At 42.3% G+C, this 109,335-nt stretch overlaps 1 protein-coding gene and 1 pseudogene across 1 annotated transcript; both read left to right on the top strand.

Moving 5' to 3' along the window:
- Nucleotides 1-5,952: 5,952 nt before the first annotated feature.
- Nucleotides 5,953-103,707, top strand: DPYS (dihydropyrimidinase). Its single transcript, XM_070382824.1, has 10 exons — nucleotides 5,953-6,256; nucleotides 35,257-35,415; nucleotides 40,887-41,066; nucleotides 42,604-42,793; nucleotides 55,859-56,015; nucleotides 56,835-56,976; nucleotides 58,439-58,581; nucleotides 90,683-90,890; nucleotides 101,582-101,703; nucleotides 103,366-103,707. The coding sequence occupies exons 1-9, from the start codon at nucleotides 5,993-5,995 to the stop codon at nucleotides 101,687-101,689; spliced, it is 1,551 nt and encodes a 516-aa protein (XP_070238925.1). The 5' UTR covers nucleotides 5,953-5,992; the 3' UTR covers nucleotides 101,690-101,703; nucleotides 103,366-103,707.
- Nucleotides 44,112-45,004, top strand: LOC138990745 (ATP synthase F(0) complex subunit C2, mitochondrial-like; annotated as a pseudogene).
- Nucleotides 103,708-109,335: the final 5,628 nt, after the last annotated feature.

Here is a 109,335-nt window from a genome sequence, read left to right as displayed (position 1 = left end):
AGAGCTGGACTAGACTCCTGATTCCCTTCCATGCCACCTACCTGCCTTTCTATCACTGATTCAGGTTTAACCTCATTCCCCTGCCAGGGACTTTGATACCAGTGAGGGCCAGGCGACCAGGGCTGCCCACAACTCCCAGCGGGGGCATACTGGAGACGCCCAGCTCTGCCCCACTCTCTCCTTGTTCACTCTGGCTCACACACCCTCATCATCTCCTTTCTGCCCCATGGACAACTTTTCCTCGAGCTGGAAACAACGCCCTGAAACCCCTCATAGCCACAGGGGCCTGGAGCAGGAGTGAGGATGGCTTAGGAGAACAGGGAAAGCAAACTCAGGTCCTCCAGGGTTGTGGAGGACCTAAATTTGCCTGAATCTGGAAGGTTTGTTTCCCCCAAAACCTGAGCTGCTCAGAAAAGGAAGTCACTCTTTGCTGCTCAGCCTTTCTGTCCCTTGAGACCATCAGTCAGAACTGGGAGAGCCTTCCGACTGCTCTCACCTACACACTGGAGAAGATCCTGATGTTGGAAAGACTGAGGGCAAGAGAAGAAGGAGACAACAGAGGATGAGATGGCTAGATGGCATCACCAACTCAATGGACTTGAACTTGCGCAAACTCCAGACGATGCTGAGGGACAGGGAGGCCTGGCGTGCTGCCATCCATGGGGTCGCAAAGAGTCGGACATGACTGAGCGACTGAATAACAACGTGTTTCTCTGGGTTAAGCATCCACAATCCTTGTAACCAACCCTCCTTTAAAGTGAGTCTTCTGAGGAGTAATGGTTCCTCAAACACACTTTAGTATATTAGCCAGTAAAACTGATTCTCCAGCAAGAAGAAGGCAAAACAGCAGGAATCTTGCTTCCTGCCGTCCTCCAGTGACAACGCCATCAAGTCTGGGGTTGCTGTTTCCTGTCCACTGGGGGCCCACAGGTCTGGGTGTGGAGGTGGCTGAGTAGGGCAGAGAAAAGGGAGGTAAGGGGTCTCTGGACAAGCTTCCCTTCTGAGAACACCGGCTCAGACTCAGCCTCCACCAGGCAAGATGGCGGATACGGTCCTGCATCTGGACAGCGGTGAGCAGAAGGGGGCTGCGAGCTGGCTTTTCTCCTTAAACTCACCCTCCCTTCTGTGCAGTCAGTGGCTCTCTATGAGCTATTTCCCCCTGCTTCAGTGACATTCTACAAACCCCCTTTTCTGATACAAGTTTAAGTTAATTAAATGTGGAGCGTTTGCGTTGGGTTGTGTTACAGGGCACTTTGTGGTATCAAGTGTCTGAGATAAAGAAACCTTTGAAGTCATTCATCTGAGTAGTTTCATAAAGGATGTCAACCACCCTGACACCAACCAATCTTATCTTCCCAGATTGTTGTTATGTGGGTAGCTTGGTGGAGTTTCATTATATTTATAATCATTCTTTTCACCTTTCCACAATGGCCTTTTGATAAAAATTGCATTACCTTCTTGGATTTCTTGTTCCTGGCTTGACTGCCAAAATCTATGGCACTCTATTGATGTTTCCTAATTTTTAATCATTTTGAGGTGTGTGTAATCTGAGACTTGAGGTAATCTTGCATTCCATTATTAAAAATGCCATCTCCGAGGTCACATGTGACTACTTAGTCCCCAAACTCGAAGGGTCTTCCCTTTCTCTGTCAGCTGATGGTTGAAAATGACAAAAGATCCAAAGGAAACCCGCTGAAGCAAACACTGGAGAGTCTGAAAGAGGGGTCATCAGACAAGGTTGGCTTCAGGAGTGCCAGCATGTCATGAGAACCAGCCCCTCTCCATCTCTCCTTCCTGTTGTCTGTGCTGGCTTAGTTCGTGGGACTACTCCCTGTTGTAGTTGACTCCCTCCAGGATTCAAGTCCAGCAGGAAAGAAAAAGCTTCCCCTCTGCTCAGCAAAAACAAGTTAGGATCTGCTCTCACTGAGCAGATTAGTTAAGTTAGTCTTCTTGGGACCCACATCGTCTCTGAGCACATCACTGTGGCTGCGATGACTTCCTGCCGTGATCGGGAGCACTGAGGTAAGTAGATCAGTCCCAGAGCCTGAGGCGCCATCAGGCGCCATCAGTTCCACCAAGACAAGTGTTCTGAGAATGCACGTGGAGGATTTCCCACCAAAGAAACTCCACTGACTACCGGCAGAAGGAGGATGAGAATAGACGGCAGAACAGCGCGCGTCCACCACTCTCCACCACTTCCTTTACGAGGGCGCTTGATCTTGGTGCCCTTGAAAAATCCCACATTGCTGTCTTTCCTCACACAGGGCTCCTTGAACTCCCTTCTCTCTGACTGTCCCTCTTTGGTCCCCTCTTCCTGCTCCTCCCCTGAGAAGAAAGGGCTGGTCCACGATTGTCCAACCCTAACCCCTCAGCTTAACCACATGGGGGTCAGACTCAGCTTGCCATCATCTCCTCTGTGCCTTTACCTAGCTTGTTCCTTCACCTAGAAAGCCACCCCTCTCCCCACTCCTCCTCTCTCCATTCATGTCCTCTATGCTAGAGTTCAGGCTTCCCTGGTAGCTCAGCTGGTAAAGAGTCTGCTTGCAATGTAGGGTCCCCAGTTCAATTTCTGGGTCAGGAAGATCCCCTAGAGAAGGAATAGGCTACCCACTGTAGTATTCTTGGGCTTCCCTGGTGGCTCAGATGGTAAAGAATCTGCCTGCAACACGGGACACCTGGTTTTGATCCCTGGGTTGGGAAGAGCCCCTGGAGGAGGGCATGGCAACCCACTCTAGTATTCTTAACTGGAGAATCCCCATGAACAGAGGAACCTGGTGGGCTACAGCCCATGGGGTCACAAAGAGTCAGACACCACTGAGCGACTAAGCACAGCACAACACATGCCCGAAGTCAAATACTCTTTGTGAATCTTCCATCTCTAATTTTCAAGGCAGAAATAAACTCTCCCTTTCCTCTAAACTCATATATTTACCCTCTCTCAAAAGTAGAAATTTCTGGTTTATGTAGTTATAAATTGAAATATGTATGTGTGTTACTGTTGTCTCTTAGTTCCCTGAGGGTGAGGATGTCATTTATCGTTGTTCCTCACATAATTAAGAATATTTAAAACGAAATCCAGATCAAGTGGCTCTTCCGGGCATGGGTATTTTCACTGTTGCAGAGATGTCTGTCTATCTGTTTCCCTTCCTCCCTCCTTCTGCCTCTGTCTGTGTTTTGGTACAGACACATTTTTCATAAAGAGAAGAGATGAGGTGAATTTCTTTCCCCAGAGTGCCTTTTCTTATAAAGGAAAACAAATATCCCTCACCTTTAAAACTACCTCTATGAAAAGGAAACCCTCCTACACTCCAGGAAAAGGAAACTCTCCTTACATTCCTACACTCGGGAGGAATGGAAACTGGTACTGTCACTATGGGGAACGGTATGGAGGGTCCTTGAAAAACTAAAAATACAGCTACCATATGAGCCGGCAATCCCACTCCTGGGCATACAGCCAGAGAAAACCATAATCCAAAAAGACAGATGTACCCCAATTCATTGCAACACTATTTACAACAGCCAGGGCATGGAAGCCACCTAAACGTCCACCACAGAAAAATGGATAAAGAAGATGTGGTATACACATATATAGAGTGGAATATTAGCCATAAAAAAGAATGCAGCAATATGGATGGATCTAGAGATTGTCATACTGAGTGAAGTCAGAGAAAGACAAACATATGGTATCACTAATATGTGGAATCTAAAAAAAATGATACAAATGAACTCATTCAGTTCAGTTCAGTCGCTCAGTTGTGTCCGACTCTTTGTGACCCCATGAATTGCAGCACGCCAGGCCTCCCTGTCCATCACCAACTCCCGGAGTTCACTCAAACTCATGTCCATCGAGTCAGTGATGCCATCCAGCCATCTCATCCTCTGTCGTCCCCTTTTCCTCCTGCCCCCAATTCCTCCCAGCATCAGAGTCTTTTCCAGTGAGTCAACTCTTCACATGAGGTGGCCAAAGTACTGGAGTTTCAGCTTTAGCATCAGTCCTTCCAATGAACACCCAGGACTGATCTCCTTTAGAATGGGACTGGTTGGATCTCCTTGCGGTCCAAGGGACTCTCAAGAGTCTTCTCCAACACCACAGTTCAAAAGCATCAATTCTTCGGCGCTCAGCCTTCTTCACAGTCCAACTCTCACATCCATATATGACCACTGGAAAAACCATAGCCTTGACTAGACAGACCTTTGTTGGCAAAGTAATGTCTCTGCTTCTTAATATGCCATCTAGGTTGGTTATAACTTTCCTTCAAAGAAGTAAGTGTCTTTTAATTTCATGGCTGCAATCACCATCTGCAGTGATTTTGGAGCTCAGAAAAATAAAGTCTGACACTGTTTCCACTGTTTTCCCATCTATTTCCTATGAAGTGATGGTGGGAATACTAGACCACCTGACCTGCCTCTTGAGAAACCTAAATGCAGGTCAGGAAGCAACAGTTAGAACTGGACATGGAACAACAGACTGCTTCCAAATAGGAAAAGGAGTTCGTCAAGGCTGTATATTGTTACCTTGCTTATTTAACTTATATGCAGAGTACATCATGAGAAATGCTGGGCTGGAAGAAGCACAGGCTGAAATCAAGATTGCTGGGAGAAATATCAATCACCTCAGATATGCAGATGACACCACCCTTATGGCAGAAAGTGAAGAGGAACTCAAAAGCCTCTTGATGAAAGTGAAAGTGGAGAGTGAAAAAGTTGGCTTAAAGCTCAACATTCAGAAAACTAAGATCATGGCATCTGGTCCCATCACTTCATGGGAAATAGATGGGGAAACAGTGGAAACAGTGTCAGACTTTATTTTTGGGGGCTCCAGAATCCCTGCAGATGGTGATTGCAGCCATGAACTTATTAACAAAACAGAAAGTGACTCACAGAAAATAACAGAGTTACCAAAGTGGGGAGGGAGGATCAGGAGACTGGGATTAACATATACACCTATTATATATAAAACAGACAACCAAGAAGAACCTATTGTACGGCACAGGGAACTCTACTCAGTACTGTGTAATAACCTATATGGGAACAGAATCTAAAAGTGTGGAAACATGTATAACACTCACTTCAATGTAGACCAGAAACTAACACAATATTGTAAATATCTTACACTCCAATAAAAGTTCATATAAATATCAGTTCAGTTCAGTTCAGTTCAGTCCCTCAGTCGTGTCCGACTCTTTGCAACCCCATGAATTGCAGCACGCCAGGCCTCCTTGTCCATCACCAACTCCCGGAGTTCACTCAGACTCACATCCATCGAGTCAGTGATGCCATCCAGCCATCTCATCCTCTGTCGTCCCCTTCTCCTCCTGCCCCCAATCCCTCCCAGCATCAGGGTCTTTTCCAATGAGTCAACTCTTTGCATGAGGTGGCCAAAGTACTGGAGTTTCAGCTTTAGCATCATTCCTTCCAAACAAATCCCAGGGCTGATCTCCTTCAGAATGGACTGGTTGGATCTCCTTGCAGTCCAAGGGACTCTCAAGAGTCTTCTCCAACACCACAGTTCAAAAGCCTCAATTCTTCGGCGCTCAGCCTTCTTCACAGTCCAACTCTCACATCCATGCATGACCACAGGAAAAACCATAGCCGAACTATGACTATGACTAGACGGACCTTTGTTGGCAAAGTAATGTTTATATGAGTTAATATAAATAACTTTTATATTAAAAGAAGTACCCAATAAAAGTTCATATAAATAAGCTTTTAAAAATAAATTAATAAAACTACCTTCAAGGTGTTTCCCTTCTAATGACCAAGACCAACACATACACCAGGATTCAGAGCCCAGAGTCTGAGTTGCACTGACTTTTGGTTGCAACACCATTCTTTGGGCGCAGGCCCGGCCCCGGGTTGGCTGGCGGGACTGTGGTTGGAGATGGATACGCCCCTTCTCCCCGCCCCACCCCGCCCCGCGGCCAAGTTGATAAACCTGGCCGCGGGGCCCTGGGGCTGTCCCCAGTCACCGAGGAGGAGCGCGCCCCTCGCCATGGCTGCGCGGTCGCTCCTCCTGATCCGCGGGGGGTGCGTCGTCAACGACGACTCCTCGCAGGAGGCCGACGTGCTGGTGGAGGACGGCGTGGTGCAGGCGGTGGGGCGCCACGTGCTGCCGCCCGGGGACGCGCCAGCCGGGCTGCGGGTCCTCGACGCCGCCGGCAAGCTGGTCCTGCCCGGCGGCATCGACACGCACACACACATGCAGTTCCCCTTCATGGGCTCGCGCTCCGTGGACGACTTCCATCTGGGCACCAAGGTACCCGCCCCCGCGCGCCCTTACACCCTGGACGTCCGCCCAGCTCTCGGCTGCCTCTCCGGCGGTCCCGGGCCCCGAGGAGCGCGCCGGGGCGACCCCGCAGGATGTCGGCCCCCAAGCTGAGCTCCCTTCTGGGTGGTCCTCCTCGGGGTGGGGTGGGGGGGAGGGCATCAGCTCAGCTTCGGCCGAGCCAGACACCCGTCTGATCCTCTCTTTGGATAATCTGACTCGTTTAAAGCAACCTATTCCCTCACCCTTGTTTCTCTACTCCTCTCCCCCGAACCCCTCCTTTTCGCTGGGTGTTCTGTGAAACTCCGAAATTCCTCCTTAATATCTTAGACTCTTTGTAGTCGACGCTCTCAGCCAAAACCAAATGAAAAATCCATTCACCCCGTAGTTACCGCCTTGACTCAAAAGTTAGCAGCGCACGGCAGGTGATGGTGATGAGCCCACGACATTCACAATTTTTACTGCCACCCGCCAGCCAGCAGAAAAAGTATTCATGCAAGGCCGACGAGGGTTTCCAAGAACGCTGTTGTAGAAACGGTCTCCCAGCGCTAGCTCTCCACCTGACCCCATCCCTTCTCCGACCTGCTTGCCTGGGGACATCAAATTCAGACCCTGATTCTTGGTGATTGAGCACCTGTGGCTTTCACAGCAGGGTCGAAGGATCAGATTATAGATCTCCCCAGGTGAGGGAGGCCTGGGTTTCTCTAGACACAAAGGCCTAAAGACTCAGCCTATGAAAATAACTAAAACGAAGAAAAAAAAAAAATCAGAAGATGAACAGGGCAGCTTACAGGAACCTGAAGTTAAAACTGCACGCAGCTACTTTGGCTGGAGCCTGACCTGCACCCTTCTCGGGGCTCCCGTTGGGGCTGTGGTGGGAGAGCTGGCTCCTTGGAAAATTCAAGTAGCGATATCCTGAAGGTCTGAGCTCTCTGTAGGGGTTCTTTCTCGTTGACCGTGCTGTGATGTGTATGAAGCAAATCCGGCCGTTAGTCCAAATACAGGCTGTGCAGTTTCAAAGCAGTTATGAGGATTTATCCATTACCCTACCGATTTCTAACAGCTTTACTCTCTCTACACCTCTCTTCCTCCACGTTCCCAATCCTCTATGATTGACCAAAATGTTTAAGAAAAAAAGAACTATCTGACCCAGGTCTGGGGCAGGCTGCTGACGCCAACATTTGCAAAGCTTCCTCCTAGTTACTAATTATCAGGACAATGGTCAAGGTCTTTTATAGGAAAGATCAGTATCTGTTAAAGAGTATTCACTTCTCTTTTGCTAAAATGTGAAATTTGCTAAACTTCAACAACTTTATGTTGACATGTAAAATACATTTTTTTCAGATATCCAAGCAATTCACGATTGTAGAAAGTTGGGGGAAAAAAATAGGAAAGTAGAAAGAGGAACAGTATTACCCAGAATCTCTCACTCAGTGACAATGTTTTGGTTTAATGTCTTTATGATTTTCATATGCTTTATTTTACATAACTGAGGTGGTGGTGTGCATGTGTGTATAAGTGCGTGTACCTGTATATAGAAATCATGCACCCTGTTGTATTCAGTTATCATACATGCACTTTCTGTTGTCACGGACTCACCATTCACTCGGTGCATTGCTGATGGCAGGGCATTTCATTGACACCTCCGTTTATCAAATAGGGAGCTGCTGTTGCTGTTCATCAGTCAGTCACCAGGCCCACTAGCATCATTCCCCTTCGTTATTTCCCTTTCTCTCATCCCAGATGAAGCAGCCAAGAAGGGTTAGGATGCTGTGGGAAAGGGACGTTCCTTCTCTCTCAAGATGATTGGTGCATGCCCAAAGATCCAGGGAGGTGGTTCGCAGTTTTCTACATGTTCTTGTCCATTCTGGGATTCCAGTTTGGAGAGGTTTACGATTCCATTACGGTAAAGAATCCGCCTGCAATGTGGGAGACCTGGGTTCGAAAGATCCCTTGAAGAAGGGAAAGGCTACCCACTCCAGTATTCTGGCCCAGAGAATGCCATGGACTGTATAGTCCATGGGGTCGCAAAGAGTCGGACATGACTGAGCGACTTGCACTTTCACTTCACTTCACACTTCCATACTTAGAAGACAGCTTTTTGTAGCATACTATTTAAAGAACTTACTGGTTGATTCTTTAGGTGTTTCTCACTTATAGAGTATAGTGAAGTCGCTCAATCATGTCCGACTCTTTGCGACCCCGTGGACTGTAGCCTACCAGGCTTCTCCGTCCATGGGATTCTCCAGGCAAGAATACTGGAGTGGGTTACCATTTCCTTCTCCAGGAGATCTTCCCGACCCAGGGATCAAACCCGGGTCTCCCACATTGGAGACAGACGCTTTAACCTCTGAGCCACCAGGGAAAAACATTAAAGGAAAACGTGTTTTTCATGAGCTTAGAATTGCAGCAGAAAATGATATGGTCAGAGATAAGGTCAAAGACTGAGCAAAGACTAAATGCATGTTGAACATTAAACAGTACTCACAAAAGGGCAAAGTTGCAAAAGTTTACTTTGAAATCGGTTGGTTGGATCCCAGGAGATACTCACCCTCCCACCCCCACTCCCTAAACAGATGAGACTTCATAACAGGGAACCAGACAGGTAAATAGAGATAAACATGAGCATTAAAGTATTGGCCTGAGTTCTGAAAGAAGGCCATTATGAAGTTATTTTGTCCTCTTTTCTAGAGTCTTCACGATAATTCCCAACGCAGGGTTGGTGGTTTTGGGTTTGGGGAAATAGGGACAAAGAAGTCTTTTGTAAATGCTGGTCATATTTTATACTAAACTTGAAAGACATGAGTACTGTTGAGCAGCCTTTGCTTCATCAATCTGTGCTATGTTTTAGGCACCTTGCTAAGCTGTGCTTTGTCTTCCAACAATCCCAGGTGCCACTGTCTACCCTTTGCAATTAACGAAGCTGAAATGTAAGTCACGTGGCCATGATTGCACACCTAGTAAGTGGCAGAGTGGTTCTTCAAATTCAGGACCGCCTGCTTTCAATACTAGGTTCTCATCCTTTCTGAAATGATGACTTTAAAAAAAAAATCTAAGGTTTAGATTCACCAAAGTGGCAGTAGGTAGATGAAAAACCTATATAAGTAAGGGGTATGTTACTGTGAGATGTCTTTTGTCAAAGACAGAGCAAAGTCAACCTTAAGATATACAGTAGCCTTTCACCTTCCCAGTGCTGCAGGCAGTTAAGGTTGTCAAAATAAATATACACTGCAGGGAGTGGGTTTGTAAGACATTTGTACCTGCATTTATAGCCACATCATCTCTAAGGGTACAGAAATGGGTACCTTAAGTACAGAAAGCCATAAAGTAAGAATGATATATCATGCTTTCAGGAGATGGGCCCCAAAAGGTTAGACCAAAGTGTGCTTCCTGCAAGCACCAGGCTGATCATTTATAATATCTGACAAACAGAAGGGATACTGTTTGTGGTGTTCTACGTATTGATCACTAGGTTGTGATGGAGCCAAATTTAAAAACTGAAATATAGGTCAACCAAAGGTTACATATGTTGGAAATCTAATTCATGTCAGAGGTAGGTTTAAAGCTTATAATTGATTTACTTAATTACAGGTAAAAGCCTTCCATCCGATATAACTAATGGTAATGGCATTCTGCTTTAAAGAAATCACATTTCATTTTGTTATTCTGTACTAGATATACAGTAGTCTTCCAATAATTTAATATTTGTTGTGAAAGACAATGGGATTCTTTATTCAAATGGGTATTGTAAATTAGATAAACTTGAAGGAATTATGACTGCTTTTACAACATCCTGTGATAAGAAAGTGAATTAAAAGAACTCAGTCAGTTTTCAAATATATATATATTTGTATTCAGACATAGACACAGCTTGGAGTGGGTGGACTCACATTAAAAACCTGGCAGCATCAGTGGCTGGCAAAAATATCATTTTTTTTTTAATTGAGAGAATGCAGAATACCTTTTATGTGAAGGACAAAAAGTCCTCAAAATGATCAAGAGAGAAAATTATACTTTGCTCTGGAACTTTTTGGTAAAATGCCATGATGGTGATTACTTATAATAAGGGAGTGGAAGGTATATGATTAAGCACACATTTATGGTTGTATTTATAGAGCTTCCTCACCTTGTAGAAGAGCTGTGATTCAGAGAGTTTGGTTGCAAACCAAACCTCTTTTCTGTTGCCTCTCTTTTGGAGCTCCAGGATGGGTTTCAGAAGCTGTGCGGGCAAGTCAGTTCCTCTCTTGGTGTTGTCAATCCTTCCTTATCTGTAAAACAAAGCAATAATAGTGAGAACATCTTTGATTAAAAAAAAATTTTAAGTAATGAAAAATATATATTCATCATTCAGGAAAAGGCTGGAAATTATAGTTGCTTAATATATATGAGTTGAATGAAGAAACTGCTCTTTTAAAAAAAAATAAAAGGAAAATACAGAAGAGTATAAAGAAAAATATAGCTAGATCGCCTACAGTTTCAACATTTTCCTTTCAGATTTTTCTTTTCTGGGAGGGACAGATGAACTTTTTGCCTTGTACTAAATTATGCCTTTGAAATCAGCCTTATTCATGAAACCTTTCCCCAGGATCTTCACTGTTGTCAGAGAATATGATTTCTGTGTCCTGTTGTCTTGTCCAAGACTGAGTCCCAGATCTTTCTCTCTGGTCTTATATCTCTTCTGCATCAGGCTTCCATTTCTGCCCGTCTGAATATGTCCCATAAGCGCCTCAGACTTCAAGTCCTCAAATTTATCCTTCTCTTCTAGTGCTTGCCCCATTTTTCTTCCTGTCTTTCCCCTACTGTTAACAACTCCACTCTCACCTTGTTCGTGTTGGACATTTTGGTGGTATCCAGCTTTTTTTGGCTTGTGTATAACAATGTAACGTAATTCATTGCTCAGATGCTTGATAATTGACGTGGAAATCACCCCACAGGGTGAAATGCCTGGGCAGCATTGGATCCATCTTAAAAGAGTCTAACACAGACATCCAGATTGCCTTTCAGTTTATGCCCCAGTCCCCACCCACCTCTGCAGCAGTACCTCCTAATTCCCGTTTCACTGCATCCTAGCTAATTGTGGATGTTGACTTTTAAAAAATTGATGCTAATTTAATAGGAAAAGCATAGAATTTCTTACTGTTTTTAAACAAGCATTTCTTTAATTGCTGGTAGCAATGGCACCCCACTCCAGTACTCTTGCCTGGAAAATTCATGGACAGAGGAGCCTGGTAGGCTGCAGTCCATGGGGTTGCTAAGAGTTGGGAACGACTGAGCGACTTCACTTTCACTTTTCACTTTCATGCATTGGAGAAGGAAATGGCAACCCACTCCAGTGTTCTTGCCTGGAGAATCCCAGGGACAGCGAAGCCTGGTGGGCTGCCGTCTCTGGGGTCGCACAGAGTCCGATATGACTGAAGCGACTTAGCAGCAGCAGCAGCAAGGATGAGCTTTGAACATTCTTGTATTAATAGCTTCCATGTTCCAGCTGTAAAAGTGTGTAATTCTATGATTTCCATCAATGGCTATTTACTGATTACACATTTAATCTTTGTACTAATCAGAAAACAAAAATAAAACCATCTCAAAGATTAATTTGAAGCCACTCAGTATGAAGTAGGGCTTTGGCTCTATTGAGGGTGTTGTGTGTTAGGAAGCCTTTCACTGAATTTTATAGACTCTGGGACTTGCCTTCTTTCAGTTTTCATATTTGTGTTTTGCATGCTTTTCACTTCCACTTGTTTTCTCCTTCATTTATCTGGACCTCATATCTTCAGGCTCTGACAGAGGTAGTCAGGAATCATGGTTTCCTTGATACTGCTATCAGGAAGGAAAAGTTTTCCTCTAACCACTTATGTTTAGTTTGGTGGGTAGCTCAGTCAGTAAAGAATCTGCCAGCAGTACAGGAGACCCAAGTTTGATCCCTGGGTTGGAACGATCCCCTGGAGAAGGAAACCAAGGCAAACCACCCCAGTATTCCTGCCTGGAAAATCCCACGGACAGTGGAGCCTGGTGGGCTGCAGTCCATGGAATCACAAGAGTCAGACATGACTTAGTGACTAAAACCACCCTCTCAAAATAAACTGACAAAAGATAGATTTGAAAGAGAAAAGATAGATTTTTAAAATTCATGTACATTCAGGCCAAGTTCACAGAAAAATGTGATTCAAGAAGGCAAGTTAGAATTAGGGGCTTCCATATCACTTTGGGGCTTCCCCATGGCTTAGTGGTAAAGAATCCATCTGCCAGTGCAGGAGACACAGGAGATGCAGTTTCGATCCCTGGGTCGGAAAGACCACCGGGAGGAGGAAGTGGCAACCCACTCGTATTCCAGCCTGAAAACCTCCATGGACAGAGGAGCATGGCCTGCTAGAGTCCAAAAGGTCACAAAGAGTCAGAAATGACTGAGCACAGGCACGCCTATCACCTTAACATGGGAAGGGCACCTATGAGAAAACAAATGGCTTTTAGGAGAGACCGACAGGCTCTTAGGAGAATAGATGGAGATACGATATTTCATGACAAGATCTATTTAGTGTGGTGCAAGCTTCTAGTCTCAGGTAGTAAGAGTCATCTTCCTGGAAGGGGATTTATGACAATTCAATTCTTTTTTGAAAGGCTCTGCTTTCAGGCAGATAAAGGAGTTCAGGGAGAAAAAAAAAGGCATCTATTCTCAGATGCCTTCAGCTCAAAATGATTTTTATGCCACAATGGCATATTCTGGACCTCATCACTGCCATTTAATATGGAATAACCTTAAGTGATGGATTTTTAAAGTTCATAATTAGGTTCCATGAATTCAGGCAACAAATAGTTCTTGGAAACCCCCTAAGTGCCAGGCATTATGGTTGGGGTTATAGAGATGAAACCGTGATCTTTGTTCTCAATGGCAGACAGACTGGAGGTATATGGAGCTCTAATTTTTCCTGGCTTTGGTAATAAATTATATGCAGTGAACTTTTGGATGTGTAGGCTTAACTTGAATTTTGTGTGACTGTTTTTGAGTGAACACTTGCAATCTGGCATTTCCCTTGTGCTTAGTAACCAGTCATAATTGCTGACATCACTGGGCTACATTTCTGATAAGTGAGCTTCAGCACCTGCCCAGAGCCTTCCCCTCAACACTGCTTTGTCCTCTTCTTTTCAGATGTCAAGTAGCAATCGAGGAAGGACACCTCACTTTTTCTGTTACATTTCATTGCCTCCAATAGAGAAATTGTGTTACAGTGATAGTAGTCATGAGTTCTGAGTCCTGAGGATCTGTTTACCCATAAATGCTTAAAATAAAATGAAGCAAATCATAATCTTAAAAAAAAAACAAACAGGAAATTATTGGAGGCATAGATATAAAAATAGACTGTAATTCTGTTTTGTTAAAAGTCCTATTTAACACTGATTAAGTAACTCAGCAGTGGCCACAGGACTGGAAAAGGTCAGTTTTCATTCCAATCCCAAAGAAAGACAATGCCAAAGAATGCTCAAACTACCACACAATTGCACTCATCTCACACGCTGGTAAAGTAATGCTCAAAATTCTCCGAGCCAGGCTTCAGCAATATGTGAACCATGAACTTCCTGATGTTCAAGCTGGATTTAGAAAAGGCAGAGGAACCAGAGATCAAATTGCCAACATCTGCTGCATCATGGAAAAAGCAAGAGAGTTCCAGAAAGGCATCTATTTCTGCTTTATTGACTATGCCAAAGCCTTTGACTGTGTGGATCACAATAAACTGTGGAAAATTCTGAAAGAGATGGGAATACCAGACCACCCAATCTGCCTCTTGATAAATTTGTATGCAGGTCAGGAAGCAACAGTTAGAACTGGACATGGAACAACAGACTGCTTCCAAATAGGAAAAGGAGTTCGTCAAGGCTGTATATTGTCACCCTGCTTATTTAACTTATATGCAGAGTACATCATGAGAAACGCTGGACTGGAAGAAACACAAGCTGGAATCAAGATTGCCGGGAGAAATATCAATCACCTCAGATATGCAGATGACACCACCCTTATGGCAGAAAGTGAAGAGGAACTCAAAAGCCTCTTGATGAAAGTGAAAGTGGAGAGTGAAAAAGTGGGCTTAAAGCTCAACATTCAGAAAACGAAGATCATGGCATCTGGTCTGGTCACTTCATGGGAAATAGATGGGGAAACAGTGGAAACAGTGTCAGACTTTATTTTTCTGGGCTTCAAAATCACTACAGATGGTGACTGCAGCCATGAAATTAAAAAACGCTTACTCCTTGGAAGAAAGGTTATGACCAACCTAGATAGCATATTCAAAAGCAGAGACATTACTTTGCCAACAAAGGTCCGTCTAGTCAAGGCTTTGGTTTTTCCTGTGGTCATGTATGGATGTGAGAGTTGGACTGTGAAGAAGGCTGAGCACCAAAGAATTGATGCTTTTGAACTGTGGTGTTGGAGAAGACTCTTGAGAGTCCCTTGGACTGCAAGGAGATCCAACCAGTCCATTCTGAAGGAGATCAGCCCTGGGATTTCTTTGGAAGGAATGATGCTAAAGCTGAAACTCCAGTACTTTGGCCACCTCATGTGAAGAGTTGACTCATTGGAAAAGACTCTGATGCTGGGAGGGATTGGGGGCAAGAGGAGAAGGGGACGACAGAGGATGAGATGGCTGGATGGCATCACTGACTCGATGGATGTGAGTCTGAGTGAACTCCGGGAGTTGGTGATGGACAGGGAGGCCTGGTGTGCTTCGATTCATGGGGTCGCAGAGTCGGACACGACTGAGCGACTGATCTGATCTGATCTGAAGTAATAGGCTTGGGACAAAACTGAGCATTCAGCTTTCAAATGTGCTTAGAGTCTACATTCCATGTTAACATTTCATAGAAGGATCTTGAAAACAACCCAGCCAGGGCTAGCAATTTTTTTGAGAAATGGAATTGTGCATGAATATGCAATCTGCACAGCTTTCCCACTTTGCTATTGGAGAAGTGAATCATCCTAATTATTCTACCTCATAATTTCTGGGAGAAATTCATTGGTCTCTCTTCCTTTCTCCCTTAAACATTTAAAGAATATTTATGTACTATAACAGGCATGAGGCATATTGTGATGAAACTACATCAACTAAATTAAAAAAATCTCTGGAGGATGGGATAAAAGTTCCCTAAAGCAGACCAGTAGGCAGCCAGGGCTAAGATCATGGAACTGGGGACTTCCCTGACAATCCAGTGGTTAAGACTTCATCTTTCAATGCAGGGGATGCAGGTTTGATCCCTAATCAGGGAGCTGAGATTCCACATGCCTCACAGTCAAAAACCCAAAACATAAAACAGAAGCAATATTGTAACAAATTCAGTAAAGACTTTAAAAATGGTCCACATTAAAAAAAAAAAAAAAAATTCTTAAGAAAAAAAGTCACTGGATTAGAGAAGGGACAAGGAGAAAAGAATGTGGGTGACTTGACTCTCTGATATGGAAAGGAACTCAGATCATGCAGAGCTTTATGAAGCTGTGTGATAACTGTTTTCCTTCATCCTAACAGTACAGGGAAGTCAATAAAAGATGGAAAGTGGCTAGCGTGACTGGGGACAAGGTGACAGTACACAAACTAACTGCTCTGGTCTGGTCAAGAGATGCAGGTAGCACTCTGAGCAGGGCTGGAAGTATGGTGACTCAGGGTGTATGTCGGGGAGGGGATATGTTTGCTGACGGATTGGACTTGGTGATACCAGGGAAGAAGAGAGGTAGACATCAAGGGTGCCTCTTGAGTCTGTGGTTTGCCCAGTTGGATGGGTGATGGTGTGATTAATATTTCACACTTGGGGAGGCAAGGAGTATGGCAAGGTACTGTGGGACATTTCTTTTAAAGTATTTTATTTATTTTAAATTTCATTTATTTATGTTTTATTTTTGGCCTTGCTAGATCTTCATTGCTTCGTTCGGGCTTTCTCTAGTTGTGGTGTGTGGGTTCTCACTATGGTGGCTTCTCTAATTGTGGAGCACCAGCTCTAGAGTGCATGGGCTCTGTTGCCCCTCAGCATGAGGGATCTTCCAGGACCAGGGATCAAACCCATGTAACCGGTACTGGCAGGTGGACTCCCACCCACTGGACCATCAGGGAAGTCCCTGTGGAGGACATCTTTTTACAAAGCTGGTTATGCTTCTGAAGTTAGAATATAAACTGGAATCATGAAATTTGCTTTCCTAAGTCTTAGTGACTATGAGAAAGTTGAAAATTCAGCCAAGTGTTTTTCTCCCTAAGGCTCAAATGTCCTGTTGGATTTCTTTTTGATTCATTTGGGTTGAGCAAGTCCTGTAATAAATTTTAACGAAACAAAGTCACTTATTCCAAGATGAGCTTAGAAATGAAAATTCAGCAGGCCCATAAAAGAAAACACTTGAGATGCTTTCAATAATTATTTATAGTCTAATACAGTCTTAAGTAAAATCTTGTGTTATGTAATATTATAACCCTACTGTTGGTTAGAGTTTATCCCAATTTATGTTCGGTCACAGAAAGGAGATCAAACCAGTCAATCCTAAAGGAAATCAACCCTGAATATTCATTGGAAGGACTGATGCTGAAGCTGAAGCTCCAATACTTTGGCTAGCTAATGTGAATAGCCAACTCTTTGGAAAAGACCCTGATGCTGGGAAAAACTGAATGCAAAAGGAGAATAGAGAGGCAGAGGATGAGATAGGTAGTATCGCTAACTCAATGAGATAGTATCACTAACTCAATGGACATGAATCTGAGCAAACTCCGGGAGGTGGTGAAGGACAGAGGAGTCTGGTGTGCTGCAGTCCATGGGGTCTCAAAGCGTCAGACACGACTTAGAGACTGAACAATAAGGTTTACACATAAGACAGCAAGTACGTGCTCTTCTCTCCCTAAGAGCAGGTTTTAGACAAATTAGAAGGTTTTCAAGGGAGAACAGCCAAAGTAATGAGGAGCTGAAAGAACTGATTTATGAGCCAAGATTAGAAGAGGTAAATGCATTTTGTTTGGCTAACTGACAAATAAAGGTGAAGTCAATCATCAGTAAGTACAAAGGAAACAATTAGGTTTTGTATGAAAATATGAAAGGAATTTTCTCTTTCCTGGTTTTCCCTCCCCTAAACTCTCTTTATTCTTCAAATGTTGATTCTGGCGAACATGTTGTGAAATGAATGTAAAGCAACTGATGTTAAAAGTAATTCAGTGAATACTGACAATCTACAAAGTGAGCTAGGAATGCAATGTTCTGATGAGTTGATTTGCTGGATAAAGTTAATTATCCTGTGAATAGTAGCTGTGTGGAAGCAAAAAGCATCAAGATAGAGCTTTTCCTTGTAACTCTTTCAGGAGCACATTATTTCAGTGACATTTCTCAAAATGATGAACATGACATGAGCTTAATAAAATTTCATTTCCTTTGTGAATTTACAATTCATAGTTCAATAAGATTTGTTTTGTTTTGGTATGGTCTTGGGTTTCCTAAATGGTTGATTTATTTTACCAACCTGTGCATTTCTCCAAGTAAAGACTCACTGATGCACTGGGACAATAGGCTGGAAACCGTCACACTGAATTGAAGACTGGGTAAGGGGACAAGGCCTGCATGGGGTTGAGGCACAGAGTAGGCAGAAGGTAAGACCTCCTGGACAAAGCTGCAGCCTCCTCCGTGTTCCCAATGAGAATTGCCAACTGTGTGACCCTGGAGAGCCATTTGACATCTCTGAGCCTCAGTATCCTCAACTGTAAAATAAGAAAAGCAATTTCTATCTCTCAGGACTGTAGCAAGGCATCATTCAATGAGTTAATGTACATAAGATGCTTAACACACAGAGAACAAGATGGCGGAGGAGTAGGTGGACGTGGAGTACATCTCTCTCCACGGATACATCAGGGATACGCCTTCAGACACAGAAGTGCATGCAGAACACCAGCTGAGAGGAGGCAGGAGTACCTGACCAGCGGAAAAGAAGATATAGGACCACACAAAACTCAGTAGGACGAAGGAACTGGGGGGGAAACAGGAGTATTAGCAGGACTGGACCTGCCCTCGGCGGGTGGGGGGGAACTGAAGCAGGGGTCCTATCCCCACAGCAGGGCAACTGTCTGAGTCAGAGGAGAAACATTTAAGGCTGAGAGTGAAATAGCTGATCTGTGGCAGCCTAAATGGAATGAGAATCAGACGGCTCCTGCCACAGCCATACATACCCCAGACAGGAACACTGGTCTCCCAGAAGGTGCAGCAGCTAGGAGCTGGAGGGATTGTGGAGCAATCCCAGGGTGAGGGCTGCTGTGAACTGCAGAGAGACAGGTTGAGGAGATGTGAGGGAGGAGACTGTGGTGGAAATTGCCAGTGGAGGAAAGCCAGGCAGCCATGGAAGCAAGGCGATACTGCTGAGTCATGCATCAGGGGTGGAGCCACCACCATAGCCTCTCTCTTCTCACAGGCCAGCATCAGCAGCTGAACAATAGGGAGGCTGGCCCATCACATGCCTGACACACTGAGCTACAGAGAAGGACCCCACCCAGGATGCCCCTTTAAGTGCCTTAAGAGCCGATCTACAGAGTAGGACCCCAGCCAGGGAGGGGCCCTGTATGTGCCTGATATGCCAAACAACAGAGAAGGACCCCAGACCAGTTCAATTCAGTTCAGTTGCTCAGTTGTGTCCAACTCTTTGCGACCCCATGAACTGCAGCACGCCAGGCTTCCCTGTCCATCACCAACTCCCAGAACTTGCTCAAACTCATGTCCATTGAGTGAGTGATGTCATCCAACCATCTCATCTTCTCTTGTCCCCTTCTACTCCCACCTTCAATCTTTCCCGGCATCAGGGTCTTTCCTAGTGAGTCAGTTCTTCGAATCAGGTGGCCAAAGTATTGGAGCTTCAGCTTCAGCATCAGTCCTTCCAATGAATATTCAGGGTTGATTTCCTTTAGGATAGACTGGTTGGATCTCCTTGCAGTCCAAGGGACTCTCAAGAGTCTTCTCCAACACCGCAGTTCACCAGCATCAATTCTTTGGCGCTCAGCCTTCTTTATAGTCCAACTCTCACATCCATACATGACTACTGGAAAAACCATAGCTTTGACTAGATGGACCTTTGTTGGCAAAGTCATGTCTCTGCTTTTTAATATGCTATCTAGGTTGATCATAGCTTTCCTTCCAAGGAGCAAGCATCTTTTAATTTCATGGCTGCAGTCACCACCTGCAGTGATTTTGGAGCCCCAAAAAATAAAGTCTTTCACGGTTTCCATTGATTTCCCCATCTATTTGCCATGAACTGATGGGACCAGATGCCATGATCTTAGTTTTCTAAATGTTGAGTTTTAAGCCAGCTTTATCACTTTCCTCTTTCACTTTCATCAAGAGGCTCTTTAGTTCTTCTTTGCTTTCTGCCATAAGGGTGGTGTCATCTGCATATCTGAGGTTATTGATATTTCTCCTGGCAATTTTAATTCCAGCTTGTGCTTCATCCAGCATGGCATTTCTCATGATGTACTCTGCATATAAGTTAAATAAGCAAGGTGACAATATACAGCCTTGATGTACTCCTTTCCTGATTTGGAACCAGTCTGTTGTTCCATGTCCAGTTCTAACTATTGCTTCTTGACCTGCACACAGATTTCTCAAGAGGCAGATCAGGTGGTCTGGTATTCCCATCTCTTGAAGAATTTTCCGAAGTTTGTTTTGATCCACACAGTCAAAGGCTTTGGCATAGTCAATAAGGCGGAAGTAGGTGGTTTTCTGGAACTCTCTTGCTTTTTTGATAATCCAACAGATGCTGGCAATTTGATCTCTGGTTCCTCTGCCTTTTCTAAATCCAGCTTGAACATCTGTAAGTTCACGGTTCATGTACTGTTGAAGCATGGCTTGGAGAATTTTGAGCATTACTTTACTAGCGTGTGAGATGAGTGCAATTGTGTGGTAGTTTGACCATTCTTTGGCATTGCCTTTCTTTGGGATTGGAATGAAAACTGACCTTTTCCAGTCCTGTGGCCAGTGCTGAGTTTTCCAAATTTGCTGGCATATTGAGTGCAGCACTTTCACAGCATCATCTTTTAGGATTTGAAATAGCTCAACTGGAATTCCATCACCTCCTCTAGCTTTGTTCGTGGTGAAGTTTCCTAAGGCCCACTTGACTTTGCGTTCCAGGATGTCTGGCTCTGGGTGGGTGATCACACCATCATGGTTATCTGGGTCATGAAGATCTTTTTTGTACAGTTCTTCTGTGTATTCTTGCCACCTCTTCTTAATATCTTCTGCTTTTGTTAGGTCCATACCATTTCTGTCCTTTATTGTGCCCATCTTTGCATGAAATGTTCCCTTGGAATCTCTAATTTTCTTGAAGAGATCTCTAGTCTTTCCCATTCTCTTGTTTTCCTCTATTTCTTTGCATTGATCACTGAGGAAGGCTTTCTTATCTCTCCTTGTTACTCTTTGAACTCTGCATTCAAATGGGTATATCTTTCCTTTTCTCCTTTGCCTTTAGCTTCTTTTCTTTTCTCAGTAAGACCTCTTCAGACCACCATTTTGCCTTTTTGCATTTCTTTTTATTGGAAATGGTCTTGATCACTGCCTCCTGTACAATGTCATGAACTTCCAGTCATAGTTCTTCAGACACTATCTGTCAAATCTAACCCTTTGAATCTATTTCTCACTTCCATTGTATAATCATAAGGGATTTGATTTAAGTCATACCTGAGTAGTCTGGTAGTTTTCCCTACTTTTTTCAATTTAAGTCTGAATTTTGCAATAAGGAGTTCTTCATCTGAGCCACAGTCAGCTCCCGGTCTTGTTTTTGCTGACTGTATAGAGCTTCTCCATCTTTGGCTGCAAAGAATATAATCAGTCTGATTTTGGTGTTGACCATCTGGTGATGTCCATGTGTATAGTGTTCTCGTTTTGTTGGAAGAAGGTGTTTGCTATGACCAGTGCATTCTCTGGCAAAACTGTGTTAGCCTTTGCCCTGCTTCATTTTGTACTCCAAGGCCAAATTTGCCTGTTACTCGAGGTATCTCTTGACTTTCTACTTTTGCATTCCAGTCCCCTATGATGAAAAAGACACCTTTATTGCGTGTTAATTCTAAAAAGTCTTGTAGGTCTTCATAGAACCATTTGATTTCAGCTTCTTCAGCACTCCCCAGGAAAGAGAGCCCTCTAAGTGCCCTCTAAGTGAACAGGTGGAGCTACAGAGAAAAACTGACCAAAGAGGCCTGATCGCCAACTACAAGAGGCTTGAAAAAAGACTCTGATAGGGCCATAACTCCTGCGGCAGAGGCAGTCTCTGTCCCTACACACTTGATGCCGCCAGGGTCCCTGCAAGCCAAGTAGCTGCACCATCTTAACGCTCAACTGTCACTGGGGCAGAGCTGCCACTGGCAAAAAATAAGTCTTGCGTCTATGCTCACAGGGTCACTTCAGTCGTGTCTGACTCTGTGACCCTGTAGACTGTGGCCTGCCAGGATTCTCTGTCAGAGAGGGGGGTCTCCAGGCAAGAATACTGGAGCATATTGGCCAGTACTGGTTGCCATTCCCTTCTAGAGCACTATATTTCCTGCTGTGCTAGCCACCAACCCCCTCAGTGCCTGTTGCTGCCAGAACCCCTGTGACACAAGCAGCTGCACCACCTCCACACCTTGCCCTCATAGGGGCAAACCCAAGCCCTCCAGGGCAGCCTCAGGAGCTAAACCCCAGGGGACGACCCACATGTAGAGGTGGAAATAGAACCTCAATTGAAACCCAGAGGTAGAAATAAAACCACAATTGAAACCCAGGGGCAGTGTGTCTAAGGAAAAAGATCTAAAATCTTCCCACCAGCTATACAAGCTGCAAATTAAGTCCACATGATCAACTAAGCAGACTCTGTGTCTGTGGAATATATAAAAGGCCATTGAGAGCTCCCACAAAAGAAAATGCACTAACGCTGATAGCTGTGGACATTGGAGGCAAGAACACACAGAAGTAGAACCAGATTAGAATCTGTCCCACAGCAGATCCAGAGATCAGCGCAATGTTGGAGGACATCCTAGGGAGAGATCAAGCCCTGAGCATTTGGAGTTGGAACACTGACTCCCAAGACCCTAGACTAGCAAAAGACTATCCGTCGTGAATATCAAATAGTGGGAGCTGACACAAAGGAAACCACTTGAATACAAGACCTGGCATCACCCAACCATGAGTAGCACCCTGTGCAGGATGCCTCATCTAAACAACAAACAAAACAAAGATACAATCCCAATCATCAGCAGACAGGATTACCACCTCACTCAGCCTTGCCCATCAGAGGAAAAACAAACAAAAAAACAAAAACTCAGCACAAATCTTATCCTATACAAAGCTCACACAAACCACAGACTGGCTGAATGGATACAAAAACAAGACCCATATATATGCTGTCTACAAGAAACCCACTTCAGACCTCAAGACATATATAGACTGAAAGTGAGAGGATGGAAAAATATATTCTATGCAAATGGGAAGCAAAAGAAAGCTGGACTAGCAATTCTCATATCAGACAAAATAGACCTTAAAACAAAGAAGATTACAAGAGATAAGGAAGGACACTACATAATGATCAAGGGATCAATCCAAGAGGAAGACGTAACAATTGTAAATATCTATGCACCCAACAGGAGAAGGCAATGGTACTCCAGTACTCTTGCCTGGAAAATCCCATGGACGGCGGAGCCTGGTTGGCTGCAGTCCATGGGGTCGCTAAGAGTCAGACTCGACTGAGCGACTTCACTTTCACTTTTCACTTTCATGCATTGGAGAAGGAAATGGCAACCCACTCCAGTGTTCTTGCCTGGAGAATCCCAGGGACGGGGGAGCCTGGTGGGCTGCCGTCTCTGGGGTTGCACAGAGTTGGACACGACTGAAGCGACTTAGCAGCAGCAGCATGCACCCAATGTAGGAACACCTCCGTACATAAGACAAACACTAACAGGCATAAAAGGAGAAACTGACAGTAACACAATAATAGTAGGAGACTTTTAACACCCCACTCACACCAATGGACCAATCATCAAAACAGAAAATTAATACGGAAACACAAGCCTTAAATGATACCTTAGATGAGATGGATCTCATTGATATCTTCAGGACATTGCATGCAAATGCAGAAGAATACACCTTCTTCTCAAGTGCACATGCAGAGTTCTCCAGAATAGACCACATCTTGGGTCACAAATCAAACCTCAGTAAATTTAAGAAAATTGAAATCATATCAAGCATCTTCTTGACCAGAACACTATGAGACTAGATATCAATTACAAGAAAAAAACTGTAAGAAGCACAAACACATAGAGATTAAACAACACATTTCTAAATAACAAACAGATTACTGAGGAAATCAAAAGGGATATCAAAAAATTTCTAGAAACAATGACAATGAAAACACAACTCAAAACCTATGGGATGCAGCAAAAGCAGTTCTAAGAAGAAAGTTTATAGCAATACAATCCTATCTCAGGAAGCAAGAAAAGCACCAAATAGACAACCTAACTTTACACCTAAAACAACTGGAAAAAGAAGAAGAACAACAACAAAAACCCCAAAATTAGTAGAAGGAAAGAAATCATAAAGATCCAAGCAGAAATAAATGAAAAAGAAGTGAAAGAAACAATGGTAAAGATTAATAAAACTAAAAGTTGGTTCTTTGAGATGACAAACAAAATTGACAAACCTTTAGCCAGACTCAACAAGAAAAAAAGAGAGAAGAATCAAATCAACAAAATTAGAAATGAAAAAGGAGAGGTTACAACAGACAATGCAGAAATACAAAGGATTATAAGAGACTATTATGATCAACTATATGGCAATAAAATAGATAACCCGGAAGATATGGACAGATTCTTAGAAAAGTTCAATCTTCCAAGAGTGAACCAGGAAGAAATAGAAATTATGAACAACCCAATTACAAGCACTGAAATTGAAGCTGTGATCAAAAATCTCCCAAAAAACAAAAGCCAGGACCAGATGGCCTCACAAGTGAATTCTATCAAACATTTAGAGAAGCACTAATGCCTATCCTTCTAAAACTCTCAAAAAATTGCAGAGGAAGGAACACTTTCAAATTCATTCTATGAGGCCACCATCTGGTTTTGATACCAAAACAAGACAAAGACAACACACAAAAAGAAAACTACAGGCCAGTATTACTGATGAACATAGATGCAAAAATCCTCAACAAAATTTTAGCAAACAGAATTCAGCAACACATCAAGAAGCTCATACACCATGATCAAGTTGGGCTTATTCCAGGGATGCAAGAATTCTTCAATATACACAAATCAATCAGTGTGATACACCATATTAACAAATTGGAAGATAAAAGCCAAATGATAATCTCAATAGATGCATAAAAAGCCTTTGACAAAACTCAGCATTCATTTATGATTAAAACTCTTCAAAAAATGGGCATAGAAGGAACCTACCTCAACATAGTAAAGTCCATATATGATAAGCCTACAGCAAACATTATTCTCAATGGTGAAAACTGAAAGAATCCCCCCTAACGTCAGGAACAAAACAAGGGTGTCCACTCTTGCCACTATTATTCAACATAGTTCTGGGAGTCCTAGCTGTAGCAATCAGAGAAGAAAAAGAAATAAAAGGAATCCAGATTGGAAAAGAAGAAATAAAGCTCTCACTGTTTGCAGATGACATGATCCTGTACATTGAAAACTCTAAAGATAGTATCAGAAAATTACTAGAGCTAACCAGTGAATTTAGCAAAGTTGCAGGATACAAAATCAATACAGAGAAATCACTTGCATTTCTATATACTAACAATGAAAAATCAGAAAGAGAAATTAAGAAATCAGTGCCATTCACCATTGCAACAAAAGAATTAAATATCTAGGAATAAACTTACCTAAGGAGACAAAAGAACTGTACTCAGAAAATTATAAGATAATGAAAGCAGTCAAAGACAACATAAACAGATGGAGAGATATTCCATGTTCCTGGGTAGGAAGAATCAACATTGTGAAAATGAATATACTACCAAACGCAATCTACAGATTTAATGTGATTCCTATCAAATTACCAATGGCATTTTTCACAGAACTAGAACAAAAAATTTCACGCTTCGTATGTAAACACAAAAGACCCTGAGTAGCCAAGGCGATCTTGAGAAAGAAGAATGGAGCTGGAGGAATCAACCTTCCTGACTTCAGATTATACTACAAAGCTACAGTCATCAAGACTGTATGGTACTGGCACAAAAACAGAAATATAGACCAATGGAACAAGTTGGAAAGCCCAGAAATAAGCCCATGCACCTATGGGTACCATATTTTTGACAAAAGAGGAAAGAATATACAATGGGGGAAAACAGCCTCTTCAATAAATGGTGCTGGGAAAACTGGACAGCTACATGTGAAAGAATGAAATTAGAACACTACCTAATACCATACACAAAGATAAACTCAAAATGGATTAAAGACCTAAATGTAAGATCAGAAACTATACAACTCTTAGAGGAAAACATAGGCAGAACACTCGATGACATAAATCAAAACAAGATAATCAAAGAAAATAATAGCAAATGAAACAACTGACAAAGGATTAATTTCAAAAATATACAAGTGGCTCATACAGCTCAATACCAGAAAAACAAACAACCCAATCAAAGAGTGGGAAAAGACCCAAACAGACATTTCTCTAAAGAAGACATACAGATGGCTAACAAACACATGAAAAGATGCTCAATATTGCTCATTATTAGAGAATGCAAATCAAAACTACAATGAGATATTACCTCACACCGGTCAGAATGGCCCTCATCAAAAAGTCTACAAACAATAAATGCTGCAGAGGGTGTGAAGAAAAGGGAACGGTCTTGCATTGTTGGTGGGAATGTAAATTGATACAGTCACTATGGAAGATGGTATGAAGATTCCTTAAAAAACTAGGAATAAAACCACCATATGGCCCAGCAATCCCACTCCTAGGTATCTACCCTGAGGAAACCAAAATTGAAAGAGACATATGTATCCCATTGTTCATTGCAGCACCATTTACAATAGCTAGAACATGGAAGCAACCTGGATATCCATTGACAAATGAATGGATAAAGAAGTTGTGGTACATATACACAAAAGAATACTATTCATCCATAAAAAGGAATGCATTTGAGTCAGTTCTAATGAGGTGGATGAACCTAGAGCCTATTGTACAGAGTGAAGTGAGTCAGAAAATACCATATTCTAATGCATATACACGGAATCTATAAAAATGGTACTGAAGAATTTATTTACAGGGCAGCAATGGACAAACGGACATAGAGAATAGACTTATGGATGTGGGGAGAGGGAAGGAGAGGATGAGATGTATAGAAAGACTAACATGGAAACTTACATTACCATGTGTAAAATAGCCAATGGGAATTTGCTGTATGGCTCAAGAAACTCAAACAGGGGCTCTGTATCAACCTAGAGGGGTGGGATGGGGAGGGAGATGGGAGAGAGGCTCAAAAGGGAGGGAATATATGTATACCTATGGCTGATTCATGTCGAGGTTTGACAGAAAACAGCAAAATTCTGTAAAGCAATTATCCTTCAATAAAAAATAAATTAAAAAATACATAAAAGGGATTTCAGTTCAGTTCAGTTCAGTCACTCAGTTGTGTCTGACTCTTTGCAACCCCATGAACCACAGCACGCCAGGCCTCCCTGTCCAACACCAACTCCCAGAGTCCACCCAAACCCATGTCCATCGAGTCGGTGATGCCATCCAACCATCTCATCCTCTGTCGTCCCCTTCTCCTCCTGCCCCCAATCCCTCCCAGCATCAGGGGCTTTTCCAATGAGTCAGCTCTTCGCATCAGCTGCCCAAAGTATTGGAGTTTCAGCTTCAGCATCAGTCCTTCCAGTGAACACCCAGGACTGATCTCCTTTAGAATGGACTGGTTGGATCTCCTTGCAGTCCAAGGGACTCTCAAGAGTCTTCTCCAACACCACACTTCACAAGCATCAATTCTTCGGCACTCAGCTTTCTTCACAGTCCAACTCTCACATCCATACATGACCACTGGAAAAAACATAGCCTTGACTAGATGGACCTTTGTGGGCAAAGTAATGTCTCTGCTTTTTAATATGCTGTCTAGGTTGGTAATAACTTTCCTTCCAAGGAGTAAGCGTCTTTTAATTTCATGGCTGCAGTCACCATCTGCAGTGATTTTGGAGCCCCCAAAAATAAAGTCAGCCACTGTTTCCACTGTTTCCCCATCTATTTGCCATGAAGTGATGGGACCGGATTTCTAAAAGGGATTTAGAAGACAGAAAAAAAAAAGTTGCTTAACACAGGACTGAGTGTTTGAACAAGCTCTTCCTTGAGAGGCAAATACTTAGTGGGAGGTACAGGTCTCCTTCCTACGTCTGAGTGTCCCCTTTAATTGAGATTACAGAATTGCCGCTGTGACACATGGCTCCCTGGACCCAGTGGAAAGAAGGGAGTATTTCAGCTCTTGAAATCGTGTTCATGGATTTGAGACAACTTTGGGCTGCCAAAGGACTCTGGGTGACTAGAGAGACCAAAAGAGGCTCGAGGGACACAAGGAGGGATGCTGATGGTGCCCGACCACTGTTGGCCAGGTGCCAGGGTAGCAGCTAGGATCCTTGTGGCAAATGGATGGATGATGCCCTAGTGGTTTGGGAAAAGACAGATTCTGTTTTCCATCCATTGCCCACTCTGACCCGGGCTGTCCTCTCCCAGGCACTTTGTTCCCATTTTGAGATTTGAGGAAATGGAGGAAAGTGGGAAAGAGAAACAGAACAAGAAGAAATGAAAAAAGACAAATGTCTGCTCCTTGTCAGTTTATTAGGGATGTGAAGCATTTGTGATAAATATGTATTCGTGATTAAATTATAGCTAGCCCCAGGAATTTTAATTTGCTGTAGTTTTAATAAAAGTGGCTGTTTGACCATCACATCTTCAGTTTCATAAGAGACTCATCATTAGTTTATATGGCATATATGCATATATGAGTTTGTATCATATTATGTAAAACCTATACTTAATATAATACACCAGGCTTACCTGGTGGCTCAGATGGTAAAGAATCCTCCTGCAATGCGGGAGACTTGGGTTCAGTCCCTGGGTTAGGAAGATCCCCTGCAGAAGGGAACGGCTACCCACTCCAGTATTCCGGCCTAGAGAATTCCATGGTCAGAGGAGCCTGGTGGGCTATAGTCCATGGAATCACAAAGAGTCGGACACAACTGAACACTTTGACTCACACTAAAACTATGTAAAATCTATTTTTTCATCTTTCAAAAGTTAGGCTTTTTTGTAGAAAATATAGCAACTATGGAAAATAAAAGTTAACTAGAGGGAAATGAAGACCCGTAAGCACGCCATCCAGAAACAGCCACTGAAAACGTTTCGTCCTGACTCCGTCTAATTTTGTTCTCTTGCTAAAGGCTGGTATGTTCTGGAGCGTGTTGCTGTGGCTTCTCTCTCTCTCTGGTTATTTCTGCCAACCTCAGGACCCCTCTAGCATCCTCTCCAAGGTCACTGCCACATCTTTCTCCTTTCTTCCTCATGAGTGTCGTTCAGTCTCAGGGCTGTGTCTTTCTCTGTCCACAAACAGAGTGGACATGTGCCCGAGCGCCTCACACACAGGCTGCTCTCCATGGAACCCAGGTGGGCTGCCCTCCTCTGTCCCTCATCCGCCGCCTCAGTCACCCCAGACCCCCATCACCCTTGCAGCCGCCACCGCCCTGCCTTCCTCTGGGAATCACTGCTTCACACGTCTTGGTCATCTTTTCAAGTGTATTTATTTTTATCTGGAGGATAATTGCTTTACAATACTGTGTTGGTTTCTGTCATACATCAACATGAATCAGTCGTTCGTGTACATATGTTCCTTCCCTTCTGAACCTCCCTCCCACCTCCCCCTGCTTTTGAAGTACACTTAGTTGATTTACAATGTTATGTCAGTTACAGGTGTACAGCATAGTGAGTCAATGCTTCTGCAGATTTCACTCCATTATAGGTTATCACAAGATAATGGCTGTAATTTTCCATACTGTACAGTAGATCCTTGTTGCTGCTCTAGTTTATACATAGTGTTTGATTCTCTCAGCCCTAACTGTCCCTCCCTGGTTCCTGCTCTCCTTAGATAACCACTAGTTTGTGATCTCTGTGAGTCAGTTTCTGTTTTGAGATACATTCGCCCTTTACCACTTCTCTGCTGATTCTTCCTCGCAGACCCTTTTCTCAGAACTTCTGCCTGCTCTTGGCTGTTCCCGAGAGCACAGGCTCTGGAACCCAATGCCCTGGGTCCAGTCTAGCCTTTGTCATTCTCTAGCTGTGAGAAGTAGGCAGTTATTTCATGGTGCTGGTCTCGGTTTCCTCAACTCTAAAACAGGGTTAATGATATGCCCTGCTGCAGAGCTGCTAAGTTGGTTTAAACACTTCAAACATCAGAATAGTTCCTGGAACATAATAAGTAGTCTCTACCAGTTAGATCTTATTACCATTAGTGGCAGCTTCGAGTGTATGTCCTGATACTAATTCAAATCCCAGCCTCCTCTGATTGTTTCCCTTGGGATTTTCCAGCAGTCTTTTCCCTCTACCTCTTCTACCATGCATACTAAGTCATTTCAGTTGTGTCCGACTCTTTGTGACCCTGTGGACTGTAGCCCACCAGGCTCCTCTGTCCATAGGATTCTCCAGGCAAGACTAGTGGGTTGCCATGCCCTCCTCCAGGGAAATCTTCCCAAGCCAGGGGTTGAACCTGCATCTCTTATGTCTCTTACATTGGCAGGTGGGTTCTTTACCACTTAACACCACCTGGGAAGCCCATCTTTTCTAGGAGCTTAGCAACGTTAGCTTCCTTTTCACAATCCCTATACTGTGCTGGATCATGGAAAAAGCAAGAGAGTTCCAGAAAAGCATCTATTTCTGCTTTATTGACTATGCCAAAGCCTTTGACTGTGTGGATCACAATAAACTGTGGGAAATTCTGAAAGAGATGGGAAATACCAGACCACCTGATCTGCCTCTTGAGAAATTTGTATGCAGGTCAGGAAGCAACAGTTAGAACTGGACATGGAACAACAGACTGGTTCCAAATAGGAAAAGGAGTTCGTCAAGGCTGTATATTGTCACCCTGTTTATTTAACTTAAATGCAGAGTACATCATGAGAAACGCTGGGCTGGAAGAAGCACAAGCTGGAATTAAGATTGCCGGGAGAAATATCAATCACCTCAGATACGCAGATGACACCACCCTTATGGCAGAAAGTGAAGAGGAACTCAAAAGCCTCTTGATGAAAGTGAAAGAGGAGAGTGAAAAAGTTGGCTTAAAGCTCAACATTCAGAAAACGAAGATCATGGCATCCGGTCCCATCACTTCATGGGAAATAGATGGGGAAACAGTGGAAACAGTGTCAGACTTTATTTTTCTGGGCTCCAAAATCACTGCAGATGGTGACTGCAGCCATGAAATTAAAAGACGCTTACTCCTTGGAAGGAAAGTTATGATCAACCTAGATAGCATATTCAAAAGCAGAGACATTACTTTGCCAACAAAGGTCCGTCTAGTCAAGGCTATGGTTTTTCCTGTGGTCATGTATGGATGTGAGAGTTGGACTGTGAAGAAGGCTGAGTGCCGAAGAATTGATGCTTTTGAACTGTGGTGTTGGAGAAGACTCTTGAGAGTCCCTTGGACTACAAGGAGATCCAACCAGTCCATTCTGAAGGAGATCAGCCCTGGGATTTCTTTGGAAGGAATGATGCTAAAGCTGAAACTCCAGTACTTTGGCCACCTCATGCGAAGAGTTGACTCATTGGAAAAGACTCTGATGCTGGGAGGGATTGGGGGCAGGAGGAGAAGGGGATGACAGAGGATGAGATGGCTGGATGGCATCACTGACTCGATGGATGTGAGTCTGAGTGAACTCTGGAAGTTGGTGATGGACAGGGAGGCCTGGTGTGCTGCGATTCATGGGATTGCAAAGAGTCGGACAGGACTGATCGACTGATCTGATCTGATACTGTGCTTACTATGAAAGTGTACTTGCTACCTGTTATTACCATCTGATTATTTTATAATTGTTTGTTCGTATTTCTGTCTCCCCCTCTACACTGTTTGACTATTCGTGTGTCTGATCATTTGTGTATCACATAGGGGAGTGACCAGGTGAGCCACTAGGAGTCTAGTTTCTTCCATTCAGTTGCTTAGTCCTTGCTCTGTGTAAGATCAAGGAGTGAGCAATGTCTAAACACAAGAAACTGGTGATGTGCGTTGCTTCCTGGAAGTCAGAATTGGAAGGAACATTTTTTCATTGCATTGTGCGTAACCACCCCTTTCACTCCATGAAATAGCTTACATAGGGTAGACTTCTGGGGGGTAACAATTTTATTAAAATGTAATTCACATACAGTGATATTTACTTATTTGGAATGTGCAGTTTAATGTTTTTAGTACATTGACAGAGCTGTGCAAACATCACCACAATTTTAGAACATTTTTATCTCCCTCAAAAGAAGCCCAGTACCCTTTAGCTCTCCTCCCAACTTTCCCCACCCCCCTTAACCCCAACAAACCACTGGTCTTCCTACTGTCACTGTGATTTATCCCTTTTGCACATTTCATGTAAATGGGATCATAGGCTATGTAACCTTTTGTGACTGGCTTCTTTCACTTGGCATCATGTTTTCAAGGTTCATCGAGCTGTAGCAGATGTATCAGAATCTTATTCCTTTTTATGGCCAGATAATATTTCATTGTATGAACACACCACCTTTTGTTTATTCATTCAATAGTAGATGGGCATTTGGGTGGTTTCCACTTTTTGATTATCATGAATAATGCTGCTCTGATTATCTGCGTACAAGTTTTTGTGTGGACGTGTTTTCATTTCTCTCGGGTATATACCTAGAAGTGGAATTGCTAAGTCGTATGATAACTCTACGAGGAACTGCCAAACTATTGTCCAGAGTGGCTGCGGCATTTTATTTATATTCCCACCAGCACTGTATTTAGTTTCCCACATCCTGCATGTGATGAGACTTTTAATAGGGAAAGAATTGTTCTTTAAGCTTGATTTTCTAGTTCAATAGACACGAAAAAGGTATTTTCTTTCAACATTTTAATTAACAGCACTTTCTATTAGAAAAATGCCCTTCATCCTCCAGGGATAACGGTGAGAAGACATTTTAGAAGGAAGAAGGTGAGAAGATTAATCTACATTCAAATAAAAATACAGAGCCTAAGGAATTTTTTCTGGTACTCTCATTATACCCATAGGGATTTCTTAAGAAATGCAAATATGTATTGTTTCACCATGCATAAAGCAATCGTTATCTAAAGATAGATATAAAAGTACAGAATCCTGTATAAATAGTGAGATTTTTGAGAGCAGAAAGAGTTGGAGTGGGACCGAATGACTTAAGGAAAAAATAAAAATCCACTGAAGTAAGCACAAAAAAAGAGATGGAATACAGCTGGTGTACCTGCTGGAACGTGGGAGCACTCCTGGGAGCACTCTGTGTCTGGGGAGGAAGGCTGTGGGGTGGGGGGTAGGGGAAGGTGACATGTGGGCATACCTGGGAGAGAAGCTGGTGGCACTCCCTTATGTGTTGTAACATGACAACATGTAACATTGTTTCCTGGTGATGAGATCAACTAACATATGAAAAGTGGGAAAATGCCTAATTCACAAAGGCTCATTGTGAGTTGAAGCTTATGAAGCACTTACCATGAAGCAAACACCATACTAAGCACTTTATATACATCACCTCAATTTAATCTTCCCAGCGACTCTTTGGTTTAGGTAAAATCCTCACTTCACAGGTTAGAAATCAGAGGCACCGGGAGGTTAAGAAGCTGCTGTCTACTTGCCCCTGTTCATTGCAGGATTATTCACAAGTCAAGATATAAATAAATTTACATGTCCATCTATGAATGGGTGGATAAAGGAAATCTGTGTATATACAATGGAATATCATTTAGAAGGAGGGAAATCCTGCCATTTGTGACAACAGAGACGGACCTTGAGGACATTGTGCTGAGTGAAATAATATGAACTCGCTTACATGTGGAATCTAAAAAAAACAAACTCAGAGAACCCAAGGGTAGAATGTGGTTGCCAGGGGCTGAGAAGAGGGTGCGGCGGGGAAAAGGGAGCTGGTGATCAAAAGACACAGACTTCAGTTACAAGATGTCTAAGTTCTGAGGACATGATACACAGGGCAATACTGTACAAGGAAGGAGGTACAAATAAACTAACAAAGGAAAGAGAATTTCCCTACTGGTCCAGTGGTAAAGACTCCACCTGCTGATACAGGGAATGCGGGTTTGATCCTTGGTCTGGGAAGAGGCCACATGCTGAGAGGCCACTAAGCCCACGAGCCACCAACTACTGAAGCCCACGCACACCTAGAGCCTGGGCTCTGCAGGGAGAGAAGCCATCACAATGAGAAGCCTGTGCAGTACAGCTAGAGAGCAGCTGCCTCTCTCCAAAACTAGAGGAAGCCCGCCTGCAGCAATGAAGCCCCAGAGCAGCCAAAAATAAATAATAAATAAATTTAATTTTAAAAAGGAAAGAAGGAAGGAGTGAGGGAGTGAAGGAATTACTCAGAGTGTAATGTTGAAGCTGAGCTGTACCCTGGAACCAGTAAACCTGTGTGGTCAGTGCCCTTAACCCACGCGCTAGTATGTCTCTGCCTGTGTGTTCTTCTTCACCTGCATCATTTGAACTGTGGTTGTTGTTCAGTTGCCCAGTCGTGTCTGACTCTTTGCAACCCCATGGACTGCAGCATGCCAGGTCTCCCTGTCCCTCACCATTTCCCGGAGTTTGCCCAAGTTCATGTTCATTGCATCAGTGATGCTGTCCAGCCGTCTCATCCTCTGATGCCTTCTTCTTCTTCTGCCCTTGATCTTTCCCAGCATCAGGGACTTTTCCAATGAGTCATCTGTTCGAATCAGATGACCAAAATACTGAAACTTCAGCATCAGTCCTTCCAGTGAATATTCAGGGTTGATCTCCCTTAAGATTGACTGGTTTGATCTCCTTGCTGTCCAAGGGACTTTCAGGAGTCTTTTCCAGCACCACAGTTCGAAGGCATCATTTCTTTGGCATTCTGCCTTCCTTACAGTCCAGCTTGCACAACGGTATGTGAGTATTCAACCATTGTTTAAATACAACAGTTAAAAACATACTTAACCATCTTGTAATAAAATCAGTGTCAATAATTAGTCAAAAACATTTGATTTAATAACTTATTAGTTTTTAATCCAGTCATATTGTAACCTAGTATACGCCAAAGAGACTATAAGTCTCAAGGCAGATCATTCAGGGCCTTGTAGACCACGTGAAGGTTAAAGGCTATCCCAGGGGCAGTGAGAAGCATTCAGTTTTAAGTCTTGGAGTCAAGAGGTCACACTTGTGCTTTGAAATTTCCTTCTAATTGCAATAAAGGGGTTTGTATTGGAGGACGTAATAGCAAAACTGGGGGCGTAAGGAGCAAGCCGAGGGCTGACACTAAGGCCAGAGCACTGGAGATGGATTAGAGGAGACAGCTGAGGATTAAGGAACGATTCAGGAGTTGCCTGAACAAAGACCAGCTGGGAATCACGTGAGTCTTCTGAGAGTCTGTGTGGAACCCAGTGTCGTTAGAGATACAGTTCTCGAGGCTGATTCTAATGAAGTGGATTTTACAGTGATGAATATAGTTCTCTTAAGAAGAAAAATGTTTGAATCGTCTCCGTTTTTCTATTTTGGCTTTTCTTTACAGCCTCCACTCTGTTTTCTTTGGATCAAAGCCATTTTCATTTCACCAGACATGTCATTCTTTTTGCAGAAGCCCTTCCAGCTCTTTTAATGCTTCAGACTTTAATTTATGGAACATCTATTCACGTCTCTCTAGATCTTTTACACAGGCAGCATCTTTGTGCAAATACCTGGACCCGTCAAATTTGCCCAAATGCTTATAAATGCATGCTGTTCAAGGAGATAAATGACTCAACTGGAAAACCGATGGCTAACCTGTTGAAACTCTCTTTGTGATTTCAGGCTGCCCTGGCAGGAGGCACCACCATGATCATGGATTTTGCTATTCCACACAAAGGCCACTCCCTCATTGAGGCCTTTGACACCTGGCGAAGCTGGGCTGACCCCAAAGTCTGCTGCGATTACAGCCTGCATGTGGCAGTGACGTGGTGGAGTGACCAGGTGAACCACGCAGGGGTCCAATTTCTTCTAGTTAGTCCTTTAATCATTGCTCCGTGCAAAGATCAAGGAACGGGCAACGTCAAAACATAAGAAACCAGTGATGTTGGTTGCTTCCGGGAACTCACAATTGGAGCAAAGACTTTTCATTGCATACTCTTTTGTACCATTTGAGTTTTGAATCCTGTGAAATATTATCAATTGAGAAAACTAAAAAAAAAAGCATATGAAGATAATAGGATAAATCCCTTATACTGATTCACAATAGTCTTTCATAGTATTTAAATCATGAATTGTAAATACTTTAAATGCAATTTTTAAAAGTACTTGACTTTTCAACTTCAACATCTCCGGGCACTTTTAAGCAGTCTTTTCCCACAGATTAAACTTCAGTTAGATAAATGTTTTTAATATCTGGAAAGAAACCAAGGAAGGGACAGACCAGGAATGTGTTCCAGGCCTTCTCCCAGCTGTGCACTAAGCTGGTACTCTGTTAATATCAACTCCTGGTCAGATCATTTCAAAATCGAATTTCCACAGTCTTCTGTATCTGCTCATTATTTAGACCATGGCAGAAATGATAACATGACTCAGATAGAAAAGAAAGTTTTGTGAGATGTTAAAATATGCTTATTTTCCCCATGAAAACATGTATGTGTACTTTGGAAGAAACCTTTATCTGTGATTTAAATCAATGGCATGTTTTCCACCTTGGACTTAATTCAGAAATCTTTTTGCTAGAAAGGGCTCATGGGGTGACTTTATTTGAAGTCACCATGTAACTTATGTCCCTGCTTCCTCCCAAAATTTGGGTTGTAGACACTAAGTTAATATAAAACAAGTAATCAGATAGTTCAGCAAACATAGTAGCAAGGTTTAGAGTCCAGAGAAAAAGTTAATCTTTTTCCAGAAACTGCAAAATTCTGAGTGAGGCATCTGACCTCCGTTGTGCGTTTAAGGTCTTCCTGCCTTCCTTCTTCTCTCCGGCCCCTCCTTCTTTCCCTTCTTCCTTCCTCCTTTCCTCTCACTCTTGTTTTATAAGATAGCGCAAAGGTGAAGATGCTTGCTCGTACCAGCGTTTCTCACATCTTAATATGTACATAATTCACCTGGTGAATACTGGTAAAGTACAGATTATGCTCAATGAGTGTGTTAGTTGGCTAGGACTGCTTTAACCAAGAAAACAAACTGGGTGGCTGGAACAGCTGTCTCACAGTTCAGGAGACGCACAGCCTGAGATCGAGGTGTCGGTGCGGCTGGTCCCTTCCGAGAGCTGTCAGGAATCATCTCTTTCAAGCCTCTCACCAACTTCTGGTGGTTTGCTGGCAATCTCTGGTATTATTTGATTTGTAGGAACATCACCTGAATCTCTGCCTTTGTCTTCCCATGATGTTCTCTGTGTGTGTGTGTGTGGCTAAATTACCCCTTTTTATAAAGACACCAATCATACTGAATTATGGTCCACCCTAGTGACCTCATCTTAATTGATTACTTTGGTAAATGCCCTATTTCCAAATGTTGACCTGAAACAAGGAGACTGCCTGATATTTCTCCAGCAAAGATGGGCATATTTGAGATCAATAGAAGAATTGCAGTTCAGGGTCTACAAACATGTTGAGCCATGTGCAAGTCCCCACAGGGTAAGGGAAGGCGCAGGCTTTCCTAGAGGGGAGAGGGAAGCTGGGAGGCTCCAGTAAACAGAGTCCATGACTTTCATTGTTCTGGTCCTCGCCGAGAAAGAGAACCCTTTCTTCTGCGTTGACATGCAGGTATCAGAGCTCCCCCTTCTGGTCTCTTGACTCTACTTAATTGAGTGAAAATCACTCAGCTATGCCTGACTTTTTGCAACCCCATGGACTGCCAGAGTCCTTTGTCCAGGGAATTCTCCAGGCCAGAATACTGGAGTGGGTAGCCGTTCCCTTCTCCAGAGGCTCTTCCTAACCCAGAGATCAAACCCAGGTCTCCTGCACTGCAGGCAGATTCTTCACCATCTGAGCCACCTTCTACTTATTAATTTTTTATACAAGTCCAAGGTGGTCCTGGGCTTCCCACGTAGTACTAGTGGTAAAGAACTTGCCTGCCAAGGTAGGCGACAAAAGAGATCCCTGAGTCGGGAAGACTTGTCTGGAGAATCCCATGGACAGAGAAGTCCATAGGGTCCCAAAGAGTTGGATGTGACTGAAGTGACTTAGCATGCATGCACAAGGTCACATTTGGTACTGGGGGCTAGGATTTCAACCTATAAATTTAGGGGGACACAGTCAGCCCATAGCAGTAGGTCTGGGGCAGAGCCTGGGGCTCTGCATTTCTAGTAAGCTCCCAGGTGATGTTGCTGTGGCTGTTCAGGTACCACACTTTTGCAATAGCAAGGCTTAAACTGCTATGCCGGACCGTCGTGTAGTGGGACTCACCCCAGAATGTGGATGTGGGTGACAGTGATGTTTAACAAGGTCATCTGCAGAAAGGCTCTTCTACTCTGGGAGTCATGGGTATTTCACTTGAGCTATGTGAGTTGTAATTGGGAAGCCCGTAGTGTGAGTTTTCTAACAGTCTAAAGCAGTTTTTCCCCCACTATAAAAATAATAGACTCACGGTAGAAAATTAGAACTTGTAAAAAAGGTTTTAAAATGAGGCACATTATACCAAGTTCTGCCCTTGCTGTTGTCACTTAATGCATCTTGAAACTCATTCCATCATTTCAGTGATGTTCACTCTCAACATTTGGGTGTTTTCTGCTCCTTTTCATTCATTATTCATCCAACAGGAAGTTTTTGAGTGGCCACTATGGACCAGGCACTGTTCCAGGATATAGCAACAGATAAACTATACAAGCTTAGCTTACATGTGTGCTCAGTTGTGTCTGACTCTTTGCAACCCCATGGACTGTAGCCTGCCAGGCTCCTCTGTCCATGGGATTTTCCAGGCAAGAGTACTGGAGTGGGTTGCCTTTGCCTTCTCCAGGGGATCTTCCCCACCCTGGGATTGAACCCGCGTCTCATGTGTCTCCTGCTGGGGTAAAGAATCTGCCTGGGAAGCCCAAACTGTACAAAGCCGCTCCTCATATGGGGTGGAAATCCTAGAGGAGGAGGCAGGTCATCAACAAGTAAATATATTATATGCCAGCTGATAAAGTGCCTTGGAGAAAAGTGAGGAAAATTAGTAAAAGACTAAACAGTGATGGAAGTGAGTAACTTAACGTGTGATATTGTCATTTTTAAAACTTTGCTCATATAGAAGGAAAAGATTGCTTTGTTTTATTTTGCACTTTTTAATGAGTAGGAAGGTTAACATTTTTTCCATGTTTCTTAGTCATTTGAATTTACTGTTTGAACTGTAAATTTTTCATCTAGAATGTTAGGGTTTTTCAAGTAGAAGCAGCAATAACTCTTAACATTTTTATTAACTAAGCAATAATTCTATCCTTGTTACATATTTTTTATGTTTTATTATATATTTTTGTTCTATGTTATATTTATACATGTATATTTTTTATGTGTATGTGTGTATTTTTCAACTTGTAGAAATTGAAGCAGTTTTATTTGGTCAAATCTTCTGACTTTTCCTTTGAAGTTATTCATCATTGTTGAGACTAGAAACGGACCTGCAAAGGCAATTACCAAACTAGTTTTGATCCTATCTTGTCTCTTATCATTGGTATGATATTATTGTTTATAAGAAGAAATTCACATCTGGTCTTTGTCCCCATTTCTGGCACAGAGCTCCTAAAACGCTTAGAATTTCCTACATGATGAGGGCAATGAAAAGGTCTAGTATGTTAAGTGAAGTGAAAGTCACTCAGTCGTGTCTGACTCTTTTCGACCCCATGGACTATACAGTCCATGGAATTCTCCAGGCCAGAACACTGGGGTGGGTAGCCTTTCCCTTCTCCAGGGGATCTTCCCAACTCAGGGATCGAACCCAGGTCTTCCGCATTGCAGGCGTATTCTTTACCATCTGAGCTACAAGGAATTAAAAAGGTGATTTTTAGACACCACGTAAGGACAGGGGTGGAGAAGGCAATGGCACCCCACTCCAGTACTCTTGCCTGGAAAATCCTATGGACAGAGGAGCCTGGTAGGCTGTAGTCCATGAGGTCACTAAGAGTCGGACATGACTAAGTGACTTCCCTTTCACTTTTCACTTTCATGCATTGGAGAAGGAAATGGCAACCCACTCCACTGTTCTTGTCTGGAGAATCCCAGGGACGGGGGAGTGTGGTAGGAGGCCGTCTATGGGGTCGCACGGAGTCGGACACGACTGAAGCGACTTAGCAGCAGCAGCAGCAAGGACAGGGGCTGATTGACCCAGAAGCCAACTGTGTGATTAGATGGTTGAAAATTTCAGTCCCCCCCAACTGACCTGTGAGGCGGGGAGAGGGGCTGGAGGATGGGTTAGTTGCCTGTGGCTAATGCTTTAATCAGTCATGCCCGTGTAATGAAGCCTCCACGAAACCTAAAAGGATAGGATTTGGAGAGCTTCAAGGATGTGACCGAGTGGAGGTTTGGGAAGAGCGGTGCTCTCAGAGGACACACAAGCCTCGTGCCCTTCCCCCATTCCTTCACCTATGAAGGACCTCTTCCATCTGATGTTCGTCTGTATCCTTTATCATGTCCTTTTATAGTAAACTGGTGATCCAGTAAATACAATGTTTCTCTGAGCTCTGTGAACCACTCCAGCAGATTAATTGAACCTGAGGAGGGTGCTGTGGGAAGCCCCGATTTATAGCTGGTTGGTCAGAAGTGCAGGTGACAACCTGGATACCCCGTAAGACTGAACTCTTAACCTGTGGACCATGAGGCAGTCTCCAGGTAGTGTTAAAATTGAGTTAAGTTGTAAGATACCTCCTGGCTGATGTCTGGAGAACTGCTTGGTGCTGTGAAGGAACCCCCAATCTCCCCACTCACACATTGGAATTGGTGATCAGAACGTTTGAGTTGGCAACCCAGAAGGCTCCTGGGGCTTCCCACTGGTTCAGAATCTTTCACCTCCAGGAGCTGCCAGTGGGTCAGTTCACATCTTCCACCACCTCCATCTTCTAACTCATCCTGTGGGGTTCAGATGTGACCCCAAACCTTACTTCACATTAGCTCTGGTTCCTTCCAGAGACATGACTGCTTCTGTTGCTGCCAAATGGTTGTCTTTTCATGTTCTAGAATAATTTCTTCCCATCTCAGTACCTGTTTCTCTAGATACTGAGAATTTCATATCTAAGTGTAAAAGTGAGGTATTTGGGGGAGGGGGAGTACTATTAACTCTTTCATGATTTAAAAGCATCATAGCCACAGCAGTTCATCAGATGACGAAGTCTGAGACAAAGTCTGACTTAGGGGAACGATCGAGGCCTTAATTACATTTTTCTGGAGTTCAACTGATGTCCTCATTTTGCTTTGTTTTCTTCTGAATGCAGCACTTTGGAGAATGCTGGTATTGTCTTTAAAGGGTGACATTTTGCTGTGATTGTGGTGCCCTTTTAGGTTAAAGAAGAAATGAAAATCCTTACCCAGGATAAAGGTGTGAACTCCTTCAAGATGTTTATGGCTTATAAAGATGTGTACATGGTGAGGGATGTGGAGCTGTATGAGGCCTTCTCTCGGTGCAGGGAGATTGGAGCCATTGCTCAGGTTCATGCCGAAAACGGAGACCTAGTTGCAGAGGTAGGTAATTGCCGTTCAGAGCTTCCACAGAAGGGAAACTGCCCATGATTTAAGGGGAAGATGACTGGCCGCAAGTAGGTAAATTCATTCAAAGGACTGGAAGAAAGGAAATCCAGGAACTAATTTTCTGTGACTTGGAAACACTTGACTCCATTTACTTGCTGTCCTTGCTGAGTTTTTTTTGGGGTGGTATATGCGCTGGAATGAGGAGTTCCCTTTTTCAGAGCAGCCATTAGATCTCAAACAAGGTTTATTCTAAAAGCACAGATATTTTTCTTTGTGTCCCCAGCACTTTTTTTTTTTTTTCATTTAAAGTATGCTCAAGCTGCTGGTTCAGAAAGCCAAAGTGTGGGCATCAGTGTAAACTGATGACTTAGGCAGAGCATTAGGTAGCTGTTTTAAGCCCCACTGTTTTCAGAAATTGGGTATTAAAATGTGCTCTGGAGGAATCTAGATGGTATTTATTTCTCATATTAACTCCATCATTAATGCCCGAAGGGTATACCATCTGTAAGATTTAAAGAGCTGTCTCTTACCCTTTCTATTGGTTGATCTTTCTCTCTCCCTGGGTTCAGTTCCCATTAAAGTCTGTGAGAAGGTGGCCACATGGCCAGAAGGTGGGGGAAATGATGAGGAAAGCATGAGGTGTAAGCTCAAACAGACCAGGGTGTAAACTGGACTCTTCCATGTCCTAGCTGTATGACACCGGGCAAGTCAGTTTGACACTCTGTCTTGACTTCCTGACTTTCTTGTAAGGAAGAAATAACACTTTCGGAGAGGAGAAATACAGATCTAATATCATTCTGTGGGTTAGAGGAGAAGGCAGTGAAGAGTATGAATTGGTAAAGAATAGAACTAACTGCATAATAGCATGAGTCATTTCAAGAAGAATCGAATATGGGGGACTGGAATACTTTGTTTTGTTTGTTCTGAACCAAAGTCTTAAATACAGACACTACTTCTTTTCAAAGGGGCTTCCCTGGTAGCTCAGCTGGTAAAGAATCCACCTGGAATGCAGGAGACCCCTGTTTGATTCCTGGGTCTTTTCAAAGAATGTGATTAGAACAGACCTCATATCTTCTTCACCTTTCCAATCAAAATAATTTAATTGTGAAATATGTATATGAAAAGTTAACAACATGCTATCAGAGTACTGGGGTTCCCAGATGGCTCAGTAAAGAGCCCACTTGCCAAGCAGGAAACATGTGTTCTAACCCTTGATCAGGAAGATCCCCTGGAGAAGGAAATGGCAACCCACTTTAGCATTCTTGCCTGGGAAATCTCATGAACAGAGGAGCCTGGCGGGCTACAGTCCATGGGGTCACAAAGAGTCAGACACAACTTAGCGACTAAACAGTAACAAATCAGAGTAGTAGATTATTTTTTACCGAAAACACACACTGTATACCCACACGTTCACACACACTTATGCCAAACAGATCTGAAATAAAAAGCTGGCAGTGTATTTATTTCACATAACGATGGAATTTGTCATTAGCAAAGCTTTCTCCCATGTATGTTCCTGCTGCCTTTTCAGGGAGCAAAGAAGATGTTGGCATTGGGGATAACAGGTCCCGAGGGCCATGAGCTGAGCCGTCCAGAAGCGGTGGAGGCAGAAGCCACGCTGAGGGCCGTCACCATAGCCAGCGCCGTGAACTGCCCTCTCTACGTCGTGCACGTGATGAGCAAGTCTGCGGCAAAGGTGGTGGCGGATGCCCGGAGAGATGGTAATTCCTGAACTGTACCCTCCTTACGACTCAGTACTGTTAGCTGAAGAGTAAGGTGAAACAATGGCAACCCCTATGAGAAAGCTGTCCATGCATTTCCACAGTTTTTCTTCCTGCCTTTTTATTAGCATCCTTTCTGTTTTCTCCCAGTCTTGCACAGGTCTGTCTGTTTTTGCCCTCCTTCAGTCACAAGCTCCAACCTTCACACCACTAACTACCAATTCTCTAGGGCTTTCCAGGTGGCGCTAGTGGTAAAGAACCCACCTGCCAATGCAGGAGACATAAGAGATGTGGGTGCCATCACTGGGCTGGGAAGATCCCCTGGAGGAAGACATGGCCACCCATTCCAGTATTCTTGCCTGGAGAATCCCATGGACAGAGGAGCCTGGTGGGCTACAGCCTATAGGGTTGCACAGAGTCAGAGCAGTTCTCTAGTGAACTTCAAAGAAGCTTTCCTGTCTCTTAGGCACCTCCATTAACACTTCCAATACCTGAATCAGGGTCATGCAAGGTACATAGTAGGTGCTCAACACATTTCTTTTGAACCAAATTAATCTGTCTCATAGCAACTTGGGCATTGGCACAATGGAAATAATCATCCAGATAGTGTTTTTATTATAATTATTTTAAGGTTTTTAATACAAAGGTATTTTTACTCCAAATTGTTTAATTGCCTCACTTCTATAATTTAATATGTGGTGGTGGTTTAGTTGTAATCGTGTCCGACTCTTGCAGTCTCGTGGACTGTAGCCGTTCAGGCTCCTCTGTCCATGGGATTCTCCAGGCAAGAATACTGGAGTGGGTAGCCATTTCCTTCTCCAGGGGATCTTCCCGACCCAGGAATCAAACCCAGGTCTTATGTAATCATTAATCTGCTTTTGGTAAGACTTAAGGAAGGAAATAATTTCATTCATTGGCCAGTACTGGGAAAGGAAGGATGAAAAACAAATAAGATATATTTTATTCAACACTTTAGACACTCCTGGGAGATGGTTGTGGTTTCTCTCACTTTTAGGAAACCAGATAACCAGAAAGAATTATATAACTCATCCTGGCTGCATTTTTATAATATAGATTTTTAAAACCATGAAAATAGACTTGGCATGTCCATAATTGACACTAGGATAAATTTTGTCAACATTACTTCTTGCTGCTTGAATTTCACTAAGAATTTTGGGCAAGCTAAATGCACTTTTAAATGCAGTACATCAAATTAAGAGTAACCTCAGTTTCACACAGGAGTTGATAAGATCTGACTACCAGCTGTCTTCTCTGCACTGGGAGCAGCTCTCCTGAAACAGCCCTTCATTCCCTGAAAATGTACGCTTGTGCCAAGTTTGTCTCCACTCCCTCCCTGATCAGCTTCCCAGGTAGCACTAGTGGTAAAGAACCCACCTGCTAGTGCAGGAGACACAGGAGATGGGGGTTCAATCTCTGGGTCGGGAAGATTCCCTGGAGGAGGAAATGGCAACCCGCTCCAGGATTCTTACCTGGAGAATCCCGTGGATGTGGAGAGAGGAGCGTTGTGGCTACAGTCCATAAGCTTGCAAAGAGTCGGACACGACTAAAGCAACTTAGCACGCAGGCATGCCCTCCTTGATCAGGAGAACCTCTTCACTATTGAGCCGGTCACTGTCTGCAGGGGTACTAAAAAGACCGGCGACACTGACAGCTGAAGGCCACAGTAGCTCAGCAGCCCCATGTTCCCGGACCACTTCACTTATTCCTAGCCACAGTTCCAGACTGGTGCCATTTCAAGGGACATTGACACAGTGGTCAAGTTCATTGCAGCTGGGGCTGCCACAGTAGGGGTGGCTGGCTCCGGGACTGGAATTAGGACTGTGTTTGGGAGTCTCGGGCTTCCCTGGGGGGCTCAGATGGTAAAGAATCTGCTTGTAATGCAGGAGACCCAGGTTTGATCCCTAGGTCAGGAAGATCCCCTGGAGAAGGGAATAGGAACCCACTCCAGTATTCTTGCCTGGAGAATTCTATGGATAGAGGAGCCCAGTGGGCTGCAGTCCATAGAGTTGCAAAGAGTCGGACACAACTGAGCAACTAACACTTTCTACTTTCCTTTGGGAGCCTCATCATTGGTTATGGGAGGAACCCTTCTCTAAAGCAGCAGCTCTTCTACGCCATTCTGGGCTTTGCCCTGAGGCCATGGGGCTCTTTTTGCCTGATGGGGCCTCTGTCATCCTCTTTGCCATGTGAAGGAGCCATTTCCATCTCCCATGGTTCTTTCTCCCGTGTCTCCTTTTCCTGTACTTCTCCAGGAAGCCAAGGGAAGATGGTTGGCTCAGGGCTTGAAAGAAGGAAGACAAAATAAAGACTGTATTCATAAGAAAAGAAGATCTTAGTACCAGCCATTTCTGGTTGCTTTTTTCTGCCATACGTAATTTCAGTATTAAAGAACACAGCACTTCAAAAAGAACCTTTACTTCAATTTTATTAATCGTTATAGCTTTAGATTTTGCCACCAGGTGGCGCTGTTGCTAGCTCTATGAAATTGGTTTTCTCTATTTTCTGGTAAGTGATGTACCAGGTCCTATAGCTTGTCAGTGAGGTCTGTAATGTAAGAATATGATTTGAGAAACAGTAAAATCAGCAGAAATGGTCAATCTTAACCCACAAGAAATCTGTGATTTTGACCGTTCTGTCAGGAAATAGTTTCTGGATCCTGAGTATTTTGATTTGGGATAGAATTCCATTAGCCGCAGAATAAGCCTAGGAAATATTTTAGAATGTAAATCATAGGTAGAAAATTTATTAAAATTAATTATGAATATCTTAATATTACTTTAAATATAATTTTATATTTTGAACATGTAAAACATTTACCTAGTCCAAAAGTCAAAGTGATACATTAAAAGATGTGTTCTCAGAGATGTCTTGCTTCCTTCCTAGCTTCATCCCACATCCCATAGTTAATTATTTCATTAATTTATTTCTGGGCTACCTTTGCAGTGGTTTTTGTTTTTTTTTTAAAGAACGTATGGTTCTTATTTTTCTTTCTCTTCTACTTGAAAGGTAAAATAACACAGTGTTCCCTAACATCCCATAGTTAATTATTTCATTAATTTATTTCTGAGCTACCCTTGCAGTGTTTTTGTTTTTTTTTTTTTAAAGAACATATGTGTCTTATTTTTCTTTCTCTCCTACTTGAAAGGTAAAATACACAGTGTTCTCGATCTTGTTTTTTCCTATTTGAAAATATGTCCTAAAGGTCAGCCCATGTTAGATATGGAGAGCTTCTTCATTCTTTTTTACAGGTGCAAAGCATGGCACTGTGTTTGTCAACTAGTCTCTAATGATGGATATTTGAGCTGTTTCTGACTTTTAGTTGTTACAGATAAAACCACAGTGATGGCCTTATGCACATGTTATTTCATATATGTGGAAGGTATAGTAGTCTTGTATTACTGCTGTAACACATGATAGCAAGTGTAATAGCTTACAACAGTATAAATTTATTGTCATATAGTTCTGGAGGGTGGAAGTCTGAAATAGGTAACACTGGGCTGAAACCAAGGTGTCAGAGGGCTGTGTTCCTTCTGAACACAGGGGGATACACAGGCTCCAGGGGTATACCCTTCCTTCTCTAGCTTCTAGAGACCACCTATATTTCTTGGTTCCTATCTCCCTTCCTCTTCTTCACAGCCAGCTGTGGTGGGTGGAGAACATTCCTTTGTTCTGATCTCTCTTTAAGGATTCTTGGATTATATTGAATCCACCTGTTTAATCCAGGATACTCTGCCTATCTGAAGATCTTTAAGATCTTTGAAGTCTCTCTGCCATGTACATAACATACTCACAGGTGGTAGAGATTAGGTCATGGACATCTTTGGGGCATCATTATTCTATCTTCCACAACAGGGTAGCCTCACTAGAAACGGGACTGCTAGTTCAAATACTTTTTGGACATGGCTAAATCCCTTTGCAAGGTGGTTATAAGTATGAAATACTTAAAATCTCAACCCAAATGCTCTAGTTGAGTCAGACGTACTGTAATAACACTTGTGAAGGTATTCCAACGTGCAGTTGTTAGGGGCAGCAGAGGTCCAGAATAAACTAGCGTGAGAGATTATTCCATCACTGGCATGTAACTTCTCACAGGTGACCAAGCAGTGTCACACCATTCACATGGTGACCGTGTCAGCCAATCCGAGGGCAGGTCCACGGGGAGTACAGAGTGACAAGAGCTGGTGGGCACAGTGGCCTTTTTCAGTGGATTTATTTACTCCATCCTTATTATCTCACATAATTTCTGAATGTAAAAGAGCAATACACATCTATTCATCATTGTCTTGCTTAAAAAAGGAATGATTCAGCCTTACAGATTTGTAATATGAAGATTTCCTATCAGTAAATCCTTTTGCCAGCCCATTCTGTCATCCAGGGCTTTGCCACTCAGGGTGTGGTCCCTGGAACACAGCATTGACATCCCCTGAGAGCTCGTTAGAGATGCAGATCCTTGGACCTTGTGCCAGATGCACTGAGTTGGAATGTGCCCTTATAACTAGAACCCCAGGTGATTCATATGCATATTAAATGTGAGAATCATTGCTCCCGGAGGCACAAAAGAGATCCAGTTATTAATCGTCTCTATTGTAGTTGCCTAGAAATACAACACTCTCATTATGTTGGATTTTATTGTTATGTTGCCAGCTATATGCCCAGAAGATAGCAACCTGAGGGTGAACGATTATAACAACCAACTTTGTTTGTTGAGTGCTTAATACGCACTTGGCACATATTTCAATATATCTTGTTTCAAGTTTTAGTATATGTTATCTCATTAATACACCCTAACATACGTTATCTTTTCAAATTGTCATAACAATGCTTCAGGCAAAATTTTTTCACTGTTTTGTGATTGATGAAATTGAGGATTGGGAAAGTTTGGTAAATTAAGCCCAAGTTCACTTTACTAGTAAGTGCTAAAGCTGGGATTCAAGTCTGTTCAACCCTAAGTCCACATTTTTAATTACTCTTTACTCTGTTCAAGAAGAAATTGGGTTACAGTGTTGGGAAATGCAGATGTCAAGTTTATATTTGATTGGTTTTGCTTATTGGCCTTACATTTTTTAGAAACATATTTAAAATGTTACTATCATTCTGTTATTTATCATTGTTAAAAGAAAAAAAATGCCAGAAATAGAAATGATGAAGACTGTATTAAGTAAGAAGTAAGCATTCCCTCTCTCAGCTCAGTCTTGGAACTAGAATTTTTTAACCATATCTATTTTTTGTTGGTGGTGGTTTCCTCCAAAATCCTAAGCCCTAAGTTTGTAAGCAGTGACTTATTTTTTGACAGTATAACTTGATTCTAAGTGGTGAAAAAAGAGCAATCTAACTTACATAAATCTAACCCTCCTGAGTTTTGTTAGTAGTAAATGTCACTTCAGATAATGTTACTTAAATTTATGTGTTTTGGCTAATTTTTTGTGTGGGATCTCCTTATCATCTACTAGGTTCAAAAGAAACCGAGAGTCCCAGTATTACCCTCTCTGTCTCCTCCTGACTTCTGTCGGTTCCGTTATTATCTTCACGTGGATGGGAGTTCCAGCGTTTGTACTTGGCTCTATAACTGGGCTTCCCGGGTGGCGCTAGTGGTAAAGGAGCCACCTGCCAGGGCTGGAGACGTGAGAGACATGGGTTCGATCCCTGGGTCGGAAAGATCCCCTGGAGAAGGGCATGGCAACCCACTCCAGTATTCTTGCCTAGAGAATCCCATGGACAGAGGAGCCTGGCGGGCTACAGGTCATGGGGTCACTAAGAGCTGGACAAGACTGAGCACTTAACACTTTTTCCTGGATTATCTCTGTTTCTTACTGAGTCAATTTTTCAGTGTGTGTGTGTGGTATTTTTTTAAACATCTTGGCCCATCTTTTTATGTTGTTTGTTTTTTCAAGTGTCTGGTGATCCTGGGCTGTCCGTGTTATGACTGGACACTGCAGGTGGTTGAGCAGGGAGCTGGCGTGGACTTCCTCCACTGTTGAGCAAACTCTGCCCCTAGTTGAGAGCACCAGCAATGAGACTATGAGCTTAGTGAGTGTAAATGGGGCATGGTCACTGGTGAGCTTCAGTTTCAGGTGTTGGGGCTTCACTCTGTAGCATCAGCACCACCTTAGGAAGCTTAGTTCCCTGGGCAGAGGTGGGGACAGGGGCCAACTGCCCCATCTCATCCCCTTCCCCATGCCCTCCCCACCCCAGGAAAAATGTCCGTCATGACCCTTCTGCCCTTTGAGCTCAGGCTGTTGCTGCCACTACTTCCTGTTATAAGCACTGCAATCCCGTCTGCTTTCTGTCTACCTACAGTCTGTCAGAACCTCTGGTGAGCCAGGTCCCTCTTTTGTTCTCAGCACAGCCCTGTATTTTGTTCATCTGTTGTACATCTTCACCAGCGTTTGATGTGAGCTGGAAAGGAAGAGAGGGGAATACATGTTCAGTGAATCAACTTTCATTCAAAGCTTGCCGTTTCCCTTTGTTCATACCTTGATATTTCCTTTTAGGGTTCAGCACCTGCAATAAAACGTGAAAAGCAGGTTATAGGAAAAAGAATACAGCTTCCCCGTGCACGCCATTGAAAGCTTGAGTTGCCTTTGACAGTTTGCAAGGAATTTCGATTTCGTGTGTATTTCAAGTCTCAGTAATCCAAGTTGAGCAACTAGATCTAGGCTAGTTCCCATCCACTCGTGCAAAAATGAGGCAAGGGGGTCAGAAGGCTGTCCCTAGAGTGTGTTTCTTCCAGAAGTAGAATTCCCCCTCCGTTGTTCCATACCTCCAGTAAAAAGTTGGGTGAACCAGCTGAAATCGTACCTCGCCTAGGAGTTCCCATCTGCCTACTCTCAGATCTCTTTCACTCACTGTTCACTCTTTGTCTAAATGGTACGGGCGTCTGTATATGTCATGTGCTTCAGTGACAGAGGTACTTTTTACGTTGGTTTGAGTAGCTTTGGTTATCCATGTTCCTTTTTTTTTGCCACATATTGACACATGGGATTATTAATAGTGTTTAAAAATCATTGCTCACCTCTCCTTCCCACCTCCCAGTAGAACATGGATGCACATGAATTCAGTATTTTTCTGGTGCTTTGCTTAGAATGCTGGTGATTTCTCTCTGCAACTTACTTGATGCTCTCTTTGGTGTATATCTGTTATAATTTGTTTACCAATTAAAGACTGAAATTTTTAATACTAATTTCTCTATATAACTTGTTTCAATTTGTCTTAATAAAGCATAATTCTGTTTTACATCCATATTCATGTCTTTCAGGTATAAATATGACTCTCACTTGAACTTTTTAATAAAATGTTTTGTTTATACTTCATAAAAAATGAAGTTATTGGATGCCTAATATATGCTTGACACTGCTCTTGGCATTGAATTTGCAAAGACGATTAAGATAATTTTGATTCTCAAGCAGCTTACAATGAACTGGGCTACATTATGGTTGAGTTTTTTTTGTTGTTCGTTTGATTTGATTTTGGTTTGACATTTGTAGAAAGCTTTATTCTTCAGGCTTATTGCTGTAAAACACAAACTTCTCTTCCAGGAAGGTTTAGATGTCTTATTTTCCATTTTATTTAAACTCTACCTTCCCTTCCTCACATATTCCTCTTGTGTTGGGGACTAAGGGGGAGAAAGGGCCACACAGAGGCCTCTCTCTGCCCATGTGTTCATGCTGCCCCCTGCTTTTTGGTGCTGAGTAGAGTGAACCAACAGAGAAGGCAATGGCAGCCCACTCCAGTACTCTTGCCTGGAAAAGCCCATGGGCGGAGGAGCCTGGTGGGCTGAAGTCCATGGGATCGCTAAGAGTCGGACACGACTGAGCAACTTCACTTTCACTTTTCACTTTCATGCATTGGAGAAGGAAATGGCAACCCACTCCAGTGTTCTTGCCTGGAGAATCCCAGGGACGGGGGAGCGTGGTGGGCTGCCATCTATGGGGTCGATAGAGTCGGACACGACTGAAGCGACTTAGCAGCAGCAGCAGAGTGAACCAAATCTCACTTCCACAAGTACAATGAGCTGATGCTTGGTAACCGGTGCTTTTCCTAAGAAAAGATGGATGTATGCCTGAGTCAAGATGGGTTTGAATCTCAGACTTCCTTTATTCTTTCCTGAGCATGAACATCTGAACCCTCCTTGTCCTTTAAATTTAGAACATGGTGATTTACCTTATGTCTAACTGCAAACCAATTCAAGATTGCCCAGTTTATTTTTTTTTATTTTTTTTTAAGACTGCCCAGTTTAAAACACTGAAAAAAAAAAAAAAGAGAGAGAGAGAATTGACCATAAGAAAACTAATGTTTGCTGCTGCAATAAAGTACCACAGACTGAGTGGCTTAAACAACAGAAATTAATTTCCTTACCATTCTGGGGGCTAGAAGTTTAAGATCTGCGGCTTGGCGATGTCAGTCCTTTCTGCGGCCACTGAAGGAAGGATGTTCCAGACCTCTCTCCTCAGCTTGTAATGCTTGCCTCTTCCCTGTGTCTTCACGTTGGGTTCCCTCAGTGTGTGTCTGTGTCCATATTTCCTGTTCTCACAAAAACCCCAGTCTTATTAAATGAGTGCTCGCTTCTAATGACCTCATTTTAACCTAATTAGCTCTTTAAAGCATCGTTATCTCCAAATATAGTCACATTCTGAGATACTGGGGGTTAGGACTTTAACATGTGGATTTTGACAAGGGACACAGTTCAGCTCATAACATGAAGTGATTCCAGGATCCCAGGAAGATGCCAAGTACTTTCATATATGTTAATTTATTTGATCCTCACCAAACTGCCACACTAGAGGGACACTACAATCCCATTTTGCAGATGAGCAAAACTGAGACCAAGAGCAATGACTCTTCTTGCACAAGGTCACCAACTAAAATGAACAAAATCAGAATTTGAATCTAAATCTGTGTGATCTACTTTATTATGCCCCTTCTATGTGTTATCCTTCTCAATTATTTTTTTTTCTTTATAAGTGTAATGTTTTGAATCTGAAGTCCAGTAAGGTTCTACTCTGTCTTTCAAGCTGGGACAAATTTTTTTCATGAAAGTGTTTGGTCACCAATGCTTCCGCTCTTGGGCACCTATGCCAGCTTTTCTGCATCTTTCAACCTTTTCTAAAAGATGCCGTGACTTGATTAAATGCAGCTCCCAAACGTAGACAAGATGTTAACATCTGCTTTCTCACTTGCATTTAATAAACAGTGATTTTATTAGTGTTGTCTGGCCAGGGATCGGGGCAGTGTGGGTTGATCTGACATGTTTCATTATTTAGAAATCTTAAGAATCTCTCAGAGAGCAGAACTCCTTCAACTGGGAGATTGCATCATAAGTGCAGATTCTTTGTTGGTTTTGAGCCAAAGGATGGAGAAAGAAGGAGAGAACGTGCATGGGGAGACAGAGTACAACATACTGTGAAGCTTGCTGAGGCGGTGGGAGGACATTAGTGATGGAGATGTACTATCTCCCAAGGGTTGTTGAAACCATCTGCTCTCGAATATAATCAAGAGAGAACAGATCTAAGACTTTTCATTACCAACCTGTTAAGTATAGTAAATCAAACCAGTAAGTGAAATTGGAAAATTGCTTAACCAAGTCCACAGATCTTATGGTTGACTTTTGAAAATATATATGCTTTTTACCAAGAAATGAAAAATAATACTTTTCCCTGCTAACATAGTGCCTACGTGTGGTATGTTATTAGTGTACTAGGGTTCTATAATTCTCATGTACCACTTACTCCTGTGTCATGGATGAATTAGTCTTATTGGGGGTCAATTTTTTTTCTTTCAATTTTTATGTGGTCTATTTTTAAAGTCTTTATTAAATTTGTTACAATATTACTTCTGCTTTATGTTTTGGGTTTTTGGCCAATGACTCATATGGGATCTTAACTTCCTGACCAAGGATCGAACCTGTACCCCCTGCATTGGAAAGCAAAGCCTTAACCACTGGGCAGCCAGCAAAGTCCTGAATGTGCTTCTTTATCTGTCAAACCAGTGTTTGGGTTTCCATGAAGGTCAAATAAGATACATGATCTTCAGTCCACATCTGCAAACTCCAGAGAGCTATACATAAGTTATATTTTTTATTACTTCTTTATTTTTGGCCCCCAATAACAGAACCCACCATTATGCTGAATTATCTAGTTTAATTTTTCACTTTATAGATTACCTAGGTCCCTTGTTTTCTTTTCACTGCTTTCCTGCTGTTTAGCCTTTTGAAAGTGTCTTAGAACCATTGTGAAATACAGGGAAGAGTAATTAGGAATTTTTACTTTTTTTAAGTATTTAAAGATACTTAATGGGGAGTCAGTTGAAAATAGCCCTATTAATGGAGAGTTTGTTAAGTGGCATATCACATTTTAAAGGTGCTAAGCCCTTCCAAGGAAATGGCCTGTCATCTGGTTTCAAAACAACCCTGGCAGACTCCTGGTAGATGCTGACACTTTTAATTTTTCCAGAGAGCTATTAAAATTGTAGAACTTTTGGAACTATATTCCCATACCACCTTGATGGGCCAAATGATTGAACAGAACATGTGATAAGAATCTTTCCTCTGTGATGAAGCACCATGAAAAATCCTGAGTTGGCAACTTGTAAAGTTATTGCAGATCAAGTATCTGAGTTTCTCATTGTCTAAACTATCCGTTAAGAGTTCTCTTGGACTAGGAAGTTCTCTTTTACCTGCAAATAAAATACCCTGTCTGTCCTGTTATCTCTCCAATAAATAGTGCATTACCTCTTAGTTTGGGGCTTTCCCAGTGGCTCAGCAGTAAAGAATCTGCCTGCAGTGCAGTACAGGAGACACGGGAGATTTGGGTTTGATCCCTGGTTCAGGAAGATCCCCTGGAAAAGGGAATGGCAACCCACTCCAGTATTTTTGCTTGGAGACTTCCATGTACAGAGGAGCCTGGCAAGCTACAGTCCATGGGGTTGCAAAAGAGTCAGACACGACCTAGTGACTAAACAACAGAAAGTTCTCAGAGGATAAATTTCATTGACCGTGGTTTGATACTGGGTTAGTTAAGAGGCAAAGTTGGTTAGGCTTCAAGCAGCTTTGTTTTCAGGGTTTTTCAAATTCCTAGGCTCACTGGAGGAAAATGGCTTGTTTGGGGGAGAAATGATCTGTGTGATAATAGTATGCTATGCTCCAATTCAGCACAACTCGGGCAGCTGGTGGCCATCCGCTGTCAGGACTCTCTGAGGACATCAGTGGATTTCAGTTGTATATCAGGATTTTAACTAAGGTCTGGCATCTGGTTAACCAGAGTGAAGTAACTGGGATGCCAGCCTCTCTCTTCTGTGTATTCTCCTTCAAGACAGCTTGGATGTAATCAGGTGGATGCCAGAGAATCTATTATAGTGCTGACAAATGCTAATCAGAGATAGGCTTCTGATTTTAAATTTAAATTCACTATGCGCTATTAACTTTTCTAACATTGTGTGCTTTTGATAGTCTCATTTGCATGATTTTATAAATATGCATTTCTGGCTACAATTTTATTATCTGAGTGTTCTTTTATTTAACGTTAAGCTTTTAGAGGAGGTTTTTTTACCTTAAGAGTGTGGAAAGATGATCAGTCTATTTGTGGTTAGGCTCTACGTTGTCATTATCATCAGAGTAGTATAGTGCAGAGATTAGGATTGATGGAATGAAAATGCCTGGATTCAGATCCTACTTCCTCCCCCAACTTGTGTTGAGTTGTAGTTTAACTGTACAGAGGTTGTTTAACTCTACAAGCCTTAGCCTTGCCTTTTAAAATTTATTTATTTATTGAAATATAGTTGATTTACAATGTTGTGTTAGTTTCCAGTGTACAGCAAAGTAATTTAGTCATACATACATATATAGTATGTATGTATATTCTTTTTCAGATTCTTTTCCCTTCTAGGTTATTTTAAAATATTAAATATAGTTCCCTGTGTTATACAGTAGGTCCTTGGTGATTATGTATTTTTTATATATACTGGATTGGCCAAAAGGTTCATTTGGGTTTTTCCATAAGCTGTTAGGAAAAACCTGAATGAATCTTTTGGCTAACCCAATGGGAGTGTGCATTTGTTAATCCTAAACTCCTAATGTATCCCTCCATTGGTAACCCCTAAGTTTTCTATGTCTGTGTATCTATTTCTGTTTTGTAAATAAGTTCACTTGTATCTTTTTTTCTTAAGAGTCCGCACAGAAGCAATATCATATGGTATTTGTCTTTCTCTGTCTGGTTTACTTCACTTAGTATGATCATCTCCAGATCCATCCGTGTTGCTACAAATGGTGTGATTTCATTCTTTTCTGTGGCTGAGTAACGTTCCATTGTATGTATGTACCACATCTTCTTCTTTCGTTTGTCGGTGGACACTTATACTGCTACTATGCTTTGACTGTCGTTAGTATCGCTGCAGTGAACATTGGGAATGCATATATCCTTCGGAATTATAGTTTTCTCTAAATATATGCCCAAGACTCTTCCTTGAATGGAGATAATAATAGCATTTTCCAGACAGGGTTTTTGAGAAGATTCCATTAAAATGGCATATATATCAGCCAGCTTTTGCTAGGTTATGCTCCAGTAACAAATTTACCTAAAATATCAATAGCTCACAGTAGCAGAGATCTGTTTTTCATTCATCCATCATCAGGTGGCTCTGCCTCTGCTCCATATTCTCTTCATTCTGAGACACACCTGAAGAAGCAGCTTCCACTGGTCTCATGACAAGACTCATTGTGGCTTTAACAGCTCCTGCCCAGAAGCAGCACGTGGCACTTCTGTTCATATTTAATTGGCCAAAAGAAGTCATGAGGCCAAGCCTAGTATCAGTGAGTGGGTGCAATCATCTACCACAAGCTGCAATGCACATTTACCATAGTAAAGGTTCTACTGACCATAGTAAAGGCTCAGTGAATAGGAGATTTTAGTTTTCAATCTAGAGCCACTGGAGAGGTGAAAGACAAAGGCACATGATGGTTTAGCTAGGACAGGGAGACTGATATTAGGTGTTTGTCAGTCAGCTCTCTTAAGAGCAAATGGAGGTGCTGATCACTTCCTTTGAACTTTCCAGGGAAGGTGGTCTACGGAGAACCCATCGCAGCAGGTCTCGGCACGGATGGCACCCACCACTGGGATAAAGAATGGCTCCATGCCGCCCATCACGTTATGGGTCCACCCCTGCGACCAGACCCTTCAACACCTGACTTCCTCATGAATCTGTTGGCTAAGTAATCAATTAGCAGATGACTGTGAAGTGTTTTGCCAAATTAAGATGTTTTTCAAGTCTTAAAATGTGAAGGATTTGAGTATAGGAGGTTGTGTGATACCAACTTGACCTTCCATTGACCTCCCAGTCTTCTGTTCTACTTGACCTGACAGGCCCTGGGGAGTCCTGCAGTTGGGGACCAAAAAGTATTGGCTTCATTACGTTATGATGTGGTGTCAAAATCTCTCCCGACCACAGTGAAATCTGATCATTTTTCCTGAAGTTTTCCTCTGCTTTGATTTTTTTTGTTGTCTTTTCTATCTCTTGTTGCTTAGGGCCAGGTCTCTTCTGTATGCCCTATTTTTATCAGACAGAATATTCTTAAGTATTTTCCATGCTGATATAACCCAGGAACTGGATATGCCTGTGGTAGAGATACAAAAGATGATGATCTAGGGAAGAGCCACAGGTAAAAGACAAAATCCTGCCCTCAGAGCAGGTTATCCCCATGAAAGACCATTCAGACCATTTACAGATGATTTTTGGCATGGAGGGGTGCATTATGATCATTTTTGTTGATGAATACACCATTCGTGGATATTTTGACATTCCCCATTCACAGATACTCAGATCTGAGTTAACAGAGAGCTTTTCCCAATAGACTGTACAAGAGTTCACTTGCCACTTCCTTCCAGCCTTGAAAAGCTGCTCATTCTCCATTGCGGTTTTCTGAGTTTCAGCTGAGAATGGGGTCAGGGTACCAGAGAAAGGTATGGTAGTTTCCTCCTGACATTTTCTATCTCCTCACCCACCCCTGCTCTCATGTGTGTCTCTTTTACAGCGATGACCTAACCACCACAGGGTCTGACAACTGTACTTTCAACAGCTGCCAGAAAGCTCTTGGGAAGGATGATTTTACTAAGATTCCCAATGGAGTGAATGGTGTTGAGGACCGGATGTCGATAATATGGGAAAAAGGCGTGGTGAGTGTCATGGAATTCAGTTTGTTTTGCTGAATTCTTCAATGAGGATCTGGTCTATTTTAGGACCAAAGTTCCAGAAGCCTTCATGAGAAGCTTCTTGATTGTTTTCACAGAAGTGGCCACTGGGAATACTGCCGCATCACCACCTCCATGCCACCTCCCCAGATAATAAGGAAAAATACTTTTCTTCTCTGCATAGTTTAGAGGATGCTTTGCGCCATGGTGCAGACATCAGAGTATAATTTTAGATTGGGTACCAAGAGGATTGTTTTTGAAGTCTTTGAAATCTAATAGCCCTTCTATCTGATTTCCATGTTTGTGGAAATCATCCCAGTTCCTCATGTGTCACTGATATAAACACTTGGAATGATTGAAAAGACATGAAGGGTTTTTATTACATTTGTACCCCTTTTTCATATAAAAACATAAATGTCCCTTTTAAAGAACTTTTGAATATTATGGTTAAAAAGCTACTGTATGAGGTCACATAAATCATAAATCCAAAGCACAGACATTTTCTTTTAATTTCACAGTTTAGCAGTTTCTACCTGAGGATGAAGAATAATCAAATGGCTAAATGTTCATACATGAGCCTATCCGGGCGGCTGACGAGTGTAGTTGTAAAGATCAGCAGTGAAGACTTGCTGGGTAGGACCTGAGGTCCCCAATGTCATGCCATCCTCATCCATCTCTCAGAACCCCTCCCTTCAATGATGTAGTAATCACATCTCTGGACTTTTTTTCGAGGCAAAGACCCTTTGATAATTAAACAGACCTTAAGGATGCTCTTGCCATATAAGTGTGTATAGGGATAAACTCTCAACATTAAAAAAAAATCATTTTAAAAGGATCACATCCCACTGAAATGTGTCCATATTAAAATCTCTTGCAGCAGACTGTCCATGACTGTTGGTTCATGTAGATTTTAGTAGAGCAAAAACTGAACCTCTTGGCTGATTTTTCTTTTTTTAAAAGTCTTGTCACCTGATTTATAGGCCTATCTTATTTTAATTCTGTAGTATTCTATATAATATCTACATGATTATCTTATACATCTTATCTATAAATCTTAGGTCTGCAGTAAATAATCCAGATCGTAAATGTAGTAGGTAGTGGAAGTAAAAAGAATTGGAAGTCCTGTTACCAATGTTTAGCTCTTTTCTCTGTGATTCTGGGAAGAATGGGAAAAATTTGTGCAGATGTTTTGTTAAGTTGATAGGTTTTTGAAAAGTTACTTTCAGGCTTCCATATTTAACCCCATTCATCCCCATCATTATCACAATGATTGTTTAAGATTTATCAGTATTCACAGATGTGTTTGGCCTCACAGTATACAAAATTAGGTGTGGTTCTATTTGGTTCTAAGAGATACAAGTCTCCTACTTTTATCGATAAGAGATTTTTAGTGTTTTATGATTTATCAGAAAAAGAAATGTATTTTCTTCCTTGAATTGTTTTCCAGCACAGTGGCAAAATGGATGAAAACCGGTTTGTGGCAGTTACCAGCACAAATGCAGCGAAAATCTTTAACCTCTATCCAAGAAAAGGAAGAATAGCTGTGGGCTCAGATGCTGACATTGTGATTTGGGACCCAAAAGCCACAAGGTAAGCCTAAGTTTTTGTATTACTTGGCTTCTTCATGGAGAAAAAGCACTAACTTGCAAAGAAATTATTCATTGGCCTTAATCAGCCATTTCTTCCTAGGTGATTTATTTAGGCAGGCTCAGGTATTATAAGCACAGGGTACAGATTTGACTGTACAAACATTCTTTTGTTCTCTTTGGCATAGAAGATGCAAAAGTTGTGTTGCTTACCTTCTGTGGAAATGCATATGTGTATAAAACCAATATGAATTTCCCAGTTCAGTGCTGGGCAAGCGCCTGAGTTCACAGGGAGGAAAGGTACAGAGCAATGAAGAAAAGGAAAGGCTTAGTTTAAAAAGGGTTGCATTGAAAACTTGAAATAATTATAGCCTTTTTCAAGCTTTCAGATAGAAAAATTCCAGCACAAAGGATGTCACTTTTAGCCACATTTTCCAGCTCAGTTCATCTTTAGCCTGTCGTTCCCAGTAGACTCCGGCTTTTTGTTTCCAATTTCCATAATTCTATGTTAGTATGGCAGGTTGGCCAATTCTACCAACTCAGAAAAGCATTCGGTAGAGACTGAAGCTTTGTTAATTTCTCCTGATAGGATGTTGATGCAGACAACATCTGCATCCTGATCGTGTTTTTCATAAACTCTGCAGCTGTTAATAGAGAAAACCCCACATACTTTCACATTGCACGTGTGTGTGCACAAGTGCATGTTGATGCACATGTGTGTGTGTAAATGGGGATAGGTAAGACCGTCTACTATTACCAAGAGACATTTGTTTAAAGGGTTTATGTGGTGGTAAACAAAAGTCTATGCAAACAGACCCTGTTTTATCGGACTTCAGACACCGTGTTTTTAACTAATTGAGGGATTGTGGCAAACCTGCTTGGAGCAAGTCTGTTGGCTCCATTTTCCCAACAGTATTTGCTCAGTTTGTGTCTCTGCATCGTATTTTGGTAATTCTTGCAACATTTCCAGCTCTTTCATTATTATTGTGTCGGTTATGGTGATCAGTGGTCTTTGATGTTACTGTTGTAATTGTTTGGAGATGAGCTGAGCCCGTGTAAGACAATGAATTTGACACATGCTGTGCGTGCTCTTACTACTCTACTCGATGGTCATTCGCTTGTATCTCCCCCGCTTCTTGCGCCTCCCATTCCCTGTAACACAACGGCATTGAAATTACGCCAGTTAATAACCCTATCAGTTCAGTCAGTTCAGTTGCTCAGTCGTGTCTGACTCTTTTCGACCCCATGAATCGCAGCACGCCAGGCCTCCTTGTCCCTATAGCAGCCTCTAAGTTTTCAAGGAAAGGGAACAGTTTCATGTCTCTTACTTTAAATCAGAAGCTCAAAATGATTAAGCTTAGTGAGGAAGGCACTCTGAAAGCTGAGATAGGCTGAAAGATAGGCCTCATGCATCAAACAGCTAGCCAAGTGGTGAATGCAAAGAAAAAGTTTCTGAAGGAAATTAAGAGTGCTCCTCCAGTGAATACATGAATGATGAGAAAGTGAAACAGCCTTGTTGTTGATATGAAGAAAGTTTTAGTGGTCTGGATAGATGATCAGACCAGCCATAACAGTCCCTTAAACCAAAGCCTAATCCAGAGCTTTGCTGCTGCTGCTAAGTTGCTTCAGTCGTGTCTGACTCTGTGCGACCCCATAGACGGCAGCCCACCAGGCTCCCCCATCCCTGGGATTCTCCAGGCAAGAACACTGGAGTGGGTTGCCATTTCCTTCTCCAATGCGTGAAAGTGAAAAGTGAAAGTGAAGTCGCTCAGTCGTGTCCAACTCTTAGCGACCCCATGGACTGCAGCATACCAGGCTCCTTCGTCCATGGGATTTTCCGGGCAAGAGTACTGGAGTGGGGTGCCATTGCCTTCTCCAATCCAGAGCTTTACCTCTCTTCAATTCTGTGAAGTCTGAGAGGTGTGAGGAAACTGCAGAAGAATATTCATAGTTTGAAGTTAGCAACGATTTGTTCATGAGGTTTCAGGAAAGAAGTTGTCTCCATCACATAAAAGTGCAAGGTGAGGCAGCACGTGCTGACGTAGAAACCGCAGCAAGTTATCCAGAGAATCTAGCAAAAATATTTTGTGAAGGTGGCTACACCCCACAACAGATGGTCAATGTAAATGAAAACGCATTATATATTCCTGATATCAGAAGAAGATACCGCCTAGGACTTTCATAGCTAGTGAGAAGTCAATACCTGACTTCAAAGCTACAAAGGACAGGCTGACTCTCTTATTAGGGGCTAATGCAGCTGGTGACTTTAAGTAGAAGCCAGTGCTCGTTCACCTTCTGAAAATCCTAGGGCCCTTAAAAATTATGCTAAACCTACTCTGCTTCTACTCTATAAATGGACCAACAAAGTCTGGATGACAGTACATCTGTTTGCTGAGTGTTTTAAGTCCACTCATGAGACCTGCTTCTCAGAAAAAAAAAAAATTCCTTTTGAAATATGACTGCACCTGGTGACCCAAAAGCTCTGATGGAGACTCATGCTGTTTTCATGCCTGCTAATCCAACATCCATTCTGCAGCCCATGGATCAGGAATAATTCCAACTTTCAAGTCTTATTGTTTAAGCAATACATTTGGTGAGACTATAGTTGCCCTAGATAGTGATTCCTCTGATGGATCTGCAAAGTCAGTTGAAAACCTTTTGGAAAGGATTCACCATTCTAGATGCTGTTAAGAACATTTGTGATTCATGGGATGTGGTCAAAATATCAACATTCACAGGAGTTGGGAAGAAGTTGATTCCAACCCTCATGGATGGCTTTGAGAGACTCAAGACTTCAGAGGAGAAAGTAACTGTACATGTGGTGGAAATAGCAAGAGAACTAGAATTAGAAGCCTAAGGTTATGAAGTAATTGCTGCAATCTCATGATAAAATTTCATGGATGGAAAGTAGTTTCTCATGAGCAAGCAAAGAGAGTGGTTTCTTGAGATGAAGTTACTATGAAGGTGTTGAAATGACAACAAAGGATTTAGAATATTCTGTAAGCTTAGCTGATAAAGCAGAGGCTAGGTTTGAGAGGATCAACTCCAATTTTGAAAAAAGTTCTGCTGTAAGTAAAATTCAATCAAACAGTCTTGCATGATGCTGCAGAGACATTTTTTTTTTAATGAAAGGAAGAGCCAATCATTGCAGCAAACTTTATTGTTGCCTTATTTTAAGACAATTTCCAGACTTCTCTTGTGGTCCAGTGGTTAAGAATCTAACGCAGGGGACACGGGTTCCGTACCTGGTCAGGGAAGATCCCACATGCTGTGGGGCAGCTACTGAAGCCTGCACGCCCTGGAGCCCTTGTTGTGCAAGAAGAGAAGCCACCACAAGAAGCTCGCTTGCCTAGAGAAAGTCCTCACAGAGCAGTGAAGATCCAACACAACCAGAAAGAAATAAATAATAACAAAAAAGAAGTTGCCACAGCCACCGAAGCCTTCAGCAACCACCATCCTAATCAGCCTGCAGCCATCCACATCCAAGCAAGACCCTCCATCAGCCAAAAGATTAGGACTTTGCTGAAGGCTCACATGATGGTTAGGCCTTTTTTAACAATAAGATAATTTTTCATTAAGGTATGCATACTGTTTCTTTAGACATAATGCTATTACACACTTAATAGACTACAATATGATCATGACTTTTATTTGCCCTGGGAAACCAAAAAAATTCATGTGACTTGCGTCATTGTGACAATTGCTTTATTCCAGTGCTCTGGAAGCAAACCTGCCCTCTCTCCAAGGTATGCCTGTATTCTTCCAGATTCATTATTCATGGAGTCTCCTCTTCAACCACCTATTCGACCCCATTTCTCACATTCTGCAGTTTTCACATTGAAAAAGATGAATAATGATAGTGCAAAAAATTCTGACTGTGGATTAGAGAAAATTCTTAAAGGGTTGGAGAAGTAAGATATAAGTCAAAGAAATCCAAAGACAGCTAGATCATTTCAGTACATCCTGCCAAGTAAAGATAACATTTCTCTGTGTTTCAAAAGGACATTAAAATAAGAAAAGTTTTTTTTTTTTTAAGATTCTGAGAGTCAGAGAAATAGAACCCAATAATTCATCTGCCTCCCTGATCACCACAGGCAAAATAGCTGAGAACACCTAAAAATAAAAAAGTATTGCAAAGAATGACACCAGCCAAACTAGATAAATGTAAAATAACCATAATAATACATATCTTATTTTGGTGTAACACTTTCTTAGGTTATAGAACGTTTTCGCATTTCTTATGTGATTCTAAAAAAAACCATCTGAAGTAGGCATAATAATTATTATCAATATCTCATTACAGATGAGAGAGTGGACATTCAGAGACCTTAAATAATATGCCTGGATCCTGCAGCTTAGCATTGATGACCTAAGACCAGACCTACACAGCAGGCTCTCAGGCTGTGCTGGTTTTCATTATGCTTAGCCTTTAGTTATATACAATAAGCAGACATCAAGAGAGAAGACTCAGAACTAGTAATCAAAGGCCAATATATGACCTTTCCCCAAAAGACACATATATAAAAATGTAAGTATTTAATTTTCTGTTATCATTACTGTTATAAAGTGAAGGACAGGTATTATATAAGAAATATTAGAGAACTGATGAAAAAAGTGGTAGAGAGAAACTTAAAAGCACAGAGGCTTTTTGGCTTGACCTTAAGTTAGTTATTTTAGGCTAGAAATTAGGGAAATTAAGCAAGTAATATATAGATCTTTAAAAAGAATAAGAACTTAACATCTGGATCATTATAGGCTATTATTCTGAAACAAGTGAATAGGAAAGGAAGGACAAAGAATGTTGTAGAAATCGGTAGCTAACGCTGGTGAGAGAGTGGTCTAAATTTATATAGTCCAAAAACATGACTCAAAGAGACATAATCACAGCCTATAAATATCTTCCAAGCAACAATATATGTGTAAGTAAAGGAAGCGAATTACTCACAACCTGGAGTTCAGGTTGTTTTTCTTTGTCCACTTGTCTAAGGAAGACAGTGCTTTACACCTGAGCTGGTGTCGTTCTCAGACATTGTAAGAACCAAGGAGACTCCTAAGGCTGGTACCACGGGAGATAGATATCCCGGAGAAGGGTTAAAGAGAAGATCCACAGGGACTGGCCTGCATATGGCTGTCCACATGGCTAGGAATTAGGACAGTCAACACGCAGAGTGTTTCCATTTCTCTCTTGTCTTTGAGGGGCTTCCCTGGTGCCTAGACGGTAAACAATCTGCCTGCAATTTAGGAGACCCAAATTGATCCCAGGGTTGGTGAGGAAAATGGGAAAGATTTTCTTCAGCAAAGATTAAATGAGAGGAAAAGTGAGGAGAACATTATTTCCTCACACTTTTAACTTACTGCAAGTTATCAATAAATAATTGTTGAAAGAATGAATGAACGGAGATGAATAAAGGATAAAGGATTTTCTGAGCAAAGGAGGAAGAACTGGTTTGCAGGTCTCCTTTTCCTTGTGTCCCCTTTATTTTGAGGTTGGGAAGCAATTAGCTTTTTAAGCAACTCTTATAATAGGAAAAGAAAATGAAGTTAACAGAGAGCTATCTTCCTGGTTCATGCACGCATTCACTCAGCAAGGAGCGGCGCTGAGAGACAGGCATGAGGGTCAAAGTTATACAAGAGCCAGGCCCTGCCTTCGGGAAGCTGACAGTCTAGGAATGTGTTAAGAATACCGCATGCTAGGCAAAAACAAGGCACCACCGAAGTTCAGAGAAAGAAAGATCCTTCTTGTATTAGTGCAGTCATTGGCAAAAGACCTACAGGCCCACCATCAAGAGAGGAGAGAAAACGAGACTTCTAATCCTGAGTGTGTGTCAGTCGCTCAGTCGTGTCCAACTCTTTGTGACCCCATGGACTGTAGCCTGCCAGACTCCTCTGTCCATGGAATTCTCCAGGCAAGACCCCTGACCTGAAAGTCGGACTAAACATGGAGGTCAGATAAACCGAGGCATGGATAGGAGGGTCTGTCTGGGTGGAGGCAGGTAAGGTTTGGGGTTACAAGGCAGAAAGAACAGGTTCAAGATGTGGAAGGGAGCAGAAGGATGAGGAGGCCGTGGGCTGCCTCTCTTCCAGTTTTAATTTTGTTTATTACAATTTTAAATAGAGCTCATCTAGTGGGGAAACATTATTTAATTAAATGAACAAATAGATGTATCTATAGGTTTTTTCTTTTCAACATATCCCTTCTTATTTTACATGATTTTATTATTATCTGAAGGCTGGTGATGTGAAAGCTTTCTGTCTAACCACACCATTGGAGATTGGACAGAATTTTCCTTCCAAATTTCCCGAAAGGTTTTAGCAAAAGCAATGGCCCCACTATGTCAAATGAGAGCAATGTGCATTTCTCCCAAGAGCCTGAAGGGGGAGCGCACAGCCCGCCCTGAGCTAGGGGCCCCAACGAGGCCAATCTAGTTGCTGGTTATGCAAGAACAAGCCAGCCCCTGGAGGATGGATGCACTTGCTAATGATTTTTGGCTTCATGGTACATAGATGTTTTCCTTTCTTTTTTTTTTTTTAATTCTCATTACTTTTTAATGGCATGTGAGGTAAGTATGCTTGCAACACAATCTGTAACCTTAAAAATGGGTTGCATTAAAGTGACTGAGGGAGATGAGAAAGAAAAGCAGTACACCAAGCTTTTTTTTTTCTTTTAAACTTGTAAAAAGCCAGATGATTCCAGAGTGAGGAATCTGACATGTGATGATGGATGTTGAGACAGGACTGGCAGTGGGAGCCTGTAGAGACGGTTTGGACATCCTGATGAAAGATTACCTAAGACGTTGCTAGCCTGTAAAAATTTCTGCAAAAATCAAGTGCAATAGCTCTTCTGTGTCATTGCACAATCAAAACAAACTGCATTTCGTGCTTATGGAGCATTCACCTTTTTTGGAAGTAAAAAAGAGTCTGCTGTATGCAGCGTGACGGCCCACGGAGCCGGAGTCTATTGCTTGTGACAGAGGTATGTGTCCTAACACGTCACAACTTGAGTCAGAGCTTCAAATTTTGGACACGTTGCCAATCTAAATGTTTGGCCCATTTCTGCAGGATATCTTGGAACTTAGAATCAGGAGGACGAGATCCAGAGTGTGATTTTCATGTGATGTCAAGACAAAATCTTTCAGTATTACGTGGTGAAGACAGAGACCAGTCAAATTGGCCAACTTGTTAAAAACCTTATTAGTGAAGATGGCATGTAAGTTACTTGCAAGCCCATAGCAGCAGCAGTAACTCACGTTCTGACAATTTAAGACTATCCTATGAGCTTCTGTTCTTCTGTATTCATTAAATAGCACTTAGTTACTATGGCAACTGTCCCTTTCCAGTATTTATGAGCTGCAGGGTATCTCACAGAATCGCAAGCACACAAACACACAGCTAACCCATTGTGTACACTGGAACATTTCATGAAGACTCCTAGCCTGGACTGTGTTTTACAAAGCAGGCATACTTTGCTCACAGTTATTTGTGTGTATTATTTTTTAAATTCAATTATTGCAGGTTTTGACCTTGAATATGCCATTCTTGAAGGCATTGTGCTGTCTTTCCTGCTTAATTTCCTTCCCTTTCTCATTGAAGATAGAGATAAATGAATTTAACTATATTCAGAGAAGAGTAATGACTTGCAGCTTATGAAAGTGCCCTCCTAGATCTAGAGAGGGCCTTGTGTGTGAAAAAAAGCAGGATAAGAATGATGGTTTCATCCTTGGGCAGTGGAGATTGTGGGACTTGGGGAAAAACAAGAAATAGGGAGTAAGGTGCCCTTTGGTAAAGGGTGGTGACTGTGGTTGATTATTACAGCTGTGTTGTCAGTGACTATTTCATGGAAGCTACTGGGCATTTCCCCTTGAGGTTGGACATTGTGTACCATTTAACTAATTTGTACACTATGCTCTTCCTTCTCAAAAGGAGTGTCAGCACGCCTACATACTAGCACACATTCACAGACACACAAACACAGCTACCGCGTCTCTGCTTGTAAATGCTGGTCAGCCTGAAGGCTCTGCTTTTAATGCCTGTTTCTAAGACTGTTTATAACTCACGCCTCCTCTAGTCCCCAAACCCACACTATTGCAGCACATATCCTGCGGGTGGAGGGAAGAGGGCCAAGCCTTGTACCAGATGGGCGATGGGAAACGAGGATGATTTACGCCATGATTTTTCACCGGGTTGCCTTGCAGACGTTCACGGGGGCAGCATGGCGTCCGGTGAAGGTCGTGCAGCCTCTGCTTTCGCACAGCTATCCAAGCACCCACCACGTAGTAGATCTACCATAGATTTATAGAGCAATTATGACAGTTCTCTGGCAAATGGTAGCAAAGTATCTTGAGGAATAAATGACTTTTGCTAGTCCACACAAAATCTAGCCTACCTGCTGGGGCAGGAGCAGAACAAGGTTGTAAAGAGAAAGCCTTGGCGGTTCGTTCCTTCTCTGTCTGCCACATACTGGGTATGACCTTGGGAATGTTATTTAGTTTTTCTGAATTTCAGTCTCTTTATTTGTAAAATAGGGATGATGATGATGTCTAATCTCATAGCATTGCTGTGTTTAAGATAGTGTACATAAAATGCTTGTTATAATAAACCAAATAAAAAACAAACTATTTGAAATGCTCTGTACATAATTAATGTTCATAATTAAATGCTCTGTACATAATTAATGTAGTGCCTGGCATGCAGGAGGTGCTCAGTAGTTGTAGGTAGTCAGTGGCAGTAGATGGTCAATTGATTAAATAAGTGGGAGCTAATGTTAACTATAATTGTGATTCAAAAGCAGACTAAACAGTACTAAAATTATATGAGATCATATACCATACAGTACTAATATTACATGAAATTATGCTAAAATCATGTGAAAGCTCAATCTCTTGTGTTTCTTACACACCTGCAACTTGCAGCAAAAAGGACTAAAATGAAGATGCTTAGATGGATTCTTTTGGCTAAGATAACCTGATTAAATCAGAACTCATGTGCCCCTAGAGCTGACTCCTTTAAGAGATTATTTGCAGTGAAACAGTTTCAACAAACCACTAAGATCCACTCTGTGACCTTCAGAAGATATTTGCTTTTAAAAAGTTTTGGACTACACGTGAGAAAAGCTAGCTTGCTGATTACATATGGATAAAATTTTCTCTACTATTTATTCCAGTTTGTTTATTTAAACATGTTCTTATGCAACTGAACCTTTCAAGTGAACTAGAAATGATTTCCAAGGACTTCACTACTAATAACTGCATTTTTTTCAAATTATAAAATAAAAGCAGCTTAGAAACAGATCACAGTAACCCATTCTATCACTGATGGTTTGCCTTTGCCAGAGTAAGCACAGTTTATTTTAAGCATTAGGATTTGGGCAAAAAATAAGCACCAAGGGGAGGTGGTTGTATGAAATGCGTAGTCTTTTCTAACTAAGCACCTGCTATATTTTTCTTCCTACCACACATGTATCATACATTTTTCTGTCTTTGGCATTTGCCTGTCTTATTTACAGCTATATCCCTAGGTACCAAAACAGTGCCAAGAATACATAGCAGTTCAGTAGTTATTTGCTGAGTGACTAAACCAGATATTAATTGTCTTGGGCCAGTGAATAAATGTGACTTTAAATTTTTGGTTGGGCCTTGTTTATCTGTTCCTGAAACAAGTTCAAGATCCAGGTTTTACATTTTCCCATCTGAGTTGGAAAAAAAAGAAAGATCCTTGGCACTTCTGTCTTCTCCTTCCCCAAGGCAGTGCTCGACAAGGATACATTCCAGAGTCAGGGGCCAGTAGCATTGCCAGACCTAGCCTGGCCACGAATGTGACTGAAGCCAGATTGGATTCTTTTATGGGTTAAATGATTCTGTGTTTTGGTCACAGACTCACCCCTAATTCTGGTTAGTTATCTTAAAAACATGGGCCCTTGGTTATGGAAGGGTCAGGAGACAGTGTGAAAATGGATGGGAGGAAATTTAATATCAGTACCTGCAAAGAATCCCAGGGGTCCTTGTGTTCTTAAAGCACAGCAAGGAGCCATAGCTTCCTACAAAAACCTTCAGAGAAAACATCAGTAACAATGCATTGTTCTGTGTGGAAGATGATCTCAGTGGAAGTCTATTTGGAGGCAGTGAGTCATTTAGGAAGGCAGTCTTTTCTAATGACCTGAGCAAAACTCAACCCCCCTCCCAGCCACACACACAAACCTTAATGTAAGCTGATTTACCTTTTTTTTTTTTTTAATCTGGGGTCCTCAAAGTGTGGTCCCTGGACCAGCAGCATCGGAATCCTCTGGGAATTTACTAGAAATGCAGATTCTCAGGTACCTCCTGGGCCTACTGTCTCAGAAACGGTGTGTGGAGCCCAGCAACCTGTGTTTTCACAAGCCCTCCAGGGATTTCTGATGCTTAGATTTGAGCAGCACAGGTTCTCATTGTGTATGAGAAGACTTTGGAACTCAAAATCCAGTTAACTCCCCAGAGTTCTTTATAGCCCCATTTGATTATTACTCATTTTAGGGAACTTACTACCTAACCAAACAGCTTAGTCTTTCCTGGGATGGTTTTAATTGTTAGGATGTTCTTACTTTGGTTGCATTAAAAAGTACCTCCTTCCAGCTCCTAACATGTTTGGCCTCTGAAGCTACAAGGAATGTGTCTACACTCTCAGATAATAGTCCATTCATTCATTTATTTAATCAAACACTTGAAGAAAGACATTGGCTCCAATAAGTCATCCCATCACCAGATAAGCATCCTCAGATCCCTCAGTGGATCCTGAGGACCATAATTAGCAGAATCCCAACGTCCTGGGCACACCTCTGCTCACCCTTCTCTTGACAGACACCTCTCCATATCCTACAAAGATGCAAGTCCCAGAACTGGATCTGACTCTGCTTGTAATACCACCAGAGCAGGAACTTGTGAAGATGACCGGTTTTATAACTAAGTAAAGAACTCTTCTGGAGAAAGAAATGGCACCCCACTCCAGTACTCTTGCCTGGAAAATCCCATGGATGGAGGAGCCTGGTAGGCTGCAGTCCATGGGGTCGCTAGGAGTCAGACACGACTGAGCAACTTCACTTTCACTTTTCACTTTCATGCATTGGAAAAGGAAATGGCAACCCACTCCAGTGTTCTTGCCTGGAGAATCCCAGGGACAGGGGAGCCTGGTGGGCTGCCGTCTATGGGGTCGCACAGAGTTGGATACGACTGAAGCGACTTAGCAGCAAAGAACTCTTCATTACCTTCATGACATTTTTCCAGGATATATTGCAGTGGCCAAAGGTTCATTCGATTTTTTCCATAACATTCTACAGTAAAAGCCAAACTAATCTTTTGGCTGACCCAATACCTTATGAAATTGCCATTTGTAGATTAAAAATATGAAATATGAGCAATTGTATGGAGTTTTAATATCTTATCACATTTATTCAGTCAATAATATAGAAACTTGTGTAGGGCCTTCTCTGGTATTAATATTTATGTTAAGATGATAGGATTATACTGAATGGTTGTTTTTGGTATCACATTCTTAAGTCCACTTGAGCAGATAGTAATTTACAGTGTCCATAATCCTTCAAAGACACAATATTTAACATAAACAAAAGGTACAAAGAACAATGCAATGAACACTTGCATATTAACCTTCCCAAAGCCGTCTCTCCCCTCCCGCAGTAAACACCTTGAATCCTGGATTTGATGTTTATTGCTTCCATGCATTTCTTTCTATTTGTGCAGTACATAAATGCATCCCCAAACACAGTATATACACAATATATGTATTCTGTGTACTTTTGGCTTTATATGAATTGTACCACATATGTACAGTGTATTATGTTTATGGCGCTCATCTGTGTTGAAATGTGTTGGTGCTTCACGCATTTCCACTGCTGTATCATATTCTATTTTATGAGTGTAGCGTGATTGATTATATATGTGCCAATGCTGGAGGATGTTTAGGTTGTTTCCAGTCTTTCACTATTTCAGACGCTGTATCCATCCTTGGTACCCTGGGAGAGTTTCTATAGGACATCCATTTGTTTTATATCAAATGCTGTCAGATTTTTGCCAGTAGAAATATATACAATTGCATGATTCTTTGTAAGTAAACACAGAACTTTCCATTTGTCTGTAGTGCATTTTATCTTGTCCCACATTCATTTACTCAGTCATTAAGAATGGTATATTGGACCCCTTTGTTGTTCAGTCGCCAAGTCCTGTCTGACTCCTTGCGACCCCATGGACTGCAGCACGCCAGGCTTCCCTGTCCTCACTGTTTCCCAGAGTTTGCTCAAACTCATGTCCACTGAGTTGGTGATGCCACCCAACCATCTCATCCTCTGCCGCTTCCTTCCCCTCCTGCCCTCAATCTTTCCCCAGCATCAGGGTCTTTTCCAGTGAGTCATGTGTCAAAGACCACAGTAGGCGGCTGAAGACAAAAGTAAGACACAATCCCACTCTTTGCTCGGGGGTAGGGGAGCAGGGCAAAGCTAGTGGAGAGGTGGTGGCTTTTGCTTTTTTTGCTGCAGTTATTGTTTTCTGAACTGCAAGTGTGACATTCCAGGATCAGCCCTCACTAGCAGAGCGGGACAGGATGTGGAGCTGGGGTGTGGGTGGGAGGAAGTGGAGTTAGACAACTTGCGCTCAGGATCATCTCCTGTCCCTTGAGATGACGCAGCAAATATCCACCTTTAGACCTGGCCCTGTACCTATTTTGTTATTCTAACTTCATCCCTCATCCTCTTAGCATTGACCCAGGACACATGCACACAGACATATAACTGTTTCCTATTCATCAGGGACTCTGGTTATAGCCTCACATGCAAACATACATGTTGGTCATGATTTCCCCACTCTCATCACGTATGAACTGAGATTAAATTTGTATTCATATATATACACACATGTATATGTATAGGTTCATGAAGAGCAGGCCACCCCAGACTTCAAGATCACAGCTTCTTCGCTGGGCTGTAGAGAAGCAGACTGCATGTAATGTCCTCAGTGACAAGTGTGCGCTTGGCCAGCGAGTGACATAGGTCCCTGCAAATCTGCCAGTGCTCTGGGACCGCACTTCCCAGCACATCCTGGTGGCTGGGGGATTCTCTGAACACCAGAGGACAGTTGACGTTTTCCATTTAAAAGGTTTCCTGCGCCTGCAGAAACTCTGCGCCCTCCCAGAAGAGTGGCCAGTGCAAAGCAGAAGCGAGCTGGGGAAGGAGAGTCAGGGTGCATTAGGTTTATTTTGCAGCTGCAGTTGGAGTCACATTAAACCTACTGCCTAATTTCCTTTGTCTAACTTGATTTCTCTTTGGCTGGAAGGCAAATGGATCAATATTGTTTTTTATGCCGAGATTATGTTGCCTGAAGGAAATTTTCCATCAGTTCCCTGTGCCTGCCTTGGGTCCTGTAATTGGGGCTGCATGCTGACCAGGCATCTGGGCACCCCCGGGCATGGACACAAGTCCCATCATCTGCATGGTGCCCACCGAGGGCGGCCTTCTGGAGGGGGTCACAGGAGCGGTGCCTCCAGGCAGAGCTTGCTGTTTGTGCCAGGCCTCTCTGCACATTCTCTGGCCATACGCTAACACAAACAGCTAATTTTATTTTTTCTTTTCTGTGAAGCCCTTTTCCCCTCTACCTTTTCTCTCTTTTCCTATATTTAGAATCCTCTTCACCTCTCCAAAATTTCTTAAAGGTTGTTTCTTTACATTTCTGTGGTAATATTTTCTTCCTGTCTCCCTTCCCAACCCCGCCTCCAATGTGATTCTGTCCTTTTTTTTTTTGGTCACCAGGGAAGGAAATGTTTATACTACGCTCTGGGTTCTATTCTCCTACCCGGCATTTAAGAAAAGCTAAGAGTCTGGAGGCAGAAAAATGAGAAGGCAGTTTAGCCTCACACACAAAATTGGAGCATTCATCTGTGTAGAAGGGTTGCTGAATTCTTTATGCAGTGGAGGTGGGAGAGAAAGATAGTATTGACCAGTTATCTATAAACATGCATGTATTATATGCTCACTCAGTATAAGAAATGGCATTTGTAAACACTGCGGGGGACATAAATATAAGGTGTAACACCTGCCATCTAAAGCTGCATTCTGGTTGGATAGACAAGATATAAACCTAGGAAAGGATAAGGGAGCTCTTGGAAGGGGAAAGTTATAACCTGTCAACACATCAGTTCCAGAAGAGGGCAGGGTCTCGTGCACTTGATTCCTACCAATGGATGGTTCAAATAACTGTCCTGAGTTGAGCACAGAAGATTGAGATGGGCTTGGGAAAGGCGTAGAACTAACTGAATCCTTGCGGGGAGGATCTAGACGAGTAGACAGGGGGCAGTAAAGCCCTCCAGATGAAGAAGTCTGGGCGAACTGAGGGAAAATGGAAAAGATAATTCAATAGGCAATCAAGAGACAGAAGAGGCTGGGCAGAGAGGGGTCAAGAGGGCAAGCAGCTGGAGACAAGATTAGTCCTGAAAACTGCCAAGGGCTTTGAGTGGTGGTTTAAGTCCAGCAGATTTTCTCTTAGGCAGCACGAGCTATTGAATGTCTTTGTGTGAGGATCTGAATTGATCTAAATCTGTGCCTCCCTATTTTTACATGGCATAAGTAGAAAATGGTTATTTGTAGAGTGCGTGGCAGTAAAGAGAAGGGGATCTGGAGACTGGAAGGAGAATACAGCAAAGTCGACTTGTCCTGGTTTGCCCGGAACCGTGCCAGTTTTCCAGTAACGCTGAAAGTCTCACATCCAGACAAAATCCTCAGCCTGGGCCTATGCCAGGACTGCTTGGCACTTGCGAGGATGCTTTTGGTCAAAGGTGACTAGCTTAGGAGCTCTGCCCACACTTGGTCACCCTGGGATCTCAGAGTTTCAATCTTGCATCTGGGCTCATCAGTTGGCAAACCTTGATTAAAGAGCATTTTAGGGTCATGAGTGTACAGGTGAGGTTGGAATCTGGGAGAACAGTCAGAAGGCTATTGGTGGAGTCTGGCTTGAGTGAATAAGGCCTCAAACAAGTAATGGCAAAGAAAAGGAATGGAGGAAAAGGAATTGATTTAAGATATTTTTCCCTGGGGGACATAAAAGTCTCCTGACAACTTGGAGAAAGACTGAAAATTGAATGAAGTAGAAATGACTTCAAAACAACCGCAGCTTTTTTCATTTATGACCCAAGCATTTATTGAGTGCCATCTGGGTGCAAGACATCATACTCAAAGCTGAGTGAGAAAATGTGTTCCCCTTATGAGCTTAGAGCCTAATTGGACAGATTGAAACAAATCTCTTCATATTTACTATAAAGTAAAAGGTAAGGGTGTGTGGCACAGTAGTTAAGGGTCATGAGATTCAGAGCAAAACTGGGTCACTAGATTCAAATCTCAGATACTAGCTACATGACCTTGGATGAGTTACTCACCTCTTCAGGTCTCAGTTTCCTCTCAAACACAATAATGTAGATATGCGAATCATAGTACCAAGCTCTGGGGCTTGTTGGAGGAGGAGATAATACCTTTCACATGATGTGTGGCATAGGTAAAACTTGAAGCACGTTAATAGCTTTATCGGGCTTCCTTGGTAGCACAGATGGTAAAGAATCTGCCTGCAATATAGGAGACCTGGATTCAGTCCCTGGGTTGGGGAGATCCCCTGGAGGAGGGCATGGCAATCCACTCCAGTATTCTTACCTAGAGAATCCTCAGGGACAGAGGAGCCTGGTGGCGACAGTCTATGGAGTCACAAAGAGTTGGACACGACTGAGAAACTTAAGCACAACACAGCAATAGCTTTATCATTATCACATACAAAGTGATAAGAGATTTCTCAACTAGCAAAGAAGTATCAAAGTAAATGACTTTTATGATTCGAAAACCTATGGGAAATTTAAAAAAAGCTTAGAAGAATCAACAACGGTTTCAGAATTCCAGTTTGTTTCATCAATCATAGTTTCCATCCTGTTTACGAATCCTCTTCTGCACACTTAGTTTGTGATTGGCATGTCACTGGGGTGCAGTTGTTCCTGTGGTTTTTACGAAAAAACCCCCTTAGATGTCACATTGCAAAGCGGTATTAAGCAGCGATGGCTGTCTGACCATGTGGGGTTAGTGTCTCCAGAGAAGGCTGTCTGGGTAATTTCTTTATGTTAGTTATAACTTGGAATACTTTTATAGTTTTTAAGTCTTTCTCTCCCTCTCTCTCTTTTTTTTTTTTTTTTGGTTTTAAATCCAAATTTCTGATTATTTCTATTGGCTGAATTACTAACAGCAGAATCACTACATCAAAGAATATATGAATTTAAGGATTCTCTGCATATGTGGTTACCTCCTCACTGTTCCTGACCAACTCTGAGCACAATCTTTTATTTTCTTTGATTTTTGCTACTTTTTTGGGTAAAAATTCTTACCTTTCAGCTACAAATTGCCTATGTTTGAGCACTAAGGAAGTTGAATATTTTTTCATGTTTATTAGCCATTGGGCTTTTTTTTTTCCTTGTAAAGAAATATCCGTTCATGTGCTTTGTATATTTTTCATTGGTAACATATTGTTTGTCTCTTCATTTAAATGGTCTGTCTTATTTTTTGAAAACTCTCCAAGTTTTCTTTTGAGAAATAAAACCTATAGTTACATGAAAGTGCTTTGCATAAACTGTAAAGCCCTATATGCACTTTATTATTATTGAAAGATTGGCCTTGTTCATATGTTAGAGTCATACTTACAATAAAGAGGTCCTTGCAAATTCAGAAATAGGCTTGAGTAGAGTGTGAGCTTTATTCAGGTTGGAATTTTTGTCTGTTTTATTCGCTGCTGTATCCCCAGTGCCTAAAACAGTCCATGGCATGGAGTAGTGATCAATAAATATATGTTAAATGAATGAGTATGAGATAAACACATAGATGGATAGAGATTTTCTACAATGTTCCACCAAGATGACTTCATTTTCTTTTTCGCCTCAAGCTGGAAGCAAATGGAGTTGTGGATAGCTGGCAGGTCAGGACTGTGAAATAGTATTCTTATCATTCTGGACTTAGGAAACTCATTTCTTAGAACCTAACTTTCTTTTTGGTAACATTGTAAGCCTAATTAGTAATTCTACCTCATTTATTTAAGTGATAAACCAGAGACAAGAAGAATTTAATGACCCAAGCATGGCTTTCAGCAATATGATAAAAGACTCAAGTTGTTGCTTTGTTTTTATATCAGAGCATTTCTAATTCCTAAATATATGGCAAGCCTCCTAGTCTTCCCATGCCTCACTTGTTGTTTTCTGGCAATAATGAGAATAAACTCTTCACAAGGTCTAAAAGAAAACATGACAGAATGCCTTAGAATTGATTCATTCTTTGGTCGCCTAGTTTGGGGGAAAGGTTTTGCATAGAAATTTATGCTAATGAGTTTAATCTCCTGTAGAGACCTAAATTCAACTACACACAGGTGCCTGGGACCATCTTCTTTTCTAAAGTTTCTCTGTTCTGTTTTTATCTCTAATTATCCTACCTCAAATTCGTTTTCCTTTTAAGGTGCTTTAGTGTTTCTGGAAGAACATGGGGTAAAATGTGCATTTTGCTCCAGACTTGTTTCCTGGATGGATCACTTACAGTGGGAGGCAGCACATGGTGGTTAAGTGCTTTGTGTTTGAGGCACACAGACTCTTATTTATGATCTTAGGTGAGTCACTCAGCTTCCCTGAGCCTCAGTTTATTCATTTACGAGATAAGTATTTTAAAAACCCTGCTCCTGTTGGATTGTGAGGATTAAATAAAATAGTGCATGTAAAGATGCTGGCATAGGGTCTGACAAATAAGCAAGCAGTAAATAGAAGCTGCATCGGAATGTTATTTATCATTGTCATGTTCATCATACATGGCTTGACCATGGCCCCTAAGCCACTGAGGTGCTATTAGTGACTATAAGAAAATCAAGTGAAAATGTCAAAGCAAAAGCCAAGAGAGAGAGATCCCTGTAAGAAAAGATCCCAGAAGTAGCCCATCTAGGATATATCAGTCAGGGTTCAAACAGAGAAATGGAACCACCTGGAAATATAGATATAGATACAGATGTATACACACATGCATGTATACATGCGTATGAGCAATAGATATATGCTCACATGTATATATACATACATGGACTTCCCTGGTGGCTCAGTGGTAAAGAAGCCGCCTGCAATAGAGGAGATATGCATGCGATCCCTGGGTTGGGAAGACTCCCTGGAAAGGGATGTGGCAACCCACTTGAGTATTCTTGCCTGGAAAATCTTGTGGACAGAGGAGCCTGGAGTCAGAGTAGCTGATGGAGGCTGATGAAGACAGAGCAGGAGAAACCAGGGGGGCTTCTCACCCCTGGAGATGAGGTGGTAGATCATTTGACCCGCAAACTTGTTGCTGCTTCACTTCCACCCTCTAAAGCCTAGATGCCGTGATCAATGCGCGTGTCTGTTTTAAGATAAAAACACTGAGAGGTTCAGAGATGTTATTCATTAGCTTCAGACACACGGCTGAAAAGGGCAGAGCTGGGATTCAGAGCAGACCTGGTTGGCTTGTGTCTCATCTCTTTGACACTGCAAAGTGACAGCCTCCCTAGAGGGCAGGGAAGGAAGGTGCGCCTGCAGCATAGAAGTTAAGACGTGGTCTCTGGACTGAGACCTCCCTGCACTCAGACCTCTCAGGTTTATAATTTGGCTTCTCCACTTACAGATGGTGAAATCTGGGGTGCGTTACTTAACCTTGGTTTGCTTCAATTTCCTCATCGTCAAATGGGCCTGATTATAATCCCCTAGTCAAAGATTATATGTAGAGTCAGGGCATTAATACAGGTGCATTCTCTGCAACAGTGCCCAGGGCTGTAAGCACCCTGTTGGCAGTTGTTACCCCAGTTTGCTCAAGTCAGCGGGTTTCTGCCCGTCTCTCTGCAGTGGCAGAGCACTTGTCCGGCCGCCGCTGCCTTCGCTGCTTCACTATGGGTGAGCTGCCCTGAGGCGGCTCGGTGGCGGGCTCAAGCGCTGTCAGTTTCTCCCACAGCATTTTGTGCAACTTTTCAGCATCACCACCTTGGATTCTGAGCCTCGCCTGCTCGAGGAGGACAGAGGTGATGCTGCCGTGACCACAATTAGCCCCGGCGCCTGCTCCTTTGACCCGACAGTGCTCCCTTGAAGCAGCTGCCTTTTAGGTCCGGTCAAGTGGAAACTAGACTACTGTATTGCTAATTGGGACTTTGGGGTTGTGCTCATTCCTCCAAAATGCTCTATTTTTGGAGGGTCAATGAAACACTCTGGTGCACCCGGACGGAAATAGATGATTAGCTGTCACCAGCATTCTTGCCCAGATGGAAAGCAGATACTCACTGTTGAAAGTCCCAAGTGTTCTAGTAACTTTGTCAATGAGTGAAGATTGTGATGCTCTCATCCTTGGGGCAGGGGGTGCTCATGGATGGTGGGGTGTGATGATGGAGGGTGGAGAGGGAGGGGGTCAGTCTGCCAGTGTTTATTTCCTGCCCTGCCATATGTACTTCCTGTGCAACTCAAGCAAGTTTCTCAACCTCTCTCAGTCTCGGTGTCCTCAACTGTTCAACAGAGATAATAATCTGGGCTGTTGCGAAATGAGATAAGGCAGTGCACATGGAGGAAACTGGAATATAGTTTAATGGACACTGATCACACCTGGAATTTGCTGGATGGTCACAGTTGAGTCCCCTTCTGCCCACAAGTATTTGGTCACCCTTTTTGTCCTCCTTTGCACTTTTAAAATTATTATTTTCTTTACCCCTTTTCTTTCCTCTCTCTCTTTCTCCCCTGTCCTTCCATTTTTTCTTTCTGCATCTCTATCCCTTGTCAAGATTTTAGGTCTTTTTTATTTGTTTGTTTGTTTGTTTCTTTTTGCTACAGGATGCATTTAGAGCTGGAGAAGGAAATGGCAACCCACTCCAGTACTCTTGCCTGGAAAATCCCAAAGACGGAGGAGCCTGGTAGGCTACCATCCATGGGGTCGTGAAGAGTCCAACACGACTGAGCGACTTCACTTTCACTTTTCACTTTCATGCATTGGAGAAGGAAATGACAACCCACTCCAGTGTTCTTGCCTGGAGATTCCCAGGGACGGAGGAGCCTGGTGGGCTGCCGTCTATGGGGTTGCACAGAGTCGGACACGACTGAAGCAACTTAGCGTCAGCAGCAGCAGCATTTAGAGCAGAGGTCAGTGAACTCTCCTTTTGTAAAGGGCCAGAGAAAAAATATTTTAGGTTTTATGGGCCATAAAACCTGCTGTTTTATGGTTGCTACTATTGTTGCTACCTCTGTTGCTACCATTCAACTCTGCCATTGTGATACAAAAGCAGCCACAAGTAATGTATAACTGAGTGAACATGGCTATGTGCTGCTGCTGCCGCTAAGTCGCTTCAGTCGTGTCTGACTCTGTGCAACCCCATAGATGGCAGCCCACCAGGCGTCCCCGTCCCTGGGATTCTCCAGGCAAGAACACTGGAGTGGGTTGCCATTTCCTTCTCCAATGCAAGAAAGTGAAAAGTGAAAGTGAAGTCCCTCAGTTGTGTCCGACTCTTAGCGACTCCATGGACTGCAGCCTACCAGGCTGCTCCATCCATGGGATTTTCCAGGCAGGAGTACTGGAGTGGGGTGCCATCGCCTTCTCCAGGCTATGTGCTAGTAAACGTTATTTACAAACACAGGTTGTGGGCCTGATCTGACCTGCAACCTCTGATAGTTTTCCAAGCCCTGATTTAGGCTTTTGGGAGATTACAAACTCTTCTTAAACATCCAAGGTCAGCGCCTTCTCTGGACACCTGGGACTCTGGTTCACACCATGACACCGGGGAAGCCTCTGGTATCTGAGTGGCTCTTGTGGGGTATTATACCACAGCACAGCCTTTAGATAGAATCAAAAAAGTGGTGGGGAAATGTTACTTTGTTATTCACAATTCATGTCTAAAAAATTTTAAGGAAATTCCCTTTAGATACTTGGATCATCAGTGACTCCATCCATTCAAAGCTGATTGATGGTGTTTGAGCAGTCAGCATGAGGGAAGACTTGCTAGCCATGGCAGAAATACATAAGCATAGCACTTTGCATAGTTAACGACCAATAGTCTCAGGCTACTTCTGAAAGAATGTGTAGAACCTGCATTGCCATTAAATCAAGCTGCTTTTCATCATTACGTGGAAGCCTTTTTACTTCACAGACTGAAGTTCAAAGTCTAGCTTTGGCACATGCTAGCTGTGTCCTGGAGAATTTAACCTCTTTTGACCTCAGTTTTCTTATCCGTAAAATGGGCATAATGATAATACATCAATATCATAGACTTACTGCAAGGATTAAATGAGATAATGCTTTCAATGCCTATGACAGAGTAAATCCTAAGTATTTTGGTTATGGTTATTATAGCAGATGACAGTTTTGGAGTTTCTGAGGGCCTCTATTTGAAGGGACTTGGAAATGGAATCATGCGACACTCTATTTGCCTCAGGAATGCTGGCGGCCAGGGGTCCAATCTTAGGTTTGTGGAGCTGGAAATTCCCTCTGGCTTCTTCACATAGTTCACTGGCAGTCACGTCCATGGATCTCTTTCCTGGCTGTAGACTTTGCTCTTCTTCACTAACACATCTCACTCCTGGTTGTCAAGAAGTTATCTTCCAGTGTCACACCACATTCCATCTGCCAGCATTTCTGTTTACTACCTCTTTTTATTCGCTTCAGCAGGGATGGAGGGAAAATAGGTCATCTTTTTCCTTCCAAAAAAAATGTTGTGAAGTCCCTCTGACATTTCTGTTATCCAGCGTTCTCTTTTTCCATCCCTTTATTAAGAACCCTACTGTCTTCCCTTTATATTCCAGTAAACCTTTTTTTATTCCTAAAATATGTTATTAGAGCTGAACATTATCTTAAGGACCTGGCCTATTCTGATTTTCAGGAAGGATATTATGTGAATTTGACCTAGAGTATTGCTGTGTGGAAAACCTACACAGCTTCCCCAGTGACTCAGCTATAAAGAATCCACCCATAATGCAGGAGATGCAGGTTTGATCCCTGGGTGGGGACAATCCCCTGGAGGAGAGCATGACAACCTACTCCAGTACTCTTGCTTAGAGAATCCCATGGACTGAGGAGCCTGGAAGGCTATAGTCCATGGGGTCACAAACAGTCGGACATGGCTGTGTAGAAAAACCACGTCTTTTTCTGCCCAAGTTGCCCCCATAGTTAGGGTATCAGTGTCATCTTGCCAGGAGCAAGGCAGCTTCCCAGGAAGGGTAACAATGTAATTACAAGGCCAAGTCCACCCCCTCACCCCAGAAAGTTATTTCTGACTCAGAACCAATATGTTGAGCCCACAGACAAGCCTTCTGAAAGCTAACAATCAAACCTCAGCAATAAGCACTTACCTGTTTACCATTCATGGGACATGCATCCTAGAATCATGCTAAACTTTTGCTGATTCACATTCAGCTCCTGTTCCTTTGAGACACTAAATTATTTTTAGTTCCCCACTTTCTGAAAACTACTATATAAAACATGAAATATTTATGTTAAGTAGTAATGTCAAAATTAGCTAATAACTTATTTTCAGATAAACAAATATGTATGCAAAGTGCCTTCAGTTTGCTCAATGCTGTGTGAGGCACAGGGGGTGAAAGATGCAGTACCTCCTTCCAAGGTCAACTTGTTGTTGTATTTATTAGTCACTCAGTTGTGTCCGACTCTTTGCGACACCATGGACTGTAGCCCGCCAGGCTCCTCTGTCCATGGGATTCTCCAGGCAAGAATACTGGAGTGGGTCGCCATTTCCTTCTCCAGGGGATCTTCCCAGCCCAGTGATCAAACCCGGATCTCTCCCGAATTGTAGGCAGACTCTTTACCATTTGAGCCACCAGGGAAGCCCAAGGTCAACTTTCTAGAGTCTGAATCCAGTGTATCTAAATGCAGTCTTTACCACTATCCATGACCTGTAGAATATAACTCCAAGGACAAAATAGCTGGCTTACCTGATCAGTTTATTTCTGTAAGTCAATGTTTGGGCAGCATTTTTATGATTCTGCATTGAATGTTTTGTCATCCATGGAGCACCAATAGAGTTCCAAGTGATTGTCCAATTTAGATTTAATAACGTGGCTGAAGCAGTTCCCATTTTCTCTTCTGTGGGAGGCGGTGCAGAAGTCTGCAGAGAGAATGGAAGATTGATGGGTGCAGTGAGCAGCAACTTTGCTTAATAATGAGAATGCACTTGAAGCAGCACCATTTAGCATTTCCAGAGAGTGACTGCTTTGCTCCCCATTTATGTAACTTGTCACATCCAAGAAATTGAGAGAGAAGTAGTTTGAAATGGACAGTTGGAACACACATTAAAAAAAAAAAAATCTTCCACTGTGATCATCTGGAGAATGACCAATCTCAGTTTAAGGAATAGCATCCTAAACCTCTTGTGGCTAAACAGAAAACAGACTTAAGAAACACCAGGAAGTATGGGACAAGCTGCTTCCCATTTGTTTCCTGGTGGAGGAAGAATGTTTTCACTGATTGCATGCTTTGCAAGTAACTTCTCATAGAGCTTTCAAGGGGCTACATTGTCTAGTGGTTAAGAGTCCAACTTCTTATCTCATGTGAGCTACATGAACTTACAAGCTGTGTAACAGAGCGTGAGTTACTCACCTTTTTGTGTCATCATCCTTGTCTATTGCATGGGAGAAAAAATAGTATCTACCTCATAGTGTTGTTCAGTCAGTCAGTTTAGTTGCTCGGTTGTATCCGACTCTTTGTGACCCCATAGACTGCAGCACGCCAGGCTTCCCTGTCCTTCACCAACTCCCAGAGCTTACTCAAACTCATGTCCATTGCGTCGGTGATGCCATCCAACCATCTCATCCTCTGTCGTCCCCTTCTCCTCCCACCTTCAATCTTTCCCAGCATCAGAGTCTTTTCAAATGAGTCAGCTCTTCGCATGAGGTGGCCAAAGTACTGGAGTTTCAGCTTCAGCATCAGTCCTTCCAATGAATATTCAGAACTGATTTCCTTTAGGGTGGACTCCTTGCAGTCCAAGGGACTCTCAAGAGTCTTCTCCAACACCACAGTTCACAAGCATCAATTCTTTGGCACTCAGCCTTCTTTATAGTCCAACTCTCACATCCATACATGACTACTGGAAAAATCATAGCTTTGACTAGATAGATGCTCCTTTGTTGGCAAAGTAATGTCTCTGCCTTTTAATATGCTGTCTAGGATGGTCATAACTTTTCTTCCAAGGAGCAAGCATCGTTTAATTTCATGGCTACAGTCACCATCTGCAGTGATTTTGGAGCCCCAAAAAATAAAGTCTGCCACCGTTTCCACTGTTTCCCCATCTATTTGCCATGAAGTGATGGGGACAAGATGCCATGATCTTACTTTTCTGAATGTTGAGTTTTAAGCCAACTTTTTCACTCTCCTCTTTCACTTTCATCAAGAGGCTCTTTGGTTCTTCTTGGGAAGCTTTAAATGGTTAATATCCCTTCATGTTCAATATAGAAGGTACCAGAACACAGTGTAGACAGATAAGGTGTATATATATATATATATATTAAATTAATTTTTATTGGAGTATAGTTGATTACAATGTTGTGTTAGTTTCTACTGTACAGCAAAATGAATTAGCCGTACATGTACGAATATCATCTCCCTTTTGGACTTCCTTCCCATTCAGGTCACCACAGTACATTGAGTAGAGTTCCCTACACTATCCAGTACGTTCTCATTCATTATCTATATTGTACATAGTGTCAATAGTATATAAGTGTCAATAGTATATAGGTGTCAATCCCAAACTCCCAATTCTTCCCACTCCCTCCCTTTTTTTGAGATAAGATATATTTTTGAAGAAGCCACTAATAGACCTGAGACGATTCTTTTAACTTACTTTTGGTTCTCATGGTAAGAATCTATTCATGCCATGGACGAAGTAGCTGAGTTGGAGAAACTATAAGAAAACACCTACACAAGTGACTTCTCTGGGGTCAGGAAGACCCGCAGTTATTCTCAGGAATTCTCGTCCTCTCTCCAGTGTCCTCTCTGAAAGCACACGGACAGTGTTGCCATCTCCCGCAGGCTTTGCTTCAGTGATTTTCTCATCTGTAGGAGCACACAGCTCTCTGATAGGAAGCTATTTGCAAAGGGACAGAATGTTTTTCTGTGGCTGTGATGTCAGTGGTGTCAAAGTTATTGACTCAGTTGAAAAACAGCTTAATGTTATCTTCAGGGCTTCTGCTTTCCTGTCAGCTCAAGCCTTGGAGATGTGTATAATTGGGACTCGCTAAGACAACCTTGACACCCCTCTGCAGAGAGATGTGCCTGTTTGATACAGGCTCAAAGCTCGTTTGACAGAGAGCAGCTTTTCCCTTGGGGCAGGGTGACCACGGAGAATCTGCTAATGAAGAGTCAATGGTCCAGGAACCCAGCCTCACTTCCCAGATGGGAAGACTTTAATCATTCTTATCTTTCCTGTCACCACCGGGACAGACCAAGAGCCTAGCCATCCAATCGATAATCAAAAAGAAGGTATTTCTTATAATTATTCCTCTCCTGAGCTCACTTGCATATCATTAAGTTGAAAAAATGTTTGATGATGAATTTCACAGCTCTTTGGTTTGACTTACGAATGGAATCAGAGCACCACCCCACATTCACATCTATTCTGTGGACAGATTTGGTGGAAAGTAGCTTCTGATTTCTTTTTGAGTAATAGACCTTTTGAACTGTGCCTCAGACATCTTGGGCTTTTCATTACAGGAATTACTCTCCAAAGGCCAAAGTCTTTATCAGTCAGGGTCTTTGGCTGCAAACCAGAGCAAGTAACTTACACTCAGGTGAGTAAAAATGGTCTATGAGAAGGTCATGGGGAGCTCATAAATCAAAGGAATAGTCTATGGGCCAGGCTTTGAAAGAGCAGAGCCCAGAACAACCATGGACAGAAGAAGTTAATCTGTGTTCAGTGATGTACCCTCCAATCACTTTTATTTATTGGTTTATTTTGCCATCCTGCCAAAGATTCAAATTCTTGGGAAACATTGAGTTTTCCCGTCTCTTAGCCAGGGAAGAACAGGGCACCATGTGTAGCCATCTTGCCAGATTAACTCCAGTGGGAGAGAGACATTTCTTTTTTTCTTTTTTCTTTGGCCACAGCATGCAGAATCTTAGTTCTCTGACCAGGGATTGAACCCACCACCCCAGCAGTGGACACACTCGGAGTCCTAACCACTGAACCACCAGGAAATTCCTGAGAGGGTTTTCTTAAAGAAAAATAGGGGGTGGCTGAAACCAAAGGAAGGGAGAGTGAATGTCAAGGGTTGAGACTACAGTGCTTGCTACACTGCATCTCTCGGAATAGGACCACGTGTGGCTGAAATACGCTGCAAAGCTCCCATTTGTCACCTGCTCCAGTTGGTCTCCCAGTGTTGCTGAACCTTAGGATGATGACCTGTTTGTCCAATGACTGAATCTCTTTTAGTCAGAGCCCGGGCATGTTGTTCTTGCTTTCTTCTAAGATGGCTAAAAGAAAAAAGTGTATCAGGCAGGGTTCTTCAGCTGCAAGCAAAAGAACTCTAAGCTAGGTGGTTAAACAAAAGAGGAACATGTTAAAAAAACTGGTGGCTCAGAGAATCTCCAGGAGGGCCAGAAGACCAGGCTAGAGGATGCGTAGCTGGGACCCATGCCCCAGGTCTCCCACAGGATAGTGGAGAGCCCCAGGGCTGTCCCTGGGCTCAGTTACCATGGATGGTTTGACTGAAGCAGGGCTTGAACCCTAGTGCTAAACCTCTGTCACAGCTGGCCTGAAAAACAGGATTGATCCATCTCTACCTTCACCAACATGGATTCTGTGGCACCTGCTTCCTGAGCCACCAGCTTGCCATGCAAAGACTGGTGCGGGGGCACCATTTTGGAGGAGGCCAGGTCACGTGACGGGGTCAGCTGCAAAGGCGTCTGAGAAGTGTGTTGTGGCTTCTGCCTTAGAGCAGAAGGCCTCTGCCTTGGAGGAAGCATGTTCAAAGGGACAAGCGTCCTTAAAAAAGCAATTGTGTGACTTTGAACTTGTGCTTATTTCATCAGTGGACCACATCTTTCATGGTGGTAGTTTAGTTGCTACGTTGTGTCCGACTCTTGTGACCCCGTGAACTGTAGCCCGCCAGGCTCCTCTGTCCTTGGAATTCTCCAGTCAAGAATACTGGAGTGGGTTGTCAAGAATACTGGAGTGGGTTGTCAAGAATACTGGAGTGGGTTGCCATTTCCTTCTCCAAGGGATCTTTCCAACTCAGGAATTGAACCTGGATCTCCTGCACTGCAGGCAGATTCTTTACCAACTGAGCTATGAGGGAAGCATCTCCCATACTGCACTGGTAATAAGTAGATTTTAAATACATTTTGTAATAATTTTATAAACCTTGTGATGATACTGTGTTGTATTTTTTTGTTTAAAACAAATATTGAAAATGTACCACAAGTTTTAAAATCTTCTTACGATGGGGTTACAGATATACCAGTTTACTCAAAAAGAGGCAGTGATTCCAACCTCTCAGAGGTTGCTTCAGTATCAAACTGGGCAAGCTCTTGCTGCTGCTGCTGCTAAGTTGCTTCAGTCGTGTCTGACTCTGTGCGACCCCATAGATGGCAGCCCACCAGGCTCCCCCATCCCTGAGATTCTCAAGGCAAGAACACTGGAGTGGGTTGGGCAAGCTCTTACACAGCTGTATTTCAGCCTTGTTATCCAGGACATGGGGTGATAATACTTATCTATGGACTTGATCATCTTGACAATGTTGGTATTGCTAAGTATTGTTAGGTATTGATAAACAAATATTTCACATAACTGGATACAATACAACTAAGAATGATAATTGTAACAATGTTTATTTATTTATTACTAATGAGCTGGTACAGTTCAGAAATGTTAAGTACACAACAGAACTGTAGGACTGGATGTTTACATTCCATTTAAGTCAGCATTCTATTTCCAAAACATACAAAACATAGTAACTGATTTAGATAATGCTAAACCACAGAGGAAAATGCCAAGTTTCACCCTGGGTTATCAGGGTTAGCTTCTAGAGGGACCAGTATTCTTTTTTCTTTCCTTTCCTTTCCTTTTCTTTCCTTTCCTTTTGTTTCTTTTCATTTCATTTCTCTTCTTTTCTTTTTCAGCTTTATTGAGATATAACTGACATAGAACCAGGATTTTTGAGCAGAATCTAGTTAGTGGAAGGTAAAAGAAGTTGGCATGGCAGGGGCAGGGAGAGGGCAGATGTGAGCAGTGAGAAGAGCACCCAGGGAAAGAGAAGATTCAGAAGTGTGAAAGCACAGAAGGAACTGGAGACTCTCAGCTGAGCGGGAAGGAAAAGCTGGGTGAGGAATGACACCCTGTCAGACACCTTCCAATGTGAGAGTGGAAGCAGAGTTTTGCTGCTGGTGATAATGCCAAGAATTTACATTTTGTGTTAATTGGACCTCATTTACATAATGCCTTATAGCGCATCACTTAGATGTTGCCTAATTGCCCTCTTTCTCTTGCTAACCCCAACACTGAGAAAGTCAAAACCATGACCTTTATTTTGGCTGAGGCAGAGAAACCTGATTTGGTATTTTGCTGCCACAGATCTTTTGCTCTCATATTTACTTGTTTTTTTGTGTATTTGTTTTTCCTAGGCACACAAGCACTTTGTCTTGTATATTTCCTTGGCATTTGTCCACATGATATGTGTTCACCCATGCTTTCTGGGAAGTTAGGAAAACCCAACTTTTTTCCATTTAAATCTTTCCCAGTGTATTCTTAATTCTAGTCTTTCATAGATATGCCATATTCCATTGAGTAATCATTGGAAAATTGTTATGCTTCAGTTTTTCAATAGTTTAGATATTGTAATGGCAATTTTTGTGTATAGAACTTATTTCTTCTGTTAGATTATTTTCCTAACAGCATCTGTAACTCTTAACTTTCTGCTTAGAGAAATAAAGTTTTATAACTTAGGGTTTTCTCTTTCTTGCCTCCCAATCTTGTACGTAAACAACCATTTCAGCATGAATTACTATGCATTTTATTTTCTCTCTACAGCAGCCTTACTAATGCATCAGTCTAGACATGCTTATGTAACATACAACAATATAAGCCCCAGAGCTTCTGCCATCAGTGTAACTGTGAAAAGCAGGAACCCAGTACCAGACTATGGCGCTATCAGAGAGACTGTGTTGGTCATAAAAAAGTCACTGTAGCCTGAAGGTCTAAATCTCCTTTATATTGTTTCCTAGATTTATTTTCTTTAAGTCTGCGTCTTTTATCACCAACTCATAACTTATTCATAACTCATTCTATATCTACTAACCCTTTAACTATTTTATTCATTTCCTTACGTTGATGACATCACTTGCTATTTGATCAGTACTCTTCCCGCCTCCTTAGTGTTTGAAATTATTGTTGTTGTATTTGTATCCACCTGCCAATCATTAGTGATCTTTTAATGTTTCTCTATATGAGTAAGTTGATTGCTAAGGATACTGAAAGCCGTTTTTTGGCAGTATACACTGGCCATATGAACCAGCAACGCCACTCATGGGAATATATAGTAGAGAAGAGCTCACAACAAATATGTACATGAATCTTTATGACATCTGTATTCATAATCATCAAAAGTTGGAAACAACCAAAATGACCTTCAGAAGGTGAATGGAAAAGCACTCGGTAGTGCATCTGTACAATGGAATGCGTGCATGCTTGTGTGCATGCTAAGTTGCTTCAGTCGTGTCTGACTCTTTGCTACCCTATGGACCATAGTCTGCCAGGCTCCTCTGTCCATGGGATTCTCCAGGCAAGAATACTGGAGTGGGTTGCCATGCTCTCTTCCAGGGAATCTTCCTGACCCAGGGATCAAGCCCACATTTCTTCAGTCTCCTGCATTGGGAGGGGTTTCTTTACCACTAGTGCCACCTGGGAAGCCCATGCAAAGGAATACTACATGGCAATTAAAAAGAAATGAACTCCTGATACACACAACAACTTGGGTGAATCTCAAAACAGTTATGCCAAATGAAAGAAGTCAGATTCAAAAGGTTACCTACTCAATGATTCCATTTATATGACATTCTTGAAAAGAGACAGCTACAGTAACAGGGAATAGATCAGGGTTTTCCAAGAGTTATGGGGGAGGGGAAGTTGTGACTACATAGGAATGGTGTGAGTTATGGGAGGTGATGGGACTGTTTTGTGTCCAAAGTGTTGTGAGGATAAAGCTTCTATCCAGGTGTCAAAATTCACAGAACTACCACTAAAAAAGTAAATTTATTGTAGTTAATTTTAAAAATATAAAAAGGTTGCAGTTTCATCAAAGTAGTCATAGGTATTTTGACAAGTTATATAATCTCTCTAAATCGCAATTTATTTACTTGTCAAGTGTAGAAAATACTCTCTATCTTGAAGCAGTGCTATAAAGATGAAATAGGATGTCATAAAGTATCCACCTGGCATAAGGAAGCTCCTCTCTTTCTGTTCCATGCTGATATTTCTCATTGGGAGCAGATTCTTTTTTGTGGTTATCATCATCTGGGCTTTTTAAACAGTTATTTGGCTTTTGGGGAACAGACTGGAGCTAGTGAGGGTTTCAAGCAGAAATGTGACCTGATGTGATACTCATTAAAAAAAAAAAAATTTGAGCAGCTTTGTGGGGAGGGTTGAGGAGTGCAGAAGGGTAGGAGTTGAAACACGGAGGGAGCTCTCTGGTGGCCTAGTGGTTAGGATTTGGTGGTTTCACTGCAGATGCCCTGGATTCTATCCCTGGTCAGGGAACCATCCCACATGCAGCACAGTACAGACAAAATGCTAAAAAAAAAAAAAAAAAAAATAGAGTGGAAACATGAAGAGGTGTTGAGGTTGTCCAGATGAGAGATGGTTGTGGTGTCACCGAGATGACTCAGTGGGACAACAGAGTGGGAGAAAAGTGGGCAGGTTTGAGATCTTTGGGGGAAGAGGTGGAATCAATAGGCTTGATGATGGTTAAGGATTGAGGAAACATAGTTGGAGGTAGCGTTTATTGAGATGAGAAATTCAAGAGAGGAGCAAATTCAAGTGTGTGGACTGTAGTCATCATGGAAAATCAAGAATTTGTTTGGATGTGTTGAGGAGTAGAAACCCAACAGGTAGTTGGGTATGGGGTTCTGGAACCCAAGACCAGGCCAGTGTGATCCCATTCATTTCCACTGGAAGTGGCTCTGTGAAGTTTCCCAGCTCTGACCCTCCAGATTAGGACTGCAGGGGAGCTGTTAGCTGCTATTCCTTCGACCTAACCTTGGGATTTTTTTTTACAAATCACTTTTGTTTAATCCATTCCTGAGAGCAAGCACTTGTAGAAACTTCAGGTTATGCTTGTATGGTCCAAATCCACTGCTGCCAGATTTTCTTTTTCATTTTCCATTTAATGTGATTTAGGGAAAGGAGACACCCAGCATTTCCAAATATCCAGCCTGGAAGTCATATTGTATATGATTGAGAAGTATTAATAAACTGCTGAGACAGCTGATGAATATGCAAACACGTGACAAAATATGCTAAGGGATTATATGCTAACATATTTTGTTATTTATATTGTGCTCAAATTTCCAGTTTTGCCACAGACAAGGGAAAGAAATTCAAGATATGATTTTCCTTGAAAGCTACCCTTTAACTATTGCCTCTGGGAATGGAATGGAATTTGGGGAGAAGTATTGAGGAAGCCTCAACTGTGTCTGCAAAAAGTTAAAATTCTGTAGAGTTGGGTATTGGGTCAGTGTGTTCATCAGACTCATCTATTTGAAATATTTTATAATTAGTATTTTGTTCTTTAAACATATACATAAAAATAACTTAAAATCATAAACATGAGAGACAATGCCCTTCTTCCACCCACTCCACCTCTTTAATCACCATAAAGAGTGATCTACTGGGTTTTTCTCTCAGAAAATGTAATTACTTTGTAATGAAATGTTAATGCTATGTTCTATTCTTAAAGTCACTTGTTCCAGTAATAAAGCTATGGCTTAATAGAGTTGCTAAATTTTCTTCTAAGCCATTCTTTTAATATTTCATACTTGTCAAGTGAGCCAGGCATGATCAGGAGAATCTTTGTTTTTACATCAGGACCATTTCGGCAAAAACTCATCATCAGGCTGTCAACTTCAACATCTTCGAGGGCATGGTTTGCCATGGGGTGCCCGTGGTGACTATTTCAAGAGGCAAAGTCGCATACGAAGCTGGAGTTTTCAGTGTCTCTGCAGGAGATGGGAAGTTTATTCCTCGTAAACCGTTTGCTGAATATATTTACAAACGGATCAAGCAACGGGACCAGGTGAGTTTGGGCCTGCAGGGGCTGGACTGTCACGTGCTCCTGGATGTTGGTGCTGGTATTATCACATACAGTGGGGTAACATATTCCTGGGATGTCAGAAAAAGTTAGGGATAAATAGAGCTTTCAAAGAAAAAATCATTACTGGATGGATGCATTTTCCTTTGCAGATTACTGCCTATTCAGGGTTTCCTAATGGACCAAGTCGGGTTTTCCTAGACAAGTTCAGGGCCGCTATGGGCCTTTTGGCAATTGCTGTTAGTCAGGCTCGTCTCACAAGTAGCCATCCAGAAAGATAAAAGTGCCACCGTTTTACACCTGAGAGAAAAATGGGAGGGAAGGGGGAAAGACTGTGGAGAGCCATCAGACTGCAACTCAAGCCCAACCCCAGGGAATGAAAGAGGGAGAAAAAACAGCGTGAGGAGCATCCTAGAATACCATCTCATACAAACTAACAAAGGTTGAGCAACCTACAGACAGCCCGTGAGCCCGTTCCTGCGTCCAGTTACGTGGCGTGCTGTCATTGGCTGGGAGCAGCAGTGAGAGGCGTGGCCTCCCCTACGAACAAAAACATGACATTCAAGCTCAACAACTGCCCCTTGAGAAACTACGCTCCCTGTAGTTGAAGGTCTGCAAGGTGCATCCTGGCTTCCCCGATAGCTCAGTTGGTAAAGAATCAGGCTGCGATGCAGGAGACCCCAGTTCGATTTCTGGGTCAGGAAGATCTGCTGGAGAGGGGATAGGCTACTAACTCCAGTATTCTTGGGCTTCCCTTGTGGCTAAGCTGGTAAAGAATCCGCCTGCAATGCGGGAGACCTGGGTTGGGAAGATCCCCTAGAGAAGGGAAAGGTTACCCACCCCAGTATTCTGGCCTGGAGAATTCCATGGACTTCTCCAGGAGTCCATGGGGTCACAAAGAGTCGCACACGACTGAGCGACTTTCACTTTCACGTTCAAGGTGCATTCACGGCAGGGTTTGGGGTCAAGTAAATATGAATTCTATCTTGACTTCACATTTCCTCGCTGTGTGGCCAAGCTTCTCTGTCGTCCCTGGGCTGCTTCCTCATCTCGAAAACGAGGATAGTGTTTTCTCCCCAGGAGTTTGTAAGAGTCAAGTGAGATTGTAAAATATAAGGCACTAGTGGGAGGTCTATAAATATCAGTTCTGTCTCTTTGTTTTCCCCCTTTGATGACTGAATTTATAATAAAGTCTTTGTAATAATCCTGTTGTTATAAGAGAGGTATTAAAAGGTATGTTCTTTTACTATGTCTTGCATTTCCACGTTTGTTTATTTAGGTCATGCAGTGTTTTCAACAATTTAAAAAATTCATTTCACTAAATACACTAACATATCAAAAATTTCAGATTAAAATCATCTAAACGGCTGGTTTGGAAGTGATGGAAGGCAACCAGTGCCTTCAATCTCACAGGGTAAGACTAGGCTAGAGCTGGGTGACGGAGCCCTGCAGAGGCAGCCTTTATGACTTTCATCTGCAGGCTTCACTCATTAAGGTTCCCAACCTGACTACATAACCATTACAGTTTATAACACTTGTATTAGTTCTAAGGCTTCCTTGTCTTTTTACATTTTAAAGTACATTTCTCTTTTTCCAAAGTTCTCTAGCTCTTTTCTGATTCATTTCATTTGGATCTTGTAGTGTCTTTGATTTCTTCCCTAATGTCTTGTGAAATGTTTTTGCTTGTGGATTCTCAGACTTTGTTATAAATAAGATTCATCCTTACTTCTTCTTTTTTAAAAATCACTTCCTAAAGCTTTGATTTAGTAAACAAGTACTCTGGAATGCTGTAAATTCTCAGAATGTTACAATTCTTCATCTACTGTATTCCAGTCAAAATATTTAAGGTTGCCATTTATTTTGTTAATTTGTAAATGTTGACACTGACAGGTGACAGGTAGGTAGAAACTATAAGGTTTCCATGTATTTCTAAATATCATATGGTAAATTACAGCAATACTAACATTTACTGAGCTCTTACTGAGGCAAAGCACAGTGCTAGGGGGTCTTGTCACTGTAACAACCCTGTGAGTGAGGGAGTATTTATTATTTTCCCCACTTTAAATATTAGGAAACTGAAGCTTCAGGAAATAAAGTTCGTAATGTCATACAGGTCATATATGGCAGGACCAAAACATAAACTCTGGTTGTCTGACTCCAAAAGCTATATGCTTAAGCAATAAATCACATACTGTAAAACATAAAGGTTGACTCAAGTGAGTTAAGTAAGTAAGTGTTAGTCGCTCAGTCATGCCCGACTCTTTGTGACCCCATGGACTGTAGCCCATCAGGCTCCTCTGTCCCTGAGATTTTCCAGGCAAGGATACTGGAGTGGGTTGCCATTTCCTTCTCCAGGGGATCTTCCCAACCCAGGGATCAAACCCGGGTCTCCTGCACTGCAGGCAGATTCTTTACCTACTGAGCTACAAGGGAAGCCCTTAAAGTGAGTTCAGTTCAGTTCAGTTCAGTCGCTCAGTCGTGTCTGACTCTTTTCGACCCCATGAATGGCAGCACGCCAGGCCTCCCTGTCCATCACCAACTCCCGGAGTTCACTCAGACTCACGTCCATCGAGTTGGTGATGCCATCCAGCCATCTCATCCTCTGTCATCCCCTTCTCCTCCTGCCCCCAATCCCTCCCAGCATCAGAGTCTTTTCCAATGAGTCAACTCTTCACATGAGGTGGCCAAAGTTAATGGGAGGTAAATTATTCTGTACTAGGTTTGGGAAAAAATAGTTAGAGACATTGATGGAAGCTAGTTCATTCATGACACTCGTAGTAGTAATACAAGGAATAAACAGAAACGTAGACTTAGAAGTGGTAGATCCAACAGAAAAAGTGAAAGGGTTAGTCTCTCAGTCATGTTGGACTCTTTGCGACCCCATGGACTGTAGCTCACCAGGCTCCTCTGTCTGTGGAATGTTCCAGGCAAGAATATTGGAGTGGGTTGCCATTTCCTTCTCCAGGGAATCTTCCTGACCCAGAGATTGAACCCAGGTTTCCTGATAGACTGTATTTAAAAGACTGACTTTGCCTAAGTCTTCCTCCTGTTGGGAAAATGTTTGAGGCAGCCAAGATCACCACATGATTGGCTTTATCAGTTCTCTATTTCAATTGTTGGGTGTTTCGTTGGCAAAATTAATGTCAGTGTCATTTTTTTCAGAGTTCACCATCAGTTTTGTGAGTTAGTTTCTTAATATTTTCTTCTGATCTCAACTTTGAAGGTATTTTAGTCCATGATTGCTTTTACAATAAGTAATAGTTGTCATTATAATATGTTGTTCTGAGTACTTATGATCTGTCAGGCACTGTACTTGGTGTAATTAATAGTTTTTATTTTACTTAATCTGCACAGCAAGCCATGTGAGAGATAGCATCATCCCTGTTTTACAGAGTAGAAAACTGACTCTCAGCAAAATTAGGTAAAATTTCCCTGGGCTAAGCAGTGAGGAATCATAAGAGCCAGGGTTTGTGGTAATGCCTTCCAGATTCTCACTATACCATGGGATTTCAATAGAACAAGAAAAAAGAACATAATTGTGAAACCCAAATCATGAGGAATCCATTATTTTTAAAAGTGTTAATGTGGAGAAAGTATCAAATAAAGTGGATAAAAAGAGGTTTGAAGATTGTGTGGAGATGTTTCAGATCTTTTTTTTAAATCTCCATTAGGCAAAGATAATTTTATAGAAGAAACATATCACACTGAAGGTAAGAAAAAGAGCTGTTAAGAATCCTAGATTTTATGTTCACATGAAGTAATGAGAGCTTTTCCCTTGGTTTTCATTTAAAATGTTCAAACTTCTCCGTGAGTGAGGATAAGAGTTTGAAGGCAAGCAGGAAGTGCGCACACCACTTCTGCTCACCTGTTATCCTTCCCAAGAACATTAATCACTCGCCACTCTGGACTCCAAAGCACAGATTGTAGAGAAATGCCAGGGTTTCTCAGTCCCAGAACTCAGCTGGTCTCCTGGCTAGAATGTTAGTTCTTTGAAGAACTTACTTTGTTTATGCCCAATACTTGCTATCTAGTAGGTGTTGATAAATAGATGAATTGCAAATAGAAGGAACAAAGACTATAGTTTCAGAGGCCATGGACAGGAATTTAGATTAATTTGCACAGAAGATTGTCCAGTGCCTTGTCCCAAACAGTGGGGCTATCTGTAAACTTGATTTCTATCGATGATTTTATGACTTAATAAAAAACTTAGTATCATGCTGTGCAGCTGTCACTGTTAACAGATATTAAGAGGAAGTCCAAAGGAGAGAAATGACATTTTAATGTAGTTTGACAGCTTCAGGAAATTGTTACTTTAACATTTAAACAGCGGATCCTTAAGGGAAAAAAATTGGATCAGGAGATGAAATATCAAACTTTATTTGATAAACATAATAATAAAATATATATTTCAATTCAATATAAAAAGTCACGTATGGAAGAGTACTGGGGGATTCAGGGAAATAAAAATAAAAGAGGAAGAAAAAAAGTACATTGTCCCTGGTATCTGTAGGGGTTTTGTTCTCAGAATCGGCAGGTACCAAAATCCACAGATGTTCTAGTCCCTTAGACTGTTGTCTTTTTCTATCTGTGCATTCAACCAGTGATGCATATGGGGGCCACTGTAACAGCAACTGAGATGTTCAAGAACATTTTGAAAGAACAAAATCAATTTACATGTGATTCATTCTTTACCCCCCTCCAAAAGCTAGCTCTTTAGACTCAAATGGTTTATTATTTCTAGACTTTTTGTGTGTTTAGAGTGTTACATTTTTTTACCAAAGCTTGGAAGTATAGACATTCTTCCGATCATCCCCTCTTTTCTCAGTAGTAAGCAACCCAATCTCTTTTGTAAAATAAGAGTCATGTGGCATTTTCTGAAGAAGCAGGAATAGCTGCATGGAGTCATGCATGGTTTCAGAATACTGCTGCCCAAGCTTTTAAACTGGCTGTACCTTTGCATCTATACACATAATTTGCCATTTAGATACGATAAAATTGAGTGAATGGCTGATCTAATCTTTGAAATGGGTGTCCTCCATTTCTTAAATGACAGTTTTTCAATGTCTTTCTCAATGTGGTAGCTCAAGGAAAATATTAATAATTGAAGTCATCATCAACTGCCATATAATTCTAATTTTCCCAGATGGATGGCTAGTAATGAATAAAGTAAGTAGATCTCTTCTTACTTACACTTACAAAAGGTGAGCTGTATATTGGAGCCACATGTATGTATCCCACCCCAGCTCCTTATTCAGTGATGTTAGTTTGGTAGCTTGAAATCAGCCATGGTGGGAGCATTTACAGGACAGAAAGAGGCACGTGCATTAAGTCAGGGCTTTAGGAGTGACGAGAGAAAGGGAAGGTGGGTTGTCAACATTTACCAGCACATCACTGTGTACAGAGACTTTCTAAACGCTTTCTTTTCATATTTCATCTAACCATTTAACACTCAGTAAATATTTGCTGAAAACCAATTAGGTGTTCACGTTGTTCTGGAGAAATAGCTCACAGAGTATTTTGAACATTAAATAGAAACATTTGGTGGATTATAAAACATTATCAAAATGCGAATTTTCATTGTTATAGATCACCTCTATTGAGTCTAGTGATTCACCATCCCTTGGCAAGCTCAGTTCCATAAGGACCTCTGAGAGCCTCGGCGTTCATGAGGTACTGAGTACCTGTCTAAATTCACCAGCCAGGTGTGGATTTTATTCTCAGACAGTCGCTGTTCCAAAGGAACAAAGGAACTGCTTGGTGTTAGGTCAGCGTCTGCTTTTGGTATTTGGGAGTTCTGTTGTCTTTATTACTATTTTAATATCTTAGCCTCCATGGTCAGCATTGTATTAGGAACTCCATGGAATTCAAGATTCTTTTCTATGGTCTTGCTCATCAGAAAATCTAGCATCTTGGCATTCCACTCTCTGCAGACAATACAGTTAAATTTTCTATCAACTTTAAGTTTCCTCTTTCCCCTGATCAGCTAACTAAAATGCAGTTATGCAGGTATAATGATTACAATTAATATTTATTCTAGCACTGCATATTGTGATATAATTCTTTTTTGTCTTTCTATTAACTCATCATAGTAACAATCATCATTAAATACTGTGAACTCAAACTGAACTCTCATCTATGTGAGTAAACCACCAGCACCCTGCTGGGTGAGGTGCCATCCGTGTTTCCTGTATTACTTAGGATAGCCTTTCAAACTGTTTTACTCTCAAGCCCTTCTATTTGGTTGTGAATACATCAAGACAGGAAGAACTGCTGGCCTGGGCTAATCATCTAATTTTGACCAGCCTGTAACAGGGCGGAAAGATGCCACCACCCAGGTCAGTCTCCCAAAGCTGTACATTCAGAACCCTAGTCTCTTGAGGTGCTCCTTGAGAAAGCTGTCAAGTGATCGTAGATAATGCTACCCTCAGGTGATTCTATCGCCCGATATCATCTACAAAGTTTGAAAAAAAAAAAAGTCCCGCAGTCAAGAAATCTTTCACTTAACAAATGTTTATTAAGCCCCAGATGCTATTTCATCTTCCATGTGCTGGGTATGATACAGGTACAACTAAGACAGCAGTTCCTAGGCTCAAAGAACTGTAATCAGCTATAGTTTGTTGCTGCTTAAGTTCTCATTCTGTTTGAGATGCTAGTTACGCCTCCCTGTGAGGACGTCATTAGCCATTTGGATAAAGAAGTCTGGGATTTGGGAGAGATTGGGGCTGGACACAAGATTCAGAAATCCTGGCATATATAAGATTTAAAACCACAAGTCTGAGGCCACCAGAGAAGAAAGCGACCTTGAGAAAGAGCTCTGGGGGTGTCAACCTTCAGAGGTTGAGGAGGGTAAGAGCCAGCAAGAGAGCTGAAGAAAGCTGATGGGTGAGGCTGGAAGAAAGCCAAGAGAACACAAGAAGAGAAGAGACCTACTTCCTTTATTCAACCCAGAACCCTCTGATGCTTCATCCTGGCCTTTCTGTGAGCTTTATGCTGCATTAACATCCTCTAAGTAATAGGTGTGCCCTTAGTTGGGAGACTTGGGATGGAGTCCTGTCATTACTGTACTCCTGGATACCTGGGAAAGAAACCCGCTTGATTTGGATTCCCACTCCTAGGACAGCCTCTGAAATTATGCCAGATGCTGGTGCCCCTAGGACAGTCTCCAAGACACCCCTAGGACATGCCCTCTGAGGGCATGCCAGATGCCAGTGCCCATGTCCAGGCTGAGATGGAGATTTGCCGTTTGTCACCAGAAAGAAGCCACATGACTGCTTTTCCTGAGAGCTGCAGTGTCAGTCTACTTGGAAAACAAATGGGCAACTGAGCTCTGGAATAACGCAGGGACAGCTTCACATTCCGCAGCATCGGCACCGTCACCTTTCCATTTCATCAGAGTGAACATCACTGAGGTTCTAAAATGTACACAGAGTACAGTGCCCCGGGCGATAAACAGTACAAAGATGAACGAGACCTGGGTCTAGCATTAAGAGAGATTATGTAACCATGTCCGAGGATAAGAAAAGATGAAAAGGTTGAAAGGACTACAAGGCTTGAGACCAGAACTTTTCTTTGATCCCTGTCCGCTTGTCTATACAGGGGAAGGCTGTGACCTGTGGGGTGGCAGAAAACTCCCCAAAGAAGGTCAGTCTGTGCCGAAGTAGCCGTTGGCCATGGCCATTCTGGTGGGAAACCGGTCCCTGCCCATCCCGAGCCTCAGCGGCAGATGCAGAGGGAAGCTATGTGCAAGTGACACCTGGCCAGTCGGGTCAGAGCTGTTGGATGGGCAGTGTGACCACAGTGACCAGCCAGGCTGAGAGGGGCCTCGTGGCCTTGCTAGTACAGTGACTGAGCAGCTGGAAAGCAGTCTTAAGACAAGTGCAAAGGGCAAGTGCAACCTGGGGAGCAGCTCAGTGGTGAAGCAGAACAAAAGAAGATGAGGGAAACTGAGTCAGCTCTGGCCAGGACAACAGACGCAAAGAAGAGAGAAGCTCTCATGAGGGATCTCTTCCCACCAACACCCTCCACCCTCGGTAGGGACTTGCCAACTATTTACTGAATACTCGTTATGGAGAAACAGAGCAATACACTGTCCCTGAGTCTGCCGGAGGAGGCAGACTATTACACAAAAACAGAAAGTGGTAAGCAAGATACTCTGATGTGGCAGGGAGAGTTAAAGCTTCCTGGGCTGACGATTGTCTGGGCTGAGTTACTGAAGGTCCATTGCAGATGTTTAGGTAAAAAAGAGGGTGGGCATGCCACAGTGGGAGAAGACATGTTCCTGGCAGAAAGATGTTAGGAAGGACCCTGATTCACCTGGTTTGAGTCATCCCTGAGCCTGCAGTTAGGTCCAGGGAAAGGATCCTTCAAGGGACCAGCAGCCAGCTTGTGGAACAAGCCCTCTCCTGAATGAGGATGGTAGGGCCCAGACTTGACAGCCCCATTTAAATCACCAGTGTTGTCCCTAAGGAGTCCAGGAGAGACCAAAAAGTACAGATGAAAACCACAGACAGAAAGGTTTCAAAGGAACTGTTGTGGGAACCGGGAGGTGGGAAGGGGAGCTGATGAGGAATACACAGCACAAAGGCAGGTGACACGGATTATCTGCCCACTGATGTCATTTTCTCCAAGGGCTGTGAAAAAGCTGATGATTGAACTGAAATATGCCACGGGTTTTGCCAAGTGCAAATAACCACTAGAAAAGAGAAAGACGTGAGACTTTAGATTGTCGGTAAGAGAAAGGTTGAAGGAAGGTGGAAACAAATCCTGGTTTGCTTGGACGGTCCTGGATTATGCCTGTTCATTATGTTTAGTACCCTTTACGCACTCAGAATGTCCCAGTTTAGATGGTAAATTTATGATCACTTTAGTTTCAAGTGTGCTTCCCCAGTGACTCAGGGGTAAAGGACCTGCCTGCAATGCAGGAGACATGGGACACTCGAGTTCAATCCCTGGGTCGGGAAGATCCCCTGGCGAAGGAAATGGCAGCCCACTCCAGTACTCTTGCCTGGAAAATGCCATGCAGAAAGGAGCCAAGAGTTGGACAGAACTGAGCACACTCATGTTGCAGGTTGTGCTGCATGTCTGAGGTTTTTATACATACCGCTGGGCTTGGAAAGTGAACCAGGAGAAGGAAAAGCCTGGAGACTTAAGACCTGAAAGGGAGATTGTGATCAGAGAGTGGGGAATTACGTGAGTGTAAAGTTTCAGGTGTTGATGGGCTCCAAGTAACCATGATGTCCAGGGGCTGGGTGGCAGCCATGAGAGGTCGGTGTTTCATTTCTCTGTGTCGATGTTCAAGGTGATGACAGGATCCAGGGTGAAGGAAGGGACTTAGCTGACAGTGAGCCGAAATGGAGGTTCAGCAAAGCATTCCATTGGACACAGGAAATGGACAGAGGCATGGACTTGTGTGCAGAGGTCAGGGGTCTTCCTATTCACTGAGTGATCAGCTTGCTTCAAATTCTGCAGCTGTAGGGATGGTCTCCATCTTGTTCTCTGCTTTATCCTCTGTGCCTGGGGCTCGTGTGTACTCAATAAATATCTATTGAATGAATGAAGAAAATGCTTTGTATCTGGGAAATCTCATGTGCCTGGGACGTGGGTTTTATTCCCTCCATTTCATAGGTGAGTAAGTAGGCTCAGAGGGGCTTATTAACTTGCTAGTTTCCTGTAGCCAGTAAATGGCAAAGCTATTATTCAGACTTAGACCTGCCTTTCTCTAAAGCCCACACTGTTGATCACTATCAGATATTAGTTTTGATGGTAAAAATAAGACAAACATACACACATACATACACACATACATATTTATTTGTTAAGAGCTTATTATACACTCGGCATTATTCTAAATGCTTTATTTACATATATTTAATCCTCTCAACATGTAATTCTCATAACCAACTTATAAATTAAGTGCTGTTACCATCCTCAGTTTACAGCTGAAGCACAGTAACGTGCCCAGGCAAGCTGGCTCCAGAGCCCATGCCCTTAATGATGGTGGTTTACAATTCACCTGACCTGTCAGGGAATTTGTTTCCACACTGATGAAGAATATAATTTACTCCTTATGAATCCCTTTGTTTAGATAGTCCTGATTTCAAAACTCTGGTCAAACACTGAATTAACTCTGGCTGAATCCAGGGTCCCGCTACCCAGTTGGCCAGCAGAGAGGTGTAGATCCAGATGGGAAATTCTGTGGAAGGCCCGTTACAAGCAGAGACGATCAGGAAAATGAGGAGACGTACACACAGATTGCTAGAATCTGCCGCAAAATGCTGGAAGTCTTAAGACATGTACAACAAAGAACCCTGGGGACACAGACACCTGGGATTGAAGCCACGAGAAAAGATAAAACATTTGATAAGCCTGTACGGTGGTTATAGAACCCAGTGTGGGAGGGTATGGTAGAGGTCCCAGAGAAAGTTGCGGTGGAAAGAATGGTGTTAGCATGTGTTCCCTGGGCCTTTGTCTGATGCAGTTTAATCCCAGCCAGAGAAAGTGGGCTGACACAGGTACCTGCAGTCGCTGGGAATTTCTGTGAAAGGGTCAAGAGTACGAGGCACATGATAAATTCACTGCCTCGTTTTTGATCTCACAGTTCATTTAGATAGCAGAACTTAGCTTTGAATTCAGAAAGTCAATAAACCACAAGAGAAAAATGAAATGCTCTCTTTCAGACTTGCATACCTACCCCCGTGAAGCGCGAACCCTATAAAGGAGAAGTCATCACATGGACATCCAAAGAAGACTCCACACACGGGACCAGGAAGCAGGCCCAGCCCTGAGCCACGTGCTGTGGGTAAGGGACGGTGGGCACAGCAAGGTTTCCTGCAGCACAACATATGACATTGCTGCTGCTAAGTCACTTCAGTTGTGTCCGACTCTGTGCAACCCCATAGACGGCAGCCCAATAGGCTCCCCCGTCCCTGGGATTCTCCAGGCAAGAACACTGGAGTGGGTTGCCATTTCCTTCTCCAATGCATGAAAGTGAAAAGTGAAAGTGAAGTCGCTCAGTCGTGTCTGACTCTTAGCGACCCCATGGACTGCAGCGTACCAGGCTCCTCCGTCCATGGGATTTTCCAGGCAAGAGTACTGGAGTGGGATGCCATTGCCTTCTCCAACATATGACCTTAGCCTATCTCTTTTTTCCTGAACGGTTGAAGAGTCCAAGATCAAGGTCAAAGACTTCCAAGTGACTTAAGATTCAAGGATAGTTTGGCCAAAGGGCAAACTGATAAAAGACCTCTTGACGCAGAACACTTGGGTGAGCCTCCCAAGTTGAAGAAGGCCTTGAGCTAGCTGGAGATTTATTCTCTGAGATGTTAGGGAACATTGCACAGAGGCTTGCAAAACCAGATATAAGCAAGAGGCTGGTAACACAGAGGGCCCTGCTGTTGAGGAAGGTTGCTACTACTTAATACCAAGAGTGCAAGTTTATAGTCAAAATGTATAAACTGATTAGGACTTTATCTGGAAGTAATGAATCTTCGTATTGTAAAGGCAACCATTTCTAGAAGCTAGAATGAGTGAAAAATGAATCGAATGTTGCTTTAGGTGTAATTTTTCAGGAAAATTATTTGATAGTATATGATAAGCTTTATTTCACACTTAGTTTTAGAATAATATTACAGATATGGTCATTAAAAAAAAAAAATTTGAGTGCTTCATCAGTTTTCTCTTTTTGCATTCAAATCTGTCCTCTTCAAGCACCTATGATCATCATCTTTGTCAATTTTCTTTTTCTTGTTTTTTTTTTTTAATTATTATTATTTTTTCAGTTGTTTTCTGGTCCCGCTCTGCCAGGTACCTATTTGGTTGGGCTTTGCTGTGATTTAAACATTTCTCTAACATCATTTCTATTGACTTCATGAAATCTACATGTTTTGTTTTGCAACTTCACTAGCCTCCATGTTTTTTTTTCTTTTTATTGTGTAATATATATTCAGATTTGCAACATGTCACATCAGCAAAAGATTACAGAAGAGGTTGACATGACGGACAGGGAGAGGTGTTTGTGTTAATTAGGGACACTGTCTGTCAAAGGATTCATTTTACATACAAATCCAGTTAGGCATTGCTGGTTTGCACATTATGCTAACCTGTGCTTCCTGACATAAACCCTGAGACTGTGATGGGGTGCTGTGTACTCCCAGCCGTGTTCTCTTTCATTTGAATGTTGTTAAGTCTTTAATAATGCTGTGAAGCCAACAGTTCCAGCTTTGTTGTCATTTCCTGATGATTGGAATTATTCTTCCAATCCAAGAAAATTGTGTTAAAAGTTCAGAGGAAGATTAGCAAGAGGAAGACATTCTGTTGAATGGCGTAACATGCTATTACCAGCATTTGTAGGAGCAAGATTGGTGTTTACTTTGATTATAACATTTCTTGGGGGTTAGGCCTCGGTTCTGCATCTCTTTGTGAGGGAGAATGTTACACTCATTTCCTTTTATTCTGTTCAAAGGTAAAATCAGAGAAAAGGATGCTGCTGTTCCCATCCCAGTTAAATGCTGTCAACCCGTGGAGAAGCAAGCCTTATTTCAACTCCCTAAGATCCTTTTGAAAAAATAATCTCTCTAGGCTTCTTTGATTTCCTTTCAGAAGCAATTGCTGTCTTTCTTACTGTGACTTTGTTGCTGTGTAAGATTGAAGATATAAATGAATATTATTGTGAGATAAAAAGTCAGTGTGAAAATTCATTGACGATACTTTAAAATGTCATCTTTGCTTGTACCAGATTTCTTACTTTGAATTTTTAAAAATCACTTTCCCATTTAAAGTTTTATAATGACTACATTTATTTTAAAATCGCTAACTCTGTGATTTTACATTCTATTGTAATTCACAAGCATTTAGATCTTTAGTATAATTAATAAACATTTAGATTTCATTTTATATCCTGTTATCCAGTCATGTGTATCTTCTCCTAACTAATGGGATTGGGAGTCTGGGAGGTTGGTTTTGATTCAAAAGCATAATTTTTTGAGAGACATCTGCTTCCAAACTCTTGGAAATCAGATTTCTCAGCAAACCCCATGTAATCAAATAGAATACTCAACCTTAGAATACCTCCAATGCAAATTATCCAATCACACCAAGGAACACAGGATTTGAGGGCATTAAATGGAATCGGTGTGGCTGAAAGATGCTACAATGAAACCTTCCCTCCCCATGCTTCCTGGTCTATGCTGTGATCCTTCATGTATGCAGAGAAGCTGAGCTTATATTTCTTCCCCTGGGTAAATAGGCCAAGAGGGATTTTAAAAACATGTCGTAAAATCCAGGCACTTATGTTCTCAAGGCAGGCAAATCTGCCCCAACTTACTCACTTAGATGTGGGATGTATTCACACTTTTGAGAAAGGGTGGTAGAAATCCAGTTTTGTGCTGTTGTTCAGTTGCTAAGTCATGTGCAATTCTTTGCAACCCCATGGACTGCAGCATACCAGGCTCCTCTGTCCTTCTCTATCTCCCAGAGTTTGCTCAAATGCGTGTCCATTGAGTCGGTGATGCTATCTAACCCAGAGAACCATCTCAACCTCTGCCGCCCCTTGTCCTTTTGCCTTCAATCTTCCCCAGCATCAGTTCAGTTCAGTTGCTCAGTCGTGTCCGACTCTTTGCGACCCCATGAATCGCAGCATGCCAGGCCTCCCTGTCCATCACCAACTCCTGGAGCTCACTCAGACTCACGTCCATTGAGTCAGTGATGCCATCCAGCCAACTCATCCTCTGTCGTCCCCTTCTCCTCCTGCCCCCAATCCCTCCCAGCATCAGAGTCTTTTCCAATGAGTCAACTCTTCACATCAGGTGGCCAAAGTACTGGAGTTTCAGCTTTAGCATCATTCCCTCCAAAGAAATCCCAGGGCTGATCTCCTTCAGAATGGACTGGTTGGATCTCCTTGCAGTCCAAGGGACTCTCAAGAGTCTTCTCCAACACCACAGTTCAAAAGCATCAATTCTTCGGTGCTCAGCCTTCTTCACAGTCCAACTCTCACATCCATACATGACCACTGGAAAAACCATAGCCTTGACTAGACGGACCTTTGTTGGCAAAGTAATGTCTCTGCTTTTGAATATGCTATCTAGGTTGGTCATAACTTTCCTTCCAAGGAGTAAGTGTCATTTCATGGCTGCAGTCACCATCTGCAGTGATTTTGGAGCCCCAAAATATAAAGTCTGACACTGTTTCCCCATCTATTTCCCGTGAAGTGATGGGACCAGATGCCATGATCTTCGTTTTCTGAATGTTGAGTTTTAAGCCAACTTTTTCACTCTCCTCTTTCACCTTCATCAAGAGGCTTTTGAGTTCTTCTTCACTTTCTGCCATAAGGGTGGTGTCATCTGCATATCTGAGGTTATTGATATTTCTCCCGGCAATCTTGATTCCAGCTTGTGCTTCTTCCAGCCCAGCATTTCTCATGATGTACTCTGCATATAAGTTAAATAAGCTGGGTGACAATATACAGCCTTCTTTTCAAATGAGTCAGCTCTTTGCATCAGGTGGCAAAAGTGCTGGAGCTTCAGCTTCAGCATTAGTCCTTCCAATGAATATTCAGGATTGATTTCCTTTAAGATTGACTGGTTTGATCTTGCAGTCCAAGAGACTCTCAAGAGTCTTCTCCGGCACCACAATCCGAAAGTATCAATTCTTCAGCGCTCAGCCTTCTTTATGGTCCAACTATCACATCTGTACATGACTACTGGAAAAACACAGTAGTGTTTTTGATAATATGGATCTTTGTCGGCAAAGTAGTGCTTCTGCTTTTTAATATGTTGTCTAGGCTTGTCATAGCTTTTCTTCCAAGGAGCAAGAATCTTTTAATTTCATGGCTGCAGTCACCATCCACCAAAGAGATTTTGGAGTGCAAGTAAATAAAATCTGTGGCTGCTTCTACTTTTCCCCCTTCTATTTGCCATAGAGCGATGGGACTTCATGCCATGATCTTAGTGTTTTGAATGTTGGGTTTTAAGCCAGCTTTTTCACTCTTCTCTTTCACCCTCAAGAGGCTCTTTAGTTTCTCTTCACTTTCTGTCATTAAAGTGGTATCATCTGCATATCTGAGGTTTCTTGAGGTATCTTGATTTCACCTTGGGATTCATCCAGGCTCACATTTTGTATGATGTACTCTGCATGTAAATTAAATGTACAGCCTTGATGGACTCCTTTCCCAATTTTGAACCAAGCAGTTATTCCATGTAAGGTTCTGCTTCTTTTTGATCTGAGTACAGGTTTCTCAGGAGACAGGTAAGGTGGTCTGGTACTCCCAGCTCTTGAAGAGTTTTCCACAGTTTTTTGTGATCCATAGAGTCAAAGGCTTTAGCATAATCAGTGAAGCAGAAGTAGATGTTTTTCTGAAATTCCCTTTCTTTCTCCATGATCCAACAAACATTAGCAATTGATCTCTGGTTCCTTTGCCTTTTCAAAACCTAGCTCAGACATTTGCAAATTCTTGGCTCACTTACTGCTGAAGCCTATCTTGAAATTAGTAATCATTCTCTGCTCTCCCACAGTAGCATATTGGACACCTTCCAACCCGGGGGCTCATCTTCCAGCATCGTATCTTTTTGCCTTTCATACTGTCCATGGGGTTCTCCAGGCAAGAATACTAGAGTGTGTTGCTGTTTCCTTCTCCAGTGGCCCACGGTTTGTCAGAACTCTTCCCTATGACCTGTTCAGTCTTGGGTGGCCCTGCTTGGCATGGCTCATAGCCTCATTGAGTTATACAAGCCCCTTCACCACAGCAGGCTGTGATCCAGTTTACTCAAACTGTCATTTATCTTGACTGCAGAACAAAAAGGATGATGAACTATTGGGTTGGCCAAAAAGTTTGTTCAGGTTGTTAGTAAAACCGTACAGCTAAAGCTGAATGAACTTTTTGGCCAAACCAGTAAGAATGGATACTTTTGATTTGGGGTGCTGGAGAAGACTCTTGAGAGTCCCCTGGACTGCAGGGAGATCAAACTAGTCTATCCTAAAGGAAATCTACCCTGAACATTCATTGGAAGGACTGATGCTGAAGCTGAGGCTCCAATACTTTGGCCACTTGGTGCGAAGAATCTACTCATTGGAAAAAATCCTGATGCTGGGAAAGATTGAAGGCAAAAGAAGAAGGGGGTGGCAGAGGATGAGGTGGTTAGATAGCATCACTGACTCACTGGACATGAATTTGAGCAAACTTTGGGAGATGGTGGAAGACAGAGGAGCCTGGTGTGCTGCAATCCATGGGGCTGCAAATAGTCAGACACTACTTAGTGACTGAACAACAGCAACAATACATCTACAGAAGAATCACAGGGTTTTTTTTCCTTGGGTGAAAGATACCTTAAAATATCTTACCACTTTTCTTCTCCATGTTGGTTGACAATAAAAAACTGGATAATATGATAACCAAATTCTCTGAAAAGAAAATATTGTTACTTTCTCATCTAGAAGCCAATTTTCACTCATCCTTTAGAATTCAGGTTAAATATCACCCTCACTCAGAGGTTTCCCCAGACCCAACGTGGTAGGGTTAGGTCCAGTTTCTGACCCTCCATATCAGGGCCACCATGTACCTGATCCCATAGTACCATGAGTGAGTGAGTGAGTGAAGTCACTCAGTCGTGTCCGACTCTTTGTGACCCCGTGGACTGTAGCCCCCCAGGCTCCTCCATCCATGGGATTCTCTAGGCAAGAATACTGGAGTGGGTTGCCATTTCCTTCTCCGGTACCATAGTGCCATAGCTACCTGTTTTACTTGTCAGCCTCCTCCAGGAAACTGAAAACTTGTTCAGGGAAGGACCATCTGGTCCACTGTTACTTCCCCAGCATCTACTAGAGTGTTAACTGTTGGGCATCTGATGGATCATTATTGGAGGACATGAAGGAGTTCCTGCTAAGTTCCTAGATTGATACTGATGAAGTTAGTGTGAACTTTCAACAAAATAAGGATAAATTTTATGGAGTATTTTAGTGTGGTGGTGGTGATTGATTTAGTCGCTGTTATGTCTGACTCTTGGCAACCCCATGGACTGTAGCCCTCCAAGCTCCTCTGTCCATGCGATTTCCAGGCAAGAATAATGGAGTGGGTTTTGTTTCCTCCTCCAGGGGATCTTCCCGACCTAGGGATCGAACCCAAGTCTTTTGCATCTCCTGCAATGGCAGGCAGGTTCTTTACCACCTGAGGGACCAGGGAGGGCTTTAAATGAAGAATACTGATTCATTACTAGTATTTGATGGATTTCTTTGGGAGAATGAAATAACCATAGGATCTGCAACAACAAAATAATTTGAAATGAATGTCAGGATCCCTTTGTTGCTCTCATTAGGTTTTGTCATGATAATGTTTATAGAAACATAGTTCTAAATAATGACATAAGGTGATGGAAAAACATAATGCCATGTTTTTCAGGATTGCTTCTGGTACACAAAATAAGGGTCCCTTACTCACTAAACAGTTACATTCTCAAGTCTTGTCCAAAGACTAGACGGAATTAGTAGCTTTTTTTTTTTTTCAATATTCACTACTTCCTCTGATAAACAGCATGATATACTGGGATGCAAAAGTATGGGATCTAAACTTCTGTTTCCTAGTTTGAGGACTTAAGCGGTTTTTAAAATTAAAATACAATATGAATTTATCAAAACATACAAAAGCAAAAAAAATTTGACATAATCACATTTATTTACCTATTATCTGTTTAAAAAATAAAAGTTTACAGCTGAAGAGCCTGTGTACCTCTCTATTCATTTCCCCTTCCTCCCTGAAGGTAACCAATATCCTGAATCTGGTATTTTAGTCCCATGTACAACTTTTGTATCTTTGCTATATATGTATGTATCTCTAAGCAGTGTTTTGTATGTAGTTAAATTTCATAAAAGCATTATAGGGACTTCCCTGGTGGTCCAGTGGTGAAGGCTCTGTGCTGCCAATGGAGGGGGTATGAGTTCAATTCCTGATTGGGGAATAAGATCACACATGTTGCTCAGCCAAAAATTTTAAAAAAACATTATATAGGATATATAGGTCTTTTCTAGGCTTTTTTTTTTTTTTTAGTATGTATTGTTTGGTTCACGTATTTGGAAGTTATTTGTTCTGATAGGTCTAGCGCTAGCTATTATCCATTTTATTGCTATCCAGTATTTCCTAGTATAACTGCACCCCACAGTCTACTTACCCACACTCCTACTGATAGACATTTAGGCTGTTTCCATTATCTTGCTACCACAAACAACACGGCTCTAAGCATTTTTGTACCGATTTCCTTGTGTTCACTGGACATTTCTCTAAGGTGAATGCCTTGAGCCAGACTGTTGGTTAGATACTGGCAAATTCTTCTTCAGTGTGGAAACTTATGCCCTCCATAACAGGCTAAGGGTTTCTGTTCCTCCAGATTCTCACCAACATTAGATATTGTCCAACTTACCAGCTTTGCCAATCAAGAAAGTTATCTTA

Source organism: Bos mutus, chromosome 14 (genome assembly GCF_027580195.1).
Source record: "Bos mutus isolate GX-2022 chromosome 14, NWIPB_WYAK_1.1, whole genome shotgun sequence".
NCBI lineage: Eukaryota > Metazoa > Chordata > Mammalia > Artiodactyla > Bovidae > Bos > Bos mutus.
This window is presented reverse-complemented; position numbering and strand designations above follow the sequence as displayed.

Excerpts from the sequence above, each read along its gene's own strand:
- DPYS (XM_070382824.1), top strand. The coding sequence starts at position 5,993 with ATGGCTGCGCGGTCGCTCCTCCTGATCCGCGGGGGGTGCGTCGTCAAC. Across the intron at positions 58,582-90,682 it reads TGGGACCCAAAAGCCACAAG|GACCATTTCGGCAAAAACTC; the intron begins GTAAGCCTAAGT and ends TTTTTACATCAG. Across the intron at positions 90,891-101,581 it reads GGATCAAGCAACGGGACCAG|ACTTGCATACCTACCCCCGT; the intron begins GTGAGTTTGGGC and ends GCTCTCTTTCAG.